Genomic DNA, 141,332 nt, shown 5'->3' on the forward strand with positions numbered 1-141,332 from the left:
AATCTAGCAAGATCTAGGATTATGGGCCTGAGCAGCTGGTGGATAGAGGCTGGGGAGAAATGCCTGTGGGGGGGGCATGAACCCCAGAGTAAGTCTCAGACACCCCTGGGCTGGATGGGGGGTGCGGAGAGGAGAGGCAGGGCTCAGGAGAGAGGGTGGCACTGAGTGAAGGTCCCAGGGAGGGATCGTGAGGACCCACCTGTTCCCCAGGTAGCTGCACACCCATAGGAAGAGGAGGTACAGGTCAGCATCTCCAGAGCAAAGGGGGCGGCCTTAGCCCAGGCCTCCACACAGGGGTTCCGGAGGCAGAGCTGCCAGGGTCTGGTGGCCAAGGGGTGAGAGCAAGCCTGCGACATGGCCAGGAGCCTGGAGACAGGCGGCCGGGGAAGTTGTTCTGTTTTGTTATGTTTTGTGGTACTAGAGATTGAACCCAGAGGCACGGTACCACTGAACTATACCCCTCCAGCCCTTTGTATTTATTTTGAAACAAGATCTTGCTAAGCTGAGGTCAGCCTCAAACTGCACTCCTCCTGGCTCAGCCTCCCAAGTATTGAGATCACAGGCATGCGCTGCCACGCCCTGCCCCAGCCAGAGATTTTTTAAAGCAGCCTGCTACCTTCTGTGGCTCCCTAGTTCTCAAGGTAGAAACTCCTCGCCTCTCCTGCACTGTCTGTCCTCTGCTCACCTGCCTGACCATATCTCCTGTCCTTTCATCTGGCTTCCTCACGCCAGGCTCCTGCCTGCGGTCACCCTCCCGACTCCAGGCGTCTGCTCCTGCCCTCCGCAGGGAGTCCTTGCCATCTCAGATGCGACCCTAGGGCCTGATGCACCACGAGCCCATGATCAATACATATGGAGCAACCAAGGGAGGGCCCGGGGACTTCCTCAGAGGTGAGAGGACAGGAGCCCGCGGGGCTGAGGCCCAGGAGACAAAAGGAAAGACGGGAAGGATGCTTCTAGAAGAGGCGGGCGGGCATGGCACTGGGTTGGGCTCTGGAGCGAAGCGTCTCTGAAGTCAGGAGACCAGAGCTGCATGTGAGGGCAGACATGGCTGCTGGTGCGCTTGGGGAGGCATCCAGAAGCCAGCAGGGGCTGGAGGAGGCAAGGAGCCTTGGACAGGGAATGTTGGCATGCCTTTGTCGCTGTTGGCCCCATTAGGCGCATATGGTGGCTCTTTATTTTAACTATTTTTTTAAAAAACTGGGGATTGAGGCCGGGCGTGGTGGCACAAGCTTGTAATCCCCGCGCTTGGGAGGCGGAGACAGGAGGATCGCACAGGTTCGAAGCCAGTCTCTCTGGCTTAAAGACACCCTGTTTCCAAATAAAAATATAAAAATAGGTCTGGGAGTGTAGCCCGGAGGTAGAAGGGCTTCCAGGAACCCCAGTACCACCAACCAACCAACCAACAAACTGGGGATTGGACCCAGGGGCATTCTACCCTGAGCTATACCCCTAGTCCTTTTTGCTTTTTTATTTTTAAACAGAGTCTCTTTAAGTTGCCCTCGGCCTCAGTTTCCCTTCATGTAGGGAACCGCTGTCTTCCCCTGGGAGGTTAATGGGAGGAACGTCACACATGGTTTTACGTGTCCATGGCAGCAACCAGTATCGCGGGTGCTTGGAAATTCAGATTTAGACCAGGACACCTTTAGGATGATGCAGCCGCTCCAGCAAGGCCAGCTGGCTCCCTGTCACAGTGTTTCTGCAGCCAGATGCCTGGTTGCAGTGGCGGTTGGCACTAAGAGGAGACCTACAGGCAGTTGTCATAGTTCTGCTATGCCTGGGATTGAGGGGAGATCCTTTTCAAGATTTTTGGTGGTTGGGAAGGAGATGGGAGCAGCCAATCTATAGGGAACACCCGGGAGGATGGTTGTGGAGTTTAATTGAGATAATGTATGGTCAAGGGATGGCCACAGGATAGACTGGGAAGTGCTGGTTACTGTAGTTACCGACTGTGGTGGTTGTCACTGCCCAGCCTGTCTGTACCTACTCTGCAGACAGCTTGGGCTCTGTAGATCAGCAGTTTCTCAAATGTATGCACATGAATTCCTTGGGGATCTTGGTAAAAGATAGTTTTTGACACAGATGGTCTAGGGCGGGCCCGGGACCCTACATTCATTTTTTAAGTATTTGTGATCTTGGGGTTTAAACTCGGGGGGCCTTCTAATACTGAGGTAGACACCAGCCTTGTTTTATTTTTTTTTTTACTTTAAAACAGAATCTCACTGAGTTGCTGAGGGCCTTGCTAAATTATTGAGGCTGGTCTCAAACCTGCAATCCTCCTGCCCAGCCTCCCAAATACCAGGGTTACAGTCATGTGCCACTGCACCCAGCTGAGACCATGAATTTCTAACAAGCTCTTGGGTCAGGCTGCGGTTGGCTCTGCACTTTAAGGAGCAAGAGGTGGCTTTTCTGGTTGCTTTCTGAGTTGCTTCCAGGGTTCCTCAAGAGGAAGGGGATGGGGGCATTGTATGGCAAAGAGTAAGGTTCCTCGACTCTTAGTTTTGGAGTTGGCCAAGTTGAGCACAGGTCTGTGTTCATTATTATCCACAGAAACAGGTCCTCTAACTTCAGTAGCATTAAGTAGTCACTGGGTTGGGCAAACATCATCGCTCCCAGAACTCGCTCGTCATTCCAAATGGATTGCAAACCCGTAAAACAGTAACTCCCGACCTCCCCACCCCGTCCTCTCTCCTGCTTTCCATTCCTATGGATTGGCCTAGTACAGGGACCACAAACCAGTTGACTCACAGAGTATCATCCTTTTGCGTCTGACTGGTTTCATTAGCTTAATATCTTCAGGGTTCATTCGTGTGACCGCATGAGTTAGACTCCCGTACTTTCTTTTCTCCACTCTACACTCTACCACTGGGCCTTTTTGTATTTTTTAATTTTGAGACGGCATCTCACTAAGTTACCCAGGCTGGCCTTGAACTTGGGGTGCTCCTGCCTCAGCCTACCAGGCAGCTGGGATTATAGATGTGAACCACCGAGCCTGGCTGAATCTCCTCCCTTTTTTATGGCAGAATAATATTTCATCAGAGTGGTAGACCCCATTTGGTGTATCCACGTGACTGGCAGTCACGTGGGCCGTATTCACTGTAGGCTGTTGTGAGCAGCGCTGACTCTGCGTGTGTAAGTCCTTGACACCCACTCATTTGGGTGTACACCTGGAAGTGGCCCTGCTGGGTGACAAGGTCATTCTTTAACCTTATCTTTCTTTTTGTGGTGCTGGGGCTTGGACCCAGGGGTGCTCTATCTCTGAGCTACACCCCCCCCCCAGCCTATTTTATTGTTTACTTGGAAACAGGGTCTCCTTAGGTTGCTGAGAGTCTTGATATGCCCCTGCGGCTGGCCTTGAATTTACAATCTCAGCCTCCTGAGCACTGGGATCACAGGTGTGTGCCACCACACCCCGCTGACTCACTCTCTTTCAAGGGCTCAGATGTCAGGTGAGGGTGCTCATAGTGGATCACACATGTATATTTTCTATAGTAATAATAATAATGTATATTTTAATAAGGATTTTTTTTTTTTTTTGCAGTACTGGGAATGGAATCCAGGGGCATTCTACCTTCGAGCTACACCCCTAGCCCTATATATATATATTTTTATTCTATTTTGAAACAGGGTCTCACTGAGTTGCAGAGGGCCTCACTAAGTAGCTGAGGCTCTCTGCAAACCGTGATCCTCTGGTCTTGGCCTCCCGATTGCTGGGATTACAAGCGTGCGCCACCACGCCCAGTGCTTATAAAGATATATTTGAGTGGGGGTCTTGTGACATTGCCCAGGCTGTACTCCAGTTCCTGGGCTTAAGCGATCCCCCTACCTTTGTCTCCCAAGTAGCTGGAACCATAGCTGCTGCCACTACACCTGGATGTATTTACTGAATTATTATTTTGTGGTGCTGGGGATTGAATCAAGGGGTGTTCTGCCTCTGAGCTGCACCCCCAGCTCCTTTTACATTATCTATTTACTTAGTATTTATTATTTTGTGGTATTGGTGATTGATTGAAACTAGGGACATTCTACCTCTGTATTACACCCTTCAGCCCTTTCTTAATTTTTTTTTTTTTTTTTTTTTTTTTGGAAATGAGAGTCTCGCTAAGTTGTGAGGGGCATCACTAAAGTGCTGAGGCTGGCCTCAAACCTGCGATCCTCCCGCCTCGGCGTCCCAAGTCCTGGGATTTCAGGCGTGTGCCACCGCTTATTTACTGTAGTTGTTGATATGCTTGGATTCAAGGCTTTCATCTTGTTATTTTTCTTTTTTGATCTCCGGTGTTCTTGTGTTCTTTGATCTCTTTTCCTGTCTTCTTAGATTGAGTATTTTAGTCTTCCGTCTTATCTCCTCTTTGCAGTTTCCCGCTGCGTCTCTGAGGAGGCCTTCAGTGTTGGTTGTGGGTGAGCTGGGAGCCATGGGAGGCTTTTGAGCTGGGGAGTGACCTGCCCTGACATTTTTATACCTGCACCTTGGGTCACTTACGCAAGAGTATTTTCACTCGCCAAATTCCTGGGAGAGGAGTTGCTAAGGCAAAGAGGAACGTGCATTTGGGGCTGGCAGGCCTGCCAAATGGCATTCCAGAAAGGCCTCGCCACTCTCACCCCTGCACGCAGCAGCAGGGGTTTTGAGTGGCCACGTGGCGCCAGATCTGCACTGGACTGTGGGCACGCAGGCCAGAGTCAGCCTGCGCCCGGCTGTTTAATGACTCTTGATCCTTGTGGCCAACCTCTGATCTCAGGAGAAGGCAAGTGAAGCTGGGCGTGGCGGCGCACGCCTGTAATCCCTGTGCGTGGGAGGCGGGGACCGGAGCATTGCAGGTTCTGGTCAGCCTCGGCCACTTAGTGTGGGCCCTCAGCAACTTAGCGAGACCCTGTTTCAAAATAAAAAGGGCTGGGGGTGTAGCTCAGAGGTAGAATGCTCCTGGGTTCAATCTCTAGTACTACCCCTCCCCCAAAAAAGAAGGTGGCAAGGGTTTCAGAGGGACCAAGAAAGGAGAAGCACGAGTCCTGGGTAGGAGTTGGGGGAGCCGATGGTACCATTCCAGGGAGTGTGGTCAGGAAGCAGAGTTGTTGGTCTGGGGACTGCACGTGTGGGCCTGGTGTGCACCTGAGGTTAATGGTAGAATTTCCATCCTAGGGCCCACTTGTGAGGGTTCAGTGAGAGGCAGAGAGCAGACGGACATGACTTAAGCTCAAGCATGTTGTTTGTCCAAACATCACTGGTGTTGCTGGGCCTCGTGGCACACACCCGTAATCCTAGTACTTGGGATGCTGAGACAGGAGGATTGTAGGTTCGAGGCCAGCCTCCTCAATTTAGCGAGGCCCTCAGCATCTTAGCAAGACCCTAAAGTAAAAAATAAAATAGGGCTGGGGAACTAAGCATGGTGGTGTAAACCTGTAGTCCCGGGACTTGGAGGGCTGAGACAGGAAGATCACAGGTTCAAAACTAGCCTCCGCAACTTAGCGAAGCCTCAGCAACCTAGCGAGACTCTGTTTAAATAAATAGATAGATAAATAAATTAAAAGGGCTGAGTATAACTTGGAGGTTCCTGAGTTCAATCCCAAGTACAAAAAAAAAAAAAAATAGAACTCGGGGTATAGCTCAGAAGTAGAGTGTCTCTGGGTTCAATCTCCAGTTCCAGCAACAAAACAAAAAAATATATGTTGTGGTGGGATAGGATCACCTTCAAGAATGGAACGCCCCAGCCTCCGGGCAGTGTGGATCCCATTTTTGGATAATGTTTAAAGCCTGCACCAGATAAACCTGCGCTTGGATCCTCAGGCAAGTCAGCCTCTGCTAAGTGTGGCTGCCTGACAGCAGAGCCTGCCTCCAGCAGCAGTGGCGGATTCAGCTCAGTGGCAGGAGGACAGTAAGGAGCCTCCTTCCTGGACCACAGCAAACCGTGGGAAAGGTTAGCAGCTGCGATTACTGTTGGCATTGTTTGTGTCGTCATCATCATCGTTAATAGTAGTAGTAGTAGCAGTACTAGAGATTGAACCTAGTGGTGGTCTACCTCCAGGCTACCCCCCAGCCCTTTTTATTTTTTGTTTTGAAACAGGGTCTCACTGCTAAGTCTCGAGGCTGGCCTTGAACCTGTGATCCTCCTGTCTCAGCTCCCAAGTACTGGAATCATAGGCGTGTGTCACCATGCTTGGCATGATGGTTTTCTTTACTGAGCCACACGTGAACAGTCATCCACCTGGCTAAACACTCACGGTTGGCTATGGGGCGCCCCCTCGCAGCCCACCGGGGTGGCCTGCCTTAGATATGAGTGTTCCCTTTGAGGAACGCGTCGTGGACTTGCAGAAGTATCATTTTGCTTCCCCTTCCTGCACCCAAACCATCTGCAGCTTCCCATACTGACTGGTTGTTTGTGGTACCAGGGATTGACCCAGGGGTGTTCTCCCTCCGACCTACATCCAGAACCCTATTTTGGTTTTTTATTTTATTTTATTTTTTTTTATTTTTATTTATTTATTTATTTATTTATTTTTGGTGGTACTGGGGTTCCTGGAAGCCCTTCTACCTCCGGGCTACACTCCCAGACCTATTTTATATTTTTGAAACAGGGTCTCCTAAGCCAACGCGCGCAGCTGGCTTCAAACCTGCGCGATCCTCCTGTCTCCGCCTCCCAAGCGCGGGGATTACAAGCGTGCGCCACCACGCCAGGCTTTGGTTTTTTATTTTAAAACAGGGCCTTAGCTGGGTGTGCACTCCTGTAATCCCCGCGCTTGGGAGGCAGAGACAGGAGGATCGCGCAGGTTCGAAGCCAGCCTCGCGTGCTGGCTTAGGAGACCCTGTTTCCAAATAAAAAATGTGAAAATAGGTCTGGGAGTGTAGCCCGGAGGTAGAAGGGCTTCCAGGAACCCCAGTACCACCCAAAAAAACAAAGAAACAAATAAAACAGGGCCTTAGCTGGGCATGGTGGCACACGCTTGTACTCCCAGCATTCGGGAGGCAAAGATAGGAGGATCATGATTTGAGGACAGCCTCAGCTACTTAGTGAGGCTCTTTGCAGTTCAGTGAGACCCTGTCTCAAAATAAAGAATAAAAAATTGGGCTGGGGGTGTAGCTCAGAGGTAGAATGCCCCTGGATTCCATCCCCAGTATCACAAAATAAATAAATAAATAAATAAATAAATAAATAAATAAAATAAAAACAAAAGCTGGGCGTGGTGGCGCACACTTGTAATCCCTGCACTTGGGAGGCGGAAACAGGAGGATCGCGAAGGTCCGAAGCCAGCCATGCTGGCTTAAGAGATCCTGTTTCCAAATAAAAATATAAAAAATAGGTCTGGGAGTGTAGCCCGGAGGTAGAAGGGCTTCCAGGAACTCCAGTTACCCCCCCCCAAAATAAATAAAATAAAATAAAAACAAAAACAGGGTCTTGCTAAATTGCTGAAGGTCTCACTAAATTGTTGTGGCTGGTCTTGAACCTGTGACCCTCCTGTCTCAGCCTCCCAAGTCCTGGGATTACAGGTATGGGCCACCACACCCAGCTCCAGCTCTTATTTACCTTATTTACTACTCAGTGCTTCAGGCCTTGCCAGGCAATTAAGAACACCTGGCGACCTTGGGGCCTGGTGGATGTGTAGGGTGGGCTTAATGGGCAGTGTGGTTTCTGGAAACCAGGTCCCAAAGGCTCAGCGCCCACGTTAGTCAGGCCTGGCTGGTGCTGAGGGAAGAAGGGGGGAGGCCATGCTGAGGTAGACCCTGGCCTGCCTTCAACATTGGGTGTGCCTCCTTGGTGGAGCCAAGAGAGACCAGAAGCCAGGCCTGGTAACACACACCTGGAATCCGAGTATTTGGGAGGCTGAGACAGGAAGATCCCAGGTTCAAGGCCAGCCTCAGCACCCTAGGCCCTTAGTAACTTAGTGAGACTGTTTTAAATAAAAAATTGAAAAAGTGCTGAGAGTATAGCTTTGAGGTAGAATGCCCCTGGTTTTAAATCTTCAGTACTAAATAAATACATAAATAAATAAGAGTGTCCAGGCCTCTAAAGGTGAGTGTAGGGATCCAGGAAGAGTGTGGGGGGGTCACTCATGAGTCCCTGCATGGTGCATGTTGTCTCAGGCTGGTGCCACTTGGCTGAACCCCTGCTGGGTTATCTGCCAGACACCTCACACTGAGACAGGCTCAACACTGAGCCGCATTCTGCCATTTCTCTCTATAAATCTACCTCTCTTGATACCTTGTACAAGTGGAATCATTCAATATATATCCTTTGGAGTCTGGATTATTTCACCTAGCACAGTGTTGTCAAGGCTCATTCATGTTATAGTAGATGCCAGAATTTCTTTCCTTTTGAAGGCTGAATAATATTCTATTGTATGGATATACCACAGTTGGTTTACCCATTTTTCTATTTATGGGCACTTGGGTTGTTTTAGCTATTGCTATTTTTTTCTCTTCTTTGGCTACACATAAAAAAACAAAAACAAGCCGGGCGTGGTGGCGCACACTTGTAATCCCAGCATTTGGGAGGCTGAGACTGGAGGATCGTGGTTCACGGACAGCCTCAGCTACTTAGTGAGGCCGTCTGTAACTTAGTGAGACCCTGTTTCAAATTAAAGAATTAAAAACAGGGAAGGGGATGTAGCTCAGAGGTCGAATGCCCCTGGGTTTCTTCCCCAGACACTAAAAAATAAATAAATAAACAAGAAACAAAGACTGCTCCCTTTGAGGTTATCACCATCTCAGTGCCACCTGTGCTGTTACATGGGCACCATCTTGGATGCTATTTTCTTTCTTGCTCTAAACTTTATATTTTAACTTATTTTTTATTTTTTTAATTGTTATTATTAATTTTTTGCCAACCTATTTTTGCCTATTTTTACCTTGGCTAAGAAACTGTCCCTACCACTCTTCTCTTCTTTTCTTTTCTCTTTCTTCCTTTCTTTCTTTCTTGAACTGGAAATTGAACCCAGGGCATTCTATTAACTCCAAACCCCACCCACCCTCAGCCCTGTTTTTATTCTTTGTTTTGAAACAGGGTCTCACTAAGTTGCAGAGGGCCTCACTAAGTAGCTGAGGCTGGCCGTGAACCTGTGATCTTCCAGTGTCAGCCTCCCAAGTACTGGGAGTACAAGCATGTGCCACCATGCCTGGCTAAACTTGATCTTTTGCAGTACTGGGAATTGAACCTAGAGGCATTCTACCACTGAACTACACCCCCGGCCCTTTTTAAAATGTTTGAGAGAGGGTCTCACTAATCCTCCTGCCTCAGCCGTCCAAATGAGGGGGATTGCTTGTGTGTATATCACACCTTGCTAAATTTTATTTTTTATTGTGGCTTAAAACAGAAAATTTAGCTTTATAACCACTTATAAATGTGCCATGCCACCTCCACTGCCTGCCCTGGCCCTTCCTGTCACCTCCCTCCCGAGCCACTGCGTCTCCTCCTCCCCGACCCCTACCACCTGTCCCCTGTCCTCCTAAGTCAGCTCACATCCTGCTGCTCAGAGCTCTCCCTGGCCCCTGTCACTATCAAAGACAAAGTCCTAGACAGGCGAGCTGGTGCACCCCTCTCATCCCAGCGCTTGGGAGGAGGATCACAAACTCAAGGCCAGCCACAGCAATTTACTGAGACTCTCTTTCAAACTAAAAAATAAAAGAAAGGGCTGGAGGTAGCTTGAAGGTAGAATGTTCCTGGGTTCAACCCCTAGGACTGAGAGAGAGAGAGAGAGACAGAGACAGAGACAGAGACAGACAGACAGACAGACACACACACACACACACACACACACACACACACACAGAGGGAGAAATGAGGCAGAGGGCACCACTATCAGAGGAGCCTGCAGTGAAGCCTCAGGGCCACACGAGGTCTTGTCACTCTGTGCCACAGCAGATCCACATTTTGAAAAGAAATGTCCTCTTCATGATCGGGGCTTACGCAGTCTCTGGCCAGTTCTGCTGGGCCCTCAGTCATTTCAGGACAAGCCTGCACTGCAGGTGCCTTCTTCTGGGTCTTCCAGACGAGAAAGGCTGACCATACAGCAGCTACCCCCACGCCAAGAATGCTCAGCCCACCGAGGCAGGGCGCTGACTGCAGGTCACCGGGAAATGAGCAGGAGCAGGTGTGGGTCAAGATCTGAGCCCTGCACTCACCCTGCCCAGGCCACCGTCCCGAGCCCCCAGCCCTCCCAGGGCTGGGCAGCCCCACTTTGAGCCGGTCAGGCTTTGCTCTGGTGTTCCAGCTCTCTCTCCTCTCCACCCCAGCACACTATCTTTTGGCTCAGCCAGGTCCTTCCAAGTTCCTCCCTCATTCAGTAATTGTTCCTGCAATCAGCAGTCAAGCACTGCGGGTGTGCCGCAGACCAGGCTCTGTTCTAGAGGCTGAGGGGAAGATTGAGGAAACAAAGGTCCCATTCAACATAGAGCTTTCTTTCCTTTTCTTTTCCTTTGGTACTGGGACTGAACTGGGGACCTTCTACCCTGAGCTACTCCCCAGCCCTTTTTATTTTGAACCTGGGTTTCACTAACTTGCTGAGGCTGGCCGTGATGGCTGGGAACCTCTCTCTAATTGCTTTTCGTCCTAGGAGATGGTAGAAGCCCACTGTGTTAGTCTCAGAACCCCTCAAATGTTGCCCCTGGGCTGTGGGAGTTGACCCGAGTATGGAAATGGCCCTGGGAGAAACAGGGCCGTCCCTGAGCTTGGCACTCTGCAGCACGGACCTCAGGTGGGAGAGGTGGGGGAGGCGACAGGCAAACCCCAGGGTCAGCCGGGGCATGGTGGCTCACGCTTGTAATCCCTGCCCTTGGGAGGCGGAGACAGGAGGATCGCGCCGGTTCAAAGCCAGACGCACTGGCTTACAAGACCCTGTTTCAAAATATAAAAAAATAGGTCTGGGAGTATAGCCCGGAGGTAGATGGGCTTCCAGGAACCCCAGTACCACCAAAACAACAACAACAACAACAAAAAACCCAGGGTCAGACTGGAGCCCACTCTTCCTGCCCCAGGATCTCACGTGTTTCTGCCGGGCCACTGCACTTGTGCCCCCCACTCCCGCCTGGGGTGCTTCCCCACCAGAGTTACCCCAGCCTCCTCGCTTTTTTGCCACCTTGGCCAGAGACCTTCTCTACCACCCTATCTTTTTCTTTTCTTTCTTTTTTTCCCCAGAACTGAAGATTAAACCCAGGGGCAATTCTACCTCTGAACTACACCCCAGCCCTATTTTACTTTTTAATTCTTTCTTTCTTTCTTTATATATATATTTTTTGTGGTACTGGGGAAGGAACCCAGGGTCTGCCCTGTTTTAAAATAAAAACTGAGAGCCAGGTGTGGTGGCACATGCTTGTAATCCCAGCATTCAGGAGGCTGAGACAGGACAATCCGGGTTCACAGCCAGCCTCAGCTACTTAGCGAGGCCCTCTGCAACTTAGTGAGACCCTGTTTCCAAATAAAGAATAAAAAATAGGGCTGGGGGTATAACTCGAAGGTAGAATGCCCATGGGTTCCATCCCCACTACCTCAAAAAATAGAAATAAAGCATATGGGAGGCTGAGACTGGAGGATTGCGGTTCGTGGACAGCCTCAGCTACTTAGTGAGGCCCTTTGAAACTCATTTAGACCTGGTTTCAAAATAAAGAATAAAAAGTAGGGCAGGGGATGTAGCTCGGAGGTCGAATGCCCCTGGGTTCCATCTTCAGACCTGCAAAAAATAAATAAATAAATAAATAAAAGTAAAAATAAAATACAAACTGAAAGCTGGGGGCAGTGGCCCATGCCTGTAATCCCAGTACTTGGGAAGCTGAGACAGGAGAATTACAGGTTCGAGGACAGCCTCAGCAAGTAGTAAGACTCTCACCAACCTAGTGAGACCCTGTTTCAGAATAAAAATAAAGTAAGGCTGAGAGTATAACTCCAAGGTAGACTTTCCCTGGGTTCAATCCCAAATACAAAATAAAACAATAAAACAGGGTTGGGGGTATAGTTTGGAGGTAGAATGCCCCTAGGGTGGTACAAATAGTTGTCTTCAATAGCCCTTGTGGAAAAGATGACATTTAAGAAAAGACTTGAAAGAGATGAGGGAGCGAGCCCTGTGAATATCAGCAGAAAGGGTGTTGCTGGCAGAAACCACAAGGTGCAAATGCCCTGAGACAGGTTGGTGGGGATACCTGGTAACCTTCATACAGCTAGGATTAGAACTGGGCATTGTGGAATTGGAGTTGGGTGCTCTTTTTTAGTGAACTTTACTTACATATAATTTATATATGATGTGATACACCCATTAAAAGTGTATTGCTAGCCAGGCGTGGTGGCGCACCCTTGTTATCCCAGCGCTCGGGGAGGCTGAGACAGGAGGATCACACCGGTTCAAAGCCAATCTCAGCTACTTAGTGAGGCTCTCAGCAACTTAGTGAGACCCTGTTTCCAAATAAAGTATAAAATAGGTCTGGGAGTATAGCCTGGAGGTAGAAAAGCCCCTGGGTTCCACCCCCAGTACCCCCCACACACACACACACAAAGTATTGTTGAAGCCAGGCATGGTGGCGCACGTTTGTAATCCCAGCATTTGGGAGGCTGAGACAGGAGGATCGTGGTTTGTGGACAGCCTCAACTACTACTTAGTGAGACCCTTTGCAACTCAGTGAGACCCTGTTTCAAAATTAAAAAAAAAAAAAATTAAAAATAGGGTTGGGGATGTAGCCTGAAGGTAGAATGCCCCTGGGTTTTATCCTCAGATTCACAAAATAAAATAAGATAAAATAAAAAATAAAAAATAGGGCTGGGAGTGGGACTTGAAGGTTAGACGGCCCCTAGGTTCAATCCCCAGTACCAAGATACGTATGTATGTATGTATGTATGTATGTATGTATTATTTTTTAATGTGACCTAGTAAACACAAATGGGAATCATTTCACGCGCAGTTAATTTGTGATGCTCCTGCCTCAGCCTCCGGAGTGGCTAGGATTAGGGGAGATATGTCACAAAAGAAGTTTCTTTCTCCATGCATCTGCCACTGGGCCCTTGAGTTGTTTCCAGTGTTTTGCTGTTACAAAGGATGCTGTGAGCAGCCACATGTGTATCATATGTTATCATTTCTCCTGGGAAAGTACCCAGGAGTGGGGGCAGGTGACAAGGGTATGTGTAACTTTGTTAGAAATTGCCAAACCGGCTTTTGGAATTGGCCGGGAGGTTTCACATGACCACCGGTGATGTTTATGCATTCCAGTTTCTCCACATCTTCTTTCCATGGCATCTTTAATTTTTGACATTCAAATGGGTATGTAATGGGATCTTCTTAGGGCATTGTTTAAATTTCCTTGATGAAGCCAAGTATGGTAGTGCACATCACTTTAGTGAGGCCTCTGCATTCTGCCTCAGTCACATCCCATCTCTGTTTGTTGTCTTGAGACAGATTCTCGCCAAGTTGCAGAGGGCCTCACTGAATTGCTGAGGCCAGCCTCAAACCTGATGGCCTCTGTCTTGGCCTTCCAAGTACTGGGATTACAGGCCTGTGCAACCTGAAATTTACTGGGACCCTACTTCAAAATAAAAATATAAAATAGGGCTTGGGGTATAATTCAGAGGTAGAATGCCCCTGGGTTCAATCCTCAATACCACAAAATTAAAAATAAAAGACAAACCGGTGTGGTGGCACACGCTTGTAATCCCAGCATTTGAGAGACTGAGACCAGGAGGGTCACAGATTTGCTACTAGCCTCAAGTATTTAGGGAGGAGTTCTGCAACTTACTGAGACCTTGTTTCAAAACAAAGAATAAAAAATAGGGCTGAGGGTGTAGCTCTGAGATAGTGTCTCAGGGTTCAATCCTTAGTACTACAAACATTAATTAATTAAAAAGAAAACTCCCCACACACCTGGTTTCTAAAAACTAACCCATAAAAGTAACTCTGCTTCACACTCTTGTAATCCCAGCACTTGGGAGGCTGAGACAGGAGGATCGCACAGGTTCAAAGCCAGCCTCAGCTACTTAGTGAGGCTCTCAGCAACTTAGTGCGACCCTGTTTGCAAATAAAGTATAAAATAGGTCTGGGAGTATAGCCCGGAGGTAGAAAAGCCCCTGGGTCCCACCCCCAGTAGCATCAAACAAACAAACAAACAAACAAAAAGTAACTCTGTGAACTGACTCAAATACATCAGGTTCCTCTGGTTTGCAGTCTTTGACCAAGTGGCAGACTTGAATGTGACACTTTGTGCACTATGGTGGCTCTATCCAGGTCCTGGGGGGCCACCGTCACCCGGCATGGCCCAGCATCCTACCAGAGCTGCCCCTCCTCTTGGCAGTCTCTCAGGGTGCTACCACTGCGGTCCCTGGCATTGGACAGGCGGTGACAAGGGACTGAGGAAAGAGCCTCCTGCTTGGAGACGTAGACAAGCCCGGGAGAATGACAGTGTCGGGGAGCAAACTGGATGTGAGCCAAGAAAACGAGGCATAAATTTCCATGGCTTTGCTTTCCTCGCCGTGGCGATACATTTAACATTCATTGAACATTTCCTGTGTGAGCCTCTTGGACTCATTAAATCCCAGTGCAGCCGGGCACAGTGGCACATACCTGTAATTCTAGAACCTAGGAGGCTGAAGCAGGAAGGTCACAGGTTCCAGAGTAGCCTCAGCAAGTTAAACCGTATTCCCCAAATAAAAAGAAAAGAAGGCCGGGGTGCAGCTCAGAGGTAGAACAACCCTGTGTTTGATGCCTAGAACCTAGCGCACACGCATGCACACGCACACACACACACTCTCACTCACACACACAGCCCTGTAAGCTGGGTGATAGGGAGAGCATCGCAGTGCCCGGAGCCTTGGCGAGAGCCCGCTCAGCTGGCAGGCCTTGCACACAGGCTCAGGCGGAGCGCGCTGGCCTGCGAGGTGGTTGGGATGATTCTGAGGTCTGTATGATAGCATCGAAGCTGAGCCCAGAGAGGAGAGGGGACTCACTCGGAGAGGCACCGCTAGAGGCAGAGAACGGGGCGCACACCAAGCAGCGGGGCCCCGCAGGAGCGTCCAGATCATACCGCGTGCTCTTCTGTCCCTTGACACCTCCCCTTTTATTTCTCATCAACTGTTCTTTTGTGTCCTCCGGATAGTTATTGAACGTGCCCCGTCGGACACTGATGTTGCCCCTGGGTTTAATCTTCATTTGGCATGACCTTTTACTGCCATATGCCAGCAAGTGGTGGGCATGTGTGCACAGATCTACAGTGTCCTAAAATGGGAATGCCCATTTTCTAGTTTATGCAGTAGAGAACCTGCACAGCTGTACATGGCTATCAGATGCTGGTAAATGTTTAGGAGAGAGCAGGAGAAAGGGTTCAAGGCATAGTGGGGTAGGGCTGAACGTTTATTTATTGTGGTACTGGGGATTGAACCCAGGGGCATTTTGCCTTCACGCTATACCTCTAGCCTTTTTAATTTTTTCTTTCTTTGTGGTACTGGGGATTGAATCTAAGGGTATTCTATCTCTGGGCTACACCCCCCCCAGCCTTATTTTTTATTTTTTATTTTATTTTATTTTTTGTTGTTGTTGTTGGTACTGGGGTTCCTGGAAGCCCTTCTACCTCCGGGCTACACTCCCAGACCTATTTTTTATACTTTTTTTATTTGGAAACAGGGTCTCCTAAGCCAGCACGCGCGGCTGGCTTCGAACCTGCATGATCCTCCTGTCTCTGCCTCCCAAGCGCGGGGATAACAAGCGTGTGCCACCACGCCCGGCCTTATTCTTTATAAAAGGTTCTCACTAAGTTGCAGAGGGCCTCACTAAGCTGAGGCTGGTCACAAACCTTTGATCCTCCGGTCTCAGCCTCCCAACTACTGGGATTACAAGTGTGCACCACTACCCCCGGCTTTCTTTTTTTTTTTTTTTTTATTTCAAAACAGGGTCTCCCCAGGTTTGCTAAGGATTTTTTTTTTTTTTTTTTTTTTTTTTTTTTTTTTTTGGTGGTACTGGGGGTGGAACCCAGAGGCTTTCTACCTCCGGGCTATACTCCCAGACCTATTTTATATTTTATTTGGAAACAGGGTCTCGCTAAGTTGCTGAGAGCCTCGTTAAGTAGCTGAAGCTGGGTTCTAGCTGAGGCTGGTTTCGAACCTGCGCGATCCCCGTCTCAGCCTCCCAGGCGCGGGGATTACAAGCATGCGCCACCATGCCCGGCATGCTAAGGGTCTCGCTGAATTGGCGAGGCTGCTTTGAATCTGGGATCTTCCTGTCTCAGCCTCCCACGTCCTGGGATTACAGGTATGCTTCACCACTCCCGGCAGGTTTTGGCTCTTTAACTGCCGCTCTGTGGATCTGGGAAATGCACTCTTGGAGACATCCGCGTCGTACATGCTGCCCTCGCTGCCTGGAGCCGGGCTCTATGTCTGGGTGTCCTATTGAGGGTGAATGTTTAAGACCTGGAGAACAAGTTCCTGGGGAGTGGTTAGGCTCCTTGGGGCATGTCGCAGGCCCACTGGGCCTCAGGGTTGCCTTCGCTCCCGGGGCGTGGCTGGTATTTGTGCATCGAGGCTGCTGGTGTGGACGCCTGGGCTCATGTGGGCCTCCTGGGCTGGCTGCAGGTGCCCGCTCCCTCTGCTCCTCCACCCCCCTTGAGTATCTCTTGAAACTGCCCGAGCCCCTTCACCTGGCTGGTCTGCGTTCTGTGTGTATACCTAATCTGCCTCCCTCCCCATAGACACAGCTTTCACCTCACCTCCAGCTGACAGGTCCCCTCTGGCCCCATCCAGAGCCCAGCCCCTGGGTCTCTGGTCAGCCTGTAGGTACCAGCCTCAGTCAGTCTTGGGCCAGATGCCTCCCTGTTCAGCAGCAGCTGCAGAGTCCGAGAGCAGTCCTCCTCCACGTCTGGTCAGTTTTTACACAAAGGAAATGAAAGACACAGAAAGCTGCAGACCACCCCCTCCTGGGGCAGACAGGCAAGAGCTAAGATAAATAGCATTGCCATGTGTCAGATAGTGATCAGGCTTTGAGCCAGAGGCACAGCAAGACGGGGTGGAGGTGCGGGGTCCCGGGAACAACTGAAATCCAGTTGGTTGAGACTCTGAGCTGATGGCAGTTGAGAAAAGAGAGGAAGGGCAGAAGTGTACCAGGCAGCGGGGGTGGCAGATGTAAAGGGCGTGGGGCAGGTTAGTGTCCAGCTTGTGGGAGGGATGTCCAGGGGGCCGGTGGGGCTAGAGGGGAGAAGGCAGGCACGGCAGACAGGGAGGGCAGATCAGGCAGGGCCTGTGGCAGCACTGGGGCCGCACCTGGAGCCGTGTGAAAACCCTCATGAGGGTTCCGAGCAGAGGAGAGATCTGGGCTGACTTGGGTTGTACCGGGATCTCTGGCTGCAGTGTGTGGGGTGAGATTGCAGGAGAACCAGGGCTGAGTCAGGGAGGCAGCGTATGGCCACACAGGAATGCTGCACGGCCCGGCTTTGGCGTCTGCTAGGGAAGGCAAACGCAGGCTTGTCTGTCCATCAGGCTCTGCCCAGGAGTGGGTCAGCTGCCACCTTCAGGGTTATTGAAGATTGCTGAGTTCCTTTCAGGCTCATGCTGGGCACATGTTCTACTTCTGAGCTATACCCCGAGCTCAAAGTTCTGTTTATTTTTCATTTTGAAACGCTCTTGCTGTGTTGTGGAGGACCTCGCTAAATTGCTGAGGCTGGTGGTGAACTGGCGATCCTCCTGTCTCAGCCTCCCAAGTACCGGGATTACAGGCGTGTGCCACCGTGCCCAGCTTTCCCATATTTTGTCTCTCACAGTCTTCAGTGCGAAGCATCTTCTAAACCCCCCTCGTGTTTTGCGACTCTGACACTTTCTGTCTGTCTGGCTGGTGCTGGGGACGGAACCCAGGACCTCACTCCTGCTAGGTGAGTAGTCTGCCAATTCCAGCCCTTTCTATGAGCCGTTCATTCCCCACCTCCCAGACTCATACAGGATTTAATTACTAAAGTCTTAAGTTAATGGCTTCAAGAGAGCGGAAACTTAATCTAGTATGGTACATAGAAGCTGTTTTTGTTTTACTTTGAGACAGTGTCTCGCTAACTTCCTGAAGCTGGCCTCCGACCTGGATCCTCCTGCCTCCGCCTCCTGAGTTGCTGGGATCACAGGCCCGTGCTGCCGTACCCAGCATGTCACTTGTTTATTATGAACAGTGTACACCAAGACCACAGTTACATGTATTACAAGTCATTCATGCAAATGTAAATTTAAAACCAGTGAGGAAGAGTCAGAGAAACATTTTTAATAACGTTAACTTTGTGAAGGTCACCAGTAGTGATTAAAAACTAAAATTCATAGCAAGGTGTGGTGGCACACGCTTGTAATCCCCGCGGTTGGGAGGCTGAGACAGGAGGATCGTACAGGTTTGAAGCCAGCCTCAGCTACTTAGGATCTCAGCAACTAGTGAGACCCTGTTTCTTTCTTTTCTTCTTCTTCTTTTTTTTTTTTTTGGCTACACTCCCAGACCTATTTTTACATTTTTATTTGGAAACAGGGTCTCCTAAGCCAGCGCGTGGCTGGCTTCAAACCTGCGTAATCCTCCTGTCTCTGCCTCCCAAGCGCGGGGATTACAAGCATGCACCACCACGCCTGGCATGACCCTGTTTCTAATAAAGTATAAAATAGGCCTGGGAGTGTAGCCCAGAGGTAGAAAGCCCCTGGGTTTCATCCCCAGTACCAAAAATAAATGAATAAACAAATAAATAAGTAAATGAATAAATAATAGAACCATTCACTCTATATTTACTTTCTGAATACATTATTTTTCTTTTTTGCAATAAAACTCACACATAAAATTAAAATTAAACTTTTTTTTTTAGTGGTATTAGGGATTGAACCTAGGCATTCTACCTCTGAGTTATACCCCCAGTCCAATTTTTAAATTTTATTCTTATTTTGAAACAGGGTCTCTTTGGGCTGATGAGAGTCTCATTACTTGCTGAGGCTGTCTTCAAACCTGCAATCCTCCTGTCTACAGCCTCTCAAGTACTAGGATTACAGGCATACACAACCATGAGCTAAGCCAGACATGGTGGCACACATCTGTAATCCCAGTATTTAGGAAGCTGAGACAGGAATATCTCAGGTTTGAGGACAGCCTCAGCAAATAGTGAGACTCTCAGTAACCTAGTGAGACCTGGTTTCTAGACAAAAAATAAAAAGGGCTGGGGACGTAGCTCAGAGATCGAACACCTGTGTTCAATCCCCCATACCCAAAATACACACACACACACACACACACACACACACACACAGCAAGCTGGGTGGCATATACCTGTAATTACAGTGATTGAGAGGCTGAGACAGGAGGATTGCAGGTTCAAGGACAGCCTCAGCAATTTAGGGAGATCCTTTGCAACTTAGACCCATTTCAAAATGAAAATAAAATAAGGTTAGGGTTGTAGCTCAGAGGTAGAATGCCCCTAGGTTCAGTCCACTGTAACTAACACACACACACACACACACACACACACACACACACGCTAGGCATAGTGGCACATGCCTGTAATCTCAGTACTTGGGAGTTTGAGAAGCTTGAGACAGGAGGATGCTGATTTGAGGCCAGCATTGGCCACTGAGTGACACAGTGTTTCAAAATAAAAAGGGCTAGAGGAAGGTTCCTGGGTTTAATTTCTAGCACCAACAAGAAAAGTAAGGGGCTTCCCTTCAGTTGCCGGCCCAGGGCCTGCCTGCTGGCTCAGGACCTGCCCCTGGAGAGAAGGTTGAGCCAGGCTGGATCCACATCTCCAGGTGTTTGCTGGAAGACATGCCCAGCACCTGCCAGCCTCTGGGATGGACCTGGACCTGCTCTCGCTTCTCTGGACTATCAGGTTTTTCCGCTTGGTGAGGCTTGGGGAGTAATGGGGCAGTAATTAGAAAGGCTCATGCCAAATGCGGGGAGCACACTTTCTGGCACAGCGGGGTGGGGGAGCAGGGCTTTGGAAGCTGACAAGCTCTCTGTTTTCCAGAGTCCTGGAGCCACCAGAAGCCAGGCAGGGGCAGACCGCGAGCCCTGGGCCCTGCTCCCAGAGCTTCCACTTCTGTGAGTGGCTTTAAGTTAGAGTGTGTTCACCTGCAAGGACGTTGATGCCACTGCTGCTGGCTGGGGCAGCCTGCTATTGTTTTCTATGAACTTTTTTTTAGTGGTACTGGGGGCGGAGCCCGGGGGCTTTCTGCCTCCGCGCTATCCTCCCAGACCTATTTTCTATTTAATTTGGAAACATGGTCTCACTAAATTGCTGAGAGCCTCACTCAGTAGCTGAGGCTGGCTTCGAACCTGCATGATCCTCCCGTCTCAGCCTCCCAAGCGTGAGGATTACAAGCGTACACCACCACACCCAGCTTTCCATAAACTTATAAGAATTTGTTCTTTGGAGCCTGGTGCAGTGGCACATACCTTCTATAATCCCAGTACTTGGGAGGCTGAGATAGGGTTGCAAGTTTTAAGCCTGCCTCAGCCACTTAGGCTTTGTGTGTGTGTGTGTGTTTTGTGTTTTGTAGTACTGGGAATTGAACCCACAGGCATTCTACCTCTGAGCTACACTCCCAACCCTGTTATTTATTTATTTATTTATTTATGGTGGTACTGGGGTTCCTGGAAACCCTTCTATCTCCGGGCTACACTCCCAGACCTATTTTTATATGTTTGTTTGGAAAGAGGGTCTCCTAAGCCAGCGAGACTGGCTTCAAACCTGCGCGATCCTCCTGTCTCCACTTCCCAAGTGTGGGGATTACAAGCGTGCGCCACCGTGCCCGGCGAAGTGCAATATTTTAAAACACAAACACACACAAGCCAAGGTGATGTATTGATCCGCTGATGAGCATGTGAGCCGCGGCTTGCAGGAACCCAGCACTGCATCCCCCAGGAGCAATGGCGCCGTATTCACTAATTTAGCATTCGAGGTGACTTTGTACAATTACCACGAATAACGGGAATGGATCGCACAGGCTGTTTTTACAAGCTTGCTCGGCTTTACTGGGCTGTAATTTATTATAATAAAAGCACAAGCCTAAGAATGCAGCCTGACGAATTTTGCCAAAAACTAAGTAAGCGTCACTCAACCTAGTTATAGAAACTCCCCTCATTTTAGAAGGTTCCCTCGTGGCCTCCCTGTTTGGCATTTCTTCCACTCTCTTGAGGTCAGCACACTTCTAATTTTCTCCCACCATAAGTAGTTTTGCCTGTTATAGAACTTTGCACAAACAGACTCACCAGAGCCAGGAGTGTTGGCACATGCCTGTAATCCTAGTACATGGGAGACTAAGGCAGGAGGATCGCAGGTTCGAGGTTAACCTCAGCCACCTCGTGAGACCCTGTTTCAAAAGAAAAGCAAAAAAAAAAAAAAAAAAAAAAATTGGGTTGGGCGTGTAGCACAGAGGTAGAATGCCTCTGTGGTCCATCCCCAGTGCCAACAAAAAAAGTAAAAAGAACGGGCTCCCCTGGTGTGTGGTCTTTTGTGTCCAGGTTCCTGGCTCCGCACGGTCCATTGGAGGGCCATTGTTTGTAGGAGATTATTCCCTTTCTTGCTGAGCCATATTCCTCATGTGTCTGTCACACAGTTTGTCCATTTGACAGATGATGAACGTGTCTGGGCCATTTCCAGTTTCTGAACAAGTCTTTTTGTGGACACGCTTTTTACTTCTCTTGGGTAAATACCTTGGAGTGGAATTGTTGGGTCCTGGAGTCAGTGTATGTTTGACTTTAGTTAATCCAGGCTTTGCATTCTCTTCTAGAACACGATGTCTAGTAGAAAGCCATTCCGGGGATGTTTGGCAGCCGAAGACGGCCAGGCCAGCGGGTCTGTGTCTGGCTGACTTTCTCGCCCTGCCTCTCAGGAGTGCAGAGCAGTCATTATCCCCGTGCCTGTAACAGTTTGCAAGCTGGAGGAAGGAGCAGGGCCAGGCTCTGCCTTCTTATCCACAGGAGAACAGCCTTCCTGTGTGTCCACGCTTGCTACCAGGGAGGCTGAGGAGCCCAGGCTCCTTCAGCGGTGTGTGTCAGCAGTGGTAGCACCACCCAGGAGCTGGTTGCAGATGCAGAGATTCTGTGTTCAGGAGGAAGTGGTTCAGACAAGGCTGGTGTCAGGGACCAGTGGCCCAAAGCATGTGCCCAAGCCTCCCCGTGCTGCTTGTGCCTCCGTTTTTCCAGAACCAGAGACTTCTCTGTTGCCTGATGCCAAAGGGCTTGTTTTGGAGGGGTTACTGGGATTGAACCCAGAGGCATTCTACCTCCAGCTATACCCTCAGCCCTAGTTTATTTTACTTTGAAACAGGGTCTTGCTAGGGTGATGAGAGTCTCATTACTTGCTGAAGCTATTCTTGAACCTGCGGTCCTCCTGTCTCAGCCTCCGTAGTACTGAGATCACAAGCACGTGCCACCACGATACAGAATTATTTCTTCTGTCTTCCCTTCCCCTCCTCTTGCCTGAGTTTCACCCTTCATCTGGATTTTCCATTTCCTATAAACCAGCTTGGAGAAGAAAGCCCTGTCCCATGGAGATGCCTGGTTTCTTGGTGGCCATGCTTCACAGCTGTGTTTTTTGTTGTTGATTTTTGTTTTTGCGGGTCTGGGTATGGAACCCAGGGGCGTTTGACCAGCTGTACCCCCTTGCCCTATTTTTTATTCGTTTGTTTGTTTGTAGTACTGGGGGTGGAACCCAGGGGCCTTCTACCTCCAGGCTATACTCCCAGACCTATTTTATACTTTATTTGGAAACAGGGTCTCACTAAGTTGCTGAGAGCCTCACTAAGTAGCTGAGGCTGGCTTTGAACTTGCCCGATCCTCCTGTCTCTGCCTCCCAAGCGCGGGGATTACAAGCGAGCGCCACCACGCCTGGCTCTATTTTTTATTCTTTATTTTGAAACCGGGTCTCACTGAGTTGCAGAGGGCCTCACTAAGTAGCTGAGGCTGTCTGTGAACCATGATCCTCCGGTCTCAGCCTCCCAAATGCTGGGATTACAAGCTTGAGCCACCACGCCCGGCTCACAGCTGTGTTTAAAGCAGCATCTTGTTGCTGGGCGAGGTGGCGCGTGCTTGTAATCCCAGCACTTGGGAGACAGGAGGATTGCAGGTTCACAGACAGCCCTCAGCAACTTAGCAAGACCATGTCTCAAAATAAAGAATAAAAAGGTCGTGGGGATGTAGCTCAGAGGTAAAATGCCCCTGGGTTCAATCCTAAGGTAAAAGGAAAGGAAAAAAAAAAATAAAAAGGCAGCATCTTCTTCTCATCTCTGAAGGGTAAAGGGGAGGAGCACGGTCACAGCATAACACCTACCTGTCCAAGCTGAGCCTGCTCCCTCCTGCAGTGGCCGCCACTCCTCTATAGGGCGCTCAGGTGTGAGCAGAACCTGGGCTGCCTAGGAAGCTCCATTTGCCTCTTGGTCTGAGCTCCTTTGTGCAATGAACAACCTGTACCCCTGCACAGAGTGTATGTATATATGTGTGTGTATTCTATACTTACTACCTATTTATGAGCTTCTGTGTGATAAACGTATTAGCTCTAAGCTTTCTATAGCTGCTGTAACAGAATAGCACAGATATGGTGGCTTAAAGGGGAAAAGTACTCTCTCTGTTCTGGAAGCCAGGGATCCAAAGCCAAGGTACTAATAGGGCAGATCAGGGCAGTAAGAGCCGCACTCTCTCCAGAGACTCTCGGAAGGGCTCTCCTCCACCTTGTCCAGTTTCTGCTGGCTCCAGGGCCGTCAGCACTTGGCTGCAGCATTTTATAATCTTTATCTCTGATTTTTTTTTTTTTTTTTTGGTGGTACTGGGGGTGGAACCCAGAGGCTTTCTACCTCCAGGCTATACTCCCAGACCTTTTTTATATTTTATTTGGAAACAGGGTCTCACTAAATTGCTGAAAGCCTCACTAAGTAGCTGAGGCTGGCTTTGAACCCGTGCCATCCTTCTGTCTCTGCCTCCCAAGTGCGGGGATTACAAGCGTGCATCACCACGCCCGGCTTTTGTCTCTGATTTCTGATTTGTCACCTCTCTGTCTTCTAAAGGGACCCTGGCTACTGGATTCAGAGCCCACCCATTTATTCAAAATGATCTCATTTTAGCCGGGCGTGGCGGCGCACGCTTGTAATCCCAGTACTTGGGAGGCTGAGACAGGAGGATCACGCATGTTCGAAGCCAGCCTCAGCAACTTAGTGAGGCTCTCAATAACTTAATGAGACCCTGTTTCCAAATAAAATATGAAATAGGTCTGGGAAGCCGGGTGTGGTGGTGCACGCCTGTAATCCCCGCGCTTGGGAGGTGGAAACAGGAGGATCGGGCAGGTTCGAAGCCAGCTTCTTTGGCTTAAGAGACCCTGTTTCCAAATAAATAAACGGTCTGGGAGTGTAGCCTGAAGGTAAAAGGGTTCCTATTTTCTGTTTCATATTTTATTTCATACTGCTTAATGGATTAAAGGAATTCCTGCCCAGTGTAGTGACATACACCTCTAATCCCAGTTCTTGGGAGGCTTGCAGGTTTGAGGCCAGCTTCAGCAATGTAGTGAGGCTCTCAGCAATTTTGTGAGACCCTGTTTCCAAATAAAAAAATGGACTGGGGGTATCGTTTGGAGGTAGAATGCTCCTGAGGTCTATTCCCAGTAATGGAAGAAAGAAACAAAGAAAAGAAGAGAAAAGAAAAGAAAGGGAAAAAGAAAAGAAGAAAGAAAGAAATGAAACGAAACTCCGGGTTACAACCTACTGATGTGACTTCACAGCCCCAGGGTTTGGCAAGGCCTGGCTCCTAACAGTCTTTGTTTACACCTTGGCGTTGGCAAGCCTTGCCCCGAGCAGGCTCCCCCAACAAGGAAGGAGGAGAGAGGTGGGGAAATGGTGTTTGCAGAAGCAACAGGCCCACTTTGCTGCAGCAGACTGTACCGTTCCGTTGACTTTTATTTTTTTTATTACAGGCAAGGAACGGGAGGGTTACTGAAATTCCTGTTGAAGATGAAAATTAGCCAGTTTGTGGAGCTCTGTGGGGACTTTTCAGTCCCTGTCCTGCCAGGCGCCTGGCTCTGGGACAGCTCTTGATGACAGGGCAAAACTCCGATTGCATTTCCAGTGGAGGAGGAGTTCATAGGATTTTCTGGAAGGACACTTTGTCATTGTTGCGCCATCACCATTCCCTGACTGGTCGTGGTTTTCAGGCCTGACTTTTCCTGCTTTTTATAGTGGGTGGTGAAGAATGAGGTCTTTGGCATCCCAGGGCCCGAGTTCCAGTCCTGACCCCACAGTGATTTGGGGCCAACTGGGTCTCTGTTTTCTGTAAAGTGTGAGTCAGCCTTGTTCCTGTCTTGTGGTAGAATCACTGGGTATGAGGTTAGCACAAACCTGATATCCAGGAAGCCTTGGGCAGTATGGGCTCAATGGTGTATACCAGTCAGCTTCTGCCCAATGATGCCGCTATAACAAGTGAGCCCCAGGTTTCAACAGCTTACACTGATGAAGGCTCATCCCGCTCGTGTGTGCCTCTCGGGGGTTGGCTATGGCTCTCTCCACATGTCCGCTCTGTCCTGGTGGGATGCTTCTCAAAGCTTCTGCTTTGGAAAGGTGCAGCATACCCACTCTTTGATTCCAGTCATGTGGCCACACTTGTAAAACTGGAATCTTTCCACAGGAACGGACCCCTCAGGGTGGATAGCTCGTGCAGAGGCCAGTCCTCTGCAGCAGGGCATGTCAGAGGACTGCTGCTGACAATTTTTGGTTGGCAGCTCTGTACACAATTGTTCCCCCAGCCTAGTCATGTTTTCAGAGGCATGTAAGTGTCAGGGGCACTACGTCTGAGTTTGTTCTTTCAGACATCCTCAAACTGAGTGTGGTGGTACACGCTCGTAATCCTAGTACTTGGGAGGCTGGGATAGGAGGATCACAGGCTCCAGGACAGCAACTGAGTGAGACCCTCTTTCAGACTAAAACCAAAAAAGTATAGCTCAAAGTAGAATGCCACTGGATTCAGTCCCTAGTGCAAAACACACACATAATAAGCTCTGCCCCCCACCCACCCAGCAGCTACCATTCTTTTTCTTTTCTCTTTTCTTTTATTCTTTTTTGTGTATGTCTGGTACTAGGGATTGAACCCAGAGGCCTTCTACCTCCTGGCTATACCCTCAGACCTTTTTTATTTGATAACAGGGTCTCACCAAGTTGCTGAGGGCCTCACTAAGTTGCTGAGCTTGGCTTCAAACCTGCGGTCCTCCTGTCTCAGCCTCCCAAGTACTTAGATTACAAGCCTGTGCCACCACACCTGGCTCACCTTTCTGCTGTCTGTCTCTGAATTTGAGCACTCTAGGTTCCTCTTGTAGTGAATCTCTGGTATTTGTCTTCTTGTGACTGGCTGATTTCACTTGGCGTAATATCCCCAGGTTTGTCCGTGTGTGGGTCTGCTGAATTCCTTTCTGTAGAGGATTGAGGTTCGAGGACAGTGAGACCTTACTTTAAAATAAAGAATAAAATATAGGGCTGGGGGTGTAGCTTAAAGATAGAATGCCCCTGAGTTCCATCTCTAATACCGCAAAAAAAAAAAAAAAGAAAGAAAAAAAGTATTTCTTCCCTGTGACCATGGATGCGCGGTGGGTCCCCCTCAGAGATACTGTAAGCATTGAACCTGGGTGGACGAACACCTTCTTGAGACTGTGTTTCCTGTTTCCAGGTACATGGCCAGGGGAGGATTGCTGGGTCATGTGCTAACTCTATTTTTAATGTTCTGAGGAACTGCCAGACTTTGGCACAGTGGCCGCTCCACCTGACATTCCCACCCACAGTGAGCAAGGGCTCCAGTTTCTCCTCAGCCTGCCAGCAATTATTGTTTTCTGATTTTGGGGGGGCAGAGGCAGGTATTGGGGATCCAACCCAGGGGCTTCCTACCTCCAAGCCACACCCTATTTTTATTTTATTTTATTTTGTTTTGTTTTGTCTTATTTGTGTGTGTGTGGTACTGGGGATGGAACCCAGGGGCATTCTACCTCCGAGCTACACTCCCAGCCCTATTTTTTATTCTTTATTTTGAAACAGGGTCTCACTAATTGCAAAGGGCCTCACTAAGTAGCTGAGGCTGCCTGCGAACCGCGATCCTCCTATCTCAGCCTCCTGAATGTGGGATTACAAGCGTGCGCCCCCACGCCCGGCTGTGTTATTTTGAAACAGGGTCTTGTTAAATTGCTGAAGGCCTGGCTGAATTGCAGTGACTGGCCTCAAACCTGTGATACTTTCTCAGCCTCCTGAGTACTGGGATTATTGGCGCGTGCCACTGTGCCTGGTTTACAGTTCCTCAGTGCTATCAGCTATCCAGGCAGCATCTAGATTGTCCCCCTCCACAGGTGGTGGGTGCCTGAGCAGTGTGGGCTGCCCAGAAAGTTCCCCATTCATATCTTTAACATGACCATTGGAATGAAAATACATGAACAGAAAATTCGGATGGGAGGTTGGAAGCCAATCTAAGCGACTTAGTGAGACCTCATCTAGAAAAGATTCTCAGAGAACTCTGGAGCCTCCTCTCAGTTCGCCTTGGGACTCTGTTTGGAGAAGCGTTCGCAAGGCGCCTGCTCTGATCCCGGATTCTGCTGGGCTGAGCCAGAGGCAGCCAGGCAGGGGAAGACGCGGCGAAGCACCTTGGAGTAAACACCAAGCCGCAGCCACGCTCCTGGACTCCAGATGCGCAGGGTCTGGGTCTCGGGACAGATGTTCTCTTGCTCATTCTGAGGCCCAGGACCTGGTTTGCCTCTGTTCATCCCTCTCTTCCAGGGGATAAACACTTTGAAACAACTCAAACGTTTATGACATGAAACAAAGACATGCACCCCTGTCACCTGGCCCCAGGAGGTTATCTTTTCATCTTGCTGTGTTTCCTTCCAGTCTTAGAAACAACACAGGGAAAGCTGATGTGGCGGTACAGGCCTGTGGCATTAGTATTTGGGAGGCCAGCCTCAGCAGTTTAGTGAGACTATGTCAGAATAAAAAGGGCTGGGGCCGAGAGGTGTAGCCTAGAGGTAGAATGCCTGGGTTCAGTCCCCAGTACCAAAAAGAAAACGGAAAGAACACAGTGAGGGCTGCCTCGGTGGAGCTCGCGCAGGGGCGCCCTCTCAGCCTGGGGTCCTGGGCAATTACTAAGCTCCCCAGGCCTCAGTTCCCTGATCTATGAGCAGGGATAATGTAATAAAAGCCCCTGCCTTGTGGGAGAGCTGAGTTGATACAGAGTGCCTGAGCCCCGTACCTGGCACACAGCAGGCCAGCGGTGAGTGTGATTTACCACCATCTCAGCACAGTCCTCCATTTCACAGACTCGCTGTTTGTAAATGCACCCGCTTGCTAAAACGACACCTTCCCCATCACTGGCAGAAGTGTGTCCAGTGGCTGGAAAAATTTGAGTCACTCGGTGCTCCTCTGCCTTCCCATCTGCGCATCTGGAGTCCAGCCCACTTGTGTGTGTGTGTGTGTGTGTGTGTGTGTGTGTGTGTGTGTGTTCGTTCCTAGGATTTAACCTAGGGATTTTACCTTTGAGCTACATCCCCAGCCCTATTTTTAAATTTTGAAACAGGGTCTCATTAGGTTGATGAGAGTCTGAACTACTTGCTGAGGCTGTCCTTGAACCTGCAATCCTCCTGTCTCAACCTCCCAAAGTTCTGGAATTATAGGCATGTGCCACTGGCTTCCTGTGTCTTCTTGTTTCAGCTTTTACTGCAGACTAGCGTCTCTTCCACAAATCTGTTAGGGCTGCGTTTATCACATCTTTGTGTGTGTGTGTGTGTGTGTGTGTGTGTGTGTGTGTGTGTGAGTGTTACTGGGGATTGAACCCAAAAGCATTCTACCTCCAAACTATATTCTCTGGCCTTGTTTTATTCTTTGTTTTTTGAAACAGGGTCTCGTTAAGTTGTAGAGGGCCTCGCTGAATTGTTGGGGCTGGCTGTGAACCTGAGATCCTCCTGTCCCAGTTTCTCAAGTACTGGGATTACTTTTTTATGTGTATGTGTGTGCACATGTTTGTGTGTGGTACCAGGGATTGAACCCAGGGGCATTCTACCTCCAAGCTATATCCCCAGCCCTATTTTTTTTATTTTTTTATTCTTGTACTTTTTACTTATTTATTTTATTTATTTTTGGTAGTGCTTGGGGTGGAACCCAGAGGTTTTCTACCTCTGGGCTATACTCCCAGATCTATTTTCTATTTTATTTGGAAACAGGGTCTCACTAAGTTGCTGAGAGCCTCACTAAGTAGCTGAGGCTGGCTTCAAACCTGTGCGATTCTCCTGTCTCAGCCTCCCAAGCACGGGGATTACAAGCGTGCGCCACCACGCCCAGCTTATTCTTTTATCTTGAACCAAGGTCTCACTAAGTTGCTAAGGACCTCAGTAAAGTTGGCTGTGAACCTGTGATCTTTCTGTCTCAGCCTCCCAAGTACTGGGATTACAAACATGTGTCACCATGCTGGCTCAGACATTTCTCATCCCCACCCCTACCCTTTTTAGCTTTTTTTTTTTTTTTTTTTTTTTTTTTTTTTTGGTGGTACTGGGATGAAACCTAGGGGCATTCAACCTCCGACCTACACTTCCAGCCCTATTTTATATTCTTTTTTTTTTTTTTTTTTTTTTTTTGGTGATACTAGGGGTGAAACCCAGAGGCTTTCTACCTCCAAGCTATACTCCCAGATCTGTTTTATATTTTATTTGGAAACAGGGACTCAGTAAGTTGCTGAGAGCCTCACTAAGTAGCTGAGGCTGGCTTTTTTTTTTTTTTTTTTTTTGGTGGTACTGGGGTTCCTGGAAGCCCTTCTACCTCCGGGCTACACTCCCAGACCCATTTTTACATTTTTATTTGGAAACAGGGTCTCCTAAGCCAGCGCGCCTGGCTGGCTTCGAACCTGCGCAATCCTCCTGTCTCTGCCTCCCAAGCGCGGGGATTACAAGCGTGCGCCACCACACCCGGCCCTGAGGCTGGCTTTGAACCTGTGTGATCCTCCTATCTCAGCCTCCCAAGCGCGGGGATTATGAGCGTGTGCCATCATGCCCGGCTTTATTCTTTATTTTGAAACAGGGTCTCACTGAGTTGCAAAGAGCCTCACTAAGTATCTGAGGCTGGCCGTGAACCATAATCCTCCTCTCTCAGCCTCCCAAATGCTGGGATTACAAGCGTGCGCCACCACGCCTGACCTTTAGTTTTTATTTGAAACAAGGTCCCACTAGGTTGTTGAGAGTCTTGCCAATTTGCTGAGGCTGGCCATCCTCCTATGTCAGCCTCCCAAGTACTGGGGTTTGGGGCATTCTCCACCATGCCCAGCTCATCTTTGCGCTTTTAATGGGTGGTGGTGGCCATTCAAGTGCCGGCAGCCCAGTGTGCTCTCTAGTGTCAGAGCACAGGGACTGTGGCACACCTGGTGAGTGTCTAGTGTCAGAACTCAGGGACGGTGGCACACCTGGGGAGGCAGCCTCTGCCGGGGTGGAGTGCTATAGTCCGGGAGCTCAGTGTGAATGGGTCCACAGTAGGTAATGACTCAGGTGACTGAACTGAAGCAGGCACAAGGAGTTATATCTGCTCGTCGCTTGACAAGCACCGCACCCTGAGACTTGAGGGAACCTGACATGGCGTCCCCTGGGAGAGTATTTGCAGTAGATTTGCCTGTTTATTGCTTGCGGCCATTTGTAGGATGTGACTGAAATACCAAGAATTGGCTATATTTTATGAGATTGAAATATTCTCATATCAAATGTCACCTGCTACAGTGTAGCATGTATATACCATACACTTTGCATGTGTGATATAAAATGTAGTATTATTTTATGTGACTGTTTACTTATCTGTTTATTTTGTGGTGCTGGGGATTGAACCCAGAGGCAGTCTGCCTTCCACCTACACCTCCAGACTCTCTCTCTATATATATATATTTTTTTATATATATATTTTTTATATATTTATTTTATTTTATTTTATTATTTTTATATATATATTTTTTTTTAAAAAAATATATATATATATATATATTTTTTTTTTTGGTGGTACTGGGGTTCCTGGAAACCCTTCTACCTCTGGGCTACACTCCCAGACCTATTTTATACTTTTTTAAATTTGGAAACAGGGTCTCTTAAGCCAGCACGGCTGACTTCAAACCTGTGTGATCCTGTGTCCTCCTCCCAAGTGCGGGGATTACAAGCTTGCGCCACCATGCCCGGCTACCTCCAGCTTTTTTTTTTTTTTTTTTTTTTTTTTTTTTTTGCAGGTCTGGGTATGGAACCCAGGGGCATTCAACCTCTGAGCTACACCCCCTGCCCTATTTTTTATTTTGAGACAGGGTCTCATTAAGTTGCGGAGAGCCTCACTAAGTAGCTGGGGCTGTCTGTGAACCACAATCCTTCGGTCTCAGCCTCCCCAATGCTGGGATTACAAGCGTGCGCCACCACGCCTGGCTTCCCAGCTGCTTTTTAAATCTTTTTCTAAAACAGGGTTTCACTGGGTTGATGAGAGTCTCACTCCACTGTTAAGGTTGTCCTTCAACCTACAATTCTCCTGTATCAGCCTCCCACTGAGATTACAGGTGTGTGCCACAGCAGCCGGCTTTATACTTTAAATGTGTGCTTTTTCCTCTCCTTTTTTTTTTTAAATTGTTGTTGTTGTACTTGGAATGGAACCCCAGGGCATCCTACCTCCGAGCTACACCCCCAGACCTATTTTTTACTATTTTTTATTCTTTGTTTTGAAACAGAACCTCACTAAGTAGCTGAGGCTGGCCGAGAACCTGGATCCTCCTGTCTCAGCCTCCCAAGTACTGGGATTACAAATGTGCACCACCGCGCCCACTGGCTTTTACCTCTCCTTTCTCATGCCCCCCCCCCTTTTTTTTTTTTTTTTTTTTGGCAGTGCTGGGGATGGAACCCAGGGCATTCTACCTCTTAGCTATGCCCCAGCCCTATTTTTTATTCTTTATTTTGAAACAGGGTCTCACTGAGTTGCAGAGGGCCTCACTAAGTAGCTGAGGCTGTCCGCAAACCTGGATCCTCCTGTCTCAGCCTCAGCCTCCCAAGGTCTGGGATTACAAGTGTGTGCCACCACGCTTGGCTGCCTTTTTTTTTTTTTTTTTTTTTTGTACTGGGATTGAACCCAGGGGTGTTCTATCACAAGCTACACCCCCAGGCTGCTGGTGCTGCTGCTGCTGCTGATAATGATTATTGTACTGGGGATTGAGCCTAGGGAATTCTACATTCCCAGCCTCTGTGTGTGTGTGGGAGGGGGGGTACTGGGGATGGAACCCAGGGACATTCAACCTCAGAGCTACACCTCCAGCTCTATTTTTAATTCTTTATTTTGAAACAGGGTCTCACTGTCTTGCAAAGGGCCTCACTAAGTAGCTGAGGGTGTCCTCAAATTTTGATCCTCCTGTCTTAGCCTCCCAAATGCTGGGATTAGAAGCCCGTGCCAGCACACCCAGCTCCACTCTTTCTCTTTTAGTGCTGCCTTTTGGCCCCCGCCCAGCTCTCCTCTGCCCTCCCCTGTAGTCCTCCCCACCCTGCGTCCTGCACCTCTGAGTGTCTTTGACATCTTTTCCCTATTCCTCTCTCACTCATAGTCTCTCTCAACTTTCTCCACAGCTGGCTCCCGAAAGGACATTCTGCAAATCCCCAGCCGGGGGCCCCGCGTAGACCTGGAGCGGACACCCCCTCCTTCCCTTCATGATTCGCTGGTAGCGCAGGTAACCAGGGAAGAATCCCTCCTGCGCTCGGGTGCCCCTGAGGCTCCTGGGAGGGCGGAAACATTCTTGCTGGGCAGAGCTTGGCTTCACTGCCTCCTTTGGCTCTCTCCTTCCCAGCCTCGGCCCTGGATCAACCCCTACCTCACACCACGCCGCCTGCGGGCTGGTCCACCTCCCTCCAGCTCCTCTGTTGATCTGGACTCTGTGCTGGGAGGGCAGGGAGAAGGAGATGCAGCTGGAGGCTGATCCATGGGGGGCTCCGAAAGGGAGAGTACAGGCGGGCCTCTCCCCGTGTGCATGTTCCATCTGCACCTGGGAACATGTGTGTAGCATGTATTGCTGCATACATGTTCCTGGCAACAGGGGCTTGCCAGCCTCCCCAAGATGCTGTTAGAAGCCCAGCCTGCTGCAGGGGCCCCTGACTCAGATTTCTCTTTAAGTCCAGAGAACTTGGGGCCAGAGGGCTGAGTGATATGGAGGTCGCCACTAGTTTGTGTTCAGGAGCTTGGGGGAAGGGGTCATGAACCTGTGTGAGCTAGTGTGTGACATGTGGGGTTCTGGGAGATGGCCAGTGACCTGTCACCACACCGCCAGTGAGGGGATGGACTCACACACACACACACCACTGTCCTGAGCTCTGAGTTTCTGCCACTCAGTGGCTGCCTTCCTTAATGTGTATAACTCAAAGGTAGCATGCCCCCGGATTCAATCCCTAGTACCAAACAATTTAAAAAAAGAATTGACGACAGATGGTGCATACCTGTAGTAGTTGTAGTGCTTGGGAGTCTGAGACAGGAAGGTCACGGGTTCACAGCCCGCCTCAGCAACTTAGAGGGGCCCTCAGCAACTTAGGGAGACCCTATTTCAAAAACATAAAAAATAAAGGGGTTGGGGGTGTTGCTTAGCGGTAGACCCTCTCTGGGTTTAATTCCCAGTACCAAAAAATAAAATAGAACAACAATAAAAAACTCAGGAGGGACAGCTGTGTGTTTGGATGGCAGTGGGTGGATGGAATCTCGGGAGGGTGGCGGAGTGGAGGGGCGCTTGGAAGGGCTAATGGAGTGGGGATTAGCAGCATGGGCAGAAAGGATGGGAGGTGGAAGGCTGGACGGGCGGGAGGGTAGATGGGCAAACGCAGATTACGGCAGTTTCCTTGGGGTGCACTGGGACCGTCCCTTCCTCCCAGGGGCTGAACAGGCTAAAGTTTGTGATGTGCCTGGCCCCTGGCAAGCGCTCAACAAACGTTAGCCCTCCTCATCCTCATCATTCTGACGGCGAGGGTTACCTCTGACTCAGAGTGCCCGCCCTCACTAGCCCTCCCCTTCTCTTCAGCCTCAGTTTCCCTGCTGCCTTTCCCTTCCTGGAGAACCATACCATGTAGGGCTTAGAAGGGGGGACCTAGGACCATGGGTCCTTCTTCCCGCCCCCTTCATCATCATAAGTCAGCAGACCCCCAACTCTGGGCCAAAGGTGCGCAGGCGTAGGAGCCAGACTTCCTGGGCTTGAGGCCCAGCCCCGCCACCTGCCTGCAGGGAGATGGAGTGGCCGTTCTGGTGCCTCCAGCTGCTCACCTGCAAAGTGAGGGTGGCAGCCCCTCCATGGGATCCCTGAGAACTCAGCCAAGTGCTTCTGAAGCACTGTGCACAGGTCCCTGGTGAGATCAGGCTGCACTTAGAATGGTTGATGTCATCATCGGGAGGGGCACCTGGGAGGTGGAGAGGAGGCGGTGAGGGAGGCTGTCCCTGGTCAGGAGTTTCTGCCTGGAGGGTGCTCCCCACCTGACCTATCCCTGTAGACTGCAGGGAACTCTGATTCCCTCCAGGGGGCTCCCCTGAAGAAGGAGAGAACTGGGCAGATGGTGAAGATCTACTTTTGTAGCTGGGTGTGGCGGTGCACTCCTGTAATCCTGGTATTTGGGAGGCTGAGAGAGGAGGATTGCAGGTTCCAGGCCAGTCTCAGCCACTTAGCAAGGCCCTCAGCCACTTAGCAAAACCATTTCAAAATAAAAAATAAAAAGTGCTGGGGATGTAGCTCGGAGGTAGAATACCCCTGGGTTCAATCCCCAGTACAAGGAAAAAAAAAAAATCTAACCTTGTCTCCCTCGCCCTCTTCCCGGCCCCACCCCGTCCAGTGGCGATGGATGATGAGGATGGGAGATGCTTACTAGACGTGATTTGGTGAGTAAGGGGCTCCCTGCCCCCTGCCCTTTGTCTCAGACGCCCTCCCCCCGCCCTTCCTCAGCTCACCTCTTCAGCATCTTCCTTCTCTCTCTTTCAGTGACCCTCAGGCCCTCAATGACTTCTTGCATGGATCCGAGAAGGTAAGTGATGGCTGGAGAGGGGCATTCCCTGGATGGAGGGCTGTAGAATCACAGCCCCTTGACTCAGTATATCTGCTTGCAAGTTCTGTGATTCAGGCAATGATCAAAACGGACAGTAAATCCCTGCCCTCACACCGTTTACCTCTCCTCAAAGAAGTCAGGAAGTAATAAAGGTGGTGGTGAAAAGCACCACACAGAAATATGATGTGAAATCCTACTGCCACTCACATAAGAAAACAGATCCCGGCTGGAGGGGTGGCTCACGGCAGCGCATTCGCCAAGCAGGCATGAGGTCCTGGGTTCCATATCAAGACTCACACACGTACACAAAGCCTGGCATGGTGGCGCACACCTGTAATCCCAGTGCTTGGGAGGCTGAGAGAGAAGGATCGGAGGTTCAAGGCCAGCCTTAGCAACTTAGCAAGACTCAAAATAAAAAATAAGATAGGGCTGAGAGTGTACCTTGGAGGTGGAACGCCCCTAAGTTCAAGTACAGAGAGAAAGAGAGAGAAAACGAATTTGAGATTGAGAGGGTAGTGTGGTCAGAGAGGGTTTCAAAGAGGGTTACACTGAAGGTGTTCCTGGTGTTCGTAGGAGGAGGCAGAGAAGGTGAAAAATCTGGGGAGTTAGTATCATGTTCAAGGAACAGAAAGGCTGGCATAGCCATCTCAAGGGGAAATTAGTAGGAGGTACACTCAGAGTGGAGGAAGTCACCAGATTATTCAGGCCTAAGAGGCCCTGATAGAAGAGTTTTGGTTTTTATTCTGAATGTGAAAGCAGCCCTTGTGGCTTAGTAAGGAAGAGAATTCCCAATCTTATTTGCATGCTATAGATGGGAAGAAAGTGAGAAGTCCTGTGAACCGCAAGGAAGCTGTATTAGTTGTCTATGGCTGCGCACACAAAGTCTCCACAGGTAGCCACCTGAGGCCCCTGTCACGCACTCCCATCTGGGAGCGGCGTGGCCGGGCGGTCCTGGCTGCGGGACTCCTGTGCTGCGGGCACCTGGGCTGGTCTGGGGAGGCAGATGTGTTTCCACTTTCGCTCCTTTCTGCTGCTGTTGGCAGGAGGCCTTGGTTCCCTGCCACCTGGGCCTCTCCACGGCAGGGCTGGAGTGTCTTGGGACACTGCGGCTGGCTTCTCCCAGAGCTAAAGAGCCGGGGGGGCCGGGGTGGGGGTGGGGGTGGGCGTGGTGGTGCACACCTATAATCCCAGGATTTGGGAGGCCAAGATGGGGGTTGCAGGCTCAAGGCCAGCCTCAGCAACTTAGGGAGACCCATTTCAAAATTAAAAAGGCTGAGAGTGGCCGGGCATGGTGGCGCACACTTGTAATCCCTGCGCTTGGGAGGCGGAGACAGTAGGATCGCGCTGGTTCGGAGCCAGCCTCGCTGGCTTAAGAGACCCCGTTTTCACATAAAAAAGTTAAAAAATAGGTCTGGCAGTGTAGCCAGTGGGAGTGTATCCCGGAGGTAGAAGGGCTTCCAGGAACCCCAGTACCAACAAAAACAAAAACAAAAAGGCTGAGAGTGTAGCTCAAGGTAAAGGGAGAAGCCACGGTATCGTTTCCAAAGTCACACACAGTCAGTTCTATCATGTGCTCAGCAGAAAGAGTTACTAAGTCCTACCCACATGTAGAAAGAGGGGAATTGAGTTCCACCTCTTGAAAGGAGAACTGTTGAGTAACGTGTGGAGCCCAGGCCAGGGCAGTGGGCCGCCATGGCCCAGGCTGCAGGGCGCGCAGTCCAGGAGGTAGGTTGTGCGACTTTGGGTGTATCGGGGAGGTAGAATCAAGGAGACTTGTTAGTGGATTCCATGTCAAGGGATCGAGGGTACCCTGTGAGGCTTCTGAGGTTTGGGCTTGAGCAAATTAGTAGATAACGGGACTGTTTTTGTGAGACTGGAAGATCAGGGCAGATTCTGAAAGTGCGGATGGGGCTGCTGAATACAAGTGAGGTTCTGGAGACACGTTAGGCCGAGAGAGAACTTTGGGAGGCCTCAGGGCAGTCAGTGGGTGCTTACATATGGAGGCTAGGACCTCTACTGGAGGTGCCCCAGAACTGAGAGCAGGTAGGTCCCCGTCCCCACACCCCCAGAGCTGGGCGTGTCCTAGCGTGTGAGGGCCGATGCTGTGTAGAGAGGAGTGGCTTAGTAAGGGGTATTGCAGATATGTGGTGTGTGTGATAGGTCCTGGAGGGTGTGCCGCCAGAGAGACTGGTGGCAGAAGGCAGGGCACTGCTCAGCAAAGGCCCGGGAACAGACGGGAGTCTCAGGTTCAAGGCAGGCATGTCCTGAGTGCATCGAAGGCTGGCCGAGGGACTCCATCTTAGCTTGGGGATGCCTTAAGTGATAAGCATGCCACCAACCCTCCCCCCTTTTTTGGTACTGGGGATTGAATTCTAGGGCATTCTAACTCCACGCCACACCCCATCACTTTTTTGATTTTTTATTTGAAACTGAGTATCACTAAGGTGCTGAGAATCTAGCAAAGCTGCTAAGTCTGGCCATGAACCTGCAATCCTCCTGTCTCAGCCTTCCAAGTACTGGGATTACAGGTGTGTGTCACCACGCCTAGCTCATCAAGCCCCTTTCTTTGAGATCTCCTTTTTGGGGCAGTTTCTATACCCTCTCCCCCACCTTCCCATGTTCGTGTCTCAAGTAGCCCTAAATTGGTTTGTACTCTAGAGCCTGGGCCGGCCTGACCTTTAACCTTGGGCGGGGGTGGGTCTTGTTGCAGCTGGACAGTGATGACCTCCTGGATGCCCCTGGAGAGGCCCAAAGTGCCTTCTATGAAGGTCCTGGGGTAAGTCCCCGCATCTGGCCAGCACCAGGTTGCTTCAGCGCGGCATGTGCCCGGGGGCAGGAGGCAGTCACGGAGGACAGGGTGAGGTGGAAAAGACCACTGTACGGGAATGAGCGTAGGTGGGCCTGGCCTGGCGCAGAGCTGGTGTAGGTTTGAGGCCAGCCTCTGCAACTTAGCAAAACTGTTTCAAAGCAAAACAAAATTTAAAAAAAAAAAAAAAAAAAGGGCTGAGAGTCTGGGGCTCAGAGGTAGAGTGTCCTTGGGTCCAGTCCCCAGTACCACAAAACTTAAGAAACATCGGCTTCCTGGCACAGTAGCCCCTAGGCTCAGATGGCTGTGCTGCTGTGCTGTGTCTTTAGCAGAACCAGGGCTTTTATTGGAAACTTGGAGGCCAGGCATGTTTCAAAATTCAATCTTTTTCAGATTCAGGGACAGTCATACAGACCGCATGCCATCTGTGACATCATACACTCACTGTCCCGTGCTGGAGCATAGTCAGTTACACAGGGGTGCATCTCCTCAAAGCTCCTGGCCAGGTTTTGCTGTCCTAACAGTGCTTTTTCTTTTTCTTTTTTCTGATAGTGGGGCATGAACCTAGGAGTATTCTACCTCGGAGCTATACTTTCTATCTTTTTATTTTTTTATTTTTGAAACAAGATCTCACTGAGTTGCTTAGGCTGGCCTCAAACCAGCAATCTTGCGGACCGGCCTTCAAAGTATTGGGATTACAGGCATGCCACACTATGCCTGGGTACCATAAGAATTCTAAAGACACTTGATTTTCAGAGCTTTTTGGGGTTTAGAGTCACAACTAAGTATTATGGGCTTCCAGAATTGTTTAAAGACTTGCTGGGCATGGTGGTGCATGCTTCAAATCCCTGTACTTGGGAGGCTGAGACAGGAGGATCCTGCAGGTTCAAAGTCAGCCTCAGCTACCTAGTGAGGCTCTCAGCAACTTAGTGAGACCCTGTTTCCATATAAAATATAAAAGCGGTCGAGTGGTGGCACATACTTGTAATCCCAGTGCTTGGGAGGCTAGGACAGGAGGATCCCGCAGGTTCGAAGCCAGCCTCAGCTACTGAGTGAGGCTCTCGGCAACTTAGTGAGACCCTGTTTCCTATAGTATAAAACAGGTCTGGGAATATAGCCCAGAGGTAGAAAAACCCCTGGGTTCCATCCCTGTACCACCAAAAAAAGAATAATTTTTTAAATAAAAAGAATTATTTAAAGACTCATTTTTAAGCCAGGCATGGTGGCACATGCTTGTAATGCCAGGATTTGGGAGGCAGAGACAGGAGGATCACAGGTTCGCAGTCAGCCTTAGCTACTTAGTGAGGTCCCCCTGCAACCTAGTAAGACCCTGTTTCAAAATAAAGAATAAAAAAAAATAGGGCTGGGGGTGTAGCTTGGAGATAGAATGCCCCTGGGTTTCATCCCCAGTTCTGAAAAACAACCACCACCACCACTAACCAGTACAGATGAGGAAAGAGGTAAGATTTGACAAGCCCTGGGTTGCACAACCAAGCGCAGCAGAGCTAGGATCTAGTCCCAGGTTCAGTCAGTTCTAGACGGGATAGTCTTGGTTGGACTAAGAATCCACACCCAGGGTGCCTTTGCTGTGGCCATGGCCGAGCCCAGCCCCTTGCTAACCTTGGCTCTTCCTTCTCTGGCCTCTAGCTCCACGTGCAAGAAGCTTCTGGCAACCACCTAAACCCAGAGCCCAGCCAGCCAGCTCCCAGCGTGGACCTGGACTTCCTGGAAGATGACATCCTGGGCTCACCCGCCACAGGGGCCGGTGGCGGGGCCAGCGGGGGTTCTGACCAGCCTTGCGACATCCTGCAACAGAGCCTTCAGGAGGCCAACATCACAGAGCAGACACTGGAGGCTGAGGCGGAGCTGGACCTGGGCCCCTTCCAGCTTCCCACCCTGCAGCCCGCGGATGGCAGTGCTGGTCCGCCAGGCGCTGCCGGGGCGGCCGCAGTGGCCGCAGGAACTCAAACCCTCTTCCCAGGCAGTGCTGACCTGCTGGGGCTGCAGGCCCCGCCCACGGTGCTGACCCACCAGGCCCTGGTGCCACCCCAGGACGTGGTCAACAAGGCCCTGAGCGTCCAGCCCTTCCTGCAGCCCGTTGGCTTGGGCAACGTGACCCTGCAGCCCATCCCAGGCCTCCAGGGCCTGCCTAATGGTAGCCCCGGCGGAGCCACAGCGGCCACACTTGGCCTGGCGCCCATCCAGGTGGTGGGCCAGCCCGTCATGGCACTCAACCCGCCCACTTCCCAGCTTCTGGCCAAGCAGGTACCTGTCAGTGGCTACCTGGCTTCGGCTGCCGGTCCCTCGGAACCAGTGACCCTGGCCTCCGCTGGTGTGTCCCCACAGGGGGCTGGCCTGGTCATCCAGAAGAGCCTCCCGGCTGCCGTGGCCACCACACTCAACGGGAACTCTGTGTTTGCCGGGGCAGGGGCCGCCACGGCAGCAGCCAGCGGGGCACCCTCAGGACAGCCATTGGCAGTGGCCCCGGGCCTGGGCACGTCGCCCCTGGTGCCAGCGCCCAACGTGATCCTGCACCGCACACCCACGCCCATCCAACCCAAGCCGGCCGGGGTGCTGCCCCCCAAGCTCTACCAGCTGACACCCAAGCCCTTCGCCCCTGCAGGCGCCACGCTCACCATCCAGGGCGAGCCGGGGGCCCTGCAGCAGTCACCCAAGGCCCCCCAAAACCTGACTTTCATGGCAGCAGGCAAAGCAGGCCAAAATGTGGTGCTCTCGGGCTTCCCAGCGCCCGCCCTGCAGGCCAATGTCTTCAAGCAGCCTCCGGCCACCACCCCAGGGGCCGCCCCGCCCCAGCCTCCTGGGGCCCTGAGCAAACCCATGAGTGTGCATCTCCTGAACCAGGGCAGCAGCATTGTCATCCCTGCCCAGCATATGCTACCGGGTCAGAACCAGTTCCTGCTGCCCGGCACACCCGCCGTCCAGCTCCCTCAGCCGCTCTCTGCCCTGCCGGCCAGCGTAGGTGGACAGATCCTGACAGCTGCAGCCCCCCACGCCGGCGGACAGCTCATCGCCAACCCCATCCTCACCAACCAGAACCTGGCAGGCCCGCTGAGCCTGGGCCCCGTACTGGCCCCACACTCAGGGGCCCACAGCGCTGCCCACATCCTCTCGGCTGCCCCCATCCAGGTGGGCCAGCCGGCCCTCTTCCAGATGCCCGTGTCACTGGCTGCTGGGAGCCTACCCACGCAGAGCCAGCCAGCCCCCGCTGGCCCCGCCGCCACCACTGTCCTCCAGGGAGTCACCCTGCCCCCAAGTGCTGTGGCCATGCTCAACACCCCTGAAGGGCTAGTGCAGCCAGCCACCCCCGCCGCGGCGGCAGGGGAGGCCACCCCCGTCCTCACGGTGCAGCCCACACCTTCGGTGCCGCCCGCCGTCAGCACACCACTGCCTCTGGGCCTCCAGCAGCCGCCGCAGGCCCCCACACCACAGGGCGCTGCCCCACCTCAGGCCACCACCCCTCAACCCAGCCCGGGCCTGGCATCCAGCCCAGAGAAGATCGTCCTGGGGCAGCCATCCTCCGCAGCCGCTGCCACGGCCATCCTCACTCAGGACTCCCTGCAGATGTTCCTGCCCCAGGTACCAGGGCTGGGGACGGGGTGGAGGGCATCAGGAGAGGGGCCCAGGGCTGAGCCAGATGAGGCCAGGGCAGCCAGGGGGACCTCATGGCTGGGGAGAGCGTCTTGGAAGTGGCCCAGGGGATGTGAACCCAGCAGCCCTGTGGGGAGGCCTGCAGGACGAGGGCCTGGGTGAGTTGGTGGGGAGACATTTGGGGAGGGACCGCGCAGGCCGACTGATAGCCAGTTGACAGAAGAGGATCTCAAAGAGGAAGTGGGTGTGACCCGGATGGATAGATGGATGGATGAAAGGACAGATGATGGATGGAGGGGTGGGGTGGACCTCGAAAACAGCTGACAAGAGCCCAGAGCGGACCAAGGTCCCCAGGTTGTGGCCTCCCAGGCAAGGAGGCGGGGAATCCGCAGGGGTGGCGTTCTGACCTGTGCGGCTGCCCCTTGCAGGAGAGGAGCCAGCAGCCCCTCTCCACAGAAGGCCCCCACCTCTCCGTGCCTGCCTCGGTCATAGTCAGCGCCCCGCCTCCCGCCCAAGACCCAGCCCTGGCCACCCCAGGAGCCAAAGGAGCTGGCCTCAGCCCTCAGGCCCCCGACAGCCAGGCTTCCCCGGCTCCGGCCCCCCAGGTAGATGAACTCCAGCAGCCTCAGACCCAGCTCACCCCTCCTCCTGCTCTCCCGCTCTGCCCTGCCTGCCTCTGTCTCGCTGATTTGGGAAATGCGCTCTCCTTCTCCCCTGCTCGTGTCCTCTGTGTCTCCTGGTGAGTGTAGACGCTTGAGGCCAGGACCAGCCCTGGGGAGCCCACGCTAGGCAGGGGAGCAAGGTGCGCGCCGCAGAAGGCGAGTTACTCCCTACGGTTCTCCTGTTCACCCCTGAGCAATGCGTTCAGATAATTCACGCTTCAAAACAAACTAAACAGAGCATAGATTGTGAAGCCCTGTCCTGGACCCCAGACCCCTGAAGTTTTCTTGGGTGGTTCTTATATTTCTTTTCTCCTGTTCTCCTTGGGTCTTTTAATTACTCCTCATCTTTAGCTGTTACGAAGAAGGTTCTAAAGGCATATGTGTTTATATTTTGACAGATACTGCCAGATTGCCCTCTGTGGAGTATAAATCGGTTTAGTCTGTATCAGCAGTGTATGGTTTGGACTTGTTTTCCCACAGCCTCATTAGTATTCAACTTGGCCAAACTGATAGGTGAAAAATATTACCTTGTATTATTATTACTTTGCTTTTGGTGTTTGTTTTGTTTTGAAACAGGGTCTCACTAGGTTGCTGGGAGTCTTGCTAAGTTGTTGAGGCTGTCCTGAAACCTGTTATCCTCTTTTCTCAGTCTCCTAAGTACTGGATTTATAGGCATGCACTACTGCTCCTGGCTTCTTATATTATTTTAATTTGTGCTTATTTTATCCTGCATGAGGTCAGGCAAGTTTTCACAGATTAAGAGTTGTTTGTGTGTTTTGTTCTGTTGAAATCACTTGCCATTTTAAAGTTTGGGTTACTGGTCATTTCTTGTTGATTTGTAGAAACTCTTTACATATTAGGAAAAAATAGCCTTTTTTCTCATAAAAGCATAAGAAGTTAGGGAGCGCTATTCTTTTATTCTAGAGGAGTGGCTGTTGTACTTATTCAAAAAGGACCAGAGAGCTAATCATGATGGCACACACCAGGGATCTCAGTACATGGGAGACTGAGACAGGAGGATCCTGGGTTTTAAGACCAATCTCAGCAACTTAGCAAGATCCTGTTTTAAAACTAAAATAAAAAGGGCTGGGGATGTAGCTTGCAGGTAGAATGGCCTTGGGTTCAATCTCCAGTATCCCCAAAAAACAACAACAAAAAAAAAAACAAAGGCAAGGTGAAAAGAGGAGAGGACAGCAGCTGTGAAGACCAAGATGGCAGAAACCAACTAGGGCCTTGTCCCTGAACAGCCCCAGTTTCACTTTCAGTCTCCACCACCTTCCAGGTGACCTTGAGCGACCCACTTCTCTCCCACAGCAGGTATTGGAGGGTGGGGGGAGCAAGTAGGTGGAGTAGATGAGGTACTAGATACCTAGCACAAAGTCCATAATATCGCCTGCTGCTAGTATTATCTACTTTTTATTTATTAATATATTTTAGTACTGGTGTTTGAACTCAGGAACATTCTACCTCAGAGCTACACCCCAGCCCATTTATTTATTTGTTTATTTATGATCTGGGGGTGGAACCCAGGGGCCTTTTATCGCTGAGCTATATCCCCAGCCCTATTTTATTTTTTTATTTGGAAACAGGGGTTCACTAAGTTGTTGAGGCTGGCTTCGAACCTGTGATCCTCCTGTCTCAGCCTCCCAAGTGCTGGGATTACAAGCGTGCGCCCCACGCCGGCTTCCTGTGTTGTTTTAAGTTCTGGTCATCTCCCCCAGTGAGCTGCACCCTCGCCAGTTGTGCAGTGTGTGGTTGGCCAACCATGGTCTGGGAGTTAGGAAGGGGACTCGGAATCCCAGCTCTGCCACTTAGAGGCTCTGTGACTTTAGACAAGTTGTTTACTTCTCTTTGTCTCCGTTTTGTTGCTTGTAAAATGAAGCTAATAATAACAGCTGCCACTTTTGAGAGTTATGATAGTTAAGTATATATGATATCCTTGGATCAGGCTCGGCACATTGAAAGAGTTTGCAGGTGTGCACCACCACGACTAGGTTGAGGTTAAACGTCTGGAAATATTTCTTTTGTGTTTCCTTTTCTGTGTACTTTCTCTTCATATTCTTTACCCCAATTGTTATTATTTATCTAGTTGTTATTCTTAGTGATTTCTGAAGGCTCTTTGTATATGAATGAAATGACCTTTTTCTGTGCTATGAATTACAGATTTTTTTCTTTTGACCTTTAACTTAAGTTTGTGGAGGTTATGTATGTGTGTCTGCATTTTTAGCGAGAATGAAAACACATTAAAACAAATTCCAAGGCCGGGCGTGGTGGCGCACGCTTTTAATCCCCACACTTAGGAGGCAGAGACAGGAAGATCGCACAGATTCGGAGCCAGCCTCATTCATTGGCTTAAGAGACCCTGTTTCCAAATTTAAAAAAAATATAAAAATAGGTCTGGGAGTGTAGCCCGGATGTAGAAGGGTTTCCAGGAACCCCAGTACCACAAAAAAAGAAAAAAAAAAAATTCCAAGCCGGTCGTGGTGGCACACACTTGTAATCCCAGCATTTGGGAGACTGAGAATGGAGGATCATGGTTTGCGGCCAGACTCAGTTACATAGTGAGGCCCTCTGCAAAAAAAAATAAAGAATAAAATATAGGGCAGGGGATATAGCTCGGAGGTCAAATGCCTCTGGGTTTCATCTCCATACCCGCAAAAAAAAAAAAAAAATTTCTTTTGTATTTTTAGCTCTCCATTTTAGAATAATTTTTTGAGGTACTGGGGATTGAACCCATGGCTATTCTACCTCTGAGCTCCACCCTTAGCCCTATGGGTTTTGTTTGTTTGTTTGTTTGGGGGTTTTTTTTGGTGATACTGGGGTTGGAACCCAGAGGCTTTCTACCTCCGGGCTATACTCCCAGACCTATTTTATACTTTATTTAGAAACAGGGTCTCACTAAGTTGCTGAGAGCCTCACTAGTAGCTGAGGCTGGCTTTGAACCTGTGTGATCCTCCTGTCTCAGCCTCCCAAGCGCGGGGATTACAAGCATGCGCCACCACGCCTGGCTAGCCCTATGTTTTATTCTCTCTCTCTTTTTTTTTTTTTTTTTGCAGATTTGGGGATGGAACCCAAGGGCATTCGACCTCAGAGCTATACCCCTTGCCCTACTTTTTATTCTTTATTTGAAACAGGGTCTCACTAAATTGCCGTGAGCCTCACTAAGTACCTAAAGCTGGCTTCGAACCTCTTGTCTGCCATTTGGGAGGCTGAGACCGGAGGATCGTGGTTCGCGAACAGCCTCAGCTACAAATACTGGGATTACAATGGTGCACCACCATGCCTGGTAGAGACAGACTGTGTGTGTGTGTGTGTGTGTGTGTGTGTGTGTGTGTGTGTGTGTGTGTGTACGCGTGCACGCACTTACTGGAAATTGAACCGAGAGCCATTCTACCTTCAAACTACACTACCATCCCTGATTTTCTTATTTGGAAACAGGGTCTTGCTAGGTTGATGAGAATCTTACTACTTGCTGAGGCTGTCCTTGAACCTGTGGTCCTCCTCAGCCTCCAAAGTACTGGGATTACAAGCGTGCATCATCACACCCAGCCTGATTTTATTTTATTTGGAGACAGGGTTTTGCTAGGTTGATGAGAGTCTCACTACTTTCTTTTTCTTTTTTTTTTTTTTTTTTGGTGGTGGTACTGGGGTTCCTGGAAACCCTTCTACCTCCGGGCTACACTCCCAGACCTATTTTATACTTTTTTAAAATTTGGAAACAGGGTCTCTTAAGCCAGCACGGCTGGCTTCGAACCTGCGCAATCCTCCTGTCTCCGCCTCACAAGCGCAGGGATTACAAGCGTGCGCCACCACGCCCAGAGAGTCTCACTACTTTCTGAGGCTGTTCTCAAACCTGTGATCCTCCAGTCTTGGCCTCCCAAGTACTGGGATTACAGGAATGCACCACCATGCCAGGCTCGGAGAGACACTTTTTTGCTGGTGTTTTAGCTCAATAGTAGAGCACCTGCCTAGTATGTACAAGGCCCTAGGTTCAATCCCAAGCACTGCAAAACAGATTTCTTAGTTTTCTATTACTGTGTAATAAATGACCCCTAAAATGTAGCAGCTTAAATCAACGAGCATTAATGTGTGCCTGAAGATCAGAAGCCTAGAAGCGGCTTATCTGGGTGGCTCTGGTGAGGATCCCTGGGAGGTCAGAGTGAAGGTGTTGGGCTGGAACAACTTGCTTAGCTGGAGAATCTGCTTCCAAGACCGCCTGGCCGTTGGTAGGAGCCCTCAGCTCCTCCCTGTGTGGGCCTCTCCAAAGGGCAGGTCCTAACAAGCCTTAATGGGCTTCCCCTGGGTGAAAAAGAATGACCCAGTAGAGCAGCTGGGTGTGGTGCACTCCTGTGATCACAGTACTTGGGAGGCTGAGACCCGAGGATTGGATGCCATTCGTGGCCAGCCTCAGCTACTTAGTGAGGCCCTCTGCAACTTAGTGAGACCCTGTTTCAAAATAAAGAATAAAAAGTACGGCTGGGGGTGTAGCTCAGAGGTCGAACAAAAACAAAAACATAGGGAGTGGTGTGGTCGCGCACGCTCGGAATCCCAGCATTTGGGAGGCGGAAACCAGATCGTGGTTCACGGACAGCCTCAGCTACTTAGTGAGGCCCTCTGCAACTTAGTGAGACCCTGTTAAAGAATAAACCGGGCATGGTGGCGCACACTTGTAATCCCAGCATTTTTATGTTTTTTTTTGGGGGGGTGGTACTGGGGTTCCTGGAAACCCTTCTAACTCCAGGTTACACTCCCAGACCTATTTATATATATTTTTTTTATTTGGAAACAGGGTCTCTTAAACCAGCAAGGCTGGCTTCGAACCAGTGCGATCCTCCTATCTCAACCTCCCAAGCTCGGGGATTACAAGCGTGCGCCACCACACGTGGCTAATCCCAGCATTTTGGAGACTGAGACTGGAGGATCACGGTTCGCAGACAGCCTCAGCTGCTTATGCCCTCTGCAATTTAGTGAGACCCTATTTCAAAATAAAGAATAAAAAATAGGGAAGAGGGTATAGCTCTGAGGTCAAATGCCCCTGGATTTCATCCCCAGACCTGCAAAAAAAAAAAAAAAGAATAAAAAAACAGACTGGGGGTGTAGTTCAGAGGTAGAATGCTCCTGGGTTCAATCTCTAGCAACACACACACACATTAAAAAAAAAAAATTAGCTGGTTATGGTAGTGCATGCTTGTAATCCCAGGAAGATCGCAAGTTCGCAACCAGCCTCAGCTACTTAGTGAGGCCCTCCACAACTTGGTGAGACCCTGTCTCAAAATAAAGAATAAGCCGGGTGTGGTGGCGCACGCTTGTAATCCCCGCACTTGGGAGGCTGAGACAGGAGGATCACACGGGTTCAAAGCCAGCCTCAGCTACTTAATGAGGCTCTCAGCAACTTAGTGAGACCCTGTTTTCTAATAAAATATAAAATAGGTCTGGGAGTATAGCCCGGAGGTAGAAAGCCTCTGGGTTCCACCCCCAGTACCACCAAAAAAAAAAAAAAAAAAGTCAATAATTGGCGGGGCGTGGTGGCACATGCTTGTAATCCCAGCATTTGGGAGGTGGAGACCTGAGGATGTGGGTCCTGGGCAGCCTCGGGTATTTAGGGCCCCTTGCAATTCAGTGAGACCCCGTTTCAAAAATAATAAAATATTAGGGCTGGGCATGTTGCTCAGAGGTAGAATGCCCCCTGGGTTCCATCCCCAACAATTTAGTATGAACAGTACTGTTACCATTTTATTTTATTTTATTTTATTTGGCACTGGGTATTGAACCCAGGAGAGTTCAATCTGAACTATACTCCCAGCCTATTTTGTTTTATTTTAATTTTTTTTTTTTTTTTTTTTTGTGTGTGTGTGTGTGTGTGGTACTGGGGGTGGAACCCAGAGGCTTTCTACCTCCCGGCTATACTCCCAGACCTTTTTTATATTTTATTTAGAAACAAGGTCTCACTAGGTTGCTGAAAGCCTCACTAAGTAGCTGAAGCTGGCTTCGAACCTGTGCGATCCTCCTGTCTCAGCCTCCTCCTGTCTCAGCCTCCCAAGCGCAGGGATTACAAGCGTGCGCCACCACGCCCAGCTTTTATTTTAATTATTTTTTGTGATGTTGAGGATTCAATCCAGAGGCAATCTGCCTCCAGACTGCGCACCCAGCCCTTAAGATTTTTTTCTTGCAGTACTGGGGATGGAACCCAGGGGCATTCTGCCTCTAAGCTACACCCCCAGCTCTATTTTTTAATTCTTTATTTTGAAACAAGGTCTCACTGAGTTGCAGAGGGCCTCACCAAGTAGCTGAGGCTGTCTGTTAACTGCGATCCTCCTGTCTCAGCCTCCCAAATGCTGGGATTACAAGCGTGGGCCACCACGCCCAGCTCCATTTTTGTTTTGAAACAGATCTGGCTAGGCTACTGAGGCTGGTCTTGCATTTGTTATCCTCCTATCTCAGCATCCCAAGTGCTGGGATTACAGGCATGCACCACCAAGCCTGACTTACTTTTTCTGAAACAAGATCTCTCCAAGTTGAAGAGCCTGGCCTCAAACCTGTAGTCCTCCTTGTCTCAGCCTCCCAAGTGCTGGGATCATAGGCATGTACCAATCACGCCTGGCTTCTATTTTATTTTTTATTTTGAAATTAGGTTAAAGTAACCATTTTGTTTCACTAGGTTGCTTAGAGTCTTGCTAAGTTGCTAAAGCTGGCCTCGAACCTGTATTTCTCCTGTCTCAGCCTCCTAAATCCTGGGGTTATAGGTGAGGGCCATCACACTGGGGCCAGAGGCTGTTATGTAACCAGCTGTTCAGAACAAGGTTTAAATCCTGCAGTGCTGCGATCCGGTTGCGCTTGGCTCTCTAGCTCCTCCTTGTGGCCAGCTACGTGCTGAGTTGAGCTTAGGGAAAGGTGTTTGGGTCGATTTCATGGGCTGAGGCTCAGGTTTCTTTCTGCGGCTGTCTGCTCACCTGCTGTTGGTTCCCTGGATTGTTCCTCCTTTTTCCTATTTGTAAATAAACTCACAGTGGCCATCCCCATGAGCAAGTGCCTGAAGGTTCTCCCTCCCTCCCTCCCTCTCCATATCTATCTCCTTCCCTCCCTCCGTGTTTCTTTCTTTCTCTCTCTCTCTCTCTCTCTCTCTCTCTCTCTCTCTCTCTCTCCTCTCTCCTCTCTCCTCTCTCCTCTCTCTCTCTCCTCTCTCTCTCCTCTTTGTGGTACCAGGGATTGAATCCAGAGGCATTCTACCTCCGAGCTACACCCTCAGCCCTATTTTTTAATTCTTTATTTAGAAACAGGGTCTCACTAAGTTGCAGAGGGCCTCACTAGCTAGCTGAAACTGGCTTCGAACCTGCGTGATCCTCCTGTCTCAGCCTTGCAAGTACTAGGATTACAAGCATGCGTCACCATGCCTGGCTTTAACTCTTTTTTTTTTTTTTTTTCTTTTGTGGTACTGGGGGGTGGAACCCAGAGGCCTTCTACCTCTGGGCTAAACTACAGACCTATTTTATACTTTATTTGGAAACAGGGTCTCACTAAGTTGCTGAGAGCCTCACTAATTAGCTGAGGCTGGCTTTGAGCCTGCGCAACCCTCCTGTCTCAGCCTCCCAAGCGCGGGGATTACAAGCGTGCGCCACCACGCCCGGCTTTCTCTCTTTTAATGCAGTGCTGGGGATGGAACCCAGGGCCTCACATGTGCCAGGCAAGTGCTCTACCAGGAAGCTACACCCCTGCCCTTTGCCCTCCACCCTCTCTTTTTGTACTACAAGACTCTCAGCAACCTAATGAGATTTTAGAACAAAAACAAGAGGAGTAGCTGGGCTGGGCGTGGTGGTACATGTTTATAATTCCAATACTGAGACAGGAGGATCGCAGGTTTATGGCCAGCTTCAGCTACTTAGTGAGGCCCTCTGTTACTTAGTGAGACCCTGTTTCAAAATAAAGAATAAAAATAGGGCTGGGAGTTTAGCTCAGAGGTAGAATGCCCTTGGGTTCCTTCCCCAGTGCCACAAAAAAAGGGGGGGATTGCTAGGCATGGTGGTGCATGCCTGTAATCCCAGTACTTGGGAGGCAGAGACAAGAGGATTGCAAGTTCATGGCTAGCCTAAACTACTTAGGCCCTCCGCAACTTAGTGCGACCCTCTTTCAAAATAAAGAATAAAAATTAAGGATGGGGTGTAGCTCAGAGGTAAAATGCCCCTAGGTTCTAACCCCAGTTCCACACAGAAAATAAATAATAATAATAATAATAATAATAATTAATAATAATAATAATAATAATAAATATGCTGGGAGCATAGCTTGAAGGTATGTGCAGTACCACCAAAAACTAAATAAGGGAAAGAAATAGTGTCTCCCTAAATTGCCGAGGATAACTTCAAACCTGTGGTCCTCTTGTCCCCGCCTCCCAAGTTCTAGGATTACAAGCATGCACTACAATGCCTGGTCCCTTTTTTCTCTTTTCAAAAATTTTGATATCAACCTGGTCTGGTGGTGCACGCACAGCTGTAATCCCAGCACTTGGGAGACTGAAACAGGAGGATTTCAGTTCCATAGCCAGCCTAAGCAGTTTACTAAGACCCTCCACAACTCAACAAGACCCTGTTTCAAAGTAAAAAAGAAAAAGGACAGGAAGGTTAGCATGGAGGTAGAATTCCCCTGTATTGAATCCCCAATTCAAACATAAAATTAAGCCAGGCATAGTGGTACTTGCCTGTAATCCCAGTTACTTGGGAGGCTGAAACAGAAGGGCGGTGGCAGGTTCAAGGCCAGCCTCAGCAACTTAGTGAGACCCTGTTTCAAAATAAAAAATAAAAGGGCTGCTGGGCGTGGTGGCCTGCTTGTAATCCCAGCATTCCAGAGGCTGAGACTGGAGGATAGCAGTTTGCTGACAGCCTCAGCGACTTAGTGAGGCCCTCCGCAAGTTAGTGAGACCCTATTTCAAAATAAAGAAATAAAAAGCCAGGCATGGTAGCGCATGCTTGTAATCCCAGCATTCGGGAGACTGAGACCAGAGGATCACGGTTCACGGACAGCCTCAGCTACTTAGTGAGGCCCTCTGTGACTCAGTGAGACCCGGTTTCAAAATAAAGAATAAAAAATAGGGTGTAGCTTGGAGGTCGAATGTCCCTGGGTTCCATCCCCAGACCTGCCAAAAAGAAAGAAAAAGAAAAGTCAAGTAGGCTGAACAAGGTCAGAAGTGTCCTTTGAGGGCCCTCACCCAGCCCTTCTTGTAGGTTCTTGGTGTGGGATGCCCCTTCTGAGTTATCATCACAAATTTCTAGAGGGAAAATTACCAGATCCAAGGTGGTGACACTTCTGAAGTCCCCAGGCCAGGCTGCCTTCTGGACCATTGTGGGGAGGCCAGTCCATCAGCTCTGTTGGGGGCCCGGCTGCCCCCACCTCTCTTCAAGGGTAGCAGCCATTTATTTATTATTTATTTATTTATTTTTGCGGTACTGGGGATGGAACCTAGAAGCATTCTACCTCCAAGCTACACTCCCAGCCCTATATTTTATTCTTTTTTTATTTTATTTTTTGGTGGTACTGGGGTTCCTCGAAGCCCTTCCACCCCCAGGCTATACTCCCAGACCTATTTTTATAATTTTTATTTGGAAACAGGATCTCCCAAGCCAGCAAGGCTGACTTCGAACCAGCGTGATCTTCCGTTCTCCGCCTCCCAAGCGCGGGTATTACAAGCATGTGCCACCACACCCGGCTTTATTCTTTATTTTGAAACAGGGTCTCACTGAGTTGCAAAGGGCCTCACTAAGTAGCTGAGGCTGTCCTCGAACCTTGATCGTCCTGTCTCAGCCTCCCAAATGCTGGGATTACAAGCGTGTGCCACCACGTCCAGCTGGTGGCAGCCCTTTAGGATATCTGCATTGAGCACTTCATTGGGTGGCTTCCATCATGTTGTGGTTGTCAGATGTTACTCAGGGCCGAGCTTGGAAAGGATGCTAGAAGAGTCCCTGGCCTGGGAGCCAGGACAAGCAGTGACTGAGACCATATCTGCCCACACTGAAGGCTTGAGACACAGAGGCCCAGCTTTGGCGTGCGGCAGCATTGGTGGCCTTGGGCCAGTCCCCTGAGCTCTCAGGTTGTGGGTCCTCCTCAGTCAGCTTTGAGAAATGGCGCAGAAATCACTGAGCGGAGCCAGGCCTGATGGTACACAGCTGTAATCCCAGTACTTGGGAGGTAGAGACAGGAGGATTGCAGGTTAGAGGTCAGCAACTTTGTAATTCCTTCCGCAATTTATCAAGACCCGGTTTTAGAGTAAACAAAAATATAAAGGGCTGGGGGCATAGCTTGGAGGTAGAATGCCCCTAGGTTCAGTTCCTATTAGGAGGGGATGGGAGTCACTGAGCAGAGCGAAGGCAGAGAGGGGACGCACCTCCCAGAGCTTCGGGCTCACTGCCCTTACTGTTAACCCTGGACCAGGCCTTTCTGCCCCCTGACCTGTTTTTTGTCTGTGAAATGGGCCATTGTTATCCCTGCTGTCAGGGTGTGGAGAGAGCAGAGTTCGCAGCCCTGTATTGGATGATCCGGTGTGTAGGTGTTGGCCCAGTGTGGCACATCCCTGGCACTCCCTGCTCACAAGGTCAAAATTCCTGTGGGGTGACTTCAGCGAGGAGAGTCCAGAGGGGTGAGGCCTGCCTAGGGAAGGACACTGTGGGTGTTACAGATGGCCCGTATGGCCTCTGCTGAGGGCACAGGCACCCAGGTAGGCCAGGCTCCACAGAAACAGAGGCCCAGGACTCAGTGCCAGCTCTAGCCCCAGCCACCCGCCCGCCCCGTCCCCTGTGTGCAGAGCTCTGGTGTCTGCTGCTGGGTAGCCGCCCCGCCCCGCCCCTCGCTGTGGCCCCGCCCCCGCCGCTGCCGCTGCTTCCTCCGCTGCTGTCAACCCCAAACCCTGCCGGGCTCGCCTTCGTGGGGGGAGCGGGTGTGAACAGGGCAGGAGAGGGGCGGGTCAGAGGGCAGTGGGGCGGGCGAGGGGACGAGGTAGGGAGGAGAGGAAGGAATGAGAGCCGTGGTGGGGGGCCTGTCACAGGACTCAGGTGGGCACAGAAGGGGGAGGTTTCAGCTGGGGGGCTGGGGTCCTCAGTGGCTGGGGCAGGGATAGCCAGAGCTGGTTCTGACCCCTTCCTCCCCACCCCCCAGATCCCAACAGCGGCTCCACTGAAGGGCCCCGGGCCCTCCTCATCCCCGTCACTACCTCACCAGGCCTCTCTGGGAGACAGCCCCCACCTGCCCTCCCCGCACCCCGCCCGGCCACCCTCCCGTCCCCCCTCCCGCCCCCACTCCCGCCCTCCTTCCCAGCCCCAGAGCCTGTCACGCCCGCCCTCGGAGCCAGCCCTGCACCCTTGTCCCCCACCCCAGGTTCCCCCCACTCTACCCGGCATCTTCGTCATCCAGAACCAGCTGGGCATCCCCCCACCCGCCAGCACCCCGGCCCCCACGGCCGCGGGCCCACCGCAGCCTCCTCTGCGCCCCCCTTCCCAGCCGCCTGAGGGGCCGCTGCCCCCCGCCCCCCATCTCCCTCCGACCTCCACCTCCTCCTCTGGGGCCTCTTCCTCCGAGACACCCACAAGATTGCCAGCCCCCACGCCACCCGACTTCCAGCTCCAGTTCCCGCCTGGCCAGGGGCCCCACAGATCCCCCACGCCCCCGCCGACCCTGCACCTGGTTCCCGACCCTGCGGCGCCTCCCCCACCACCTCGGACCTTCCAGATGGTGGCAGCCCCCTTTCCGCCTCTGCCCCAGCCGAAGGCTCTTCTGGAGAGATTCCACCAGGTAACCAGGGACAGGGACCCACTACCCCCTTCCAGCCCTGCCCACCCCTCCCACTTTCCCTCTCATCCCCAGCCCTGGGGCTTCCGGCTACCCCACCCCCTCACTCCTCTATCCCCTCCTCAGGTGCCATCCGGAATCATTCTCCAGAGCAAGGCTGGGGGGACCCCCAGTGCCCCGCAGACCTCCACCAGCCTGGGGCCCCTGGCCAACCCCACTGCCTCTGCACTGGTCAGCGGGCAGGCCCCATCTGGGACCCCCACCGCTGCCAGCCACCCCCCTGCCCCAGCACCCATGGCCACCACAGGTAGGGGAGAGGCGCCCACCAGGAGAGATGGGGGCTGGGAGTCACAGAGGACGGGCTGGGCAGGATTCAGGGGTGCTCTAGCCCTGGGCAGCACCCAGACCTCAGGGGGCTGCCGGCAGGTAGAGGAGGCAGGGCTGGCTGCCCAGGGCCAAGCAGCGGCCAGGGCCAGCATGGCCACCAAGGCCCAAGGATTAGGAGAGCCGTGGGGAGCAGAGGGGGCTTCCTGCTGCTGACGCAGGGCCCTGTCTGCCCTGTCTCCCCTGGCGCCCAGGACTCCCTCCTCTGCTTCCCGCCGAGAACAAAGCCTTTGTCAGCAGCCTCCCGACCCTGAGCGTGGCCAAGGCCGCGGTGCCCGGGCCAGGGAAGTCCTCCGGGCTGCAGGTAAGAGGCCCTCAGAGCAGGACATCACTGGGGACCTGGGACCAGCGAGGGCAGGATGAAACTAGGATACTGGACAGAGGCGGCTGAGGCAGAAGGCCAGCCAGCTGGGCAGCAGGGGCAGATGGATCACCAGCAGGGTCCCAGGCACCAAGACAGCTGCGCGCCAACACGAGGGGCGTGAGCAGGGACAATGGAGGCTGCAGGGTGGCCGCTGGCTCAGGACAGGATGCCACTGAACACCCCGGGCAGGGCAGGGCAGGGCAGGGCAGGGCGGGGGGACGGTATGCAGTGGTGGGCTGGAGAGACCAGGCTCACCAGAGGCCAAGCAGGGAGAGGACAAGTCATCATGAAGGGGCTGGGAAATGAGGCCACAGGGTGGAGGCCCTCACACGCCGCCGCTCACCCTCTTTCCTCCCCAGGTCGAGAGCAAGTTGAGCAGCTTGAAGAAGCCCCCCACTCTGCAGCCCAGCAAGGAGGCCTGGTGAGTGACAGCCACAGGCCCACCCAGGCCCCGCCTCCCAAGGGGGCCGCCCTCAGAAGGGTGCCAGTCTCCTGACATTGGTGCGCGTGCACCTGTAATCTCTGTGCTTGGGAGGCTGAGGCAGAAGGATCACGGCTTGGAGGCCAGCCTCAGCGGTTTAACAAGGTTCTCAGCAATCTAGCAAGACCCCGTTTTGAAATAAAAACATAAAAGGCTGGGAGTGTAGCTTGGAGATAGAATGCCCCTGGATTCAATCCCAGTACCAAAAAGAAAAAGTGCGCCAGGCCCATTGCTCCACCTCCTGGTAGCTGTGTGCGTTTCTGACAGACCCTCTGTGTTCCCTCTGGAAATGGAGTGGTAAAGGTGGCGGCGGGGCCCAAGGGGCACTGCTAGGTGGCTGGCTTCAAGAGGGCAGTGGCCGGGTGTGTCCATTGCCATCTCCGCCGTAGCGGGGTAGAGTGAGCAGAAGCAGGCAGATAACCAGGTGGGTGTGAGCTAAGTGGGTGCAGGTCTGGGTGCCCGGGTGATGGGTGTTGTAAGAGGCAGGAATGAATAGTCCCATCGGGTAGGTGCTGGTGGGTGGTAGTTTGGAGGGTAAACATTGGTGCCCTCCATCCACCGGGGCGTTTGTGAAGTGTGCAGGCCTGTGCTAAATGTCGGGCACATGACGGTGTACCCACCCCAGGGTGCTGGTCTCTAGACAGAACCCCCTGCCTAACAGGTGCTGGGGCACAAAACACCAGCGAAGGGAGAGAACAGGATCTTAGAGGATCTTAGCCGGCTAACCTGCCCTCTTGGACCTGGGGCAGGTGGAGACAGGCTGCCCCCGGTGGCGGCAGGCAGGGTAGCATGGAGCAGGAGCTTTCAGGGACTTCCAGCTCTCTCTCCCTGTTTTGTGAGCAGGATGGACTTCGGATCACTCTTGGAGCCTTAGTTTTCTGTTCTGTAAGACAGAACAGGTCGCCCGCTTCCTTCAGTTGGTGGCCAGGGGGGTCTGTGAGACGGATCATCGTATTGGCGCATGTTTGCGCATGCGCCCGCCGCAGCATTGTGGCTTCAGCTCGGGTGTGAGGCTGAGGGCCGGGACCGCCCTCACCTCTGCTCAGTGTGGTCTCACCCCCTCGCCCCCCAGTTTCCTGGAGCATTTGCACAAACATCAGGGCTCCGTCCTGCACCCTGACTACAAGACAGCCTTCCCCTCCTTCGAGGACGCCCTGCATCGCCTCCTGCCCTACCACGTGTACCAGGGTGCCCTCCCCTCTCCCAACGACTACCACAAAGGTGAGGCCTCCCCTGTGTGCCCTAGGACCCCCAGCCCTGCAGCCAGCCTTGGCAGGGGTGGGGGAGGCCAGGAAGGGTGGGGACAGCCGGGCACATGGGCGCGGGTGGTCTGCAGCCCTCAACATCTCGAGCCCGGCATTGCTTCTCTTCCTGGCAGTGGACGAGGAGTTTGAGACGGTCTCCACGCAGCTGCTGAAACGCACCCAGGCCATGCTCAATAAATACAGGCTCCTGCTCCTGGAGGAGTCCCGGGTACTGTCTGCACCCACCACTCACCCCGCGCTTCCCTGCCCCTTCCCTCCAACCCCTTCCCTGCCCCTCCCAGCTCTGGGCGGGTAAGGGAGTGTGGGAGGGAGCCGGGTGGTCAGATCATCTTCCAACCCCCTGCTTTCCCTCTCATCTTCTCTTGTACATCTGCTCCTGCCCCAGAGGGTGAGCCCCTCAGCAGAGATGGTAATGATCGACCGGATGTTCATCCAGGAGGAGAAGACCACCCTTGCCCTGGATAAGCAGCTGGCCAAGGAGAAGCCAGGTAAGAGGAGCGGAGGGGTGGCATCCTGCGACCTGGCCGCTTGGTGTTTGCTGCGTGGCCTTGCCTGACCCTGCCACTAGGCGGCGCCCGAGCCCACGGGCTGTGCCCCGCTCCCCTGAGAGCGCGTGCTGCCCAGCCTCCCTCCCGCGCGTCCTTCCTCCGTTCTCCTTTGGATCCTGGGATGGGGAGGGTATTCTGCCGCCCCCAGGAATCCAATCGTCTTTCACAAGCCTCCTAGGCTCTGCAGGAAAGAGCGCAATCCCAGCCTCTGGTTTCTCAAAAAATGCCCCCTTAGGCCGGGCGTGGTGGCGCACGCTTGTAATCCCCGCGCTTGGGAGGCAGAGACAGGAGGATCACGCAGGTTCGAAGCCAGCCTTGCTGGCTTAAGAGACCCTGTTTCCAAATAAAATATAAAATAGGTCTGGGAGTATAGCCCAGAGGTAGAAGGGTGCCACCCCCAGTACCACCACACACACAAAAAAAAGTCCCCTTAGCCCTGTCCACACTTAGTTCTGACTCTAGAGATTCCCTCAAGAGAAACCATCCCTGTGCCCTGAGTGTGGTTTTGCCCGGTTCTAGCCTGAGACATGGCCTGCTCTTTTTGTGCTTGGAATCAAAACCAGGACCTCATGATGCACCTTCTCTGAGCAAAACACACACACACACACACACACACACACACACACACACACACACACACTCATATTCACATATATATATGTTTGTATATGATGTTAAAATGATATATGGTATATAATTTATATATAAAGGTTTTTAAATCAGTCTTGCTAAGTTGCTGAGGCTGACCTTGAACCTATGATTTCCATTTCAGCCTCCCAAGTATTGGGATTATAGGAGTGCACTACCATGCCCAGCATGAACCTTAATTCTCTTTTATTTTAAATTTATTTATTTATTTATTTATTTATTTATTTATTTATTTATTTTGCGGTACTGGGGATGGGGCCCAGGGGCATTCTACCTCCAATTGACACCCCCAGCACTATTTTTTTTTTTTGTATTTTTCTTTTTAATTTTTATTGGTGCACTGTATTCATACATCATAGTAGGATACATACTTTTGTAGACATACATGCACACTTTTCCCAGTCAGCCCCCACCCAATCCCCACCCCATTCTCTCCCCATCCCTCCCTCCCATGCTTGGCTTAGTAGTTGACATCTAGTATTATGGCAATTTATCTAAAATTAAAAATGATAATCTCACATAACAGTTTCATTTGTCTGATACCAAGCTTTTGATGACTTAAAGATAACATTTCAATATTTCTTTTTGCTTTCTTTCTTACCAGATAATATTTTTTTCTATTTTTAGGTGAAACTATCATATATTTATATATTTATTTTTCAGAAAAAAATCTATCCTAATATGGAATATGGAGTCTAGGTACCCAAAACGATCTTGAAAAAGAACAAAGCTAGAAGATATATATTTTCTGATTTCAAACCATATAAAGCTACAATAATTGAAACAGTGTAGTACTATTCTAAAGGCAGATATATAAACCATTGGAGTTAAATAAAAGCCTAGAGCTAAATTCTTCCCTATATTGTCAAGTTATTTTTGACAAGGTTTCCACGAACATTTGGTGGTGGAAATGATAATCTTTTAACTAAATATTGTTAAAAAATAATAATTACATGGAAAAGAATAAAATTGGACCCTTACCTAATCCCATATACAAATATTAACTCAAAATAGATAATAGACCTAAATACAAATCTTAAGACTATAAACTTTTAGGAGAAAATCTGGGTCATAAAACCTCACAACATTGAAATTGACAGTGATTTCTTGGTTATGATTTCAATGACACAGGCAACAGAGGAGTATACAGACTCCCTAAAAAATAAAAAAATAAAAAAATTGTATATCCAAAGACAATGTAAACAGAGTTAACAGTTACTAATAGAATGGGATAAAATATTTCCAATTGCTATATCTGAAGGTATATTAATATTCCAACTAGAAATCCTAAAAATTAACAACAATAAAGGCAAACAATACCATTTAGAGATAGGTAAAAGACTAACATAAATAATGAATCTCCACAGATAACCAATCTTAGTTGTCTGTTGGATGGAAACTCTTGTTTCTCTGGTTCTGGTGTGTGTTACCTATTTCTTCTTTGTAGTTAATCTCTTTGAGTATTTTCTCTAGTGCTGGTTTTGAAGACATAAATTCCTTCAGTTTCTGTTTGTCATGGAAGCTTCTTATTTCTCCATCTAATTTGATAGAAAGTTTTGCTGGGTAGGAAATTTTTGGCTGGAAGTTGTTTTCTTTCAGAGTTTGGAATATGTTACTCCAAGCCCTTCTGGCTTTCATGACTTGGTTTGGGAAGTCTGGAGTGATTCTAATTGGTTTGCCTCTGAATGTCACTTGGCCCTTTGTTTTTGTTGCCTTTAAGATTCTCTGCTTGGCTTCCACATTGGTCATTTTGACAATTATGTGGCGTGGGGATCCTCTTCTCCGATCCTGTCTAAAGGGAGTTCTATAAGTTTCCTGGACCTTTGTATCAACCTCTTGCTCTATGTTTGGAAAATTTTCTGCTATTACTTCTTTGAAGAGATTGTTGATCCCTTTGGTTTCACTTTCTTTTCCCTCCTCTATTCCAATTATTCTTAGGTTAGCTCTCTTAAAATGGGCCCATATTTCTTCAATATCAGATTCCTGCTGTCGGATATTTTTTTCTAGATTAGAAACTATGAGTTCATTTTTGGATTACTCATCTTCTAAGAGCGAGATTCTGTTCTCCATGTGTTCCAATCGGTTGTTTGTGCTTTGAATTGAGGCCTTTACTTCATTAATTGCATCCTTTATCTCCTTTTGGCTCTCTCTGAGTTCTTTTCGAAGCACTTCTATTATTTCTACAGTTATTTTCCTGATTTGATCTTCTAGAAATCTCTGATTTTCTTTTTTATCGGGTTCTGATGTTGTGGGGTTGTGGGCATTAATTGCTCCAGTATTATTCCTCTTTCCCATGATTTCCGATGTTTGTGCCTTCTCTGGGTTCTTCCCTTGGGTCACTATGACTTCCCTTAAGGTGCTCTGGATCTCGAGTCAGTAGTATCTCGGACCCCACTACTCCTTTACTGGGTTTTATCACAGAGTCTCCGACCCAGAGAGTCGATAGAGGCTGCTTTAGACTGTGGGGGGTGCCAGGTTGCACATTCTCCTATGGTGTGATATCTCTGCCACCGCCCCTCCCCCATTGGGTCAAGTCCCAGGGAGTACAGTACTGGGATTTCTCCTCTGTGGCCTGCAATTTGACTCACTGTTCTTGAGTACGCAGATGTAGCTGTACTGGCCTCGCTGAATTCGCTGCTGCTGCCGCCGGTGGCAATATGGCGCCGCTGCTACGCCCTCGGCTATGGGGCTGGCGTTTTTCTTCTTGATTTTGATTTCTACTCTGAATCCCTGCAGCGTGTGCTGAGCTCGGCCACTGGGAGCTTTAGATGCTCTCTGTGCGGAGAAATCCCGCCTAGCTGTTCCGCAGTGGCTCACCTCGGCTTGCTGTAGCCGTCCCGTGAATTCGCCGGTGCCTCCGGCAGTATGGCGCTGCTGCCGCGTCTGCCGCCTCCTCAGGCGCGGGGCCGGTGTATCTCCTCTGTGGCTCTGTTCTCAGTCCGCTTTCTCTCTGGAGCCTGGTGATTTTTTGTTTCACTGGTGATGGTGTTTTCTGGCTATGAAAGGCGCTGATTTTGTGGTAATGGAGATTTTTTGTTAGCAGGGCTCTTAAGCCCCGCTTTTCTCGGTCGCCATCTTCCCGGAAGTCCACTATTTTTATTCTTTATTTTGAAACGGTCTCACTGAGTTGCAAAGGGCCTCACTAAGTAGCCGAGGCTGTCCGCAAATCTTCATCCTACTGTCTCAGCCTCCCAAATGCTGGGATTACAAGCATATGCCACCACCTCCGGCTTTTTTTCCTTTTTCTTTTTAATGAACCTTACTTAATTCTTTAAAAAAGCAGTCATTGAGCCACGCATGGTGGCACAGTCCTGCAATCCCACTTCTTGGAAAGTTAAGACAGGAGGGTCATAGGTTCAAGGACAGCTTCAGCAAGTAGTGAGCCTCTGATCAACCTTTTGAGACCCTGTTTCAAAGTAAAAATAAGATAGAGGAGGCTGGGCGTGGGGATTACAAGCGTGCGCCACCACGCCCGGCTCACACGTTGTTTCATATTTTCTGATTCATTTCCTCCTCCTTCAGTCTCCCAAGTACTGGCATCACACTTGTGTGGTACCGTGCTGGGCTGATTCACTCCATGCTACCGTGTGGCTGCCCATCGGGCAGTGCAGGGTGAGGTTTAGGGAGGGTTTGGGTGATGCCAGGAGGGCATCCTGAGGGTGTCCGGGGCTCGCCTGGCGCCGGGCAGTGAGTCTGCACGGCCTCTCTGAGCGCCGCTCCCGGAACCCCATCTTTCTCCTGATCCCGGTGTTTTCTTTGTCCCCACCCCACCCCCTCTGCAGACGAGTATGTGTCTTCCTCCCGCTCCCTCGGCCTCCCGGTCGCAGCCTCTTCCGAGGGCCATCGGCTCCCCGGCCACGGCCCAGCCACGTCAGCCTCGGGGGCCTCGGCCCAGCCCCCTCCGCACCTGCCCACCAAGCTAGTGATCCGGCACGGCGGGGCCGGCGGCTCCCCGTCGGTGACCTGGGCCCGGGCGTCGTCCTCCCTGTCCTCGTCGTCCTCCTCCTCCGCCGCCTCCTCCCTGGACGCCGACGAGGACGGCCCGATGCCCTCGCGCAACCGGCCGCCCATCAAGACGTACGAGGCGCGCAGCCGCATCGGCCTCAAGCTGAAGATCAAGCAGGAGGCCGGGCTCAGCAAGGTGGTGCACAACACGGCGCTGGACCCCGTGCACCAGCCGCCGCCGCCCGCCGCGCCCAAGGCGGCCGAGCCCCCGCCCCGGCCGCCGCCGCCGCCCGCCGGCCAGGTGAACGGCTCGCTGGACCACCCGCCGCCCGCCGAGCGCAAGGCGCCGCCCGCGCACTGCCCGCGCCTGCCGCTGCGCAAGACCTACCGCGAGAACGTGGGCGGCCCGGCCGAGGGCAGGGCGCCGCTGCCCGCCAAGGTGGACGAGGCCACCAGCGGCCTCATCCGCGAGCTGGCCGCCGTGGAGGACGAGCTGTACCAGCGCGTGCTGAAGGCGGCGCCGCCCGAGCCGGGCCAGGGCGCGGGCGCGGGCGGGGACGCGGGCTGGGAGGCGCCCCCGGTGCCCCCCAGCAAGCGCCGCAAGTCCGAGTCGCCGGACGTGGACCAGGCCAGCTTCTCCAGCGACAGCCCGCAGGACGACACGCTCACGGAACACCTGCAGAGCGCCATCGACAGCATCCTCAACCTGCAGCAGGCCCCCGGCCGGCCCCCCGCGCCCCCCTACCCGCACAGCGCCCCCGCCGCCCCCGCGCCCTACCCCCCCTCCAGCCACAACGGCGGCCTGGGCGCCAGGACGTTGAACAGATAACACCGGGCGCCGCTCGGACGGACGCAGCCGACCCCTCGGGTCTTCTTGCCTAAGTTATTTGAGTCACAAAGGCCTCTCTTCCACCGCCTCCTGCCCCTGCCGGTTGCCAGGCTAGGGGAGGGGCCGAAATGTATGAAAAATGTCCCCGCCAAAGGAGGGGGGGTCCTGGTGGGCTCACGTTTCTTCACCGCCGCCGCCACCGCCCTCTGGGCACGTGCGAGGGTCTGCCACTGGCGGGCACCAGGTGGCCCCCGCCGGCCTGGCAGGGTCCTTCCAGAAGCGCCCGGCCTCCTGCCCCTGCCTGGGGGGGCCCTGCCTGGGGGGCCCTGCCTGGGGGAGCCGGCGGCCCAGAGCCCACGCCTCCCGCTGGGTTCGTGGGGGGGGGGAGCGGCCGGGCCACCCCTCCTCTTGGAGCAGAACGGGTCTTCCTCGCCCCCCACCCCAGCGTCTTCCCTCTGCGCTTCCTGCCTCCAGCGGCCCGCGCCACGTTTTAAAAATCTCGGAGACAAAACTAGTACTGTAAGATAAATTTTTTTGTACTGTATTTATTGTGTATAACGATTTTTTAAAAGGAGAATTCTGTACATTTAGAACTCTTGTAAATTAAAAACCGAACCTTTTTTTTTAAACTGTACTCTTGCCCCTTTGACCCCATTGCTTGGGTATTTGGAGGGGGGGGCACTGGGGTTTGGGCTAGACCAGCGAGGGAGGGGGTGGGAAAAGCTTTCTTACATACATCTGTTGAGCACCTACTGGGTACCAGGCCCCGTTCTCGGTCCCAGTGGGTTCAGAGGAGGTAGAGTCCCTTCCAGGGCAGGCCCGCTTGTCCGTGGATCTCGGTGGACAGCGGCTCCAGAGGCACAGTTATTGTTCTGGGTAAGAAGGTTCTGTGACCTGCACGTACACTCCGCCAGCTGGTGAATCCAGAGCCACTGCTCCTGGGGAAACAGGAGGAGGTCCCTGGGCAGCCTCGGTCACAGTATTGCCGCCGACCCATACACCACCTCGTGGTTTTTTGTTTTTTGTTTCGGGTCGGGATGGAACCCAGTGGCATTTGACCTCCAAGCTACACCCCCAGCCCTATTTTTTATTCTTTATTTTGAAACCGGGTCTCACTGAGTTGCAGAGGGCCTCACTAGGTAGCTGAGGCTGTCCGTGAACCGCGATCCTCTGAGCCTCCCGAATGCTGGGATTACAAGCGTGCGCCACCACACCCAGCGACCACCACCTCGTTTTATTTATTTATTTATTTATATTATTATTAATATTTTTGGGGGGTGGTACTGGGGTTCCTGGAAGCCCTTCTACCTCCGGGCTACACTCCCAGACCTCTTTTTTTTTTTTTTTTTTTTTTTTTGTGAAACAGGGTCTCTTATGCCAGCACGGCTGGCTTCGATCCTGCGCGATCCTCCTGGCTCTGCCTCCTAAGTGTGGGGATTACAAGCGTGCGCCACCACGCCCGGCCACCACCTCATTTTAAAGAATGAATATACATATATACATATATATATATATATATATATATATATATATATATATATACTTAGTACTGGGAATTGAACTCAGGGCCATTCTACCTACAAGCTATATACCCTCAGACTTTCTTTTCTTTTCTTTCTTTCTTTCTTTTTATTTTTTTGTGGTACTAGGGTTGGAACCCAAGGGCATTTGACCTCTGAGCTGCACCCCCAGCCCTATTTTTTTTTTTTTTTTTTTTTTGCAGTACTGTGGATGAAACCCAGGGGCATTCTACAACCCCAGCCCTATTTTTTATTCTTTATTTTGAAACAGGGTCTCACCACTGTGTTGCAAAGGGCCTCACTAAGTAGCTGAGGCTGTCTTTGAACCACGATACTCCTGTCTCAGACTCCCACAAGTGCTGGAATTACAGGTGTGCACCACCACACCTGGATCAAAACTATTTTATTTTATTTTATTTTATTTTTGGTGGTACTGGGGGTGGAACCCACGGGCTTTTCTACCTCCGAACTATACTCCCAGACCTATTTTATACTTAATTTGGAAACGGGCTCACTATGTTGCTGAGAGCCTCACTAAGTAGCTGAGACTGGCTTTGAACCTGTGTGATCCTCCTGTCTCAGCCTCCCAGGGACTGGGATTACAAGTCTGCGCCACCACACCCAGTTTATTCTTTATTTTGAAACAGGGTCTCACCGAGTTCAAAGGACCTCACTAAGTACCTGAGCCAGGCCTTGAACCACAGTCCTCCTGTCTTAGCCTCCCAAATGCTGAGATTTTAGGTGTGTGCCACCACACCCGGCTTGTTATTTCTTTTAACAGGGCTTACTACTTTTTCAGGCTGTTCTCAAACCTCTGATCCTCCTATCTCAACTTCCCAAGTACTAGGATCACAGGTGTGTACCACCAAGCAAAGGAGTTTTTTGTTTTGTTTTGGTTTTTTTTCTGTACTGGGGATGGAACCCAGGGGCATTCTACCTCCAAGCTATATCCCCTGCCCTATTTTTTTATTATTTATTTATTTATTTATTTGTGGTACTGGAGGTGGAACCCAGGGGCTTTTTACCTCTGGGCTATACTCCCAGACCTATTTTATACTTTATTTGGAAACAGGGTCTCACTAAGTTGCTGAGAGCCTCACTCAGTAGCTGAGGTTGGCTTCGAACCTGAGAGCCTCCTGTCTCAGCCTCTCAAGTGCGGGGATTACAAGCGTACGCCACCACACCCGGCCTTTATTTATTATTATTATTTTTATTTATTTATTTATTTATTTTTTGGTGGTACTGGGGTTCCTGGAAGCTCTTCTACCTCCGGGCTACACTCCCAGACCTATTTTATACTTTTTTTTGTTTTTTGTTTTTTGTTTTTGAAGATTTAAAGAAGTTTATTAAAAAGATAGAAATACAGGGGATAAGTACAGCTCCATACCAGACTGGCATGGAGGGATGACTCGAATGAGTATACCACTACTTTTTTATTTTTGGAAACAGGGTCTCTTAAGCCAGTGCGGCTGGCTCCGAACCTGTGTGATCCTATCTCCGCCTCCCAAGCACGGGGATGACAAGTGTGCGCCACCACACCGGACCTATTTTATACTTTTATTTGGAAACAGGGTCTCTTAAACCGGAGAGGTTGGCTTCGAACCTGCGCAATCCTCCTGTCTCTGCCTCCCAAGCGGGAGGATGACAAGTGTGCGCCACCACGCCCGGCTATTCTTTATTTTGAAACAGGGTCTCACTAAGTAGCTGAGGCTGGCTGTGAACCTGGGATCCTCCTGTCTCAGCCTCCCAGGAACTGGGATTATAGGTGCACCACCACACCCGGCTAGGACACCTGTTTAAAATATATAGACGGTGCCCACATCCATAAATTCATCTTTGAATTCAACTAGCCAAGAATGGAAAATTGTTTTAGCTTTTGCTTCTGGAGCTGGAACCCAGGGGCATTCTAGCTCTGAGCTACACCCCCAGTCCTTTTTGTATTTTTTATTTGCTGAGGCTACGTTGTTGAGGCTGGCCTTGAACCTATGAGCTTCCTGTCTCAGCTTCCTAAGTACTGGGATTACAGGAATGTGCCACCATACCTGGCTGGAATTTGGTTTTTTTTTTGTTTGTTTGTTTGTTTGTTTTTTGGTTTTTTTTTTTTTTTTTGGTGGTACTGGGGTTCCTGGAAGCCCTTCTACCTCTGGGCTACTGGGCTACACTCCCAGACCTATTTTTACTTTTTTTAAATTTTGGAAACAGGTTCTCCTAAGCCAGCGCGCACGGCTGGCTTCGAACCTGCGCGATCCTCCTGTCTCTGCCTCCCAAGCGTGAGGATTACAAGTGTGCGCCACCACGCCCGGCTGGAATTTGTATTTTTAGTTTGCATGTATATACAACATGTACAGGCTTTGTGTGTGTGTGTGTCATGATTCCCTAAACAATACAGTGTAACAAATGTTTGCCTAGCTTTTACATTGTATTAGGCACAAAAAGTCATCTAGAGGTGATATAATGTATTCAGGAGGACTATGTAGGTTATATTGCAAATGCTATGCTTTTTTTTTTTTTTTTTCTGGTGCAGTTTGGGATTGAACCCAAGAGTATTCCACCACTGAGGGACATCCCCAGCCCTTTTTTATTTCTTTTATTTTGAAACAGAGTCTCACTAAATTGCTCAGCCTAGCATCAAACTTGTGGTCCTAATGCCTCAGCCTCCGGAGTCCCTGAGATTACAGGCGTGTACCACCACACTTACAGGCAATACTGTAGTTTTTTATTTTGTTTTTGGTTTTGTTTTTTTTTGGTAGTACTGGGGGTGGAACCCAGAGGCTTTCTACTTCCGGGCTACACTCCCAGACCTTTTTTATATTTTACTTGGAAACAGGGTCTCAGTAAGTTGCTGAGAGCCTCACTAAGTAGCTGAGGCTGGCTTCGAACCTGTGCGATCCTCCTGTCTCAGCCTCCCAAGCGCGGGGATTACAAGCGTGCGCCACCACGCCCGGCAATATTGTAGTATTTTATGTAAGGGACTGGAGCACCCAAGGATTTGGGTGTCCACAGCGGGTCTCGGGGCCGATCCCAGGCATAGGCAGGAGCAGCTGTACTGTCCACTCACACTCACACCAGCAGCCCTGAGGCTCAGGACTGGAGGAAGCTAGCTCCTCGGTTTTCTCCATGAAGCATACTGCAGGATGTTAGGAACTCAGCACTGCAGCTATGTAGTTGGGAGCATTTTATTTATTTATTTATTTATTTGTTTGTTTGTTTGTTTGTTTGCAGTACTAAGGATGGAACCCAGGGAGATTCTCCCTCTGAGCTACACCCCCCCAGTCCTAGTTTTTATTCTTTATTTTGAAACAGGATCTCACTGAGTTGCAAAGAGCCCCACTAAGTAGCTGAGGCTGTCCGTGAACAATGATTCTCCTGTCTCAGCCTCCCCGATGCTGGGATTACAAGCATGTGCCACTACACCCGGCTCATTTGGGATTTTTTTTTTTTTTTTTTTTTTTTTCTGGGCAGGTCTGGGGATGGAACCCAGGGACATTCGACCTACGAACCACACCCCCTGCCTTATTTTTTATTCTTTATTTTGAAACAGGGTCTCACTAAGTTGCGGAGGGCCTCACTAAGTAGCTGAGGCTGTCCACGAACCGCGATCCTCCAGTCTCAGCCTCTAGAATGCTGGGATGACAAGCGCGCGCCACCACGCCCAGCTTGGGATGATTTTAAATAGTTCGTCACCAGCCAAGCTCAGTGGTGTCTGCCTGGAACCTCAGTACTTGGGAGGCTGAGGCCAGCCTCAGCTATGTAGTGAGACACTGTTTCAAAATAAAGAATAGAGCCGGGTGTGGTGGCGCATGCTTGTGATCCCAGCCTTTGGGAAGCTGAGACAGGAGGATCATTGTTCAGCCTCCCAAGCGCGGGGATTACAAGCGTGCGCCACCACGCCCGGCAATATTGTAGTATTTTATGTAAGGGACCCTGTTTCAAATAAAAACAACTTAGACCCTGTTTCAAATAAAAAATAGGGCAGGGTGTGTAGCTTGGAGGTAGAATGCCTCTGGGTTCCATCCTCAGACCTAGAAAGAAAGGAAGAAAGAGAAAGAAAATGAAAGAAAGAAAGAAAGAAAGAAAGAGAATAAAAAATGGGGCTGCGGTGTAGTTCAGAGGTAAGACGCCCCTGGGTTCAATCTCCAACGCTGCAAATTAGCTAATTAATTAATTAAACGAGGGCTGTAGGTCAGAGGTAGAATGCCCCTGGATTCAATCCCCAAAACCAAAAATTAAAATTAAAAAAGCACTGAATCACCAACAAACAGCACAAAAATGCAAAAATAAATAAATAAATATGGTATTTCATAAGAAAAAAAAAAAGGTATTTGCTGTAGGAGCACTGAAACAAGGCAGACAAGCTCTGTGTGGTGGCACCCGCCTGTAATCCTAGTACTTTAGAGGCTGAGACAGGAGAATCGCAGGTTCAAGAACAGCCTCGACAACTTATCGAGACCCTCGGCAACCTAGCATAGGCCCTGTTTCAAGTAAAAAAAATAAATAAAAGGGCTGGGGGTGTAGTTCAGAGGTAGAGCCCCCACTGTGTTCAATCCCCGGTACAAAAAAAGAGGCAGAGAATCACAGGTTCCTGCCTCACCTCAGCTGGGAACTATGCGTTGAATGACTTGATATTTTGTCCTGTGCATAGTGTCAGAAATAGGATTTGCGGGGTACAAAGAAATTTTACTGAGCAGATAAATCTGCAAATACGGCAATCACAACTAGGGTTGCTATGACTACGTAGTGTCAGACAGTGGCAGGAAGAAGCAAACTAAACAGGGCGTATTAGTTTCCTTGGGCTACTGGAAGTACCACTAACTGGGCGCCTTAAAACAGCAGACTTGAAAACATCCCGCGTTGCCGGGCGTGGTGGCGCACGCTTGTAATCACTGCGCTTGGGAGGCTGAGACAGGAGGATCTGAAGCCAGCCTCAGCTCAGCTACTTAGTGAGGCTCCCAGCAACTTAGTGAGACCCTGTTTCCAAATAAAATATAAAATAGGTCTGGGAGTATAGCCCGGTGGTAGAAAAGCGCCTGGGTTCCACCCCCAGGATCACCAATAAAAAATAAAAAAAATAAAGCATCCCGCATGGTGGCGCACACTTGTCATCCCAGTACTTGGGAGCCTGAGTCGGGATAATCTCAGGTTCAAGGACAGCCTCAGCAAGTAGTGAGACTGTCATCAACCTAGCGAGACCCTGTCTCCAAAAAAATAAATAAATAAAATGGGGCCGGGGGTGTAGCTCAGAGGTAGAATTCCTCTGGGTTCCGTCTCCAGTACCAAAACAACAACAACAAACAAAAACCAGTAGACATATCTCCAGGCAGTTGCTGGTCCCCTTTGGGTAAAGTAGAAAACGGGCTCCCTCTTTTCCCGGGCCTCGGTTTGGGAGAGCAAAGCGGTGAGCCGGATTCTCTCCCATCCAGAGAGTGACTTGTGCAGTGACCTGCTCGGCTGCACATGAATTTCTTCGGAATCGGGTGAAGACCGGGGAACCACAGGGCATCTCTGGGGGGAAGAACATTTAAGGCTGAAGGACCAGTCAGCAGCTCGGAGGCCAGTGTGACCAGAGCCCAGTGAGGATGGGGAGAGGGCAGAAGGTAGGCTCAGGGAGGAGGAACAAAGGAGGCTGGCTGGGATGACGAGTGTGGACCGCAGGCCTGCTGAGCCTCAGGATCCTCGGCGGGCTGTGTTCACTGGCGCCCTCTGGTCGCAGAATGGGGAACAACAAGACGTGATCTTGGAAACCCCTAACAACAGTGGGGTGGCCCGACCAGGGACAAGTGTCCATTTCCTCTGCAGGCCCCTGGGGGTGTTTGTGGGTGGGAATCTGGTATCAGAGGAATGGGATGTTCTGCATCCTATGCTTAATAAGGCCCTGCAGGAGAAGGGCAGTTCCTAGATTGCTAAGACTGGCCCCCGACCTGCAATCCTCCTGTCTCAGTCTCCCAAATACCGGGGTTACAGGCATGCACCACCAAGCCCAATAGAAGTGTAGTTCCTAGAGTCCTTGGATCTCAGGATCCAGGCATGCTCCAGAGGGACCCACTCATGGCCGCACACAGTTTTGTCCACAATTTTCTGATCTAGTCCTCCATCTGGAAGGTTGACCACATGCAGCCGGAGCCCAGGGGGGCCATGACTGACAGTCGCTGTACACTTAACTGCGTGGGTTCTCTTGGTCCTCGCGGGCAGCCCCTGTGTGAGAGAGCCCCATTCTGCAGGGGATGAACCCCAGGCCCCAAAAATGCAGGACAGAGCAGCCTGGGCCGTCATGACCTTCACCTCAGCTTCCTGGGAGCTGAGCGCTGATGGCAAGGCCTCCCGAGAGGACCTCAAAGGAGCGAACCCCCTCACCTCCCTCTGCCCCAGACCAAAGCCATGCTCGCCTGCAAAATGAGCCGAGGCCAGCGGGGCATGGTGCACGTGCTTGCAATCCTTGTACTTGGAAGGCTGAGATGGGAGGATCCGAGGTCGGTGGCCAGCCTCAGCGATTTAGTGATTCTCAACAACCTAACGAGACCCTGTTTCCAAATAAAATGTAAAAGAGGGCTGGGGGTGCAGCTTGGAGGTAGAATGCACCTGGGTTCCATCCCCAGTACACACACACACACACACACACACACACACACACACACACACACAGCTGGGGCCCAAACTTCTTCAGCACCTTCTCCACATGCTAGCAGCAGCTTGATCCCTTTCCCAATGAACCATCTGGAAAAGAGACAAACCCTGCATGTCTTCTTTATGGCTTGAGTAATCGAGACAAGAATAGGACTTGAACCTAGGATAGATATAGATATCCATTACTTCCCTCCCCCAAATGCCAGGCACTCTGGAACCCTTCTCCATCATTTTTTTTTTTTTTTTTTTTTTTTTTTTTGGTGGTGGTACTGGGGTTCCTGGAAGCCTTTCTACCTCCGGGCTACACTCCCAAACCTATTTTTACATTTTTATTTGGAAACAGGGTCTCCTAAGCCAGCGTGCATGGCTGGCCTCGAACCTGCACGATCCTCCTGTCTCTGCCTCCCAAGCACGGGGATTACAAGCCTGCGCCACCACGCCCGGCTTCTCCATTTTTTTTTTTTTTTTTTTTGCAGGTCTGGGGATGGAACCCAGGGGCATTCGATCTCCAAGCTACACCCCCTGCCCTGTTTTTTATTCTTTATTTTGAAACAGGGTTTCACTGAGTTGCAGAGGGCCTCACTAAGTAGCTGAGGCTGTCCGCAAACCGCGATCCTCTGGTCTCAGCCTCCTGAATGCTGGGATTACAAGCATGCGCCACCATGCCCAGCTTCTCCATTCTTTTTTTTTTAATTTATATAATTTTTAAAAAATTTATTTATTTTATTTTATTTTATTTATTTATTTTTTGGTGGTACTGGGGTTCCTGGAAGCCCTTCTACCTCGGGGCTACACTCCCAGACCTAGTTTTACATTTTCATTTTGGAAACAGGGTCTCCTAAGCCAGCGCGCGGCTGGCTTCGAACCTGCGCGATCCTCCTGTCTCCGCCTCCCAAGCGCGGGGATTACAAGCGTGCGCCACCACGCCCAGCTAAAATTTATTTTTATTGGTGCATTGTAATCATACATCACATTGGAATATAAGACTTGAGAGGATATACAAGCACACATCATCCAATTAGCCCTCATCTAGTCCCCATCCCATTCCCTCCCCCTCCCTCGATCCCATGCTTGTTTGATTAACCTTGATACATATGTTTATGTACCTCCTGCTTTTTATTTTTTATTTTTTTTTATTTTTTTTTTGCAGGTCTGGGGGTGGAACCCAAGGGGATTCGACCTCCGAGCTACACCTCCTGTCCTATTTTATATTCTTTATTTTGAAACTGGGTCTTACTGAGTTGCAGAGGGCCTCACTAAGTAGCTGAGGCTGTCCCTGTCCACGAACCGCGATCCTCCAGGTGTCAGCCTCCCAAATGCTGGGATTACAAGCATGCGCCACCACATTGAATTTACCTCCTGCTTTTTAAAGAGGCTCCATCCTTCCCTATTCCATACCCTCTGATTGGTCACCTTAATTGCTTCACTATAGGGCCCTTTCTATAGCTCGACCACTTCCTGTTGCCCCTTTCCTCCTAGTTATTGCTGATTAGGGGAAGCATCTGGTTTTAATTTTCTGTGATATTTCTCTGTGCATGCCGCGTTGCAAAAACCGATCCCACTCTTGACGGCCCCAGTTGTGGCCTGGCCACCTGGTGGACTGATCCAGACCTCGCTGGCTCAAGCAGCGGCCTTGCCTCATGGGAGGCCCCGATTCTGGTCTCGCTGGCCCCGACACTGGCCTAACCCCTCAGCTGGCTCCGATCCCGGCCTCGGAGGCCCCAGCACCAGCCTTGCTTCACGGAAGGCTCCGATGCCAGCCGCTGGCCCCAGCACTGGCCTAACCCCTCGGCAAGCTCCGATCCCAGCCTCTGAGACCCCGGCATTGGCCTTGCCTCATGGCAGCCTCTGGTCCCGGCCTCGCTGGCCCCAGCACCGGCCTAACCCCTCGGCAGGCTCCAATCCCGGCCTCAGAGGCCTCAATAACGGCCTTGCCTCACAGAAGGCTCCGGTGCTGGCCGCTGGTCCCGGCACCGGACTAACCCCTTGGCAGACTCCAATCCCAGCCTCGGAGGCCCCGGCACCAGCCTTGCCTCGCGGCAGGCTCTAATGCAGACCGCTGGTACCGGCACCAGCCTAACCCCTCGGCAGGCTCCAATCCCGGCCTCAGAGACCCCAGCACCGGCCTTCCTTGCGGCAGGCTTCGATGCCGGCCTCGCTAGCTCCAGCACCAGCCTAACCCCTTGGCAGACTCCGATCCTGGCCTCAGAGGCCTCAATAGCGGCCTTGCCTCACGGAAGGCTACGATGCCAGCCCTGGCCCCGGCACCGGCCTAACCCCTCAGCAGGCTCCGATCCCAGCCTCAGAGGCCCCAGCACCGGCCTTGCCTCACAGCAGGTTCCGATCCTGGCCTCGCTGACCCCAGCACTGGCCTAACCCCTCAGCAGGCTCCGATCCAGGCCTCAGAGGCCTCAATAGTGGCCTTGCCTCACGGAAGTCTCCAATGCCGGCCGCTGGCCCCGGCACCAGCCTAACCCCTCAGCAGGCTCTGATCCCGGCCTCAGAGGCCCCAGCACTGGCCTTGCCTCATGGAAGGCTCCAATCCTGGCCTCGGAGGCCCCAGCACCGGCCTAACCCCTCAGCAGGCTCTGATCCTGGCCTCGGAGGCCCCAGCACTGACCTTACCTTGCCTCACGGCAGGCTCCGATCCCGGCCACGCTGGCCCTGGCACCAGCCTGACACCTCGGCAGGCTCCGATCCTGGCCTCAGAGGCCCCAACACCGGCCTTGCCTCACAGCAGGCTCCGATCCCGGCCTCGCTGGCCCCAGCACCAGCCTTGCCTCAAGGCAGGCTCCGATCCCGGCCTCGTTGGCCCCGGCACCAGCCTAACCCCTCGGCAGGCTCCGATCCCGGCCTCAGAGGCCCCAGCACCGGCCTTGCCTCTCGGCAGGCTCCGATCCCGGCCTCGGAGGCCTCAATAATGGCCTTGCCTCACGGAAGGCTCCAATGCCAGCCGTTGGCCCCAGCACTGGCCTAACCCCTCGGCAGGCTCCGATCCCAGCTTCGGAGGCCCCAGTACCGGCCTTGCCTCATGGCAGGCTCCGATCCCAGCCTTACTGGCCCCAGCACTGGCTTAACCCCTTGGCAGGCTCCGATCCCAGCCTCAGAGGCCTCAATAGAGGCTTTGCCTCACGGAAGGCTCTGATGCCAGCTAGTGGCACCGGCACTGGCCTAACCCCTCAGCAGAGCAGGCTCTGATCCCAGCCTCGGAGGCCCCAGCATCGGCCTTGCCTCACGGCAGGCTCCAATCCCAGCTTTGCTGTGTCCGTCGCTGGCCTCACCTCTCAGCAGGCTCTAATCCAAGCACCCTCTTCACCCAACCATTTGTCCCACATTCTCGAGGGTGCGTAGTGATAGCATTCTGCCTCTGGGGTCATTACTTCAAAGGTTTCAGGTGTAATGCATCAGATCTCTGCCTCCCCTGAGTACTGGCCACTGCCATTGCCACTGCCTCCACCATTTCAAATCTTTCCCAAGCTCTTTTTCCACTCTGAATATTGTCCAGTCTTCCTAAGCATGCACGACGGTAGCATTCAACCTTTGGTGTAATTTCTCCAAAAAATAAAATAAAATAAATAAGGTTGGTAGGCTCCGATTTCTGCTTCTCCTGAATACAAGTCTCCATCGCCAACACGGAGACCGCTTTCAGCACCGCCTTTCTCCTTGGTCTCCGCTAAAGTCTCTCTCCTTACAGGTGATGTCCAAGATTCTTAACAATGTAGAGAAGAAGCAGTCCTCCTTAGCGGGGAATTTTTCCAGTAATTCCAGTTCATTTGGATAAGTTTTGTCTGCATCTCCAGTATCCTGGCATCCGCCACCTCCTTGACCCCTCTCCAATATTTTCCTTTTTTCTTTTTCTTTTCCTTTTTTACAGGGTCTTTCCGGGTGGAGAGGGAGGTCGACTAGGGGCGCCCTGCCGGCGCCTGCCCACCCGCCCAGGGTTGGGGGCCCAGGGTCCTTCCGGGTGGAGAGGGGGGTCACTTAGGGGCGCCCCACCGGCGCCTGCCCACCCGCCCAGGGTCGGGGGCCCGGGGTCCTTAGTACTGGGAATTTAATTGAGGAATTCTACCTCTAAGCTACCCTCTTGCCTTTTTTTCTGAGCTACACCCCCAGCCCTATTTTTTATTCTTTATTTTGAAACAAATATATATAGTGGTACTAGGGATAGAATCCAGGGGCATTTTACCTCCAACCTACACCACCCCTGGCCCTATTTTTTATTCTTTATTTGGAAACAAGGTCTCACTGATTTGCAAAGGGCCTCACTAAGTAGCTGAGGCTGTCCTCCAACCTGCCATCCTCCTGTCTCAGCCTCCCAAGTACCGGGATTACAAGTGTTCACTACTTTGCCTGGCTTTATCTTTTATTTTGGATAAATAAAAGCATTTCCCAAAGTTCCTGAGGGTCTTGCTAAGTTGCTGAGGCTGGCCTCAATTTGTGATCCTCCTGTCTCAGCCTCCCAAGAACTGGAATTATAAGCCTGGGCCACCTTGCCCAGCTCCACGTTAACTCTTTTCTTTTTTTTTTTTTTTTTTTTGGTGGTACTGGGGTTCCTGGAAACCCTTCTACTTCCGGGCTACACTCCCAGAACTCTTTTATATTTTTATTTGGAAACAGGGTCTCTTAAGCCAGTGAGGCTGGCTTCGAACCAGCATGATCCTCCTGTCTCCGCCTCCCAAGTGCAGGGATTACAAGCGTGCGCCACCACGCCCAGCTACGTTAACTCTTTTCAAACATCCAGTTTGGTGGCATTAAACTCACTGACATTGTTGGGCACCCATCACCAGCACCCGCCTCCAGAACTTTGTCCTCATCCCCAAATGAAACTTGGTCCCCATTAAACAGTAACCCTGCCCTGGGCAACCGCCATTCCTCTGCCGTCTATGACTGGCTCTCTGGCACCCCCTTATGAGTAGAATCACACAGCGTTTGTCCTCCTGCGACAGCCTGTCCGGCACTGGCGTGACTTATTCAATGTCCACTCGTGTGTGGCTCACGGCAGGGTTTCCCCCGTCACTGTGGACAGATGTGGAAGGAGGGAGTTAGCAAACCTAAACAATAGGCAGAAAACATAGCTCAGGGTCGTGAGGGCGTGCAGGGCCACCCAGACCCGCAGGGAGGTGGCGGGGCCGGGCAGCGCCTGCCGCTCTTGCTTAAGGAGACGGGAGTGTCCACAAGGTGCTTTCGGTGGGATGATGGGTCACACCTGTCATCCCAGTACTTGGGACACTGAAGCAGGAGGATCACCGTTTCGAGGCCAGCCTCAGCAATTTTGAGAGACCCATGGGAACTTAGCGAGATCCAGTTTCAAAATAAAAAGCTAAAAATTGAGCCGGGTGTGGTGGCGCACACTTGTAATCCCAGCATTTGGGAGGCTGAGACAGGAGGATCACGGTTCACGGACAGCCTCAGATACTTAGTGATGCCCTTTGCAACTCAGTGAGACCATGTTTCAAAATAAAGAATAAAAAATAGGGCTGGCAGCTGGGTGTGGTGGTGCACACTTTTAATCCCAGCATTTGGGATGCTGAAACCAGAGGATCGCGGTTCACGGACAGCCTCAGCTACTTAGGCCCTTTGCAACTCAGACCCTATTTCAAAATAAAGAATAAAAAATAGGGCAGGGGGTATAGCTCAGAGGTAGAATACCCCTGGGTCCCATCCCTAGTACCGCAAAAAAAAATAAAAAATAAAAAATAAAAAAATAATAGGGCTGGAGGTGTAGCAGAGGTAGTATGCCCCTGGGTTCTACCCCCAGTACTGCAAAAAAAGCAGGAGGAAGAGGAGGAGGAGAGAGAGAGAGAGAGAAAGAAAGAAAGAAAGAAAGAAAGAAAGAAAATGAATAAGCGAGGCATGGTGGCACAGACCTGTCATCTCAGTACTTAGAAGGCTGAGTTGAAGGTTTGAAAGCCAGGTGTGGTGGCAGATGCCTATAATCCCAGTACTTGGGAGGCTGAACAGGAGGATAGCAGGTTCATGGCTAGCCTCAACAACTTGTGAGGCCCTCTGCAACTTAGACCCTGTTTAAAAAAAAAGAATAAAAAATAAGACTGGGGGGTCTAGCTTGGAGGTAGAATATGCCCCTGGGTTCAATTCCCCAGTTCCCCAAAAAAAAAAAAAAAAAAAAAAGAAAGAAAGAAAGAAAGAAAAGAAAGGAAAAGAAAAAAAGAAAAAGAAAACTGAAGGTTTGAAGTTAGCCTTAGCAACATAGTGAGACCCTATTTCAAAATTATATTTAAAAAAAAATAGCCAGGCGTGGTGGCGCACGCTTGTAATCCCCACACTTGGGAGGCGGAGACAGGAGGATTGCACAGGTTCAAAGCCAGCCGCGCTGGCTTAAGAGAGCCTGTTTCCAAAAATAAAAATATAAAAAATAGGTCTGGGAGTGTAGCCCAGAGGTAGAAGGGCTTCCAGGAACCCCAGTACCACCAAAAAAAAAAAAAAAAAAATAGAGCCGGGCGTGGTGGCACAGGTTTGTAATCCCAACATTCAGGAGGTTGAGAACGGAGGGTAGTTTGCAGACAGCTCAGCTACTTAGTGAGGCACTCTTTAACTTAGTGAGACCCTGTTTCAAAATAAAGAATAAAAACAGAGCCGGGTGTGGTGGCTCACGCTTGTAATCCCTGCGCTTGGGAGGCTGAGACAGGAGGATCGCACAGGTTCAAAGCCAGCCTCAGCTACTTAGTGAGGCTCTCAGCAACGTAGTGAGACCCTGTTTCCAAATAAAATATAAAATAGGTCTGGGAGTATAGCTCGGAGGTAGAAAGCCTCTGGGTTCCACCCCCAGTACCACCAAAAAAAAAAAAAAAAAAAAAAAAAAGAATAAAAACAGGGCAGGGGGTGTAGCTCGGAGGTCGAATTCCTCTGGGTTTCATCCCCAGACTCGCAATAAATAAATAAATAAATAAATAAATAGAATAAAGCCGGGCGTGGTGGCGCACGCTTGTAATCCCAGCATTCGGGAGGCTGAGACTGGAGGATCGCAGTTCGCGGACAGCCTCAGCTACTTAGTGAGGCCCTCTGCAACTCAGTGAGACCCGGTTTCAAAAATAAAGAATAAAAAACTAGAGCTGGGGTTGTCCGTCGGAGGTAGAATGCCCTGGGTTTCATCCCCAGTACCGCACAAAAGAAAATGCTTAGAAAACGAAAAGAGAAGGGACCCAGGGAGCCGCGGTGGCCCCGGGCCCGCGGGGCGCCCTCGAACCCGCCCTCGAGCCCGCCCGGGGCCGGCGCAGCCCTCGCCCGCCAGGGGGCGCCCGCGAGCCGGCGCGGGTCTGGGGGGGCTCGTCCCGCCCCCGCCCTCCTCCGGCTCGCGGCCCCACCCGGCGCAGACGGCCGACAGACCCGAGCACAGGCCGCTCGGGCGCCTCGGATCCCGCGACCCGCAGCCGCCTGCGCCCTCGGTGAGTGCCCGGGCCGCCCGCCCCAAGCCCAGCCGCGCCTGCGGACCCCCGGGGCCCCGGCCTGCAGCTCCCCGCGGGCCTCCGGGGCTCCCCGGTCTCCTCCGGGGGCTCCAGCCCTCCCGTCCTCCGCTAGTGATCCGCTTCGCGGCCGCCAGCCCGGACCCCTCCCCTGCCTCGCCGACCCCAAGCCCCTTCCTCCAGGCCAGCCCCAGGCGCCCTCCGGAGATGGCCCCGGAGCGCCCTGGCTGGACACCGCCCAGGGAGGGCCATGCTCCTGTCTCCAGGGCCCTCTGTTCCCGCCTTCTCCTTCTCTTCCCACCTTTTAAGGATTATTCTGATTTTAAGAACTTTAACCTATCTGGTTTGCGTATGTGTGTGTGCGCGTGTGTGCGTGTGTGTGTGTGTGTGTGTGTGTGTGTTAAAAGGGACTGAACCCAGGAACTTTCTACCACCAAGCGACACCCCAGCTCTGTTTTATTGTATTTTTTTTTTTTTTTTTAGTGTGATTGAAACAGGGTCTCACTGAACTGCTGAGAATCACACCAAGTTGCCAGGACACTGGCCCTCCAACCTGTGATCCTCCTGTCTCAGCCAACCAAGGACTGAGATTACGGACGGGCAGTGGGCCCCCATGGCCAGCTTGCTTTGCAATTATTTTATGAGTAAATTGTCCCATATTTGGCTGGCAGGCAGCCCTTCAAGCCGGGCCCTGCCGCTCGGCAACCCCCCACCCCCCATCTCTGAGCCCATTCTTTTCCTGCCCCAGTGGACCAGCCCTTCTTCAAGGAGCGCTGGATTCTTTTCGGTGTTTAGAAATTCAGATCTGACTGAAATCTGGCTCTTTGAAAAGATCAGTAGAATCTACTTAGACTGATCCAGATTAAAAAAAAAAAAAAAGACAGCAAGAACCAAATAGGGAGAGCAGGCATGACACGGAGACATCATCACGGACCCCACTGCAAATAAGGGCCAAGCAAGGGGGGCCAGTGGAGAACACAGTCTGGTCGTGAGGGGTGCTCACGGCTGCTGGGTTGGTGCTGCTTTCTTTCCTAAACTGCTGAAGCTAGTCTCCAATCTGCAATCCTTCTAACTTGGCCTCCCAAGTACAGGCGTGCACCGCCATGTGCAGCCCAGCTGCAGCATTTTCTAGCTCAGTAACCTTGGCCAGGCTATTACTCTCTTCCTGAGACTCCATTTCCTCGTCATTAAACTGGGGATAATAATAGACCTACCTTACACGGTGAAGGGACCTAGCACATCCTTCTGGGTTACCTCCAACCTCCTCTCTCCCCCACCCTTTTTTTTTTTTTTTTTTTTTTTTTTTTTGTGGTGCTAGAGATTGAACCCAGGGGCATTCTACCTCTGAGCTACACTGCCAGCCTGATTTTTTAGTTTTTTTTTTTTTTTTTTTGGTGGGTCTGGGGATGGAACCCAGGGGCATTCGACCTCCGAGCTACACCCCCTGCCCTATTTTTTATTCTTTATTTTGAAACTGGGTCTCACTGAGTTGCAGAGGGCCTCACTAAGTAGCTGAGGCTGTCCGTGAACCGCGATCCTCCAGGTCTCAGCCTCCCAAATGCTGGGATTACAAGTGTGCGCCATCACGCCCGGTTTAGTTATTATTTTGAAACAGAGTCTAAGTTGTGGATGGCCTCACTAAGTAGCTGAGGCTGGTCGCGAACTGTGATCCTCCTGTCTCAGCCTCCCAAGCGCTGGGATTGCAAACGTGCACCACCATACCTGGCCCAATCTCCCTTTTTAAAATTTTGAAACAGAATTGCTGAGGTCAGCCTTGAACCTGCAATCCTCCTGTCTCAGCCTCCCAAGTGCTGGGATTACAGGAGGGTGCCACCTGAGAACAGCAGCTGAGTTGTTATTCTTGCTAATGCCCAAGATCTCCAGTGACCTGGGTGCCAACCTCCAAAGCCTCACTTCTCGTCCCTCCTCTGTGTCCCGGGTGAACACTTCTCGGCTCCTGGCACCCAAGGACCTGCCACACCCTCAGGCTTCTGCATGGAGCAGCTCAGGTTGGCTCTGCCCCAATCGTATGGACCTGCTGGTGTTGTTCTTGTCCCGCTCGGGATGCGTGGCATTTTCCAGGCACAAATGACTATTCGGCCCTAGGAAGCATGGGGCGGGGGGGGGGGTGTAATTTCAGCAAAGATGTGTCAAGCAACGGAAGAGAGAAGAAAGGAGAGAATGAAGCCACATGTGGCGGTGTGAGCCTATAATCCCAGCATTTAGGAGGCTGAGAACAAGAGGATGGCAGGTTCAAGGCCAGCCTCTGCAATCTAGCAAGACCCTCTTTCAAAATAAATAAAATAGGGCTGGGGGGTATAACTCAGAAGTAGAATGCACCTGGATTCAACCTCCAGTAGCAAAGCGGGGGGGGGGGGGACTCAAGGATACAGTTATACATTCCTTTTCAGGCTGATACCTCCCCTTTGTCCATCCCTTGGTCCTCCACCATCAATTCCCCTCCTTCAACCATACCACCATTAACCTTTCCTGTCCCCCTTGATCTGGCTCCCCTTAATCCTCCTCTCCTTCCTGCCACCTGTGTCTGCCATCAGTGGCTTCTGCTCCTGGCCCTCCACCGCCCAGCCCTTCTGCTCTAACTCAGCCTTCTTTCTCCCCCCTGCACCAGCCGGTCCACCACCGACGCCCGTGCACCTCCTGCCCGCATCTCTCACCTGCGTGAGCCTCTGCCATGTTCAGCTGGCTGAAGCGGGGCGGGGCCCGGGGCCAGCAGCCCGAGGCCATCCGCACTGTCACCTCCTCCCTCAAGGAGCTGTACCGCACCAAGCTGCTCCCCCTGGAGGAGCACTACCGCTTCGGAGCCTTCCACTCCCCGGCCCTGGAGGACGCCGACTTCGACGGCAAGCCCATGGTGCTGGTGGCCGGCCAGTACAGCACAGGCAAGACCAGCTTCATCCAGTACCTGCTGGAGCAGGAGGTGCCCGGCTCCCGCGTGGGGCCGGAGCCCACCACCGACTGCTTCGTGGCCGTCATGCACGGCGACACTGAGGGTATCGTGCCCGGCAACGCCTTGGTCGTGGACCCGGACAAGCCCTTCCGAAAGCTCAATCCCTTTGGGAATACCTTCCTCAACAGGTGTGGAGCCGGCCGCCAGGGGCGCATCCTCCGGTCCCTGTCGCCCTCAGTCCTGACCCTCACTGCTAATGCTTCTGTCCTTCATGGAATTGAACCCAGGGGCATTCTACCTCCGAGCTATATCCCCAGCCCTTTTTAGTTTTTATTTGGGAACAGGATCCCCCTTCATTGCTGAGGCTGGCCTGGAACCTGTAATCTTACTGTCTCAGCCTCCCAGGCACTGGGATTACAGGCCTGTGCCACCGTGGCCAGACTAGCAATTCCCTCTTTCTGCCTGGTTCATCTCCTTCCTGCCTCTGTTCTCCTGGCTTCCCTGGGGGACGAGCTGAGCCAGGAAAGCCAGCCCGCCTGGGTTCCAAACCTGGCTCTTCCACTGGCTTAGCTGGGCAGCTTAAGGCAAATGACTTCATGTCTCTGGGCCTCTCCGGCTCATTTGAAAAATGGGGATAACTGTAGCCTCTCTCTTCCAGGGGAGCCTTGGAATAGTCCCATAGGCCCTGGCTCAAAGCAGGAGCTTGACATGGCCTCTTCTTTCTTTCTTTCTTTCTTTCTTTCTTTCTTTCTTTCTTTCTTTCTTTCTTTCTTGCAGTACTGGAGATGGAACCAGGGCATTCTTCCTCCAAGCTACATCCCTAGCCTTGTTTTTTTTTAAATTCTTTATTTTGAAACAGAGTCTCACCGAGTTGCAAAGGGCCTCACTAAGTAGCTGAGGCTGTCTGTGAACTGAGATCCTCCAGTCTCAGCCTCCCAAATGCTGAGATTACAAGTGTGTGCCACCATGCCCGGCTTTTCTTTTTTTCTTTCTTTCTTTCTTATCTTTATTTATTTTGGTACTGAGGATTTTGTTCAGAGTTGTTGTGCCTCCAAGTGACCCATCAGCCCTTTTGATATTTATTTTAAAAGTCTCACTAGAGCCAGGCGTGGTGGCGCACGCTTGTAATCCCAGTGCTTAGGAGGCTGAGCTAGGAGGATCGCACAGATTTGAAGCCAGCTTCAGCTTCTTAGGCTCTCAGCAACTTAGTGAGACCCTGTTTCCAAATAAAATATAAAAAACAGGTCTGGGAGTGTATCCCGGAGGTAGAAAGCCCCTGGGTTCCACCCCCAGTACCACTAAAACAAAATAAAATAAAACAGTCTCGCCAGGCATAGTGGTGTACACTTGTAATCCCAGCATTTGGGAGGCTGAGACAGGAGGATCGCGGTTTACAGACAGCCTCAGCTACTTAGTGAGGCCCTTTGCAACTCAGTGAGACCCTGTTTCAAAATAAAAAATAGGGATCTGGGCATGGTGGCCCACGCTTGTAATCCCCGTGCTTGGGAGGTTGAGACAGGAGGATCGTGCAGGTTCGAAGCCAGCCTAACCTGGTTTAAGAGACCCTGTTTCCAAATAAAATATAAAATAGGTCTGGAAGTGTACCCTGTAGGTAGAAGGCCCCTAGATTCCATCCCCAGTTCCACCAACAAAAATAAAAAATAAATTAAAAATAAATAAATAAATAATAGGGCTGGGGGGTATTCCTCAGAGGTAGAATGCACCTGGGTTCCATCCCCCATACCGCAAAATAAATAAATAAATAAATAAATAAATAAAAGTTAAAAATAAATAAAACAGTCTCACTAAACTGCAGAGGCTGGTCTCTAACCTGTGACTCTCCTGTCTCTGCCTCCCAAGAACTGGGAGACCCATGCCTCTGAGCCTGGCTGAGCTCTGACTTTTTTTTTTTTTTTTTTTTTTTAAGCTAGGTTCTCTCTCCTTCTGGACCTTCTTTCTAGGACCCCTCTCCTGGGGGGCCACTCTGCGCACCCTGACTTTCCCTCTAAATGCCCTCCCCTCCCCCTTCTCCGTGTTGACCCCAGTCTTCTGCTGCCCCCAGGTTCATGTGCGCCCAGCTTCCCAACCAGGTCCTGGAAAGTATCAGCATCATCGACACCCCTGGCATCCTGTCGGGAGCCAAGCAGAGAGTGAGCAGAGGTGAGGAGAGAGGCAGGCCCCCTGCAGAGGGGGAGCGGGAGGTTGGGGCTGGGCGCTGCTGTCTGAGGGAGGGGGCCAGAGTCTCCTCCGGGACTGGGCCCTGGGTAGCAGGAGGCAGCTGGGAGAGGCAGAGGTGCACACGTGTGAGTAGGCTGGGGCAGCGTGCCTGGGCCCGTTGGAGGGATGGGAAGGGAAAGATGGAGAGACCCAGAGAGACTGGGGGAGGAGCGGGAGCTCTGGGCGCCCCTCGGGCCCCAGGGGGGTGGGCAGGGGCTGGCGGGAGGCCCAGGGCCCTGTGAGCTCCGGACCGGGCCTCTGGGCCACAGATGGGGCTGGGAAGGGCTGGGAGGGGGAGTCTGGGCGGGGGCCAAGGTCGGGCCTGGAATTTATAAACAGCTGTGCGGGGGGGAGCGGCGGGGTGCATTCCAGCGGCTCGAAGGCGCGGCCCCACCCACCCCTGCCAGCCTGCGCGACATCTGCGCCCCGCCCCCACCGGCCCGCGGCCCCGCACCCCAGGGCCTCAGAGGACAGGAACTGGGGCAAAGGAGGCCGCGGTGTGGGGCAGAGGGGACCCGCAGGCGCGGGAGGCTGCCCGGGCGGGCGGCTCGGAGTCCCTGGCGGCCGTCCAGGGCGCAGCCCCGCGGGAGAGAGGCAGGAGGCAGCTGCAGGAGCGACCAGCGCCAGGACTCCGGGCTCCCCCGGCTGGGCTGCCTCGGCGGGGACCCCGGCCACACACAAGGGGTCTCCGTGCCTGGTGTTAGTTTAGGGCTGGAGGCAGGGAGGTCCCCTGCCCGTCCGTGGTGATTGGCAGGGATGGTGCTGGGGTGAACTGTGTGCCTCCTGGGAAAGTGTGTCCTTGTGAGCCTGATGCAGGGTGTGGGTGGCCCCTTGTGTGTGTGTGTCTGTGACTACCTGTGCGTCCCTGGACATGGACAGCTGAGGTCTGGACTCTGGTGTTGTGTGATTTGGTTCAAGTGTGTGCATGAGAGTGTGTGTGTATGTGTGTGGACCTGTTGATCCTGGGTGTGGGTTTCTTAGGGATTGTGTAGCATTGAGGAGGCACACTGGAATTGTGTGTGACTGGCTGTATCTCTATACAGTGCATTGTGAAATACAGGTGTATCTAGGCGTGTCCGAAAAAGTACCCTTTTGTTTTCCTTTTTTCTCCTTTTTTCTAGCTCTGAGCTATACCTGCAACCCTGCTTAGTGAGGCCTTCTGCAACTTAGTGAGACTTTGTTTTCAAATAATAAAATAAAAAGGCCCGGGGGTGTAGCATGGAGGTAGAATGTCTCTGAGTTCAATTTCCAGAAACACACACACACACACACACACACACACACACACACAATAAATAAAATAAAATAAAAAATAGCCAGGCGTGGTGGTACACGTTTGTAATCCCAGTACTTGGGAGGCTGAGACAGGAGGATCGCAGAGGTTCAGAGCCAGCCTCAGCTACTTAGTGAGGCTCTCAGCAACTTAGTGAGACCCTGTTTCCAAATAAAGTATAAAATAGGTCTGAGAGTATAGCCTGGAGGTAGGAAAGCCTCTGGGTTCCACCCCTAGTACCACCAAAAAAAAAAAAAAAAAAAATTGCTGAGGCTAGCCCTTAACCTGTGACCCTCCTCCCTCAATTTCTCAAGCACTGGGATTACAGAGGTACACCACTGTGCCCAGCTCTGTAATTACCTGTATGTGTTTGGGGGCTACTAGGGATTGAACCCAGAGCTAGTCTGTTAGCTACACCTCCTGCGCCCCCCCTTTTTTGCAGTACTGGGGATGGAACCCAAGGGCATTCTACCTCCAAGCTACACCCCCAGCCCTATTTTTTTTTTTTTTTTTTTTTTTGGTGGTACTGGAGTTCCTGGAAGCCCTTCTACCTCTGGGCTACACTCCCAGACCTATTTTATACTTTATTTGGAAATAGGGTCTCTTAAGCCAGCACGGCTGGCTTCAAACCTGCGCGATCCTCCTGTCTCTGCCTCCCCCAAGCGCGGGGATTACAAGCGTGCGCCACCATGCCTGGCTATTTTTTATTCCTTATTTTGAAACAGGGTCTCACTGAGTTACAAAGAGCCTCACTAAGTAGTTAATTAAGGCTGTCCGCGAACCGCGATCCTCCTGTCTCAGCCTCCCAAATGCTGGGATGGATCACAAGCCTGCGCCACCCCGCCCGGCTCCCCTTCCCTTTTTATTTAGAGACAAAGTCTTGCTCAGCTGCCCAGGCTGGCCTGGAGCTTGCAATCCTCCTGCCTCAACCTCCCAAATTGTAGGCGTGTGGCCCCAAGCCCACAGTGGCCTGTATCTTATAGTATGTGGCTCCGACTGTGAAGGGCCATGTGCTGCTGGGCGTGTGTGTGTGTGTGTGTGTGTGTGTGTGTGTGTGTGTGTGTGTTGCTCTGCAGGGGGCACGGCTAACCCCATGTGTGAAGTCTGTGAACACACGCGTGTGTGGCTGTGCATAGTGAGTCCCTCTGGCGGGCCTCCAGTCCGGGCTCTACTGCCTCTGAACTGTGGGCTCCTGTGCCAGCCTCTCATCTTTCTGCAAACGGGGTGACAGTGCTGTCCACCTATGGGGTTGTCTGAGGGTTAAATTATTTTCTCAGGCAAGGCACTTTGTGTGCGGCACACAGTAGGGCTGCCTGGTGCTCAGGACTCTGTTTTTCTTGGGTATGGGTTCCTTTCCGCCACGTCTCCATTCCCACGCTGACTCAGCCTCCCCCGCCCTGCCCCATGAGACATGCTTTCCAAATCCCAGCCAGCGTGTGTGTGTGGACACGGGCAGAGGGGGAGGCCCGGCTGCCGTTCCCCCGGTGACTGGACCAACTCTTCCTCCCCCAGAAAATGTCCCCATCCTTATCCCTCTCCGTCTCGTCCTTCCAGAGGACCCGCTTCCTCATGTCTCCACCTCCCAAGTACTGGGATTATACGCGGGCCCCACTATGCCCGGCGTGGCACTCCGTTTCAAAATAAAAAATAGGCCGGGCGTGGTGGCGCACGCTTGTAATCCCAGCATTTGGGAGGCTGAGACAGGAGGATCGTGGTTCACAGACAGCCTCAGCTCCTACTTAGGCCCTTTGCAACTCAGTGAGACACTGTTTCAAAAGAATTAAAAACAGGGCAGGGGGTGTAGCTCAGAGGTAGAGTGCCCCCTGGGTTCCATCCCAAGTACAGATAATAAATAAATAAATAAATAAATAAATAAATAAAATTTAAAATGATAAAAAATAAAATAGGGCTGGGAGTAGAGGTTGGAGGTAGGATGTCCCTGGGTTCCATCCCCAGCATACACACACACACACACACACACACACACACACACACACACACGGCCTGCCTGCTGGGCACCCTGAAGTTTCATGATCTTTCATTTCTCTGGGAGAGAAAGCTAGAGTCGAGAGCGTCAGCACCTGGTCCCTGTTCTGCCCGTAGCTCCGTCCCCCTGCTGCCAACTCTGCCCTGCCTCCAGGAAGCCCTCCTGACCCCTGGGCTGGCCTACCACGGCTCCCTGGACTCCCTCATCTCAGCTGGACCACTCTGGGCCTGGAAGCACAGGGCAGGGGCTGCTGCAGCCTCCCCCATGGAGCCAGAGGATGGTTCCAGAATGACTCCTCCCAGGGTCTGACGCGCCCCTGACTAAGAGTTGTTAAGTACTTACTGCTCCCAGCACTGTTGTTTTTAATAGTTTTATCAGGGTATAATTTACATGCCATAAGCTTACTCACTTTTTCTTTTTTCTTTTTGTGGATAGAACCTAGGGCTTTACACATGCTAGGCGACTGATCCACTACTTCTTTTTTTTTTTTTTTTTTGTGGTACTAGGGATGGAACCTAGAGGCATTCTACCTTCAAGCTACACCCTCCTGCCCTATATTTATTCTTTATTTTGAAACAGGGTCTCACTGACCTGCAGAGGGCCTCACTAAGTAGCTGAGGCCATCCATGAGCCACGATCCTCCCGTCTCAGCCTCCCGAATGCTGGGATTACAAGCGTGCGCCAACACGCCCAGCTGACCGATCCACTGCTGAACTACATTCCCAGCCCTAAATGAGTTACTTTGTGCGCGGCACACAGTAGGTGCTGTATGGTGTTATTTTTTATTTTGAAACAGGGTCTTGCTAAGTTGCTGAGGCTGGCCTCAAACCTGCAATCCTCCTGCCTCAACCTCCTGATTACTGGAATAACATGTGTGCCATCACGCTCAGCTTAAATTTAACTTTTTTTTTTTTTAAGAAAGGGTCTTAATAAATTGCCCAGGCTGGCCTTGAACTTTCAATCAAATTCTTCCTCAACTGCTCCAGAAGCTTAGATTATAGGTGCATACCACCATGACCGGCAAGCTCATCTGCTTTGAAGTGTACAGTTCTATGCCAGGCATTTTTTTTAATTTTTGTTTTTGTTTTTGTGTGTGGTACTGAGGCATTATACTTCTGAGCTATACCCCCCAACTCCCTCCCTTTTTTATTTATTTATTTTTATTTTTTGGTGGAACTGAGGTTCCTGGAAACCCTTCTACCTCCGGTCTACACTCCCAGACCTATTTTATATTTTTATTTGGAAACAGGGTCTCTTACGCCAGCGAGGCTGGCTTTGAACCTGGGCAATCCTCCTGTGCCTGCCTCCTAAGCGCGGGGATTACAAGCATGCACCCCCACACCCGGCTTATTTTTTTCTTGAAACAGGGTCTTAGTAGATTCCGGAGAGTCTTGCTGTGCTGCTGAGGCTGGCCTCAGACCTTCAATCCTCCTGTCTCCGCCTTCAAGTACTGGGATTACAGGTGTGTGCCACTAGGCCCACCTCAGGCATTGTTTTAAGCCCTTTACATATATTTATTTATTTATTTATTTACTTATTATTTATTTATTTTTGCGGGCCTGGATATGGAACCTAGGGGCATTTGACCAACTTTTTATTGTTTTTATTTTTATTTTTTTTTGCGGGTCTGGGGATGGAACCCAGGGGCATTTGACCTCCTAGCTACTCCCTGAGCCCTATTTTTTATTCTTTATTTTGAAACCGGGTCTCACTAAGTTGCGGAGGGCCTCCCTAAGTATCTGAGGCTGTCCACGTACCGGGATCCTCCTGTCTCAGCCTCCCGAATGCTGGGATGACAAGCGGGCGCCACCACGCCCGGCTCCAGGCTGTGCTTCTTGGTGTAGGAACTCGTGACGCAGCAGAGGCCGGCAGGCTGACTGAAGGGATGACTGCGGGCGTGGGTGGTGACAGGAGTCAGTGAATGGGAGTGATGAAAGACCGCAGGAGCCAGCTCCTGGCAGGGTGAGACTGAGAGCAGGAACCACATCTGTGGTATCTATAGTATCTATGCCCAGTGCCCAAGGAGGGCTTGGCGCATATAAGAACTCTCAGTAGCCTGAATGGTGGCAAATGCCTGCAATCTCAGTACTTGGGAGGCCGAGACAGGAGGATCGCAGTTCTTTTGTTTATTTGCTTTTTTTTGCAGTACTGGGGATGGAACCTAGGAGCATTCTACCTGCGAGCTATGCCCCCCACGTCTATTTTTTTTTTCCTGTGGGTCTGGGGATGGAACCCAGGGGCATTTGACCTCCGAGCTATGCCCCCTGCCCTGTTTTGTATTCTTTACTTTGAAACAGGTCTTACTAAGTTGCAGAGGGCCTCACTAAGTAGCTGAGGCTGGCCGCAAACCACAATCCTCCGGTCTCAGCCTCCCAAATGCTGGGATTACAGGCGTGCGCCAGCACACTCAGCTAGGATCGCAGGTTTGAGGTCAGCCACAGCAACAAAGTGAGATCCTTCCCATTTCAAAAAAAAAAAAAAAAAAATTAGGGCTGGGGTTTTAGCTCAGATGTAGACTGCCCTTGGGTTTCCTTCCCAGTACTGAGGGAAAGAAAGAGAAAAAGAAAGAGCAGGGTGAGCATGTTGGCCCAGATTTGTGATCCTGGTACTGTGGATGCTGAGACAGTAGGATCTCAGGTTTTGGGCCAGCCTCAGCAATTTAGCTTGTAATCCCAGTACTTGGGAGGCTGAGACAGGACGATCACAGGTTCGCGGCCAGCCTCAGCTACTTAGTGAGGCCCTCTGCAACTCAGTGAGACCCTGTTTCAAAATAAAAAGTGGAGCTGGTGGTGTAGCTCAGAGGTAGAATGCCATTGGGTTCAATCCCTAGTACTCGCCCCACCAAAAAAAAGAGAGACCTACAGAGAGAGAGAGAGAGGAGAGAAAGGAGAGGGAGAGGGAAGAGGAGAGGGAGGGAGGTAAGGAGGGAGGGGGGAGGAGAGGAGAGGGAGAAGAGGAGAGGAGAGGGAAGGAGAGAGAGAGGAGGAGAGGAGAGGGAGGGAGGGAGGGGAGAGGAGAGAGAGAGAGAGAGAGAGAGAGAGAGAGAGAGAGAGAGAGAGAGAGAGAGAGAGGAGAGACACAAACAAATCAGGGTGATTACTGCTGGTGGCCAGATAGCTTGAGGGGGCTGGGACCCAAGTGATGGAGGAAATTTGGGGCGCTGGGGAGCCAGCGTAGAAGGACAGGCACTTCTGCACTGGGAAGGATTTGGATGGTTCACCCGAATATCCACACTGTCCACAATCAGTCCAAACGACGGGACGGCGTGGCCGGGCGGGGCTGACCTGTCCCCGCCCCCTGCAGGCTACGACTTCCCGGCCGTGCTGCGCTGGTTCGCCGAGCGCGTGGACCTCATCATCCTGCTGTTCGACGCGCACAAGCTGGAGATCTCGGACGAGTTCTCCGAGGCCATCGGCGCCCTGCGGGGCCACGAGGACAAGATCCGCGTGGTGCTCAATAAGGCCGACATGGTGGAGACGCAGCAGCTGATGCGCGTGTACGGCGCGCTCATGTGGGCGCTGGGCAAGGTGGTGGGGACGCCCGAGGTCCTGCGCGTCTACATCGGCTCCTTCTGGGCCCAGCCGCTCCTCGTGCCCGACAACCGGCGCCTCTTCGAGCTGGAGGAGCAGGACCTCTTCAGAGACATCCAGGGCCTGCCCCGCCACGCCGCGCTGCGCAAGCTCAACGACCTGGTGAAGCGGGCCCGGCTGGTGCGGGTAAGCGCCCGGCCAGCTCCTCGGTGGGAGGCTGCAGGGAGGCAGGGACCAGCTCACAGACCAGATAGGCCCAGCCGGTCTCTTACTGTTAAAATAATAATAATAATAATAATAATAATAATAATAACATATTATTATTATTATTATTATTATTATTATTATTATTACACCAGGCACGGTGGCGCACACTTGTAATCCCTGTGCTTGGGAGGCTGAGACAGGAGGATCGCACAGGTTCGAAGCCAGCCTCAGCTACTTAGTGAGGCTCTCAGCAACTTAGTGAGACCCTGTTTCCAAATAAAGTATAAAATAGGTCTGTAGGTCTGGGGGTATAGCCTGGAGGTAGAAAAGCCCTTGGGTTCCACCCCCAGTACCACTAATAATAATAATAATAATAATAATAATAATATAAAAATAGCCGGGCATGGTGGCGCACACTTGTAATCCCTGCGCTTGGGAGGCTGAGACAGGAGGATTGCACAGGTTCGAAGCCAGACTCAGCTACTTAGTGAGGCTTTCAGCAACTTAGTGAGACCCTGTTTCCAAATAAAATATAAAATAGGTCTGGGAGTATAGCCCAGAGGTAGAAAACCTCTGGGTTCCACCCCCAGTACCACCAAAAATATATAAATAAATAAATAAATAAATAAAATAAAATAAAAATAAATTTAAAAATAGGGCTGGATGTATAGCTCAGAGGTAGAATACTCCTTGGTTCCATCCCCAGAATAATAATAATAATTAATAATAATAATAATAATAATAATAATAATAATAATAAGACTGGGGTTGTAGCTCAGAGGTAGAACACTCCCGGGTTTAATCCCAGTAACACACACACACACACACACACACACACACACGCACACACACTCTCTCTCTCTCTCAAATATTTATTTATTTATTTATTTATTTATTTTTATTTATTGGCACTGGGGATGGAACACAGGGGCATTTACCTCTGAGCTACACCCCCAGCCCTATTTTATTCTTTAGTTTGAAACAGGGTCTCACTGAGTTGCAAAGGGCCTCATAAGTTGCTGCAGCTGGCCAGCAACCTGCGATCCTCCTGTCTCAGCCTCCCAAGTATTAGAGTTAAAAACATGTGCCACCACACCCAGCTTCTCTCAAAAATTTATATACATACATACACACCCAGGCATGGTGGCATCTTCCTGTAGTCCTAGTACGTAGAAGGCTGATACAGGAGGATTGAAAGTTCAAGGCCAGCTTCAGCAACTCAGTAAGACCCTGTTTCAAAAGAAAAAGGGCAGCCTGGCGTGGTGGCACACGCTTGTAATCCCTGCACTTGGGAGGCTGAGACAGGAGGATCACACAGGTTGGAAGCCAGCCTCAGCTACTTAGTGAGGCTCTCAGCAACTTAGTGAGACCCTGTTTCCAAATAAAATATAAAAAAGGTATAGCCCGGAGGTAGAAAGCCTCTGGGTTCCACCCCCAGTACCACCAAAAAACAAAAACAAAAGAGAAAGGGCAGCCAGGCATAGTGGCTCACACCTATAATTCCAGTACTTGGGAGGCTAAAATAGAAGAATCACAGGTTTGCAGACAGCCTCAGCTACTTAGAGGCTTTCTGCAACTTAGTGATACCATGTTTCAAAATAAATAATAAAAAAAATAGGGCCGGGGGAGTAGTTAAGAGGTAGAATGCCCCTGGGTTCCATCCCTCATTCTACAAACAAAACTAATACAAAACTAATACATGGGAGGCTGAGACAGGAGAATCATAGATGGGAGACCAACTTCAGTAATTTAGTGAGACTTTGTTCCAAAATAAAAAATAAAATCAGAGCTAGATGTGGTGGTGCACACTTGTAATCCCAGTACTTGGGAGGTGGAGACAGGAGGATCACAAGTTTCTCAGCCAGCCTCAGCTACTTAGTGAGACCTTCTGTGCAATTTAGTGACACCCTGTTTCAAAATAAAGAATAAAAAATTAAGCTGGGCGTGATGGTGCACGCTTGTAATCCCAGCATTCTGGAGGCTGAGACCAGAGAATTGCGGTTTGCGGAAAGCCTCAGCTACTTAGTGAGGCCCTCTGCAACTTAGTGAGACCTTGTTTCAAAATAAAGAATAAAAAATAGGGCAGTGGGGTGTAGCTCGGAGGTCGAATGCCCCTGGGTTCTATCCCCAGACCCGCAAAAAAAAAAAAAAAAAAAAAAAAAGGAATAAAAAATTATATAGGGCTGGAGGTGTTATCTTGGAGGTAGAATGCCCTTGGGTTCAATCCCCAGTACTGCAAAATTAATTAATTAATGAATTAATTAAAACTAATATCAAGCCAGGCATGATGACGCACACTTGCAATCTCAGCATTCAGGAGGCTGAAACCGGAGGATCATGGTTTGCAGACAGCCTCAGCTACTTAGCAAGGCCCTTTGCAACTCAGTGAGACCCTGTTTCAAAAATAAAAAGACTAAAAAACAGGGCTGGGGGTGTAGCTCAGAGGTAGAATGCCCCTGGTTTCCATCCCTAGTACTGTAAAACAAAAAACAAAACAACAAAAATAAAAACCTCAAAAAATAAATTAAATTCAGACTGGAGGTGTAGCTCAAAGGTAGAATGACCCTGAGTTCAATCCCCAATCCTCAGTTCCACAAAAAAAAAAAAAAAAAAAAAAGGCTGGGGTGTAACTCAGAAATAAAATGTCCCTGGGTTCAATCCCCAGTACCAAAAAATATCATTACTTTACTACTATTATTATTGTTATTTGGTACTGGGAATTGAAGCCAGAGGCATTCTACCCCCAGCCGTATTTTAGTTTTTATTTTGAAGCAGAGTCTTGCCACGTTGCTGAGGCCAGCCTCCCAACTGTGATCCTCCGCTTTCCAAGTACTGGGGTCACGGGTGTGTGCCACTGTGCCCAGCTCCTCTTAAACAGATTCTTAACATCATTGCTGAGCTGTCAGCCCCTCTTTAGGAGTCTGTCTTTACTGTCTGACAGCCTCTTTGACTCCCATTTAAGTTCGATAGATCAGGGATCTTTGAATTCCTTCACTGATGTAACCCCAGCGTCTGGAACAGAATTGCTCAGTAAATATTTGTTGAATGACTGGCACTAGACAAACCCTCGGGTTTAACAGAATCTTCTCTGTGCCTGGCCCTCTGCTGGGGGTTTTTGGGAACTCAACAGAGACTGAGGTAGTGCCAGCCCTGCCTCATTGGGCCTCCCCCAAACCAGGGCAATCCCAGGACCCAGGGCTTCTGGGGGAGGGGACAGACCCATCTCAAGACAAGGACAGCTGGGGAAGGGACCTTAGAGGAGAGAGTGTCTGAGGGAAGACATCAGTGTTGAGCCCAGTGTAGACAGTGTGATAACTGCATTGGAGGCTGGGGAGGTGGGTGGGGAGGCAGGACACCTCCAATCTTTTGGGCTGTGTCAACAAATGTGCACATTGTCCCAGGGGTGCTGGGGAGCCATGGGAGGGTTCAAAGCAGAGAGAGCCCAATATGGTGGCACACACCTGTAATCCCAGGATTACGGAGGCCAAGACAGAAGGATTGCAGGCTCAAAACCAGCCTCAGCAAGTTAGTAAGACCCTCAGCAACTTAGAAATGAAATAGAAAATAGCGGCCGGAGCCAGGCGTGGTGGCGCACACTTGTAATCCCAGCGCTTGGGAGGCTGAGACAGGAGGATCGCACAGGTTCGAAGCCAGCCTCAGCTACTGAGTGAGGCTCTCAGCAACTTAGTGAGACCCTGTTTCCAAATAAAATATTTTTTAAAAAAATAGGTCGAGGGGGGGGGTATAGCCCAGAGGTAGAAAAGCTCTGGGTTCCACCCCCAGTACTGAAAAAAAAAAAAAAAAAAAAAAAAGCAGCCAGGCCTGGTGGTGCACGCTTGTAACCCCAGCATTCGGGAGGCTGAGACAGGAGGATCGCAGTTTAAGGACAGCCTCAGCTACTTAGTGAGGCCCTCTGCAACTCTGTGAGACCCTGTTTCAAAATAAAGAATAAAAAATAGAGTAGGGGGGTGTAGTTCAGTGGTAGAATGTCCCTGGGTTCAATCCCCCGTGCCAAAAAGGAAAAAAAAGAAAAGAAAGAAAAGGAAAGGAAAAGAAAAAGAAAAGAAAGGTAGGATTATACTAAACTAAACTTCAGTATAATCCTGGAGGGTGGATTGAAGGTGGGTGGAGTCCAGGGAGGAGGCTTAAAAGCCGGCCTGGCTCAGAACCCTCCTTGGGGCGGGGGAGGAGAGCAGTGCACTGGTTTAAGGAGAGATTTGGGGGGCCAAGTGGAACAGTCTTAGGGGAGGCTGTCAGGGTGGCGGCGGGGCAGGAAGCTGGGCAGGCTGGGAGGCCTAGGAGGGTCTACGTGGTGGAGGAGCCTGAGGTGTTGTTTAAGGAGCAGCAGAGGGGATGAGTCAGAGCCCCACCCCTCCTCCACCCCAGGAATCCTTGGCAAGGTGCAGCCCTGTGTGGACGGAGCGGCTGTTCTGGGAGCCGTCCGACTTCACCTTCTTTCCTCTGCACCTCTCTCTGTCCTCCTCAGCCTCCCCCTGGTTCTTCTTCGTTACCCCCAGTCCCTTGGGGAAGCAGAGGCACCAGGAGGGACAGCGGGCCGGGGCGGGGTGGGACACCTGGTGCCCCCATCAGGCGGGAGGCGGCTCCGGAAAGGCGGACAAACCCCGGAGTCCCGGCCTGCCCTCCCACCTTATCTCTTCCTGGCACCTTCCCCCGCTTCCTCTCTGGAAAAGCCATCAGCGCCCTCGGCCAGCGAGCTGCCCCCGGGGTCCCGCCTGAGCCGCCGAAGCCCCGCCCCCACGCCCCATTGGCCCGCTCTGCCGGGCCACACCCACACCCTGGCCACACCCCTGCTCCGATTGGCTTCTCGGACCGCGAGGCCACACCCTCCGCCTCTCCCTGCAGGTTCCTCGATGGCTCTGCCAGTGCGCTCAGCTCCAGGGGCGCAGGGTCTGCTCACCAACAGTAGCCCACATGGTTTGATCCACCCTGACTAAAATTGTTTGTTTTTGTACTGGGTATTGAACCAGGGGCTTCTATCTCTGGCCTACACCCCCAACCTGATTTTTTTTTTTTTTTTTTTTTTGAAACAAGGTCTCGCAAAGTTCTGAGGCTGGCATCCAACCTGTAATCCTCCTGTTTCACCCTCCCAAGTACTGGGAGTACAGATGTATGCCACCGTGCCAGGCTTAACAGGTATTTTCTTATTGAACATTGAAGACTCTTCCATTGCCGGGCGTGGTGGCGCACGCTTGTAATCCCAGCATTCGGGAGGCTGAGACCTGGAAGGATCGCGGTTCACGGACAGCCTCAGCTACTCAGTGAGGCCCTCTGCAACTTCTTGAGACCCGGTTTCAAAATAAAGAATGAAAATTAGGGCAGGGGGTGTAGCTCGGAGGTCAAACGCCCCTGGGTTCCATCTCCAGACCCGCAAGAAAAAAAAAAAAAAAAAAGACTTCCATGGGCCAAGCACGATGACATATGCCTGTAATCCCAGTCTTTTGGGAGGTTGCAGCAGGAGGATCGCACATTTGAAGCCAGCCTGGGCAAATTAGTGAGACATCCCCCCTCTGCCCCCGCTCCCCAGACTCAAAATAAAAAAGGGCTAGCCGGGCGTGGTGGCACATGCTTGTAATCCCCGCGCTTGGGAGGCGGAGACAGGAGGATCGCGCAGGTTCGAAGCCAGCCGCGCTGGCGTAAGAGACCCTGTTTCAAAAATATAAAATAGGTCTGGGAGTGTAGTCCGGAGGAAGAAGGGCTTCCAGGAACCCCAGTACCACCAAAAATTAATTAAAAAAGGGCTAGCTCAGTGGTAGAGTGGCCCTGGGATTGTCCCCAGTGCCGCAGGGAAGTGGAAACAGAGCAGAGGGAGCCAGCTGCAGAGAGTGCCAGCCAGAGCAAGGGGCAAGAGCAAAGGCCCCGGGGTGGGGACAGGCTGGCTGGCTTGTCAGCCAAGGAATGCCAGCAAGGAATGTGGAGAGGAGTCAGGGGCAGGGGACGGAGGTGTGCTGGGTGAGACTGCAGGGATCATGGAGGCAGCAGCACTCAGAGTTGTTGATCTCGGAATCCCTTTCCTCTCTTAAAAATTACTGAGGATAGCCGGGCGTGGTGGCGCAGGCTTGTAATCCCCGCGCTTGGGAGGCGGAGACAGGAGGATCGCGGAGGTTCGAAGCCAGTCTCAGCTGGCTTAAAGAGACCCTGTTTCCAAATAAAATATAAAATAGGTCTGGAAGAATAACCTGGAGATAGAAGGCCCCTGGGTTCCTCCTCAGTACCACCACCAAAAAAAAAAAAAAAAAAAAAAAATTACTGAGGATTCCAAACAATTTGTATGCCCATGGGTTAAATCTAGACTTTATTTACCACATTAGAAGTTAAGACTGGGCTGCTTGTGGTGGTGCACACCCGTAATCCCAGTATTTGGGAGGCTGAGACAGGAGGATCACAGGTTCAAAGCCAGCCTTGGCAATTTAGCAAGGCTCTCAGCAACCTAGTGAGACTGTTTCTAAATAAGTGAAATCAGTAGCTGGGTATGGTGGTGCATGCCTGTAATCCCAGGACTTGGAAGGCTGAGACAGAAGGATCGCAGGTGTGAGAACAGCCTCAGCAAGTAGTGAGACTCTCATCAACCTAGTGAGACCCTTTTTCAAAATAAAGTAAAAAAATAGGAGTCGGGCCCGGTGGCGCACACTTGTAATCCCAGCATTTGGGAGACTGAGACAGGAGGATCGCAGTTTAAGGACAGCCTCAGCTACTTAGTGAGGCCCTTTGCAACTCAGTGAAACCTGGTTTCAAAATAAAGAATAAAATTAGGGCAGGGGGTGTGGCTCAGAGGTCAAATGCCCCTAGGTTCCACCCCCAGACCCGCAAAAAAAAAAAAAAAAAAAAAAAGGGCTGGGGGTATAGCTCAGACTGGCTTCTATCTCCAGTACCACAAAAATATAAAAAGTAGGGCTGGGGGTGTATCTTGAAGATAGAATACCCCCAAGTTCAATCCACAGTATGACAAAAAAAAAGAAAAAAAGAAATCAGGCAGGGGTTATAGCTTGGAGGTAGAATGCCACTGGGTTCAACACCCAGAACAACAGGAAAGAAAAAAAGAAAGGAAGAAAGAAAGAAAGAGTTAAAATTGTGGTGTACACCTGTAACCCCTGTACTTAGGAAGCTGACAGGAGGATCTCAGGATTTTGGCTAGCCTCAGCAACTTAGGGAGGCTGTCAGCAATTTAGAGAGATCCTGTTTACAAACAAAAAATAACTTAAAAATAAGACTGGGGGGTGTATTGGATGTAGAATTCCCTTGGATTCAATCCTCAGCTCCACAAAAAAAGAAAGAAAAAAAAAAAAAAAAAAGCAAGGTGTCTTAGTGCACGCCTGTGATCCCAGTACGTGGGAGGCCAAGACAGTTACTTAGAGAGGCTCTCAGCAACTTAGTGAGACCCTATTTGCAAATAAAAAATAATAAATAGGGCGGGGGGGGGGCGGCGTAGCTTGGAGGTAGAATGCTCCTGGGTTCAATCCCCAGTACCAAAAAGAAAGAAAACAAATAAAACCGAGAAAGCATTTAAGATTTATTTAGCTGGGCATGGTGGTGCATGCTTGTAATCCCAGTAGTTGGGAGGCCGAGATAGGAGGATCACAGGTTCTCAGACAGCCTCAACTACTTAGTGAGGCCCTCTGCAACTTAATGAGACCCTGTTTCAAAAATAAAGAATAAAAAATAGGGCTGAGGGTTTAGCTCGGAGGCAGAATGCCCCTGGGTTCAATCCCTAGTACTGCAAAAAGGAAAAAAAAAAAAATTTATACTGGGAGACTGAGACAAGAAGACCACAGATTTTAGGCCTACCTCAGCAACTTAGTGAGACCCTGTTTTCTTTTTTTTTTTTTTTTTTTTTCAGTACTGGGGATGGAACCCGGGGCATTCTACCTCTGATCCACACCCCTAGCCCTAATTTTTTTAGTCTGTAAGACCCTGTTTTGAAAAATACTAATAGAGCCCAGTGTGGTGGCACATACTTGTAATCCTAGCATTTAGGAGGCTGAGACAGGAGGATCATGGTTCACCACCAGCCTCAGCTACTTAGTAAGGCCTTTTGCAACTCAGTAAGACCTGGTTTCAAAATAAAGAATAAAAAATAGGGCTGGGGGTGTAGCTCGGAGATAGAATGCCCCTAGGTTCCATCCCAAGTACCACAAAAAAGAAAAAAGAGGGCTGAGGGTGTAGCTCAGAGGTAGAATACCCCTAGGTTCCACCCCTAGTACCCCCCACAATAATAATAATAATATTGTTATTATTATTAAAATGGGATTTGTCTGGGGGTGCAGCTCGGAGGTAGGATGCCCTCTGTAATGCTACATTCCCAGACAGAACCCGCGATCCTCCCATCTCAGCCTCCCAAGTACTGGGATTACAGGCATGAGCTACTGTGCTTGACTAAAAAGATGTATTTGTAACTCACAACAATTAACCACCAACTAGTAATTGTATAATTATAAATAAACAAGCCGATCCTCCCATCTCAGCCTCCCAAGTACTGGGATTACAGGTGTGCGCCACCGCACTGCACGGTTTTACACTTTTGCAAAAAGGGTCAGGATCCTGCCCTCCATTCCTGCGTTCATCAGTTTTGGTATCACAACTCTTGTAGCCCCTTACAAACTCCACTGTTGACTGCACAGCTGTAAACCCAGTATTTGGGAGGCTGAGCCATGAGGGTCAGAGTTTCAAAGCCAGCCTCAGCGGTGTATGGAGGCCCCTCAGCAACTTAAAGAGATCCTGTTTCAAAATAAAATAGGAGCCGGGCGTGGTGGCGCACGCTTGTAATCCCCGCGCTTGGGAGGCTGAGACAGGAGGATCGCGCAGGTTCAAAGCCAGCCTCAGCTACTTAGTGAGGCTCTCGGCAACTTAGTGAGACCTTGTTTCCAAACAAAATATAAAATAGGTCTGGGAGTATAGCCCCGAGGTAGAAAAGCCCCTGGGTTCCACCCCTATTACCACACACACACACACACACACACACAAATAAAATAAGGCTGGAGTGTAGCTTGGAGGAAGTAGAATGCCCCTGGGTTCATCCCTAGAACAACAACAAAACAAAACAAAACTTCCACTGTCCACTCAGGAGAGAATGAGGGTGAATAAAGCAAAGGTATTATTACAGCACTTGTGGGAGGCTGACACAGGAGGATTGCAGGTTTGAGGACAGCCTCAGCAAGTAGTGAGACTCTCATCACCATAGCGAGCCTCTATTTCAAAATAAAAATAAAATAGAGCTGGGGGATGTAGCTCAGAGGTAGAGTGTCCCTGAGTTCAATCTCCAGTAGTACACACACACACACACACACACACACACACACACACACACACACACCGTTTTGACTGTGGGAACCACTTGGAAGGATCTTGGGAACCCCTGGGATTCCTTGGAATCTACTTTGAGAATTATTGCTGTAGGGCTTTGTCAGCTATGATAGGAATTTTGAACTTGGACAGGAAACAGATCAAGATTTTCTTTTTCATACTGAGGATTGAACTCAGTGGCATTCTACTTCTGAGCTACACCTCAAGAGCTACTTTATTTATTTATTTATTTATTTATTTATTTATTTATTTATTTATTTTGGTGGTACTGGAGGTGGAACCCAGAGGCTTTTTACCTCCGGGCTATACTCCCAGACCTAATTTATACTTTATTTGGAAACAGGGTCTCACTATGTTGCTGAGAGCCTCACTCAGTAGCTGAGGCTGGCTTTGATCCTCCTGTCTCAGCCTCCCAAGCGCGGGGATTACAAGCATGCGCCACCACGCCCGGCTTTTTTTTATTTTGAAACAGGGTCTAAGTTACTGAAGGTCTCACTGAGTTGCTAAGTTCACATCCAGTACCCCCCCAAAAAAAAGCACTGGGCTTGGGATTTCAGCGCTGGCCTTAGACCAATCAAGCAAGGCCTTTGCGCAGTGTCTCAGGCTGGGGCTGAGGAAGGGGCTGTAGGGGTTAGAGAGGAAGCCAGGAAGCCAGGTGGTCACTGGGGCGCCTCTTTTCCAAGATGGGCGCAACTGGGAGTTGGGCCCAAATTCCGCATCGGGCGCAGAAGGTGCAGATGTCTAGGAGGATGGAGGAGGCGATTAGCTGGGCCCAGGCAGCGAGGGAGACTGGGTGGTGTGTGTGGGGGTGTGTGTGTGCTTAAAACTGGGAGGGGCTGAGATTGCTTGGAAGAGAGGGGAGCCCCAGCTGAGCCCCAGCCTGATAAGACAGCAGGGCGCACAGTGTGGCTGCTGGTCCCGCAGGAGCCTCACCAGGAACGTGCTAGAGATACGGACCCTTCCTTCCCCGTGCCTGCGGCCCCTTGGCTCAGATGAGACCGCTCCCCCCGCAGGTGCACGCGTACATCATCAGCTACCTGAAGAAGGAGATGCCCTCCGTGTTTGGGAAGGAGAACAAGAAGAAGCAGCTGATTCTCAAGCTGCCCGTCATCTTTGCAAAGATCCAGCTGGAGCACCACATATCCCCCGGGGACTTCCCCGACTGTCAGAAGATGCAGGTGGGACTCAGCCCCCTGGGGGAGTGGCAGGGTGATCCAGGATCCCTGCAGTGAAGGCCGGGCCGGGAAAGCCACAGGGATGGTGGCAGATGCTGGGAAGCGCCTCACGCACCCCTCCCGCCCACGATTTTATTATCTATATTTGGTGGTACTGGGGTTCCTGGAAGCCCTTCTACCTCCAGGCTACACTCCCAGACCTATTTTTACATTTTTATTTGGAAACAGGGTCTCCTAAGCCAGCACGCACGGCTGGCTTCGAACCTGCGCGATCCTCCTGTCTCTGCCTCCCAAGCGCAGGGATTACAAGCATGCGCCACCATGCCCGGCTTACTTTTTTTTTTTTTTTTTTTTTTTTGCGGTACTGGGGATGGAACCTAGGGATATTCTACCTCCAAGCTATACCCAACCCCATTTTTTTATTTTTAATTTTTTTTATTTATATTTTTGTGGCGCTGGGATGTCTTTCTATCTTTGGGCTATACTCCTATTTTATAGACCTATTTTCTATTTTATTTGGAAACAGGGTCTCACTAAGTTGCTGAAAGCCTCACTTAGTAGCTGTGGCTGGCTTCGAACCTGTGCGATCCTCCCGTCTCAGCCTCCCAAGCGCAGGGATTACAAGTGTGTGCCACCACGCTCAGAGTTAGTCTTTTTATTTATTTATTTATTTACGGGTCTGGGGTTGGAACCCAGGGGCATTTGGCATCCGAGCTACACCCCCTGCCCTATTTTTTCTTTATTTTGAAACCAGGTCTCACTGAGTTGCAGAGGGCCTCACTAAGTAGCTGAGGCTGTCTGCAAACCGCAATCCTCCAGTCTCAGCCTCCCAAATGCTGGGATTACAAGCGTGCGCCACCACGCCCGGCTAGTCTTTTTATTTTTGAAATAAGGAATCATTGAGTTGCTCAGGGTCTCGCTAAGTAGTTGAGGCCGTCTGCAACCCGCGATCCTCCAGTCTCAACATTCCGCGTATTGAGGTTACAAGCGCGCGCCGCCAAACCCAGCTGGTGTTTTGTTTTATAGAGCTAAAAACTTTCTCTTTCTGTCCTCTTTTCCATTCCTGGCCTCCAGGCCTAGAAAAGCCAATGACAATGGCTGCAGAAACTCCAGCCATTGTGTCTACATTCTAGCCAGCAAAAAATGGTGGAAGCCGGGCATGGTGGCACACGCTTGTAATCCCAGCATTCAGGAGGCTGAGACCTGGAGGATCACGGTTTGTGGATAGCCTCAGCTACTTAGTGAGGTCCTTTGCAACTCAGTAAGACCCTGTTTCAAATATAAAGAATAAAAAATAGGGCTGGGGGTGTGGCTTGGAGGTAGAATGCCCCTGGGTTCTATCTCCAGTACTGCAAAAAAAAAAAAAAAAAAAAAAGAGCTGGCTCCCTGAACTCCGTGTCCTGGCCCCCACCACAGGAGTTGCTGATGGCCCATGACTTCACCAAGTTCCACTCGCTGAAGCCCAAGCTGCTGGAGGCGCTGGACGAAATGCTGACGCACGACATCGCCAAGCTCATGCCTCTGCTGCGCCAGGAGGAGCTGGAGAGCACGGAGGCGGGCGTGCAGGGCGGCGCCTTCGAGGGCACCCACATGGGCCCCTTTGTGGAGCGGGGGCCTGACGAGGCCCTGGAGGATGGCGAGGAGGGCTCCGACGAGGAGGCCGAGTGGGTGGTGACCAAGGACAAGTCCAAGTACGACGAGATCTTCTACAACCTGGCGCCGGCGGACGGCAAGCTGAGCGGCTCCAAGGCCAAGACCTGGATGGTGGGCACCAAGCTCCCCAACTCCGTGCTCGGCCGCATCTGGAAGCTCAGCGACGTCGACCGCGACGGCATGCTGGACGACGAGGAGTTCGCCCTGGCCAGCCACCTCATCGAGGCCAAGCTCGAGGGCCACGGGCTGCCCGCCAACCTGCCCCGGCGCCTCGTGCCGCCCTCCAAGCGGCGCCATAAGGGCTCTGCCGAGTGAGCCGCCTGCCGGCCCTCCCTCACTCCCGTCCTCTGTGGCTCCCCAGCACCAGTTGGCTGCCCGCACATCCTCACCCCGGCCCACATGCGCCCTGCCTGCCCACCCTGCGCGGCTATAAGGACTGGTCTGGGGGTCTCCCTGCCCCCTACCTCCTGACACTCTGGTCAAAAAGCATTTAGTGGGGCCAGGGGGTGGGGCAGGGCTTCTGGGCCACCCTTGGCACCTCCACCATGATACCCACTTGGGCACCTCACATGGTCACTGACAAAGCTGTTCATCCATTCAGCATTCACTCAAATATTTATTGAGCACCTGCTGTGCCCAGCCCTCATGGAACTGCCATCCTCAGGAGACGGGGGCTACTTCGTTGCACAAACGCAGGCAGGAACCTTCTCCTCAGTGAGCGAATGGTTCAGTGACAACTTTTTCCTTTTTATTTTTATTTTTTTGCCAGGGGTGGCACACACTTGCAATCCCGGCACTTGGTAGGATCGCGGATTTGAGGCCACCCTCAGCAACTTAGTGAGGCCCAGGACAACTTAGTAAGACCCTGTTTCAAAATTTAAAAAAATAAATGGGTCTAGGGGTATAAGCTCACAGGTTAGAATGCCCCTGGGTTCAATTCCCAGTGCAAAAAAAAAAAAAAAAAAAAAAGGCCTTTTTACCCCTTTCCTTTGCCCTAGCAGGCAAGGACCCCGCCCATCCCGTCCTCAGGTCTTGGGACCATTGGGGCCAAAGGGGAGACACGCCCTCCTACTTCCTCGGCTGGACTCCTCTTCGGCCCCTTTCTCTCCCCCTTTGGGGAAAACCCAAAAGTTCCTGCCCCCGGTTTCTTTAATAAGGATCCTGCATCAGGTAGAAAAGCCCCTTCCATCCGGCCCCTCCGGGAGGTATTTCAGTGTCCTGCCCACCTGCCCGGGTTCCGATGCCAGCCTGCCCCTGGCCCCCGGCAGGCTCCCGAACTTTTCAGGGATGTCGTGGGGGGGGGGGGCGGGTTTCTCGGTGCTACAGCCCTGCCCTCCCTGAGGAGACCCCCACGCCTCGTCACGCTTAGTGCCTGACCCTGGCGCCCAGCCCCAGGGACACCCGGGGACCCCGCTGGCGCCCACCGCGCCCGGGAGGGTCCCGTGACCCCAGCGCGAATAAAGCCAAGGCTTCGCCCGTGCTCCGCTCCGGCTGCCTGGGTTGGGGGCCTCGCCGCGCCCCGGGGCGGGGGCGGGGCGGTGACTCAACGCCCGGGTGACTCAGGCCCGGGCCGGGGGCCAGGCCGGCATATTTTCCGAAGAGAAGTGACTCCGGGGCCCTCCCCCCGGGACTCCCCTCCCGCCGCGGGGCCTGGGAACCGCGGGCGAGCTGGGGCCGCGCCCATCACCCCTGTGCGCGCCTCGGCGCTGGGGACCCTCGCCCGGCCCGACCCACCGGACCCGGCCTCTGGCTCCTGCGGGCTTGGCGGACCCGGCGCCCCCTGGCGGACCCGCGGGAGCCGGCGGGCGGGGAGCACCAACCTCTGTCCCAGGTGGTGGGGGCTCAGGTCGCCATCCTGGACCTCCCCAACACTCCACGATAGGATCCACCTGGATTCCGCAGAGTGACCCCGACGTGGCGCCCTACCTCTGTGTGTCTTTTTCCTTTAAGAGTTAAGAATGGCTGTGTGTGTGTGTGTGTGTGTGTGTGTGTGTGTGATACTGGGGATGGAACCCAGGGGTGTTCTACCCCCAAGCTATACCCCTAGTCCTGTCTTATTATTATTATTTTTTGAAACAGGGTAGTGATAAAATAGCTGAGGCTGGCCTCGAACCTGCCATCCTTCTGTCTCAGCTCCCAAGAACTGGGATTACAGGCCTGCACCGCCAAGACCTGCAAAGAATGGCTTTTATGGAGCTGTGGATCCCTTTGGATGGTGGCCAGGGCCCATGGGCCTCTGAGCTTCCTTCCTTATTTGTAAATACAAAGATGAGTTGATTCTCAGATGAATCAACTGGGGGCCAGGCAGTAACAATAGCTAACACAGATGCCAGGCGCAGTCCTAAATGCTTTAGCTGTGTTACGGAATTACCTACTGATATCACTCCCATTTTACAGATAAGAGGACAGGGGCACAGCGAAATAGCCTACTCAGACAAAGGGCTGAGCCGGGCGTGGTGGCACGCACTTGTAATTTCAGTACTTGAGAGGCTGAAACGGGAGGATCACATGTTCTTGGCCAGCCTCAGCAACTTAGTGAGACCCTTTTTCAAGTGGCTCACGCTTGTAATCCCAGTACTTGGGAGCCTGAGACAGGAGGATCCCGGTTTAAGGACAGCCTCAGAGAGTAGTGAGACTCTCATCAACCTAGTGAGACCCTGTTTCAAAATTAAAAAATAAACTGAGCCGGGCGTGGTGGCGCACGCTTGTAATCCCCACGCTTGGGAGGCAGAGACAGGAGGATCGCGCAGGTTCGAAGCCAGCTGCGCGCACTGGCTTAAGAGACCCTGTTTCCAAATAAAAATGTAAAAATAGGTCTGGGAGTGTAGCCCAGGGGTAGCAGGGCTTCCAGGAACCCCAGTACCACAAAAAAAAAAACACAAAAAAACAAAAAACAAAACTGAGCCCGGTGTGTGGTGGTGCACACTTGTAATCCCAGTACTCTAGAGGCTAAGACAAGAAGATCTGTGTTTGTGGCCAGTCTCAGCTACTTAGTGAGGCCCTCTGCAACTCGGTGAGATCCTGTTTCAAAATAAAGAATACAAGCTGGGCGTGGTGGCTCACGCTTGTAATCCCCGCGCTTGGGAGGCTGAGACAGAAGGATCACACAGGTTCGAAGCCAACCTCAGCTACTTAGTGAGGCTCTCAGCAATTTAGTGAGACCCTGTTTCCAAATAAAAGTAGAAAATAGGTCTGGGAGTATAGCCCAGAGGTAGAAAGCTTCTGGGTTCCACCCCCAGTACCACACACACAAAAAATAAAGTAAAAATACAAAATCGGGCTGGGAGGTATAGCTTGAAGGTAGAATGTCCCTGTGTTCAATCCCCAGCACACACACACACACAAAAAAGCTGGGTGTGGTGGCGCATGCTTGTAATCCCAATACGGAAGCCCAATACGGAAGCTGAGACAGGAGAATCACAGGTTCAAGGCCAGCCTCAACTACTTAGTGAGACTCTCTGGAACTTAGGGAGACCCTGTTTCAAAATAAAGAATTAAAAATAGGGCTGGGAGTATAGCTCAGAGCTAGAATGCCCCTGGGTTCCATCCCCAGTATTCCAAAAAAGAAGAGAGAGAGAGAGAGAGAGAGAGAGAGAGAGAGAAAGAAGAGAAGAGAAGAGAAGAGAAGAGAAGAGAAGAGAGTGTGAGAGATTGAGATTTAAAAAATAATCACCCAGCCGGGTGTGGTAGCCCATGCCTGCAATCCCAGCACTTGGGAGGCTGAGACAGGAATATCTCAGGTTCGAGAAAAGCCTCAGCAAGTAGTAAAACTCATCAAACTAGCAAGACCCTGTTTCATATAAGCAATAAAATTGGGTTGGGGAGTAGCTCAAAGGTACAATACCCCTGGGTTCAATCACACACACACACACAAATCACCTGGACAAGGTGAAATACACCTGTAATTCCATACTTGGGAGGCTCAGGCTGAAGGATTGCTGGTTCACAGTCAGCCTCAGCAATTCAACTAGCCTCTGATTCAAAATAAAAAGTAAAAGCCAAGCCTATTGGCACATGCTTGTAATCCCAGCATTTGGGAGACTGAGATAGGAGGATTTTTGATTTGCGGACAGCCTCAGCTACTTAGGCTCTTTGTAACTCAATGAGACCTGGTTTCAAAAAAAAAAAAAAAAGAATAAAAAATAGAGTTGGGAGCCGGGCATAGTGGCCCAGTTTGTAATCCCAGCATTTGGGAGACTGAGACAGGAGGATCGCAGTTCACGGACAGCCTCAGCTACTTAGTGAGGTCCTCTGCAACTCAGTGAGACCCTGTTTCAAAATAAAGAATAAAAAACAGGGCAGGGGGTGTAGCTCGAAGGTCAAATGTCCCTGGGTTCCATCCTTAGACCTGCAAAAAAAAAAAAAAAAAAAGGGCTGGGGTGTAGCTCGGAGGTAGAATGCCCCTGGGTTCTATCCCTAATACCATAAAAAAAGAAAAAAGTAAAAAAGGCTGTGAGTGGCCGGGTTCTTGTGCAGGATGCTTTCTTCAGTTGCAAACTACTTTCTCCCAGAGTCCACGCGATCTGCCAGAAAAGAGGTGCAGGTCACCCCTAGGGGCCTGGTCAGCCATGATGTCCAGCAGAGGCCTTCAGGTCACTACTCGAGAGTCGCCCGAGCCACGTGCCCTCAGATGCACTCTGCCTTCTCTCAGGGCCAACACGACCTGCGAGAGAGAAAACAGCTCCCCAAAGGGGGAGGGGGTCCAGAGCGGGAAGTCCCCCCTTTTGCCATCTGACTGGCCGATGCCTGACCGCTTGCAAGTCCGTTTGTGGTTAGGGTGACTCCAAGGAGAATTTGCATAGGACATTTGCAAGTTCTTTGAAGGGTCTCCTTTCAGGAATGCCAGACTTGCTCGGTGGGTTTGTTGATTAGGAAACTCAGGATGGCTTTGTGAGGCTCTGGCCTTCTTATCTCCTGAGCCTTTGGAGTTTCAGGCATTTGTTGCCCCTCAGGAAACTCAGGAAATTAGCTTTTTTCTACCAAGGCCTTTTCCCTATCTGCCTATTTCCTTTCTATCTCCTCAGTGGCGCACGCTTGTAATCCCAGTACTTGGGAGGCTGAGACAGGAGGATCGCACGGGGTTCAAAGCCAGCCTCCGCTACTTAGTGTGGCCCTCTGCAACTTAGTGAGACCCTGTTTCAAAATAAAGAATAAAAAATAGGGCAGGGGGTAGAAAATAGGGCTCGGAGGTAAAATGCCCCTGGGTTCCATCCCTAGTACCATACCAAAAAAAAAAAAAAAAGTAAAAAAGGCTGTGAGTGTAGCTTAGAGGTAGAACACTAATGGGTTCAATCTCCAGTACCCAAATGAAAAATCATCAGCTTGAGCAAGGACTCCACGCGGTCGGGGAAAGCGTCTTGCTTATTAGAGTGAGAACCAGGAACCTGTATTCGTTCTGGCCAATCGGAATCAGCCGATTCCATTGCACAGACCGGAGGCGGGAAGAGCCACTTCCTTTACCAAGATGGCAGCCTCCCTCATTGCCCCAACCACTTTACCAAGATGGCAGCCTCCCTCATTGCCCCAACCACTTTACCAAGATGGCTGACACCGGAAGTACGTCACGAGAGAAGGCGTGGCACTGGCGCGCGCAGGCTCCAACCCGGATTTCCGAAGCCGAGTTCTTCCTCTATCAAGATGGCGGCTGGAAGCGATGGCGGCGGTGCCGGGCGGTCCTCAAAGAGCAATGCGGACTCTGGCTTCCTGGGGCTGCGGCCCACGTCGGTGGACCCCGGGCTGAGACGGCGGCGGCGCGGCCCAAGAAATAAGAAGCGGGGCTGGCGGCGGCTCGCGGAGGAGCCGCTGGGGCTGGAGGTGGATCAGTTCCTGGAGGACGTGCGGTTCCAGCAGCGCACCATCGGGTACCGCGCGGCGCAGGCGGCCTAAAGGGTGCCCTCGGGGCTCAGGGTGGGAAACTTGGTACACTTACCAGATTTAGCAAATAAGAGCCGGGGCGTGGTGGCGCACGCTTGTAATCCCGGCATTCGGGAGGCTGAGACCTGAGGATCGCGGTTCCAGGCCAGCTGCAGCTACTTAGTGAGACCCTGTTTCCTAATAAGGAATTAAAAAATAGGGCTGGGGTGTAGCTGGGAGGTAGAATGCCCCTGGGTTCCATCCCCAGGTCCGCAAAAAAAAAAAAAAAAAAAAAAAAGTATGAAGGATTCTGCGTATGTTTGAATTTCAAGTGAATGACAGATAAACTTCTAAGAAGTACACCGCTTTCACGTAACCATCCTAGCTTTGTGCATCTAGATTTAAGTTTTGTAAATGGGGGTGTGGAAGGGTCCCCTGGCGGCAAGAGGGTGCTTTAATAAGCATGAGAGGAAGGAGGGTCCCAAATCCTTGGCTTATCTATGTTTCCAATTCCTAGTGGCTTGGTGGCAGAGGCCCCTGATGAAAAACTCTTCTTCGTGGACACTGGCATCAAAGAAAAAGGCACCAAAGAAAAAGGTGAGGTGGGTTTTTATGGTGGTGTATGGCAGTGATTGTTACGTAGCAGTCAGGGGTGGTGATGATACGTGCCAGTCATCCTAGGACTTTTGAAACTAAGATAAGAGGATCACTGGTTCAAGCCCAGCCTCAGCAACTTAGTCTCCGAAACAGTCTGTGTTCATGACATAGCTTAGTAGGCAATACCTGGGTAAAGAGATCAGCTTTAATATAAACAGTAGTCGCTGGGTGTGGTGGTGTGCAATTTTAATCCCGGTATTGAGGAGGCTGACACCATAGGATCACAGGTTCTAAGGCAGCAATTTAGTGACGTCCTGTTTCAAAATTAAAAGTCAAGCCAGGTGTGTGGCGCATGCTTGTAATCCCCACGCTTGGGAGGCAGAGACAGGAGGATGGCACAGATTCGAAGCCAGCCTCGCTGGCTTAAGAGACCCTGTTTCCAAATTTAAAGAAAAAAAATATATGTGTGTATATATATGATAGGTCTGGAAGTGTAACCCAGAGAAGGGTTCCATCCCCAGTACCACCAAAATAAAATAAACTAAAAGTCAAAAGGGCTGAGGGTGTAGCTTTAAGTGGCTTAGCATGCGGTGGCACAGGCCCGTAATCCCAGTATTTGGGAGACTAAGATGGGAGGATAACAGGTTCAAGGCTAGCCTCAGCAACTTGGCCTGGCCCTCAGCAATTTAGTGAGATACTGTTTCAGAATAAAATAAGTGTGGGGATGGAGCTTGGAGGAAGAATGCCCCTAGGTTCAAATCCAGTCCCCACCTCCCCCACATACACACACAAGCAGCCAGTACTTGGGAGGCCGAGACAGGAGGATCACAGTTTCACAGACAGCTTCAGCTACTTGGTGAGGCTCTCTGCAACTTAGTAAGACCCTGTTTCAAAATAAAGAATAAAAAATAGGGCCGGGGAGCCGGGTGTGGTGGCGCACATTTGTAATCCCAGCATTCGGGAGGCTGAGACTGGAGGATCGCAGTTCGCGGGCAGCCTCAGCTACTTAGGCCCTCTGCAACTCAGTGAGACCGGTTTTAAAATAAAGAATGAAAAATAGGGCAGGGGGTGTAGCTTGGAGGTTGAATGCCCCTGGTTTCCATCCCCAGACCCTCCCCCCAAAAAATAGGGCTAGGTGTGTCTCTCAGAGGTAGAATGCCCCTGAGTTCTATCCCCAGTAGCCCCAAAAAAGGACCTGTTTCAGTGGGCAGAAGATAGCAAAAGCAGCTGTGTTGGAGCACAGGGGACTTTGAATGAGCAGGTGGTATTTATAGGGAGTGACTTTCACAGACATGAATGGATCTGGATGTGTGAACAGAAGCCTTTCATTAGGGACTTGTGTTAATGCTCCCTACCATGGGGGCTCTCCCTTGGGTGGGTGTCGGGTCAGTCTGGGGATGTCCATGTGTTCTTTGGGGTGACTTGGGATGTACCTTGTTGAGGCCATCCTCAGCAGGGAGGCCTGAGGTCATCCCCCTCCCATTCCAGAGCGGAACAGGAAGAAGACCCTGGTCCAGAAGAAGTCACAGCGTCTCCAGAAACCCCTGCGGGTTGACCTTGTCCTTGAGAACACATCCAAGATTCCCGCCCCCAAAGAGTGAGCCCCCCCCCCAACCTTTTCTACCTCCCAGAGCCTGGCAGTGGGGTGGGGGGTGGAGTGAGAGATGACGGCAGTTAGGAGTCAGGTTTTGGCAGACTGGAGAGAGACGGCCAGGCTGCTGGGCCCAAGGCAGCAAGGAGAGCCCTGGGCTGGGCTGGGGGCTCGGGGTGGTGTGTAGGAGGTGGGTTGGCACCGTGGGAGGGGCAGGTGGACTGGGGGCTGCCCCAGCACGGATGTGGTTGGGAGGAGTGGGTTTTCAGGTGGTACTGAGAGCAGTTCTGATGGGCTGCTGCTCTGCAAGGGGGGCTGGAGAAGGGCCACCTGAGCATCACCTCACCTGCTGCCTGTCCCCACCCACCCCAGCATCCTCGCCCACCAGGTCCCAAATGCCAAGAAGCTCAGGCGGAAGGAGCAGCTATGGGAGAGGCTGGCGCAGCAGGGCGAGCTGCCCCGGGAGCTGCGCAGGGCCCAGGCCCGGCTCTGCAACCCTCCTGTGGCCAGGCCCAAGCCCGGGCCCCAGGATACCGTGGAACGGCCCTTCTACGACCTCTGGGCCCTGGACAGTGAGTGCTCTGGTTCTGCCTAGAGGCAGGGACAGCCATGGCAGTCGTGCATGCTGAGCACCGCAGCGTGCCTGAGGCCTCCCCCGCGTGTGGCTCTGATGATCTTCCAGCAGTCAAGTCTCGGCATGGGGCTCCTCTTTTCCTCAGTTGTGTCCTGCTTCAGCTGTAGAGCTCTTCAGTGTGTGCACCCTGTCTAGACACAGAGGGAGCCCCTGGGGGCCATGCGGCTAGAGACCCCCAGCAGCCGCCCTCACTGTCTCCATAGATCCTCTGGACAGGCCGCTGGTTGGCCAGGACCCTTTTTTCCTGGAGCAGACCAAGAAGAAAGGAGTGAAGGTGAGGACCAGGGGAGGGTGAGCAGCGCTAGGGGAGCTGTCAGCCGGGCCTCCCTCTGAGAGGCCGCAGGTTGGCGAGTGTAGGGATGGAGGATCTGCTTTGCATGTGTGTTTGTAAACCCCCCGTGCCTCTTACCTGGCAGGGGCAGAGGCTGCCCTCCAGAGCCAGATCACCGCAGTTCACCTCCCAGGCCTCTGGGTGGGGCTTGTGGGGCCAGCTGAGCCTCGGTAGCGCACCTTAGGGCTTAGTCCATTTGTGCTGCTGTGGTGAAGTACCCAAGGCTGGGTGACGGAAGAGCAACAGGAGTTTGCTGCTCCCGGTGTTGGAGCTAAGGTAGAGGCCCCGTGTGGCCAGAGCCTGGCCTCTGCTCCCAGGTGCAGGCTTGAGCACTGCGTCTTTTTGCGTTGGGGGATAGGGAGCACCTGGCTAAGCCGCTCTCATGACCTTCTCAACAGCTCGCTCGCCTCTAATTTTGCAAGTGGCAACTAGGTTTATTTTATTTTATTTTATTTTGGTGGTACTGGGGTTCCTGGAAACCCTTCTCCCTCTGGGCTACACTCCCAGACCTATTTTATATTTTTATTTGGAAACAGGGTCTTTTAAGCCAGGGAGGCTGACTTCGAACCTGTGCGATCTTTCTGTCTCCGCCTCCCAAGTGCGGGGATTACAAGCATGCGCCACCACACCTGGCTAGGTTTTATTTTTTATTTTTATTTATTTTTTATTTGCAGTACTGGGGATGGAAACTATGGGCATTCTACCTCTGAGCTATACCCCCAGCCCTATTATTTTAAAACAGGGCCTCACTAAGTTGAAGAGGGCCTCACTAAGTAGCTGAGGCTGTCTGTGAACTGTGGGCCTCTGGTCTCAGCTGCCCGAATGCTGGAATTACAAATATGCGCCACCATGCCCGGCTCTGTTTTTTTTTTTTTGGGGGGGGCTACACTTCCAGCTCTGTTTTTTATCTTTTATTTTGAAATAGGGTCTCACTAAGTAGTAGCTGAGGCTGGCCAAGAACCTGCAATCCTCCTGTCTCAGCCTCCCAGGTGCTGGGATTACTAGTGTGCGCCACCATGCCCAGCTGGCAACTAGGATTTAATGTGCATTGGGGCAGCACACCCAGCCTCCGCCTGAGCTCACCCTGCCTTGGTTTATCTTCCAGCGGCCGGCACGGCTCCAAGTCAAGCCCTCCCCAGCACCGGCTGTGGAGGTGACACCTGCCGGTGCCTCCTACAACCCGACCTTTGAAGACCACCAGGTAGGTACACGGGGTGGCACCGAGGGCTCAAGACCCAGGCAACTCAGGGCCTCTTCCCGGGTAGCGCTGATCCACTGGGCTGAGAGGGCAGAGGGGCACCTGACCAGCCTGGGGGCTCTGGAAAGATCTTGGAGGAGGGGCCTTCTAAGCCTAGGTGGCTGAGGAGGGGTTTGCTATGGGCAAAGGGCAGAGGGTTGTCCAGGCAGGGAGACCAGCTTGTGTAAAGGCCCGGGAGGTGAGTGCAGCTTTTGGGAAGTCGGTGACACGGAGATGGAGAGGCCTTAGCCAGCAGCAGGAGGAGGGTCGTTGATCTGGGGAGGCAGTTTGGCGATGGGGACCCGTCTGTGGGAGTCACTGTTGCTAACAGTCATTTGTTGGGCAGAGGTGTTGTGATCCAAGGGGGTGAATCCCTGCCCTGGCGCAGCACCTCTCGTGGACGGGGCACCGTGCCGTGCTGTGGAGGGCTGCGGTCCTCAGGACAGAGGCCTCCTGGCCAGTTGGGAGCAGGAGCAGCTTCACGCCCAGGGGGTGCTTGCACTGCTCTGCGCTGTTAGGAGCCTGCGGCGGGGCGGGGCTCAGTTGCAGAGCACTTGCCTGGCATGCTTGAGGCCCTGGCTTCCACCCTCACTGCCACTGACGGTGGGGGGTGGCAGGGCCAGTGGCAGGCAGCGGGCACTGCTGGTCCAGCGTGTCTACGGCCTGGACGTGGGCAAGGGGGTGCCAGGCAGGGGAGGGTGTGCAGAAGGCCAGACTTGTCTCCATAACCGCCTCCTGTTCCGAGCTTTTTTTATTATCTTTGCGAAAAGCCTCATAGCCCTCAGCTGTAGCCACCCATTTGCATGCCCTGGGAACCTGTTGCCGTGGCAGAGGGAGCTGATGGCTGGGCTACAGAGCCCTGCAGCTGCAGAGGGGGCGTGTCTACAGCCAGGGACGAGGAGAGGAGGGTGCGAGAGGGAGGTGCTGGGACCCGCAGGAGGGGTCCCTGGGAGCCTCAGTCATGTCTCCCCCAGGCCCTGCTCCTGGCTGCCCACAAAGTGGAACTGCAGCGGCAGAAGGAGGAGCAAAAGCTGGAGCGCCAGCTGGCCCTGCCCGCGGCCGAGCAGACGGCCACACAGGTGAGCCCCTGGCCGTCCCGTCCCCTGCCCGCACCTGCCCTCAGACTGCTCCTCACCCACTCCCCCTTCCTTAGGAGACTGTGTTCCGGGAGATGTGTGAGGGGCTGCTGCTGGAGGAGTCGGATGAGGAGGGTGAGCCGGGCCCGGGAGAGGAGGCCGAGGCCGGAGACACTGAGGCTGCGCCTGCAGCTGGCCGCCCAGCAGCCGTGGAGAAGAAGACTGAGCAGCAGCGTCGACGGGAGAAGGCGGCGCGCGTGCGGGTGAGCCTGCGGGGCTGGCCACCCCTCCACGTCCTCTCCTGGACTCTCACCCTGCCTGTGCTCTGGGCTGGGAGCACAGCGGGGAGCACCAGGGGCTTGCGGTGGAGGGAGATCGAGGGGCCACAGTCAGAAATATAAGGCAGGCGTTTCTGGAGACATCTGATGAGCTGCCGGTGTTTCGTGACCACTCTGGTGGTCAGGACCAGCCCGGGGCCATGGGGTGTTGTTGGCTTGAAGGAGCCCTGGGTTGTGTGGGTCCCAGGGCCAGGCAGCTGGTACTAGGCTGAGCCCTGCCCCACTGTCCCCAGCGGGTGCAGCAGGCGGCGCTGCGGGCCACCCGGCTCAGGCACCAGGAGCTCTTCAGACTGCGCGGGATCAAGGCGCAGGTGGCGCAGCGGCTGGCGGAGCTGGCGCGGCGGAAGGAGCAGCGGCGGATTCGGCGGCTGGCTGAGGCCAACAAGCCCCGCAGGCTGGGGCGGCTCAAGTGAGGCCAGGGCGGGGGCAGAGAGAGTCCTGACCCTGGCCTGGCACCTTCCTGCCTTTGCTTGGGAGACCTTCCAAGCCCCCGGGGTCCCACGTCTCCCAGGCCAGTCCCTGGGAGGTGGCTTTGGACTCATTCTCGGGCCCTAACAAGTGGTGCCCACCCCCCAAAAAACTCCTGCTCTTCACGTTCTGCAGGTACCAGGCCCCCGACATCGACGTGCAGCTCAGCTCTGAGCTGTCTGGCTCCCTCAGGACGCTGAAGGTACTTGCCCCTGGGGCAGCGCGGTACCATGGGGCCCTGTGCCCAGTGATGACACCATCCTTGCTCGCCATGCCCCTTGGGGCTGTGGGCGACATCTTGGCTGCCCTTGGGCTGGGCCGGCTGGGCCGTTGCCTGGGGGCTGAGGGCACAGGGTCCTGGGGGGTCCCGGGGCAAGGAGATGGGCAGAGCCCCAGGCCCTCTGAACTCGCTCTTCCCCGGCCTGGTCCTCATTGCAGCCCCGCTTCGCCCCCGTCAGTTCTGATGGTGTTTGTGAAGCTCAGAACAGACCCTGGCCCTCCCTGCCGCCCTGTCCTGGCTCTCCATGGCCCTGAGCCGCACAGGCGTGCCCGGGGCTCCCGCCAGCCGTGCCTCATTAGTGGACACTCACCTCTTCCTCTGCCCCGCCTTGGTCCTCATCGTCCCTCCGCCCGGCACCTGCTCCCCAGCTCCTTCCTGCTGATTCCCAAATCTAGTACCAAGTGGAGTCCCCAGCTCGGGGCCAGGCTGGGGCCTGCTACCTGAGACGGTGTAGGGGAAGGTGAGCCCTGGTGGCTTCCTCTGAGGCCTCCCCCTCTCTCCACAGCCGGAGGGCAATGTCCTGCGTGACCGCTTCAAGAGCTTCCAAAGGAGGAACATGATCGAGCCTCGGGAGAGAGCCAAGTAAGGGCGTGGGCCGCGGGAGGGGGTTGGGACCCCACTTCTGCGGGGGTGGGGGCGCTCGCTGACCCTTGGCCCTTTCTCCAGGTTCAAGCGCAAGTACAAAGTGAAGCTGGTGGAGAAGCGGGCATTCCGGGAGCTCCAGTGAGTGGGCGCCCTGCGCTGCCCCTGCCCCTGCCCCTGCCCTAACCAAGGGACCGCCTAAACGAGGCCCACAAGAGGGTTACCTGAGTGTGCGGGAGGGTCCCGGCCCGGAGACTGCTGGGTCCAAGCTGAGCTGGACATGATGGCACGCACCTGTGATCCCAGTATTTGGGAGGCTGAGGCAGGAGGATCCCAAGTTGGAGGCCAGCCTGCGCAACTTAAGATTCTTTTGTTTTGCTTTTGTTTTTGTTTTCACGACTGGAAGCGAATTTTATTTATTTGTTTTCTTATTAGTGCATTGTAGTCATACACCTTAATGGGGTTACAAGATGGTAGAGGCTCACACATACAAATTACTCATTTAGCCCTTCCTCGATTCCCACCCCATAGATTCTATTTAAAATTAAGCCAGGCATGGTGGCACATTCCTGTCCTCCCAGTTCTTAAAAGACTGAGAATGGGGATTGTAGGTTCAAGGCCCGCCTCAGCAACTTAGTGAGACCCTATTTCCACATAAAATAAATTAGGGCTAGGGTGTAGCTTATAGGTAGAATGCCCCTGGGTCCGATCCCCAGTACCCCAAGGGCCCATACTAGAGGTGGGTCAGGTGGGAAGGGACCCGGGGAGCCCTCCTTCCTCAGCCTCTCTCTTTTATTCTCAGGTTATAGCAGCACCAGTGCTGGAGCCCCCACCCGTCAATAAAGCACCTGTGACCAACACCAGGCCCCGGTGTGACCTTCTTGTCTGAGTGTTCCCTGGCCTCTGCTGCACAGGATGCGGGGCCAGGACACTAGCCTGCACCAAAGCCTGGTGCAGACAGACCCAGGGCATATCGGAGTGTCAGCTCTTATAAAATGGGGCTTGGGACCCAGCCTGGTGGCGAATACCTATAATCCCAGTACTTGGGAGGCTGGCACTGGAGGATCACAGGTTCACAGCCAGCTTCAGCAACTTACTGAGGCCTTCTACAACTTAAACCCTGTTTCAAAATAAAATAGGAGACGGGCGTGGTGGTGCAGGCTTATAACCTCAGCATTTGGGCAGCTGAGACAGGAGGATCCACAGGTTCGTGAACAGCCTTAGCAACTTAGGTCCCTTTGCAACTCAGTGAGACTGTTTCAAAGAAAAGAATAAAAATAGGGCTGGGGTGTAGCTTGGAAGTAGAATGTTCCAGGATTCCATCCCCAATACTGCAAAAAATAAAACAGCTGGGAGTATAGGTCAGGAGGTTGAATGCCCCTGGGTTCAATCCCCAGTACCAAAACAAGAAGATAATAAAGAGGTGTGGGGGGAATAGTATTTTAGGATTAATCTGTAGAATAGCAGCAAAAAAGTGGGCTAAGCTGGGCGTGGTGGCGCAGGCTTGTAATCCCTAGTACTTGTGAGGCTAAGACAGGACATCCAGACTCATGGACAGCCTCAACTACGTAGGCCCTTTGCAACTCAGTGAGACCCCGTTCCAAAATAATAAACCAGGCGTGGCGGCGCACGCTTGTAATCCCAGCATTCGGGATGCTGAGATTGGAGGATCGTGGTTCGCGGGCAGCCTCAGCTACCTAGCTAGACCCTATTTCAAAATAAAGGATAAAAAAATAGGGCAGGGGGTGTAGCTTGGAGGTAGAATGACCCTGGGTTCCATCCCCAGTACCGCAAAAAAAAAAAAAAAAAAAAGTTGGGTTAGATCCTACAAGGCAAGGGCGCAGCCAGCGGCCATTTGTGCCCGGTGGGTACCAGGGCCTGGATCCCATCTCCAGCACCAAAATGTCCCCAGAGAAAGCAGGCAGAATGCACAGGCTGGTGGGCTAGTTTACAGAGCAGGCGAGGAGAGGTGAAGTTGGGGTCCGCCTCTGGGTTTCCCCACAGGAATCCGCCCACTGCCTCTTGCCCTGGTGTCTCTGGCCTCATTCTGTTAGGGGAGGTGGTGCCAGTGCTGGTGTGGGCGGGGCCCCCTTTTCTCAGCTGGACTCGCAGCTGCCTGAGTAGGTAGGGGACCGTAAACAGCGTTTTAGAGAAGGAACCAGGTACGTAAAACATTTCTTCTGGTGCTGGGCATGGGGCACACTTGTGTGTCTGTGTGTGTGTCACTGGGGGTGGAACCCAGGAACTTTCTACCTGTGGGTTATACTCCCAGACATTTTATTAGGAAGCTGGGCCTCACTAAGTAGCTGAGGCTGGCTTTGAACCTGCACAATCATCCTGTCTCAGCCTCCCAAAAGCTGGGATTACAAGTAGGCCCCACCACACCCAACTAGGGGCACACCTTTAATCCCAGTACTTGGGAGGCTATGATGGGAGGAGGATCTCTGGTTCAAGGCCAGCTTCAGCAACTTAGTATAAAATAAAATAGCCTGGTGCACTAATCCCAGCACTTGGGAGGCTGAGATGGGAGGATCACAGGTTCATGGCTAGCCTCAGCTACTTAGGCCCTCTACAACTTAGTGAGAACCTGTTTCAAAATAAAGAAAAATAGGAAAGCCGGGCGTGGTGGCGCATGCTTGTAATCTCTGCGCTTGAGAGGCTGAGATAGGATTGCGCAGGTTCGAAGCGAGCCTCAGCTGGTTTAAGAGACTTTCCAAAGAAAATATGAAATAGGTCTGGGAGTGTAGCCCGGAGGTAGAAGGCCCCTGGGTTACATCCCCAGTACCACACACACACACAAAAGAATAAAAATAGAGCTGGGAGCCAGGCATGGTGGTGCATGCTAGTAATCCTAGAGTTTGGGAGGCTTAGGAGGGTCACAGGTTCAAAGCCAGCCTCGGCTATTTAGTAAGGCTCTCAGCAACTTAGTGAGACCCTGTTTCCAAATAAAGTATAAAAAGTAGGTCTGGGAGTATGGCCTGGAGGTAGAAAAGCCCCTGGTTTCCACCCCCCAGTACCACACACACACAAAATAAGGTGTGGGTATAACACAGATGTAAAATAGGTTAAATTCTAACAACACAAAAAATTTTCCCTACTTTTGTTTATTTGTTTGCTTGCTTGCTTATTTATTTATTTATTTATTTATTTATTTATTGGTACTGGGGGTGTAACCCAGAGGCTTTCTACCTCCAGGCTATGCTCCCAGACCTATTTTATATTTTATTTGGAAACAAGGTCTCACTAAGTTGCTGAGAGCCTCACTCAGTAGCTGAGGCTGGCTTCGAACCTGCGTGGTCCTCCTGTCTCAGCCTCTCAAGCGCAGGAATTACAAGCATGCGCCACCACGCCCGGCTTACTTTTATTTATTCTGAAATAGGGTCTCACTAAGTTGCAAAGGGCCTCACTAAGTAGCTTAGGCTGGCCATGGACCTCCATCCCCCTGTCTCAGCCTCTCCAGTGCTGGGATTATAAGCATGTGCCACCACGCCTGGCTTCACTAGGTTGCCAACAGTCTCACTAAATTATTGAGGCTGTTATTAAACCTGGAATCCACCATACCTGGCTTTTTTGTTGTTTCTTGGTACTTTATTTTTGTGGTACTGGGGGTGGAACCCAGTGGCAGTCTACCTCTAAGCTGTACCCCCAGCCCTAATTTTTTTTTTTTTTTTTTTTTTTTTTTGTGGGTCTGGGGATGGAACCCAGGGGGATTTGACCTCCAGGTTACACCTCCTGCCCTATTTTTAATTTATTTTTGAAACGGATTCACTCCACAAACTGTGATCCACCAGTTTCAGCCTCCCGAATGCTGGGATTACAAGCATGCCCCACCACGCCTGGCTCCCCCCAGCCCTAAATTTTATCTTAATTTTGAAACAGGCTCTCAGTAAGTTGTAGAGGACCTTACTATGTAGCTGAGGCAGGCTGGGAACTTACGATCTTCCTATCTCAGCCTCCCAAGTCCTGGGATTCCAAGCGTGTGGTTTTTGGTGCCTTTTGTCAAGCAGAAATGTTCAGTGTTCGTTTTCGACAGCCTGCCTCCCACCCTTTCTAGCCTTTGGGAAGTTTTCTCCAGGATAAGATATTTATAAAAAGAGAACAGCACAGCCAGCCTCAAGACCTTAGTGAGATCCTGTTGGAAAATAGAATAAAATAGAGCTGGGAGTGTAGCTCAGAGGGAGAATGCCCCGGGGTTCCATTCCCAGTTCCACAAAAACTAAAAAGAACAAGCAATTTATACTAGACATAGATGGGGCAGGGGAGGGACTTAACACCAGACTCCCCTTCCTCTGCCACATCCCACAGGACCTCAGGACTTGAAGGAGCTATTTCTGCTGTTCCTCCCCCTCCCGTCTCAAGTGGAACCTAGAGGAATGTTCTACGAAAGGAAAGCAGCTGAGGGCAGGGTGGGGACAGATGGCAGGGGCAGTGGGGTGAGCTAAAAACAAAGGCCTCGCAGGCTGGCCTGCTTAGGGAAGAGCCCTGACCCACATACAAGAGCCCTGGGTTGCATGCCCAGAAAAGGGGTGGGGGGCTTTCTAGGTAGTGTCCTCTGCCTGTAATCCCTGTACTTGGGAGGCTAAAACAGGAGGATTGTGGGTACCAAGCCAGTCTCAGCAACATAGGGAGACCCTGGTTGTTGTTATTTTTTTTTTTTTTTTTTTTTTTTTTTTTGCAGTTCTCTGGATGGAACCCAGGAGCATTTGATCTCTGAGCTACAGCCCCTGCCCTATTTTTTTATTCTTTATTTTGAAACCAGGTCTCACTGAGTTGCAGAGGGCCTCACTAAGTAGCTGAGGTTGTCCGCGAACCGTGATCCTCTGGTCTCAGCCTCTGGAATGCTGGGATTACAAGCATGCGCCACCACACCCGGCTGGGAGACCCTGTTTTAAAGGGCATGGTGGTACACCCTTGTTATCCTAGGACTTGGAGGCTGAGACAGGAGGATTGAAGTTTGAGAACAGCCTCAGCTACTTAGATGCTCTGCAACTTAGACCCTGTTTCAGAATATTGAGCCAGGCCAGGCGTGGTGGTGCACACTTGTAATCCCAGCGCTTGGGAGGCTGAGACAGGATGATCACACAGGTTCGAAGCCAGCCTCAGCTACTTAGGCTCTCAGCAACTTAGTGAGACCCTGTTTCCAAATAAAATAGATCTGGGAGTATAGCCCGGAGGTAGAAAGTCTCTGGGTACTGGGGTGGTACCCCCAGTACTACCAAAATAATAATAATAATAATAAGCCGGGCGTGGTGACACACGCTTATAATACCAGCATTTGGGAGGCTGAGACACGAGGACCATGGTTCGAAGACAGCCTCAGCTACTTAGTGAAGTCCTTTGCAACTCAGTGCGACCCTGTTTCAAAATAAAGAATAAAAAATAGGGCTGGAGGTGTAGCTGGGAGGTAGAATGCCCCTGGGTGCAGTCCCCTGCACACCACACACACACACACACACACACACACACACACATACCCAATGACCCTGGGTTCAGTCCTGTGTAACACACACACACACACACACACACCTTTCCAAGTGTCTGCCAAGTAGCCCAGGCCTCTGATTGGCAGAGGGAGAAAAGGCAGCGGCGCCCAGCGCTGAGAGGACCCCAGGCGTGGTGAGGTCGCTGACTCTCCCGGGAGATCCTGCAGCCCAGGCGCCAGCAGGGCCTCAGGAAGCCATCGCCGTGTGGCGGCTAGGGAAACATCTGTTCCCCGTGAGCGAAGAACGGGGCCAGAGGCATGTTTGTGGCTCAGCGCACGTGACCGCATCTCACCATCTGGAGTCCCCGTCACCCAGACGGGAAGGGACAGAGCCGTCCGTAATGGCTGTCGAGGTGCAGTGTCCTTGTCTGCAGCTTCCTGTGACAACAATGAGGCGGCCGAGACAGGCAGCAGTTAGTGTTAACGAGGGAGTCCAGGTGGCAGGGCAGAGGGTGCGCGCAGGAAAACTTTTTTTTTTTTTTTTTTTTTTGCATTACCGGGGATGTAACCCAGGGGCATTTTACCTTCCAGCTACAACCCAGCCCTAGTGTGTGTGTGTGTGTGTGTGTGTGTGTGTGTGTGTGTGTAGTGTGTGTGTAGTACTGGGGGTGGAACCCAGGGGCTTTTCAACCTTTGGGCTATACTCCCAGACCTATTTTATACTTTATTTGGAAACAGGGTCTCACTAAGTGGCTGAGAGCCTCACTAAGTAGCTGAGGCTGGCTCTGAACCTGTGCCACCCTCCTGTCTCAGCCTCCCAAGTACTGAGATTACAAACTTGCGCCACCACACCTGGTTCACCCCAGCCCTATTTTTTATTCTTTAACGTGAAATAGTGTCTCACTGAGTTTTGAAGGGCCTCACTAAGTAGCGAACTGCAATCCTCTGGTCTCTGCCTCCAGAATGCTGGGATAACAAGTTTGTGCCGCCATGCCAGGCATGGAAAACACTCTTCTGCTGGGAGTCTTCCTAGTAATTGTTGGGGATAGAGCCATGGAATTAACTGTGGCACCAATGAAGCCAAGGTCTCAGGACCTCTGCACAGGCCTCCTGAGGCCTTGTACCTGCTATTTCTCACTCTGTCTCTCTATTCATATACATATATGTCATATTAATATATAGGACATTTATTTATTTTTTTGGTGGTACTGGGGTTCCTGGAAGCCCTTCTACCTCTGGGCAACACTCCCAGACCTATTTTATTTTTTATTTTTTATTTTTTTGGTGGTACTGGGGTTCCTGGAAGCCCTTCTACCTCTGGGCAACACTCCCAGACCTATTTTTTATTTATTTTATTTTATTTTTTGGTGGTACTGGGGTTCCTGGAAGCCCTTCTACCTCCGGGCTACACTCCCAGACCTCTTTTTACATTTTATATTTGGAAACAGGGTCTCCTAAGCCAGCGCGCGCGGCTGGCTTCGAACCTGCGCGATCCTCCTGTCTCTGCCTCCCAAGCGCGGGGATTACAAGCGTGCGCCACCACGCCCGGCATTCCCAGACCTATTTTTATACTTTTTTTTTTTTTTTTTTTTGGTGGTACTGGTGTTCCTGGAAGCCCTTCTACCTCCAGGCTACACTCCCAGACCTACTTTTACGTTTTTATTTTGGAAGCAGGGTCTCCTAAGCCAGCGCGCGCGGCTGGCTTCGAACCTGTGTGATCCTCCTGTCTCAGCCTCCCATGCGTGGGGATTACAAGCGTGCGCCACCACGCCCTGCTGTAATCCCAGGATTTATTAGGCTGAGAGAGGAAGATCACAGGTTTAAGACCAGCCTCAGCAACTTAGTGAGACCCTATTCCAAAATAAACAATAAGCCTGGAAGGGTGGCACACACTTTTAATCCACATTGGTGGATTAAATGGCACACACATTTAGGAGGCTCAGACAGGATCGTAGTTCGCAGCCAGCCAGCCTCAACTATTTAGTGAGGTCCTTGGCAACTCAGAGACCCTGTTTCAAAATAAAGAATAAAAAGCCGGGAGTTCTGGCACACTCTTGTAATCCCAGTACTTGGGAGGCTGAGACAGGAGGATTGTGTAGCTTCTAAGCCAGCCTCAGCTACTTACTGAGGCTCTCAGCAACTCAGTGAAACCCTGTTTCCAAACAAAGAATAAAAAAATCAGGCTGGGGGTATAGCTCAGAGGTAGAATGCCCCTGGGTTTCATCCCTGGTACTGCAAACAAACAAACAATATAAACCGGGCATGGTGGCTCACCTTTGTAATCCCAGTACTTGGGAGACTGAAACAGGAGGATGGCAGGTTTGTAGCCCACCTCAGCTACTTAGTGAGACCCTGTTTCCAAATAAAGAATAAGAAGCCAGGCGTGGTGGCGCACGCTTGTAATCCCAGCATTTGGGAGTCTGAGACCAGAGGATCGCGGTTCACAGACAGCCTCAGCTACTTAGGCCGTCTGCAACTCAGTGAGACCCTGTTTATACACACACACACAAAAGGGCTGGTGGTGTAGCTCAGAGGTAGAATGCCTCTGGGTTCAATCCCCAGTGCCCCCCCAAAAAAAGAAAGAAAAAAAGAAAAGGAAAAAAGTGGCTGAGGCTGCGGCTCAGTGGTATAATGAGTGCCAGCCAAGCATGCATAAGTCTTGGGTACCACTGAAAGTAAAAATAAAAGGTTGGAAGGAGTCCCAGCGGTAGGCTGTGGCTGAGTAAGGACCCGCCTGTGATACCCGTGATCAGGATGTCGGTGACTTGGCTGCTGCAGAGGACGGAGGTCGCGGGGAGCTGGGTTTGCGTCACGCTGGCTGCTGACCTTGTGCAGCTCACCCAGCCTGTCGGTGCCTCGTGCCCCATGTCCGCAGCGCCGACACCATCGTGCCCCTTTCACTGGGTTATTAAAAAGAGGAAGTCAGCTGCACACATAAGGCTTACAGACAGGCACCGCCCCTCTCGCTGAAGCCCTGAGCCTTTGCTATTAAAACAATGTTAGGGGAAAAATAAAGGCATGGAAACTTGCGTTCCGTGCCAGAGACTCCTGGCAAACGCGTTGACCTTCTGACACGCTGATTTCACTCTTGGGAAAGTGCTCTAGGAAATGGCGGGGAGTCAGGGCAAAGGCAAGACTTGGTAGAATGGAAGGAAACGCAGGAGGGAGCCGGGCAGCACGGCCTGGAGCCCCTGCCGCGGACCCGCAGGAAGCCTGTGTCTGTGCTCCAGGCCGCGTGGGAACCGGCCAGCGGGGCCTGCAGCGTCCACACCGGGCCGCTCACCAAGCCCCATGCCAAGGCCTGTGGGCGGGGACGTTCTAGATGATTCCATCTCCTTATTTCTTGCAGCATTTCCAAACCTGCATTAATGGAACAAACTTAAAAAAAAAAAAAAAAAAGATCTGAGCCGGGCGTGGTGGCGCATGCTTGTAATCACAGCCTGAGCTACTTAGGCCCTTTGCAACTCAGTGAGACCCTGTTTTCAAAATAAAGAGTAAAAATAGGGCTGGTGGTGCCGCTCGGAGGTAGGCTGGCCCTGGGTTCCATCCCCCGTACTGCAAAAATAAAAGAAAGAAAAAAGAAAAAGAAAATTCAAGGACCACCTCAGCAAGTGGTTAGGTTCATCAACCTAGCCAGACTCTGTTTCAAAAAAAAAAGTCAGGAGTGGTGGTGCACACCTGTAATTCCAGTACTTGGGAGGCAGAGACAGGAGAATCACAGGTTTGGGGGCAGACTCGGCAACTTAGTGAGACCCGATTTCAAAATAAGTAATAAAAAATAGGAGCTGGGCGTGGTGGGCACAATTGTTATCCCAGTACTTGGGAGGCTGAAACAGGAGGATCGCAGGTTCGTGGCCAGCCTCAGCTACTTAGTGAGGCCCTCCACACTTAGTGAGACCCTGTTTCCAAATAAAGAATAAAAAGTTGGGCTGGGGGTGTAGCTCGGGGGTAGAATGCCCCTGGGTTCCATCCTCAGTAAAACACACACACACACACACACACACACACACACACACACATCCCAGAGCCGGGCGTGGTGGCTCACGCATGCAATTCCAGTACTTGGGAGGCTGAGACAGGGGGATCGCGCAGGTTCGAAGCCAGCCTCAGCTACTTAGGCTCTCAGCAATTTAGTGAGACCCTGTTTCCAAACAAAATATAAAATAGGGCTGGGGGTGTAGCCCAGAGGTAGAAAGCCCCTGGTCTCCATCCTCAGTAACACACGCACACACACACAAAAGCAAAATAAAAATAAAATAGGGCTAGGGGTGTAGTAGCCTGGAAGTAGAATACCCCTGGGTTCTATCCTTACTGCCAAACAACAACAACAACATCAGCAAAACAGATTCTCTGCAAAGTGGATCCAACTCAAATAAGAGAGTAGGTTTGGGGCAGAGCAATTGTGTGTTGAGCATCATTCAAATGAGCTGCTGCCCTTGTAAGTGGTGCTGTGCAGGGAAGGGGACGCTGAGCCCAGGGCGCGTGTTTGGGGCTCGGCACTGGCAGCTGTGCCTCCTGACCCGCGGAGAGCCGCAGGGGTGTCGTGGGTCCTTCATGACAAGAGCGATCGGCACCCCACATTCTTGGCTTGGTACTGAACCCAGGGGCATTCTACCTGTGAGCTGCAGCTCCGGCCCTTTTGAATTTTATTATTATTATTAATTATTATTATTATTATTATTATTATTATTATTATTATTTATTTTGGTGGTACTGGGGGTGGAACCCAGAGGCTTTCTACCTCTGGACTATACTCCCAGACCTTTTTTATATTTTATTTGGAAACAGGGTCTCGCTAAGTTGCTGAGAGCCTCACTAAGTAGCTGAGGCTGGCTTCGAACCCGTGTGATCTTCCTGTCTCAGCCTCCCAAGTGCGGGGATTACAAGCGTGCACCACCACGCCCGGCTTTATTTATTTATTTATTTATTTATTTATTTATTTAATGGTACTGGGGATGGAACCCAGAGGCATTCTACCTCTGAGCTACACCCCTAGCCCTATTTTTTATTCTTTATTTTGAAAGGGTCTCATTGCATTGCAAAGGGCCTAAGTAGCTGAGACTGGCCGAGAACCATGAACCTCCTGTCTCAGCCTCCCGAATGCTGGGATTACAAGCGTGCGCCACCGTGCTGGTTCCTTTTTTTTTTTTTTTTTTTTTGCAATCCTGGGGATGGAACCTCCAAGCTAAACTCCCAGCCCTATTTTTTGATCTTTGAAGCAGAATCTCACAAAGTTATGGAGGGCCTCACTAAGTAGCCAAAGCTAAGCCGGGCATGGTGGCGCATGGCTTGTAATCCCAGCATTCAGGAGGCTGAGACTGGAGGATCATGGTTCGCGGACAGCCTCAGCTACTTACTGAGGCCCCCCGCAACTCAGTGAGACCCGGTTTCAAAATAAAAATAAAAAATAGGGCAGGGCGTGTAGCTTGGAGGTCTAATGCCCCTGGGTTCCATCCCCAGACCCGCAAAAAAAAAAGTAGCCGAGGCTAGCTGCGAACCTACCATCCTCCTGTCTCGGGCTCCCCATCTGTCTCAGCCTTCCAAGTACTGGGGTTACAAGCGTTCGCCACCGCACCCAGCGGAGTCCGACACTCTTGATGGGCCTGTGGGGACCCTCAGAAGCAAGGTCTCCCAAATCCAAGGAGGCTCCAAATACTGCGGACGATGGCCGCCAGGGGGCGCCCACGGCCTGTGCTAGGAGCCAGGAAGCCCGGGAAGTTCCCCAGCCCCAGGTCTCCCTCGCCCCTACTCAGGACCCCCAAAGGGCTGCTCGGACCCCAACGTGGGGGCACACGCCTGTAACCGCAGTACTTGGAAGGGAGACAGAACGATCTCAGGCTCAAGGGCAGCCTCGACAATTTAGCGAGGCCTTGTTTCAAAATCAAAAAAGGGCTAGGGATGTAACTCAGAGGATGAGTGCCTTTGACCACAATCCCCAGTCAAAAAAAAAAAAAAAAAAAAAAAAAAAAAAAAAAAAAGCCGCTCCTGCAAGTGGGAGACACTAATACCCAGGAAGGCCAGCTGAGTAGCTAGCGCTTCCTTCTCCCTCCCTCCCTCCGTCTCTCTCTCTCTCTCTTCTCTTTTTTCCTTTCTTTTGGATTGAACTTTGTTTCTGAGCCACATCCCCAGCCCTATTTTATTTTTATTTATTTTTTATTTTTGTGCTACTAGGGATTGAACCCAGGGCTAATCAACTTTTGAGCTAGCTACACCCTCCCTCAACCCTTTTCATGTTTTGTTTTGAAACAGGGTCTTTCTAGGTTTCAGAGAGTTTTGCTATATTTCTGAGGCTGTCCTGAAACCTGTGATTCTCCTATCTCAGCCTCCCAAGTACTGGGATTACAGGTAGGTGTGCGCCAAGATGCCTGGCTTTATTTTTCTATTTTATTTTATTTTTTATGGTACTAGGGATGGACCCCAGTGGCCTTTCTACCTCTGGGTTACACTCCCAGACCTATTTTATACTTTATTTGGAAACAGGGTCTCACTAAGTTGCTGAGAGCCTCACTAAGTAGCTGAGGCTGTCCTCGAACCGCAATCCTCCTGTCTCAGCCTCCTGAATGCTGGGATTACAAGCGTGCGCCACCATGCCCGGCTCCCTGCCCTGTTTTTTATTCTTTATTTTGAAACAGGGTCTCACTAAGTTGCAAATGGCCTCACTACGTAGCTGAGGCTGTCCTTGAACCGCGATCCTCTGGTCTCAGCCTCCCAAATGCTAGGATTACAAGCGTGTGCCACCATGCCTGGCTTCCAGGGATATTCTACCACTGAGATACACCCCCAGACGTCAGACCGAATTCTTCTTCTTCCTTCTCCTCCTCCTCCTCCTCCTCCTCCTCCTCCTCCTCCTCCTCCTCCTCCTATTCTTATTCTTATTCTTATTCTTATTCTTGTTTTTTGGCAGTACTGGGGCATTCTACCTCCGAGCTACACCCCCTGCCCTATTTTTTATTCTTTATTTTGAAACAGGGTCTCACTAAGTTGCAGAGGGCCTCACTAAGAAGCTGAGGCTGTCCGCGAATAGCAATCCTCTAGGCTCAACCTCCTGAGTGCTGGGATTACAAGTGTGCACCACTATGCCCGGCTTTATTATTTTTATTTTTGGTGGTACTGGGGTTCCTGAAAACCCTTCTACCTCCGGGTTACACACTCTCAGACCTATTTTTTGTATATATATATATATATATATACTTTTATTTGGAAACGGGGTCTCTTAAGCCAGCGCAGCTGTCTCCGAACCTGCGCGATCCTCCTGTCTCCGCCTCCCAAGCGCGGGGATTACAAGCGTGCACCACCACGCCCGGCTAGTATTTTTATTTTGAAACAGAGTCCTGAAGAGTTGCTGAGGGTCTCACTAAGTTGCTGAGGCTGGCCTTGAACATGGTATCCTCCTGTCTCAGTCTCCCAAATACCGAGATTGGCAGGCATGTATCACAGTTCCTGACTTTTCTCCTTAAGAAGAAAAAAAAAAAAGACTCTAAAATCTGGCTTTTCCCTTTAAGGGTGTAAATCTGCTTCTCGGCTAGAGGTTTGTCTGGACAGGAAATGAAACTCCTCCTTCTCCACCGAGACTGGATTCTGAGGGCCTAATACTTGCTAGAAAGAGATAAGCCTTATCACTGGGCAGAAGATAAGAATTCTCTTGGTGCTAACAAATGACTCAGTGTGCTTTCCTGTTTCACAGGAGGTTGTACATGATGCAATCATTTCAAATGTTTGTGTGCATCCAGATCAACGATATGTTTTATAATGGTTATTGTAAAAATTAATGGTACTCGCCGGGCGTGGTGGCGCACGCTTGTAATCCCAGCGCTTGGGAGGCTGAGACAGGAGGATCGCACAGGTTCAAAGCCAGCCTCAGCTACTTAGTGAGGCTCTCAGCGACTTAGTGAGACCCCGCTTCCAAATAAAATATAAAATAGGTCTGGGAGTATAGCCCGGAGGTAGAAAGCCTCTGGGTTCCACCCCCAGTACCACCAAACAAAACAAAACAACAACAACAACAAAACAATGAATGGTACTCACCATTGCACTTGTTAACATGAGCATCTCAGCAGTAGGCTTGTCGTGTATTTCTATCCCCCCTTGGGTTCTGGGAATGGAACCCAGGGCGTCATGCATGCTAGGCAACTGCTCCGCCACTCAGCCACACAACCCCAGCCTAGTTGATTTTGGTACTGGCTATTTTATTTATTTTTATATTTATGTTTTGCGGTACTGGGGGTGGAAGTCAGGGGCATTCTACCTCTGAGCTACACCCCCTGCCCTATTTTTTATTCTTTATTTTGGAACAGGGTCTCACTGCAGAGGGCCTCAGTAAGTAGCTGAGGCTGTCCGTGAACCGCGATCCTCCCGTTCACATAGTCCCAAGTGTTGAGATTACAAGCCTGTGCCGCCACGCCCGGCTTTGGTACTGGTTACTGAACCCAGTGATATTCTACCTCTGAGCTGCACCCCCAGCCCTTTTTATTTTGAAATAGAGTCTCACTAAGTTGCTGAAGGTTTCATTAAGTTGCTGAGGCTGGCCTTGCACCTGCAGTCCTCCAGTCTCAGCCTCCTAAGTAGTGGGATTACAGTCATGTGCCACCGTGTACTGTGTGGTACTGGGGATGGAACCCAGGGGCTTTCTACTTCCGGGCTATACTCCCAGACCTATTTTCTACTTTGTTTGGAAACAGGGTCTCACTAAGTTGTTGAGAGCCTCACTAAGTAGCTGAGGCTGGCTTCGAACCTGCGCGATCCTCCTGTCTCAGCCTCCCAAGCGCGGGGATTACAAGCGGGCACCACCACGCCAGGGCGATCCTCCGTGAGGGCCGGGCTCTGGCCGAAAGGGCGGCCCGACGAGGGCATGGCGCCCTCTAGTGGCCCTGCCTGAGGAACAGGCTGCAGGAATCTGGCATTTGTATTATATTTAAGTTTTTTTGGGGGGCGGGGTACTGGGGATGGAACCTAGGGGCCTTCTACCTCCAGACTTCAGTATATTATTATTATTATTATTATTATTATTATTATTATTATTAATTTATTTATTACAGTACCGGGGATGAAACCCAGAGGCATTCTACCTCTGAGCAACACCCCAGCCGTATTTTTAAAATTCCTTTTTATTTCAATTTCTTTTATTTGTGGTACTGGGGATTAAATTTAGGGGCATTCTACCCATGAGCTACACCCTCCTCAGCCCTATTTCTATTCTTTATTTTGGAACAGGGTCTCGTTAAGTTGTAGAGTCTGGCCGTGAACCTGTAATCCTCCTGTCTCAGCTTCCCAAGTACTGGGATTATAAGCGTGGGCCACCACGCCTGCCCCTAATATTTTATTGCTTTTTCTGTGTGCGTGGTACTAGGGATTGAACCCAGGGGCATTCTACCTCTGAGCTATACCCCCCTCCTTTTTTTTTTTTTTTTTTTTTTTTTTTTTTTGCAGTACTGGGGATGGAGCCCAGGGTCATTCTACTTTTGAGCTACACCTCAGCCCTATTTTTTTATTCTTTATTTTGAAACAGGGTCTCACTGAGTTGTGGAGGCCCTCACTAAATAGCTGAGGCAGGCCGCGAACCCAGATCCTCCTGTTGGCCAACTATTTATTAGTACTTTGGTCAAAAAATGCAAAGCCTGCCCTACTGGAGCCATCCCGGCATCCCCGGCTACTCGGCTATCTCTTGAACTGCCGGCGGCACTGCCTCGGTCGGGCCCACTGGACCAGCTTGCCCCAGGACAGACTCCAACAGCTGGGCCATCGAGGCCGCTGAGGGAGGAACCCTGTCCTTCGGGCTGGCAGAGCCGGTGGGTGGAAGATACCAATGCAGACATTCGAAGGACCAGCTGGATGTTGCGTCATCAGGAGCACCGTCCGGTTCCATGATCCGGTTTCTGTCACAGTCATTCGAGAACAAAGCAAAAACTGAGGACTCTAGCGGCTCCAAGTCAGGGTCTTGTATTGGAGAGTCGCCTGTGGGTTTTCTGTGAAGCCGGAGCTCCCCGGCCACTCCGAAGGACCTGCAGGCTGAGGTAGGAGGCTGCGGGAACTTGAAGCCTCGGGGGAGAGAGAAGAAGAGTTGGTGGGCGTTCTGAGTCAGGCGGGCCTATCCTCAGATGGAAGGCTCTGGCTTGGTGGCTGTATCGACTGCTGCCGTGACCCTCACTTTGAACCGCGGGTTCCTGAGCCAAACCTCCACCGTGCTCTCCTGCAGGTTGAGTTGTGAAGCTAGATCCCTTTGGCCACGTTTATCTGGGAACGCGGAGCAGTTAAGCGCAGCCTCCAGCTCTTCCTGCTGAGGCTTCTTCCAAATTCTGGAGTTGGCTGGATTCTGTGTTGTCAAGTGCCTGCGGGATCATTCACAATGAAACTGTGTGGCAGAAGGCCGGGCGTGGTGGCCCGCGCTTGTAATCCCGGCGCTTGGGAGGGTGAGACAGGAGGATGTAAGCCAGCCTCAGCTACTGAGTGAGGCTCTCGGCAACTTAGTGAGACCCTGTTTCCAAATAAAGAATACAAAATAGGGCAGGGGGTGTAGCTCAGAGGTAGAATGCCCCTGGTTTCCATCTCCAGACCCTCAAAAAAAAAAAAAAAAAAGAATATAAAATAGAACAGGGGAGCCGGGCGTGGTGGCGCACGCTTGTCATCCCAGCATTCGGGAGGCTGAGACCGGAGGATCGCGGTTCGCGGACAGCCTCAGCTACTTTCAAAATAAAGAATAAAAAGTAGGGAAGGGGGTGTAGCTCGGAGGTCAAATGCCTTTGGGTTCTATCCCCAGACCTAAAAAAAGAAATAAAAATAGAGCAGGGGGTGTAGCTTGGAAGTCAAATGCCCTGAGTTCCATTCCTAGACTCTCCAAAAAAAAATAAAAAAAAATTACTCTGTGAAAATAGTGATGGAGCCCAGGGCTCAGGCAAGCTGAGCAAGTGGTGTGCAGTGGAGCTACGTGCCCAGCCAGGCACCTGGCGCAGGGTGGGTGAGATGCCAAGAGAGAGGGCTATGGCGGGAGGAAGGTGTCTCACTTCTTCACCGCAACAGGCTGGGAGGGAGGCACTGGAGCCGGAGGGAGCACGTGCCCTGCTTTCAGTGGTTGACGGGCTCTGAGGGACGGTCCCGGGCGTGCCTTGGCCCTTTCTCCAGAGCAGGGGTAGAGAGGTATCTGCCCCAAATCCAACCAAGATGATGGTGATCTAAGGTCCACCGCCAGCAGGGGAGGTGGTGTGAGACTTGAACTTTGTCTGCCTGAGATGTTAAGTGAGGACCATGGAGCTAGGGGATGAAGATGGGGGCAGACTGATGATTAAATTACCTGTTTTTTGGTACTGGGGATTGAATCTAAGAGAGTACTACCTTCCGAGCTAAACTGGTGTTTGCTCTCCCTCTCGCTCTCTCTGTGGTACTGAGGAACCCGGGGCCTTCTACCTCCAGGCTACACATCCGGACCTATTTTATATTTTGTTTGGAAACAGGTCTCATTAAGCTGCTGAATCTGGCCAAGACCCTGTGATCCTCCTGTCTCAGCCTCCCAAGTACTGGAATTACAAGCCTGCTCCACCATGTCTGGCTCTCTCTCTCTCTCTCTTTCTCACTCTATTTCGCTTTCTTTCTTTCTCTCTTCCTCTTTCTTTCTTTCTTTCTTTCTTTCTTTCTTTCTTTCTTTCTTTTTGTGGTACTGAGGATAAAACCCAGGGGCTTTCTACCTGTTTTTTTTTTTTTTTTTTTAGTGGTACGGGGGATGGAACTCAGGGGCATTCTACCTCTGGGCTATACTCCCAGACCCATTCTATATTTTATTTGGAAATAAGGTCTCACTAAGTTGCTGAGAGCCTCACTAAGTAGCTGAGGCTGGCTTCAAACCTGCATAATCAAGCCGGGCGTGGTGGCGCACGCTTGTAATCCCCGCGCTTGGGAGGCTGAGACAGGAGGATCGCACGGGTTTGAAGCCAGCCTCAGCTACTTAGTGAGGCTCTCAGCAACTCAGTGAGACCCTGTTTCCAAATAAAATATAAAAAAGGTCTGGGGGTATAGCCCGGAGGTAGAAAGCCTCTGGGTTCCACCCCCAGTACCACACACACACACACAAAAAAAAAAACCCTGCATAATCCTCCTGTCTCAGCCTCCCAAGCGCTGGATTACAAGAGCGGGCCACCATGCCCGGCACTCAGGGTCATTCTGTAATGTTGAAATGGAGCTGGATGATCGCAAGGAGGCAAATACCAGTCAAATTATTGTGTGAGACCAGACATCTTTAATCAAACTGGCACCTTTGGGCGAGGTTTGCCAACTGTGAGGGAAGGGGCCAATGACCAAGCAGCTGAGCCACGCAGTCAGGAGAGTCATGGTTGGTCGACAGAGTCTCATGGCCACGGAGGGACTAATGGTATTTATGGAGCCGGATCATGGGGTGGGGCTAGCTGGTTCTGTTGTGACATCTGTAGTCTCGCAATGTCTGGAGTCTGCCTTACGATGTCTGGAGTCTCGAGACACCAGGAGTCTCGCAACATCTCTGCCTTGGCTTCCGGGGTTCTGCCTCTTTTCCCTGCTGTGGGGTCCTGTGGGGGAAGGGAGGAACCCGACCTATCATCCTGGCCTTTTGGTGATATTGGGTGATGACCGAGTCCATAACTACTTCCTGCTGACAGGTGGTGTCATAGGGAGCCCCTTGGCTGGGAGAGGTTGGGTCCTTTGGAAGTGGGCAGGTGGGAGCTTGGCCACTGCGGGAGTTGATTGGAGGTTATCCTGGACAGCTCAGTAATGTGTGTTCAAATAAACTTTAACAGTCGAGGAGCTATTAAAAGAAAAGGCAGATCATGAGAATGAGTTGTGGGAAAGGAAGGAGCCCATCAGCTAGTGGCCCTTGCTAGGAGGGGAAGGACCCCGGCAGCTGCTGGCCTTTCGAACCCTTTCAGATATGAGGTAGACTGTCAATATTGTGTTTTTTGATTCTCGCTTAACCTGGTCAGAGTTTAAATGCAAGAGCCACTTGAAGAGGCAATATGGGTCTGTCTGGTTAAACGGAAAGCATGTTATTGGGTCAGGAGCATCAGTAATGGATTTTAGAGAGTTTAATACTTATGGCTGTCTGGTGTCCAGAGAGGAAGAGCACCGTACTATGTAAACAAGTGGACCTGCTGAAATAAAAGCATTAAAGAGAATTATGCTGAGAAAAATGGAGCTTAGTGGGGCCCAACACTGTACAGGAGAATTTGTCATGAGGTTGCTGTGATGGAGCCCTTTTAGCCTAGTAAAGTGATGCCAGTTGGGGTCCCCAGCAGTGTGGCTGTGGTAGGTGTGGTGAGGATCACTGTAAAGGGCCCAGTCCACCGTGGTTGGAGATGTTTTTGTTGGAGCGACTTGGTCCCCTGGCTTCAGAGCCTTGTCTGCCGGGTGTGGGGCTGCTTCTTCAGTCCCAGGTTGGTTGGGGAAGATACCAGTCAGCATGTTCCCTAAGAAGGTGCCTGAGAAAAGACAAGTAAGGGAGATAGAGAGACAAGGGAGAGAGATCTGAAGGAAGAATGTGATTAAGCAAAAAAGGGCGACCATACAGCAATTCAAAGGAGCTCATGAAGGTGGGGCTTTTTTTTTGTGTGTGTAGGTCTGGAGATAGAACCCAGGGGCATTCGACCTCCGAGCTACATCCCCTGCCCTATTTTTTATTCCTTATTTTGAAGCCGGGTCTCACTGAGTTGCAGAGGGCCTCACTAAGTAGCTGAGGCTGTCCGCGAACCGTGATCCTCAGGTCTCAGCCTCCCGAAGGCTGAGATTACAAGTGTGCGCCACCACGCCCGGCAAAGGTGGGGCTTTGAGGCGTGGCCTGTACGCAGGCCAGAGCTAGTGGTAGGAGTTTAGGCCATGACACCTGCAGCTCTAGGGAAAGTTTTGTTAGATGGTTTTTAAGAATCCCATTCATAGCTGGGTGTGGTGGCGCAGGCGGATCCCATTCATTTTTTCTTTTTTCTTTTTGGTGGTACTGAGGGTGGAAGCCAGGGGCTTTCTACTTCCGAGTTATACTCCAAGACCTATTTTATATTTTATTTGGAAACAGGGTCTCACTAAGTTGCTGAGAGACTCACTAAGTAGCGGAGGCTGGCTTCAAAATGCGTGGTCCTCCCGTCTCAGCCTCCCAAGCGCGGGGATTACGAGTGTGCGCCACCATGCCCAGCAATCCCATTAATTTTTTTCTACCTTTCCTGATGAGTCCAGTCGATATGGGATGTGGAGCTTCCAAGAAATCCCAAGGGCTTGTGCCACCTGTTGAGTAACCTTAGAAATAAAAGCTGGTCGATTATCAGACTGTAAGGAATTAGGGAGTCCAAACTGAGGGATGGTGTCTGAGCATAGAACAATGGCCACTGTGCTGGCCGTCTCGTCCTTTGAGGGAAAAGTCTCTACCCAACCTGTTACCTTGAGAGTTACCCTGGCCTGGCAAGGATAATTGAGGCTGAGGAGTTTGAGAGCCATCAGTCTTTGGCCAGGCCGAGTAGGGCCAGCAGTGGGGCCTGGTCTGGAAGGGTGGTCCCCCTGTGTTGAGGCACCTGGATCTCAATGCTTTTCCTAGGGCACTGTTCCAGTGACCCTCCTGGTCATGGTCTGATTGGTGGGCGTGACCTTGCCACACTTGAAACAGGCTCTTGGAGATAGTTGTCATTGCTGTCCTCTACCCCTAGGTGGTGCTCCACCACCAGCCGCAGGGCAGCTACCAGGGCTCAAGCTTGCAAATCCGCCTTTTGGCAAAGTTGGAGTGTACACTCCATCTCTACCTGTTCCTTTCTGGAATTAAAGACTTTAAATCCCATGTTTACCAAATCTCAGAGAGGGCTGTGAGGACTGTCCTCAACCTTTTAAAATTTTTTCTGAATATCAGGGACTGATTGCCCAAAGATGGTTACCAACACCACAGATCCTGCCTCAGTAGATGGATCTAAGCAGGTATAGAGGGTAAGCCTCCTGAGTTGGTCCCTTAAGGGAGGATGGTGCGGGGGGGTAAGGTAAAAGGAACGGGTTATGGGAGGCTGTCCTAGGATAGGTTGGTTGTTGGGGCAGTGAGAAGTATTCCTGTGGATCAGGGTTCTCAGAGAGCGGTGCCTGCAACCCAGCAGGGTCAGATGCTAGTAACCATCACTGTTTCTGTGACTCAGCAAAATCACCGGCTGGCAACCATGCCTGTAATTCAGCAAGATCACCAGATGGCGCTTGCTTGCCGCCACGAGGCAACCAAGATGGTGACAACCAAGATGGTGACATCATAAGGTCACGACTATGTAACATCACAAGATTGTGACATCACCAGGTAGTGACTACACGCCATCACAAAATGGCGGCTGACAGGAAAATGGCGGCTGATGGGGGAGAGGGGGTCAGAGGGACAGGAGTGCAGGAAAAAGAAAGCCTGGACGTAAAGGACTTCTGACCACTTACCAGACCGCTTACAAAGGTTGCTGATCCCGGTCCGCATATTAAAGGCCAGATTTCCGTTTTGGGGCCTCAGTGACCCATTATTTTGGAATTCTGGCTTCCCATGTCTGGTTGGCAGGCCAGAATGAAGAACAGGAAACAGGCGTCCCCATTTTCCTGATCAATCATTAGGGAACGGGGGTTAAGAGGTCAGGAAAGAAGTCTCAATCCCTTCTCAAAACTGGAAGATGATCTGGTCGTCTGGGGGAAGGTCCCAGTGGACCAGAGGATGATGGGTCACCAAGCGCTTGTATTTTAGGTGCCAGTGGACCGGCAGAAAGGGAGGACCCAAGTATGGAGAGGAGGCAAGAAGCCAGAACCTGCTGACCTGAGGAAGGGGAGGGGGCTTAAACAGTCTGAAGGACCTCTATGGGATGCAGGAGTGTGCCGCCCAGCTGGCAGTGGTGTGGGACCTCAGGGGCCCACCCAGTGTGAATGAAAGCGGTAGATCCAATTGAATGTCAGGTAGGAGAGTCTGGGGCTGAAGAAGAGGTGTAGCACTAAAAAAAAAAAAAAAGAAAAGAAAAGAAAAAAAAGAAAAGAGAGAGAAGAAAAATAACAAAAATCCTCCCGCGTTTTGGCACCAAATGTAACACTGAAATGGAGCTGGAGGGTTGAGAAGGAGGCAAATACCAAATTACTGTGTGAGACCAGGTGTCTCTAATCAAACGGGCACCTTCAGGTGAGCTCTGCCAGCCGTGGGGGAATGGACCGATGACTGAGCAGCCAGGAGAGTCATGGTTGGCAGAGTCACGTGGTCAGAGAGGAACTGATGGTATTTATGTGGCCAGATCCTAGAGTGGGGCTAGCCGGTCCTGTCACAAGATCTGTAGTCTCGCGATGTCTGGAGTTTGCCTCCCGATGATGGAGTCTCGCGACATTTCTGCTCTGGCTTCCGGGGTCCCACCTCCAATCCCTGCTACAGGGTCCTGTGGGGGAAGGGAGGGACCCAACTTACCACATTCTACCTCCAAGCTACATCCCCTAGCCCTATTTTTTATTATTTATTTTGAAACAGTGTCTCACTGAGTTGCAAAAGGCCTCAATAAGGAGCTGAGGCTGATGTGAACCAAAATCTTCCTGTCTCAGCTTTCCAAATACTGGGATTATAAGTGTGCACCACCACGCCCAGCAGCCTTCTACTTGATAGCTACACCCCCAGTTCAATTTTTTTCTCTCTCTGTGTGTGTGTGTGTGTGTGTGTGTGTGTGTGTGGTACTGGGGATGGAACCCAGGGGCCTTCTACCTCCGGGCTGTACTCCCAGACTTATTTTATATTTTATTTGGAAACAGGGTCTCGCTAAGTTGCTGAGAGCCTCACTAAATTGCTGAGGCTGGCTTCCAACCTGTGCGATCCCCCTGTCTCAGCCTCCCAAGTACTGAGATTACAAGTGTGCGCCACCATGCCCGGCTTTCCTCAGCTATTTATTTATTTATTTTTGTGGTACTGGGGATGGGACCCAGGTTAAGGCCCTAGTAACAAAAGGGACTCCATGTTTGACCGAGCTGTGACCCCACAATTCACAGTGGAGTTCCCCACTGCATAAGTAGCCAATCAGCATAAAGGGCACATAGCAAGCATAGACCAACACCCTGCTTACCCTGTGCTCACCTAACTGTGACATCCTGGAACACTAAGCCCCACTCCAAAAGTAACCCCCCCCCCAACAATCAGAGCATGACATGGTTCACTTACTTCAAATGCAGTTTTGTGAGACTTTTTCTGGCTGTTAAAACAACAATGGGCCCCACCCTACCCTCAGCCACCTTTAATAACTCCTTGTAAGTTTTTAACTTGGGGTCGCAACTATGGACTGAGTGTCGGACTATGTCCCTATCCTGGCTAGCCTGTTTTTTTTTTTTTTCCTGCGGTTGAATAAACTGATCTTCTGAGTTCGGTTGGGACTCTATTTCTCCGTTCCTGTGACATTGGCCTGGGCACAACACAGGGGCTTTTCTACCTCCAGGCTATATTCTCAGACCTATTTTATATTTTATTTGGAAACAGGGTCTCACTAAGTTGCTGAGAGCCTCACTAAGTAGCTGAGGCTGGGTTCCAACCTGTGCGATCATCCTGTCTCAGCCTCCCAAGCGCTGGAATTATAAGCCTGCACCACCATTCTCGGCTTATTTTATTTTTATTTTGAAACAGGGTCTTGTTAGTTTGTGAGAGCTTCACTATGTGCTGAGGCTGTCCTTTAACCTGCAATCTTTTTTGGCTTCCCAAGTACTGGGATTACATGTATGCACCCCCATGTCTGGCTATATCCCTAGCTTAAATTTTTTTTTTTTTTTCGGCACTAGAGGTTGGACCTAAGGGCATCATTCTGCCTCTGATCTACACCTATTCATTTTATTCATTATTATTTTTTTGGTGGCACGAGGGTTGGAACCCAGGGGCTTTCTACCTCTGGGCTATACTCCCAGACCTATTTTATATTTTATTTGGAAACAGGGTCTCACTAAATTGCTGAGAGCCTCACCAAGTAGCTGAGGCTGGCTTCGAAACTGTGTGAGCCTCCTGTCTCAGCCTCACAAGTGCAGGGATTACAAGCATGCGCCACCACGCCCGGCTTACACCTATCCCTTTTTATTTATTTATTTTTAATCATGGTCTCACTAAGTTGCTGAGGGTATCTCGCTAAATTGATGAAGCTGGCTTCTAACCTGCAATCCTCCTGTCTCAGCCTCCCTGATATAGGATAGAATAAATAAACAGGTAGTGTTATGGTTGTAATGATGCTGTGGACTCTTTTTCCTCAATTCAACTAGAATTTGTTGAATAGGGAAATAAATAATAATAGATAGCTTGGTGCAGCCTGGCGTGTCTCTAAATATATCTAAGGCCAAAGGCTTCAATTGTTTCTAGGGCTTTTGAGGATGAAGGCCTTAATTTCCTTTACATTTTTACTATAGGTTAGTCATTAGGACAAAGGGCAGAGAGAGAGGAACTCTGCAGCTGCTGCCCCTCCCTGCCTGAGTGTCTGCGCAGCACCCAGACTCTGACTGCTTTTTACATTTTGGAAATTAATAATGGAGCAATTTTTCAATACCAGCAGAGTAGTAAGGAGACAGAGAGGAAGGAGAAGTAAAGTACAACTTTCATATAAAACCCTGATGCTGCCAGGCATGATGGCTCACGCTTGTAATTCCAGCATTTGGGAGGCTGAGACGGGAGGATCCCGGTTTGTGGACAGCCTCAGCTACTTACTGAGGTCCTTCTGTCACAGTTTGAGATGTCAATGTAGGTTCTTGTTCTTATCTAGTTAAAAAAAAAATAGTCAGGGCCAGGTGTGGTGGTGCACACTTGTAATCCCCGCGCTTGGGAGGCTGAGACAGGAGGATCGCACAGGTTCAAAGCTAGCCTCAGCTACTTAGTGGGGCTCTTGGTAACTTGTGAGACCCTGTTTCCAAATAAAATATAAAATAGGTCTGGGAGTATAGCCCGGAGGTAGAAAGTCTCTGGGTTACACCCCCAGTACCACCAAAAAAAATTTAAAAAGATAGGAGGGAGGTAAAAACACCAATTGGGTTATCAGAGACCACCGTTTTATTAGGCCCCAACCCTGGTACCCTCCGGAGAGTCAGCCGGCCGGGGGAAAGGACTGATGGGCCACGCGTCTGGAGAGTCGCGCATAGTCCTGATCGGCGGCTGAGTCACGTGGGGGATCGGAGGCTCCAATGTTTTATAGGCATGCGGATTCCTCGACCTCTGTAGCATCGCGATGTTTGGAGTCTCACGATATCTCCGCTTCTGGCTTCTGCTTCCTGTTCTGCTGTGAGATCATGTGTGGGGGGACCCAACTTATCTATAAGCAGAACTATACTGCTGCAAGCTTAAGCATTTTATTATAAAGGTAGAAAGAAGGAACAGAACAATAAAGCACTGCATCAGAGGGATGCTGTGGAGTGCCTTGAAAATAAGGCACTCAAGGTTTTTTTTTGTTGTTGTTTTTATGGTGGTACTGGGGTGGAACCCAGGGGCGTTTCTACCTCCGGGCTATACTCCCAGACCTATTTTATATTTTATTTGGAAACAGGGTCTCACTAAGTTGCTGAGAGCCTCACTAAGTAGCTGAGGCTGGCTTCGAACCTGTGGGATCCTCCTGTCTCAGCCTCCCAAGCGCTGGGATTACAAGCATGCGCCACCATGCCTGGCGACACTGAAGTTTTTGAACATAGAACAGTTTTTATAAGGATTTACTGTCTCCCATATTGCTTGTCCAATAGTCTTTTTATCTGCCCCTGACCTGATGCAGGTGTAGGCCCACCCCTTATCTCGGGTGCAAGCCTTTGTTATGACCAAGATGTGTTACATGGTTAACAATGTCAGGTGTCACATGGTATATGCCCTTTTTGGAAAAGGCCTGTATCATCCTCCCTTGTCCTTGGGCAATTTTTAGCCTTTTTATACCTAAGTATGAATGCTTATTCTTACTAGCAATTAATACAGCTCTTATTAACAACCAATACAGGCTCAGTCCCCATCAATCAAAAAGCAATTTTCCAATACCAGCACACTTTGCAACTCAGTGAGACTCTGTTTCAAAATAAAGAGTTAAAAATAGGGCTGGGTTTGTGGCTTGGAGGTAGAATGCCCTTGGGTTCCATACGCAGTACTACAAAAATAAATAAATAAATAAATAAATAAAAGAAAAAGAAAAGAAAAGAAAAAATAATAAGTTGGTCGTGGTGGTGTATACTTGTAATCTCAGCATTTGGGAGATTGAGACAGGAGGATCACGGTTTGCAGACAGCCTCAGCTACTTAGTGAGACCCTTTGCAACTCAGTGAAACCCTGTTTCAAAATAAAGAATAAAAAATAGGGCTGGATATGTAGCTGGAAGGTAGAATGCTCCTGGGTTCCATCCTCAGTACCGCCAAAAAATAAAAAATAAAGAAAAATTAAAAAATAGGGCTGGGGTGTAACTCGGAGGTAGTATGACCCTGGGTTCCATTTCCAGTACTGAACATACACACACACACACACACACACACACCAAGAAACATGGTGCTGAAGGTCTCATGCTTTACTCCCTTAACTAGTTCTCTCTCCCCGGCCTGTCTCTTTCACATTTCTGGGAAATTTACAGATCCTAGAGTTAACCAAAAACAAAATCAGGGCCAGTGGTGCACCTTTGTAATCCCAGTACTTGGGAGGCTGAGACAGTAGGATTGCAGTTTGTGGACAGCCCAGCTACTTAGTGAGGCTCTTCACAACTCAGTGAGACCTTGTTTCAAAATAAAGAATAAAAAGTAGAGCTGAGTGTGGCAGCACACTCTTGTAATCTCAGCATTGGGAGGGAGGCTGAGACTGGAGGATGGCAGTTTGAGGACAGTCTCAGATACAACTTAGGCCCTTTGCAACTCAGTGAGACCTTGTTTCAAAAAAGAAAGAAGCCGGGT

The 141,332-nt window shown here is 51.2% G+C and overlaps 3 protein-coding genes across 4 annotated transcripts; all 3 read left to right on the forward strand.

Annotated features, from left to right (window-relative positions):
- Nucleotides 1–34,743: 34,743 nt before the first annotated feature.
- BICRA (BRD4 interacting chromatin remodeling complex associated protein) lies at nt 34,744–62,258 on the forward strand (the record flags this gene model as incomplete). Its single annotated transcript, XM_080702031.1, has 13 exons — nt 34,744–34,784; nt 34,885–34,927; nt 37,659–37,724; nt 39,402–41,351; nt 41,792–41,968; nt 53,165–53,797; nt 53,921–54,101; nt 54,373–54,482; nt 54,902–54,963; nt 56,096–56,244; nt 56,402–56,496; nt 56,674–56,776; nt 61,267–62,258. The coding sequence occupies 13 exons, from the start codon at nt 34,744–34,746 to the stop codon at nt 62,256–62,258; spliced, it is 4,602 nt and encodes a 1,533-aa protein (XP_080558157.1).
- Nucleotides 62,259–80,512: 18,254 nt separating this feature from the next.
- EHD2 (EH domain containing 2) lies at nt 80,513–102,403 on the forward strand (the record flags this gene model as incomplete). Of its 2 annotated transcripts, none has more annotated exons than XM_080702038.1 (5): nt 80,513–80,916; nt 82,791–82,888; nt 89,509–89,921; nt 100,274–100,438; nt 101,852–102,403. In XM_080702038.1, the coding sequence occupies 5 exons, from the start codon at nt 80,513–80,515 to the stop codon at nt 102,401–102,403; spliced, it is 1,632 nt and encodes a 543-aa protein (XP_080558164.1). The 2 variants fall into 2 exon arrangements, with proteins under 2 accessions (XP_080558164.1, XP_080558165.1); XM_080702039.1 differs by having other exon boundaries at nt 89,509–89,915.
- Nucleotides 102,404–107,710: 5,307 nt separating this feature from the next.
- NOP53 (NOP53 ribosome biogenesis factor) lies at nt 107,711–115,220 on the forward strand (the record flags this gene model as incomplete). The annotated part of the gene is made up of 12 exons (XM_080704668.1): nt 107,711–107,949; nt 108,459–108,538; nt 110,027–110,135; nt 110,502–110,701; nt 110,967–111,037; nt 112,200–112,295; nt 113,306–113,410; nt 113,485–113,670; nt 113,979–114,154; nt 114,349–114,415; nt 114,999–115,075; nt 115,160–115,220. Exons 1-12 carry the CDS (start codon nt 107,726–107,728, stop codon nt 115,218–115,220), a joined length of 1,452 nt encoding a protein of 483 aa, XP_080560794.1. The 5' UTR covers nt 107,711–107,725.
- Between the last annotated feature and the right edge of the window lie 26,112 nt (nt 115,221–141,332).

The sequence above is a fragment of the Muscardinus avellanarius genome (genome assembly GCF_963383645.1).
Source record: "Muscardinus avellanarius genome assembly, chromosome: 10".
NCBI lineage: Eukaryota > Metazoa > Chordata > Mammalia > Rodentia > Gliridae > Muscardinus > Muscardinus avellanarius.